At 34.9% G+C, this 144,179-nt stretch overlaps 2 protein-coding genes across 2 annotated transcripts; one reads left to right on the forward strand and one right to left on the reverse strand.

The window, feature by feature from the left end:
• The first annotated feature begins 9,884 nt into the window (after positions 1–9,884).
• Positions 9,885–113,763, forward strand: LOC128988567 (kinesin-like protein KIF13A). Its single transcript, XM_054409958.1, has 38 exons — positions 9,885–9,904; positions 39,742–39,905; positions 50,950–51,104; positions 52,616–52,729; positions 54,058–54,305; positions 54,792–54,909; positions 56,705–56,793; positions 57,513–57,651; positions 59,473–59,490; positions 61,310–61,400; positions 62,317–62,489; positions 63,032–63,254; positions 65,226–65,372; positions 66,209–66,383; positions 68,801–68,963; positions 70,677–70,826; positions 75,229–75,369; positions 76,347–76,496; positions 78,991–79,201; positions 85,151–85,265; positions 85,975–86,128; positions 86,876–86,964; positions 87,254–87,387; positions 88,890–89,072; positions 89,475–89,678; positions 90,334–90,536; positions 90,706–90,796; positions 91,048–91,211; positions 92,223–92,388; positions 94,966–94,980; positions 97,871–97,936; positions 100,889–101,049; positions 102,387–102,487; positions 106,296–106,506; positions 106,968–107,121; positions 109,484–109,654; positions 112,524–112,685; positions 113,675–113,763. Exons 1-38 carry the CDS (start codon positions 9,894–9,896, stop codon positions 113,761–113,763), a joined length of 5,313 nt encoding a protein of 1,770 aa, XP_054265933.1. The 5' UTR covers positions 9,885–9,893.
• A 9,762-nt stretch (positions 113,764–123,525) lies between these two features.
• On the reverse strand, positions 123,526–126,495 carry LOC128991008 (cytochrome P450 307a1-like). Its single transcript, XM_054413707.1, has 3 exons — positions 126,105–126,495; positions 124,436–125,218; positions 123,526–123,923 (listed from the first exon to the last, which is right to left on the reverse strand). The coding sequence occupies exons 1-3, from the start codon at positions 126,493–126,495 to the stop codon at positions 123,592–123,594; spliced, it is 1,506 nt and encodes a 501-aa protein (XP_054269682.1). The 3' UTR covers positions 123,526–123,591.
• Positions 126,496–144,179: the final 17,684 nt, after the last annotated feature.

Raw genomic sequence — 144,179 nt, forward strand, 5'->3', positions numbered from 1 at the left:
ATAAGTGTGCCAGCAGTTTTATTCGAAAACCATAAGAGATAAAAAAAAAGTTAAATGGTAAGTGCCTTGGATTTTTTATTTAAAAAAATTGTAGTATAGTCGAAAGAAATATTTTAGCCGCCATTTTTCCAATATGGCTGCCAACTGTGATTTTTCTTATGGAACACCCTGTATTTTATGATGTATTCCGGTAGAAAAAGTAATTTTAAGACAATTTTATTCTTGTGATTTTTGTCATAAACCCAACCGTTTCAAAGATAATAATGGTTTAAGTTATGAAATTTTTAATAGTTTTCGAATAAAACAGTTGGCATGCTTGCTTAGTCCTTTATCAAAACTCTTTCTCATGCCGAAATTTCAAAACTTTAACCATTATTATCTTTGAAACGGTTAGGTTTATGAAAAAAGTCACAATAATAAAATCGTCTTAAAATTACATTTTCTACCTGGATACATCATGAAATACAGGGTGTTCCATAAGAAAAATCACAGTTGGCGGCCATATTGGAAAAATGGCGGCTAAAATAATTTTTTCGAATTGACTACAATTTTTTAAATAAAAATCCAATGGCACTTACCATTTAACTTTTTTTGATATCTGTTATGGTTTTCGAATAAAACGGCTGGCACACTTATATCAATCACCCTGTATATTTTGCTGAAACTTTTCATTTAGTACACCTGTGTGAAAATAGTGTGAAGCAGTTAGAGCTTACAACGGCAATATCACCGACGTACTAGTCGTATATCACTAGTTGTGGCAACAGCAACAGCCAGTGTAAACTATAATAACAATCCATGGGAATGTTGTGATTTAATGATGAAACAATGAGTAGTGTGCAGCAGATAGTTTTGTGACACAATCAATATTACTTGAATAATAATTTCAACAATTCACTAGATACAATACAGTATATGCTGCAGCTGACGTATTCTGTCAGTGATAATGCTTACTTATGATTATACGACTTCGCCTGTCAGGTGTATGGACTCGTATTTAGTGTTTGGGAATGAAAATTTTGCGTGTGAGGTGGTAAAATTAGTGCAGGTAGGAGAATAGTTGAGAATTAACTTATCTGTTGGCGTCCAAAACAGGTTTAAATTAGCTAGTTTCTCGGATACAATTAAAGACTTAGTGTATTAGCTCACCACCATAGGCTTGTATTTGTTAGGTATGCTCAATGTCTCACAGGTTATACAGAGTGGCTGAAAAGTAACTTGCACCCCCCCTTAACTTTTGGACCTTTTGAGATATTTGAAATTAGTTTGCGGCAACCTTCTTTGAAATGAGGGGCTAAAATAATTATGGTCAATTTTGAAAATTTTGCCCTTAGGGGTAGTGGGGGTAGGGGGTAGATCAAAATTTTCAAATAGCAAGTATAGTCGAGTTTGGTATCATTTTGCAGGTCTTGACGAAACATAACAAAGTTTTGAGCCACCCCCTACCCCAAATACCCCTAAGGGCAAAATTTTCAAAATTGACCATAATTATTGTAGCCCCTCATTTCAAAGAAGGTTGCCGCAAACCAATTTCATATATCCCAAAAGGTCCAAAAGTTGAGGGGTGTGCAAGTTACTTTTCAGTCACCCTGTATAAGTCCCAATTGACATTATCCACGCTAGAGTCTGGGGTTTTAAATGCGGTAGTATAAAGGAGTTGGAGTTATTTAGAGGTTTGGTTTATCAGACTAGCATTGTTAGCTGTTAGTTTATTGCCTTAGCGATAGTGTCACCTTTCGGGTGTTAAGGTGGAGGTTCCTTAAACTTCGGATTTATTACTTCAAGCTTGAAACTTGAAGTGAGATACAATCATTGACGAAGGAATACCTACTTTATTTGTTTAGAAAAAGAACGTTTTTGTTATTTAAAGTTGTATTCAGGTTAATGGTATAAAAAGATTGTGTGGAGATGTGGGTTGTCTAAAACCCTCTATCTTTTACATGATAGGTTATTATCTTGCAGCTTAAACTGTTTTATATCCATGTCAAAGTATAAAATAAGCTGTTTTGTTACTTTTTTTGACTTTTTTATCCTTATTTGGCATTAATTGATCTCATCTCAAATAAATTAAACTTATCTTAACCATAAACAAATATTTAATTTTCTAAAGGATTTTTTAGACTTTTGATTCCTTTATGGAATTAGTCAACATTACTCAACCGTAGGCCTATAGCAGATTTATAGATTATGTTAGATTATAGATTGTAGAATATGGATGGACTGATTAACTCGTTCCCCACGCACAGGCTTTTCCTACGTGGGGAGGATCCATTTTTGTTAGAATTACTGTTGTATATTTTGATTCATGGAATAAATTATGTTTGATTTGATTTTTGTTTGAGTCAATCTAAGCCAAAATTAACTAACCTAATCCAACCATACACAAAATAAATCAATCCTTTTTAGGAAATGGTTTTTTTGAACATATATATTTATTTTATCATTGACGAACATCGGACATTCTGACTTACTTACTTGGTTTCTCCATCTTTAACCAACAAGGTTGGATAGATTGCTTATTTTTACGTTACATATTCTATAGAATGCCTCGGCATTACACACAATGCCTAGTCAAAGTGTACAAATCCTACCGTTACTATTCTATTTCATACTTTGCCTAAAAGCTAAAAGCTAGCTGGTTGCTTTATTGAAAGAGCCCAATGAATTATTGAAATCGTCTTAATCACACATGCACAGATAATAAAGTGACAGTTTGCTCATTAAAATTTATATAAAATTTATATTATATATAAAATTTATAGTCAACACTCCTGTTCAAAGACGTAGGTTCAATGCATCTGTTGTTGACGATTTTGCTGGAATCACGGGTTGATGGCTGACTACTTGAGAAATCGTGATTGGAAGAAGAAATAATAATCTTCAACTAATAATACATACTTCGTACAACTCTCTTTAATATCCACTAATGTTTGGAAGGGACAAGACGGACATTGCACTGATATCAAACAACGGGATCCCGTAAGACTAGACGAAACAAACAAAAACGTTCGAAGGGTTGCATCAAGCGTATGTATTGTCTGATGATAGGACGCGATCAGTATATGTAACGTTTGATCTACAATTTGTGGTCGACAATTAAGTGAAGATAAAACGAATACGATAATTACATTTGACAACAATACTTACGATTAGGCTACTCGACAGAAGCTGTGTGTCGTAATTTTCACAAACAACATTGCTGGGTCAGCTTGTATTTATATAAAAATCAATATCCACCCTTGTTAAACTTCTAACAAATAATTGGATTAATACTATTTTCCGTTTAAAATTTGGTATACTTTTTCTTATCCGATAAAAAATGTACATCAGTGAAATAATTATATAAATTATTCTAGACAATAATTTGGAAAATTGTTTGGGTTGCATTATCAATAAATATTATTACTACCAATCTTGAATACTAATTTTCTACTCGTATAAGATACGTTTGTTACAATTCGTCCTTCGTAAATATTCCTACTCAAAACGTTCAATTTAGGCCTACAATAAAATTGAGATTTTAAATGATTTCCCGTTTTGAAATTTCAAAACTCACAACAAAGAATGGAAAATCTATATCTCGTTTCCAGGTAATTGGTTTATTTAATAAAGCAGTTACCGTCTGCCTGAAGGTAATAGGAACATTGCAATGTTGTGTTTTAGACGGATTACATCACTGGGGATGAGAGAGACTGTGGGGATGGTGGGGGGGGGGGGGGGGGGGGGCTGGGAGTAAATTACATCAAGACACCCTTCGATGGACTGTTTAACAAGATATGCCTCCAGCTGTTTATTGTGTATCAGGGTTCATTGTTGCCAACTTCAACATTTATTGCATTTTTGCCAACTTAAACATTGTATTTTTGCCCATTCAAAAAACCTTTACACTTCTGACACTGAATAATTTATTTTAGTCAAAAATCTGCTTATTAAAAACAACTATTTACAACATTTTAATACATTATACACAACAATAAAAATACTAGCTTTGTGTAAATTAAATTGTTATGGCTGTATCACCACAAACTGTATAGGTATAAGAAATTATAGTAATGCATTTTGGTAGCGCTAACGTTTTCATTGGTTATTTATAACTGTTTAATGTTTTTAAGACCACTCACCAAGGAAAAAACACTCACTCCCTTACAGATTATTAATGAATACAAAGCCTTTTTTAATTCATTGTTATCACCCATATGGGCCCTGTAGCTGATCAGCTGAAAATGATTTAATACAAAGCCTTTTTTTGTATTCATTGTTATCATCCATATGGGCCCTGTATCTGATCAGCTGAAAATCATTGATTACAAAGCCTTTTTTTTATTCATTGTTATCATCCATATGGGCCCTGTATCTGATCAGCTGAAAATCATTGATTACAAAGCCTTTTTTTGTATTCATTGCTATCACCCATATGGGTCCTGTAGCTGATCAGCTGAAAATGATTGAATACAAAGCCTTTTTTTGTATTCATTGTTATCACCCATATGGGCCCTGCAGCTGATCAGCTGAAAATAATTGAATAATGATTCTATCTTTACTTTTTTTTACTAAACATGCATTGATTTATAATTTAGTTTCCAACCTAGTAGTAGTATACGTAGAACATGATTTTATTTTTGCTGATTATTGTTAGTTTACTAATGATAAATGATTGCAAAGAATTATAAAAAACGCACAATTTTTTATCTAAATGTTCTTTTAGATTTCTTTAAATCAGCTAGTGTGGCAATATACGAACTAACAATCAATTCAACATGAAAGAAAAGACAAGTAGTTAACATTTCTTAATACCATTTTGATGGAAACAAATTTAAAAAAAGTCCTATAAGATTATTGTAGTGAATTAAATTAAACTGTGTGTAAAGAATACAATGGTTTTTATAGTCAACCAGAAAAGCACTAAAACCTCAACTAAATGCCCCAAAATTCAATGGCGGCTGTCTATTAAATCCCCACGATATAAAATTATCCCCCAATAATGACATTTTCTAGAGTAGCCTATTGGTCGTCTAATTTAAAACCGTATATAGAAAGTGAGATGAAACATTTTGGCGCCTGGTACATTGGAGACGGATTGCATGATATGAAAGCCCAATGTGGGATCACGGCGAGAATGTTGTTTGGAGGGCTTCGTGGCGAAATGGGCCCCAAACCCGTGAAAAGGGAACCTTCCCATCCACGGTTACGTCACTGATCAACTCACTGTAGGGGCTTCACACTGTGATTTGTATACCGGTAGTGAATTGTACAGGGTGTCCCGGAACTCTCTACCAATATTTTAGGGCATTGATTCTGGGTAAGAAACGTACCTAAACATCATATTTAAACTGTCCGGAAGTCCTTGGTTACTCACACAGCCGCCATTTTGTTTTTTTCGTTTATTAATTTTTTTCTAAATAATGGTTAAGCATACGAAATTGAAACTTTGCACAAACATTTATGACAAGTAGACAATACTACAAAAAAACTATACAAAATGGCGGTCATTTAAAATTTTCTTTCTTAAATAACTCAAAAACCATTGATTTTAAAAAAATTTTAAATGGCCGCCATTTTGTTTTATGAATTTGAAAAATCGTGAAAATTTGTTTGTAGCTTGGTCTAGTTGTCATAAATGTTTGTGCAAAGTTTCCATTTAGTATGATTAACAATTCTTTAGAAAAAAATTTATCACTGAAAAAACAAAATGGCGGCTGTGTGAGAAACTAAGGACTTCCGGACAATTTAAATTATGATATTTAGGTATGTTTCTTACCCAGGAGCAATGCCCTAAAATATTGGTAGAGAGTTCCGGGACACCTTGTATACAGAGAAAGGCAAAGCTCGACTTTCGGTAACCAAAAGGTTAATTTGTTGCGCACAGTTCCTATCACGTTTTCTCAACTCTTCATGACGTCTGTTAACGGCCACAATTGAAAAGAGGCTGGAGTACTGAATTTCTTTGCTGATCTTTAACCAAGAAGTTTAACGATGTTCGTTGGTTCACAACCTGGAGAACACGGGGGATCACAACAGTTGAAACCCATGCTGAAAGCAGTCAAACTAAAAGTATCAAAACATAATATCTGAGATAAACCAAAACAAGTTCACCACCACCGCCGACCTAAAACATTGCCCCACATTATGACCTAATTTTATATTTTTTATAAACTGTATAATTAATGCAATAACGGGTTTCTCTATTACATCCCTGTTCAAGCCGTTAATCTTTACGATTGAGGTGTCATTTTAAAGCTTATGATCTAGCGGAGTGCGAATGGTGACTAAAAAAGTAATGCAGTATATTTTATGACTTTGCTCCTTGGTGTTTTTATTTATTACTAGATTTCCCATTCAACGATCCATTGATGGACCAGCATTTTATAAGTTTGAATGTTAATTGTAATTCAACTGCTATTCCATCAATTGAATGTTTAACCACCGACAAATTGAATCAACAAACAAAACAGTTTATGAAATTCGATTTTAAATACGCTACTTTTTTGATAATTCTAATCTGATTGATGCAAGTTGACAATTCTTGTTGGTGTATATAGCAGTATACAGATACAATTAATAATGTAATTTTGTAAATTAGTAGTTTTATTCATCCAATAACCGTCCTATTCAAACATGATCCATGAAAGGAAAAGGGTGTTTCCTCACAAACTAGTCTTGAACCTGTCCCCCTGTACTTTTTTAAAATGTCCCATGTAATATTTGTATAAGCTAGTTCATGAATGCCTTATTTATAACAATGACTAGGCTATTTCCCATTAATAGTAATAGCATGAGTGTTTATTAGTAAAGTAGGTACAGTATATGAATTTGAACAACGTTTCTTAGCTGTTTCCGCCAATCTTCTTCTTCTAAATATATAAAAGGCAAAGCCCTCACTGACTGACTCACTCACTCACTCACTCATCACTAATTCTCCCACTTCCCATTTACCTAAGAGGCTGAAATTCGGTACACCGATTCTTTGGGCATTAAATAGGAAAACTAAGTAGTTTTTATTCTCATCGGGATTTCGGGCTCCGCCCCAGTGGCTCTGGAGTTTCCCATGTTAACCTTATGATTTTTCATATTTAAAAGGAATTTCTTAACAGCTGTTTCAATTAAACAAGTTGGTTCTGTTCTATGATGTTCAATAGCATTAAAGTTACAAGGATTACCAACAGGGTGCAGCACTATTATTTCTTTTACATTTATGACAACAGCTAATTTGCAGCCAAAAGGTGAGTAAGCGTAGCGAACGATCGTATACGCCTCTCAACCTGGAGGCGAGTTAGCGTAGCGAACGAGCCAACCTGAAGGCAAGTGAGCGCAGCGAACGAGCTCCAGACTTAAGGTGAGTGAGCGTAGCGAACGAACTTCAACCAGGACGTAATTGAGCCATGCGAACGAGCTCACTTATAAAGTTAAACGGGGCAAAGCCCGCGGGTACAGCTAGTATTTTATAAAATGAAGCGAGTTCATGAATGCCTTATTTATAACAATGACTAGGCTATTTCCCATTAATGGCAATAACATGAGTGTTTATTAGTAAAGTTTATGAATTTGAACAATGTTTCTTAGCTGTTTCCGCCAATCTTTTAACATAACCGAACCAGTTGTTTTACGCCTTTTTTATGATATCTGTAAATCAGCTGATTATTAGAAGTTTACTTAATCCTATCCTACATGAGTAAAGTGTGTATACTTTTAACTTCGATCTCGGAATATACCCAAACAAACACCGTCGTACTTCCGGTACGAAACTCTGCTACAAAAATAAGTTTTAGACCAATGGATTTAGCCAGGAAAAATTGATTTTAGCCATCTTATGCATATCAAATTTCGTAAATGTAACATGAGCTTTATGTGTGTCCATACCACAAAAACAGTTAAAATTTAGAAGAAGGTAAAGCAGAGCAAAATTAACAAATAAGTGGAATAATACCCTTTACTATATTATAATAAAAATTATTAACCAATTAGGCCTATATTGAGGAGTTATGTTAATGAGAATGTTTTTTTAATGAATAAATGAATTTATTTCCATTGAGTACAAACTTATTACATACATTGACAGTGTTTGGAAATTGACTGGCTGCTTTACAAGTAGTGCGGCGTTAGAACATATAAATAAACAATAAATTATAACATATTTTGAGTCTAGCATCATGTATTAAAAACTCTTATGCCGCTCTATGGGTATCTGCTAAATACATTTTCTAACACATACGTGTTTTCAGATAAAATATTTGTATCTACTCGTAGATGCAAAGAACGAGTCAACCCCTGGGGGGGGGGGGGCATAGAGTTCTGTGACACTTATAATTAAACTACTGTTTATTTCCTGTTTGAATGTCTTTTCAAGCCCCAGTCTCTTTTCGAAGGGTCTTTAATTATTCACCCCACTCCTTCTCAACCACTGCAAAATAATTAATGTGGACTCTACTGTTCCTAATTAGTTAATACATTCTAATTAGTTTCGGAATCTCATTATTATTACCTAACACAATTAGTATGTTCTGCAAAACAAACATTTTCACTGTTTACAAATTTGTTTACAATTTTTTTTTTCTAATTTACAATTTAATAGTTGAACGGATTATTAATCTACATGGTTCGACGCATTATAGGTAAATAGTTTGATGATTTGGTTATGTAAAACCTTTTATCGTAGTTTTTGTCGTTAAAAATGTGTAGTTAAAATGTGTTTAACAAAGGTTAAATATTCATTGTAATAGCGTTCAACATGGCATCAATAGCTTTTACCTGGATATAAACAATCCATGTTGGATGTTTGTTTCGACATACAAACATTCTCTCGGTCCTTTCATCTTGATAGAAGAGACCCATCGACTGTATGAAGACCGTATATACATTTACCCTTTGTAGAGCACTAAAGATTGCGTCGGGCCGAAGAACTATTCTAGCATTGTTGCTTTTTAGATGAGGCAACATTATTATTTTTTCTGTCGTTAATTGGTGTGCAAACTATTTGGATCCATTGGCCAGACTGATATGAACCAAAATAAAAACATTTATGTAAATTATGCTTCATGTTTGTTATAAGTTACAGTAGGCGTACATAATTTTTTGTCGACATTTAGTACGGTAACTGCCAAAATATTTTTCGAAAAGTTGAAATTTGTTGTAGCATTGAAGTCAAAGGTTGTAGCTTATTCTTTCTTGGTTACTGATAAACTAAAAAAATACACACGAGTAGTTTAATTAGTGAATATGATTAAAACATGTGTTTATCGTGGTTTGAGTCTACTCTTTCATGTTCGTTGGTCTTGTTCACTTTTATGTGGAAACGCAAAGTTTTGTATTCTTCACGCTTTCTATTACATCATTATTACCGTAGCAGAACGGCTGTAATCCGCAATAAACAACTTGGATACTCGCTAGCTGCTTCTGTATCCCTCGTGAATTAAACATTGATCCCATGGGTGTGATTGCTTTTTTCTGGTCAAGTTATCCAGTTTCGTTGATGTAGGCAGTTCAAAATGTATTCATTTACCATTTACTAACCATTATTATTAGATTTAATGTTGTACATTGTTTGAAAGCAATTGTACCCTTTTCATAATAAATATTGGTAGCCTAAATCTATCCTTATACGATTTTGCTATGGTGTGGTGTATCCATATTTGCACAATGTAAGGCCAAAACATTATTCAGGACTGTCCAGTATGCTAGACCGTTTATTATTACAGTACGTTTAGCAAATACTTCATGTTATAGTTAATTTATTTGTAGTGTAGACTTTTTATAATGTTTAAAAACTTGTTATGAAATGTCATGCAGTTTACCACGGGTTTGATAATTTTATTTTAGCCTAACCTATTCGCTAATTATTTACCAATAATGTATAATTGGTGCTTATATGTGGTTTTGATTTCAGGATCGACTTTAAAATGCATCATATGTAAGTAGACGTCAGCCCTGCTTTTTTCTACATATACTTCTAAATAAGACAAGATGTAATCAAATTAGTACATAAATTCATTAAATCCGAGCGTAATAAAATCTTACCAATGGCCGAGACTGTGTTGAAAAAATCGAAAGAATGTAAAAGGTTTACGACCGAATTTTGAACGTTTTTCACCACACTTGGTAACTTAGTTTACACAACGATCGCGTTAAGATAAAAACTTCTACGAGTCAATGCTAATTACGTGAGTTTCCTACCCTACATTAGCTTGGACAGTTTTTAAATTATATTTGTAAAACTTAATTACCAATACCGTTTATATTACTTATTTCACGGAATAGACTGCAGCATTTTTACCGTAAGTACTGTTTACGGTAAGACGCTAATAGTAGATAAATCCAAACATATTTTGTCCTACAGTCATCTGACAAAGCGGGCTTTCTTGCACTGATTGTAGCACGCATAGCAGCTAATTCATCCATTTACTTTCTTCGTCGCACTAAATTAGTATTTTAATCAAACAACATAAAATAGTGTGTTATTCGGCACGTAATATGGGTATTCTTGAAAACAAGGTGGCAAAACTGCTGAATCGATCAGCTTGTGAAGTGTTTGTTTGTGATTCCATTTTACCATTGATAGTTCTACAACGATTTAACCTATAACCTTGTTGTTACGTGTTAACATACCCATTACAAACCAACAATTATATTCTGATTTTGATTTATTATGTATGTAACATTTCATTCAGATTTTTATTTGCTAATATGTAAAACAATTTAATTTTGGATTCGATTTGCTTGTGAGGAAATGTCATTTAGGTTTGCTTATTTTTGCAAAAAATTATTTTTTATAAATAATCCCATTATTTATGCTTCATAGTAACTTTAGGAAAAAATATTATGTATAACGCGAGCGCAAAGTCTCTTTGCTGCAATCAAGAAACTTTCTTTGAAGTGCAGCAAAGTGCCACTTTGCGCACTAGTTACACACATAACGATTGTTGGAAGATCAATGAGATATCACTTTACCTACCTTTCCATTAAAAAATTTTCCGAAAACTAACCCTCACCTCCAAAATTGCCCTTTTGGTGGGTTTGGGAGATTTAAAAACAATCTCCCTAAATGCTATAAGGAGAAGTGATTTTTTACCACGACAAGAAACGATTATTCGTTTATTTAATAACGCTTTTAAACAGCTGATTATTAATTATAGTGACAACTATCCTTGAATACCTGTAATTTTCTGTGATATATCAATATAAATCATCACTCTTTTCGGTCGTATTTTCTCTCAACATAGTCTTCGACCGAGGATCGAGTGTCAGAAATGAACCCAGCTCGGTGTCGTAGACAGAATGCGAAAGTGGGGACACGAAAAGTGCAATACTAATACTGAATTGCCACTTCCAGTCACACCCTTCCTGAAACTGCTCTTTTTCTTCTTCTTCTGCTTCCTTGAACCTTAAGTTATTGGGTCGTGGTATTACAATTAACGATGGTGTAATAACTTTCAAAGATGCAACTAAGGATTTAAGCACTGATCGGGTACTGTTTCCTAGTATGAGTTTAATTACTGTAATATATGGGAGTAATGTGTGATGGCCACCCTTCTCATAATTTGACTCTGCCAAACATTACGGAGTTTATATAGTCTAGTTTATATAGGTATATATAGTCAATGGTTTAGCTTTTTTCGTCGTAACATTCTCGTGCCATTTGATTTTCTGATACAAAGAAGTGGCTCTGATAGGTATCTTTTAGCGAATTTCCTTTATAAGGAATAAGCTATTACCGTAGGTCTCATGGTAAGACCTTGACCCGGGACCGATTTAATTTTTCGTTTTTATGTCCCCCAGAGGCCAAAAACACCATCCGTTCAAATTCATATACGCTGACTATTCACTCCCGAGCCCTTAGCCTAGTATCCATGCGCACTTGCACACTCAAAAAGTAGTTCCAAACTCTGGTAATTATTTTAAATCGATATTGGCTATTTTAGGCCCGTCACAAATTCTTTCTTCTTGGATTTCTAAGTAGGGATACTGGCCGAGTACAGCCCCTCAGTGCAAAACACATGGCTTTAATCCCCAATGTTATTATGAACCCAAAATGTTTTAACAAATACTTCAGATCAGAAGATCAGCAATGTAACGTAATAGCATTATCATAAAAGGTTTTTATCGACCATGACCTAATCAATGTACTAAATTTGCTCAAGATCGCGTAGGTGGAGTTTTCATACAGTATAAACAATGCGCCAAGTACAGTATCTTAGGACAAAAGTCAAGCTCACAATCATGTGGTGGTCTGGTCAGTCCCCGCAGAGACCTTGCGTTTATCCCAGGTTTATCCCCGTTCAAAGAGTGTTGAGCTTCTTTTATAGATCAGGCCGCTTGGGGAATGGGGGCTGAATCTTTCAGCCAGTGTTTCCACACGACCAAAAAAATAATCCCGCTTACTGGGTCGAGAAATCCCGTTTTATCCCGCTTTTAAATCGGTGAAAAATCCCGTTTTATCCCGCATGATTTTTTTGGTACAATTCCCAGTATTTAACTTGACGTATCATTTTTATAAGTTGTTTAAACATCACTATTATATTTTGCTACAGTATTTAAACAATTTGAGTTAGTTTTTCTCTAAAATTGAGAAGAAAAAAATAAAAAAAGTCGTCACAGCCGAAAATCCCGTTTTATCCCGCATCCCGTTTTAATCCCGCTCAAGGTCTAAAAATCCCGTTTTCGGGATAATAATCCCGCGAATGGAAACACTGCTTTCAGCACAAGGAGTAGGAACTTCTACTTCGCGTCGGGAGCATAGTAAATTGCATTTAACTGTTTTGTTGCGAGCTACTTAATTGTTTTGGTAAAAATCAACAGAGTTTTGAAGCTATTCTGAATGATAATAAATGTACTGAATTACAATACAAATTTTTTTTGAAAGCAAGAACAACCATTATAATTTTTAATGGTGTTTATGGATTATCTGAATTAACTATCGAAAGAACAAATCCAGCTTTTGTTAAGACAATATGTAAATAAATTAAAACATTATAGTATTTGATAATAAGTAAATATGAAAGTAATTTAAAATTTTCTTTTCGTAGGATTGACCTTTTGATCCCGTTATATTTTCATCAGTCACTGCAGAACAGTTTTATGAAAGTTTAATTCGTGTGAAACGGCCCTGAAGGATACAACAGATGAATTATGAAGGGTTGCCACTTGCCAGCTTCGTGTATCCTGGTGATAGATTGATTTTCTATATCAACACAGTAGCCAAACATTCTTAAGGATCGCTTAGGTTTTTGCCTAATCTGCTGCTTGTTCATTTTTATGTTCTGGTCTTACTGATAAATATTGGATATTTTAGTATGGTGCTTAGTTACTGGTGATATGTTTTACATCGCTAGAATAAGGTATCCTCGCTGGAATTTATCCCAATCACCTCTGAATCGACATACAATAATTGTAATTGCAAAAAAGATGCAATCGAGTTTCGGAAAGCAAGTTGTATGTATTATATGATTGACCAAAGATTATCCTACCATAAATTTTAAGAAAAAGAAAAATCATATGTCAAGATCATCACATGATGTTTATTTATTAATCAATTTGTTGTGTTTAAAGTGAGGTTAAATATGTTACTCTTGTAAATGGCCTAAAGGTCGAAACATGTAGAGTTTTAAAAAATAAAAAATAATTTCAGGGTACTGAGTTAGTATGCTTTCTTTAATATTTATAATAGTAGCCCTAAACAATTGTATAATTTGGATTAATATTTCAATTTCTGAGCGTGATACATTTGCATTTACGTGATAATACGCTCGCCAACCCATCTGTAATGTGTTAAGCTGTTTAAAGTTTTGTTAAATTTCCTATCCAGGTTAGACACAAATTCTAATGCATATCTGCATAGTGAAAACAGGTTTGTATAAATTTAGAGGTTTCTTCTAAATAACGGAATAAGGCTTTCTCGACATAATGTATACCATCTTAATTTCCAAGTTGACTTGATATATATTTTAAAGATTCAATTACATTAAGAGAAATATGTAGATGAATCTAATAATATGGTAAACATATTTTTAGACCAAATTTTTAAATTGTTTTGCTTTTAAGTGTGCATTTGTAGTCAGATTTAATTCACGACTTTACCTGGTCAACTGGTTGATAGTCTTGTTAAATGTTTAATCATATAAGCTCCACAGGTTGTTTTACCAGAATGATGGAAGTGTGAATGTGTGTCGGGGTCGTGCGACAGTGCTATTGATCCGGCGAAAACAAGATTGTACCATAGATGAATCTTCATCTATGATTGTACTCTACTTGACTTTATTGTGGTTTAAACCCGTCAGGCTGAGCATACTCGTCAGCTGGTTTGTTTTGTATGAAGGTTGCATCAACAGACTACACTCATAATAAAAGAAGGAATGAGGTTGGAGAGTGAGATATATTTTACTAAAGTTTTTATGGTGCCTTTTTAAACCTTGCATTTGCCCGTCCACATAGCCTACTGATCTGTGCGTGGAACGTATCCTGCAAAGGGGTGAGGCGGTACAGTACAAAGGTGAACTGTACTGATAAAATGTTTGTGGGAGCGACCAGGATCCGAACCCACGACTTCACTGCCTTGGTCCCGAAGTCCGTGACTGTACCAACTGAGCCACTGACTCATTTAAATAAATAAGTCAAACATTTATTTAAAGCAGAAACGGGGTTTAAAATCTGTGGTTATACAGGGTCATTGAAAAAGGTGTCCGTCATTTCAAAGCTTAATAATACGGCCCTCTAAATAGTAAAATATTCAGAGACACGTTAAAACATGCAGAAACTCATATATTTTTGTTAAATACCTTGTTACCTATTATTCAGGTAGCCCCATAAAAAAGTCCAACGGCGTTAAATCCGGACTTCTAGGTTAGGTTGCCACAAAACGGCGCCATGACTCCTAATCCAACGGCCAGGGAATCTCATGTTCAGAACATCGCGGACGATATTGATTAAATATGCATAAGTTAAGCTTATTATTAAAGTTAACTTAACTTATGGATATTCAAGCAATATCGTCCGCGATGCTCTGAACATGAGATCCCTTGGCCGTTGGATTAGGAGGAATGGCCCCGTTTTGTTGCAACCTAGAAGTCTGGATTTAACGCCGTTGGACTTTTTTATGGGGCTACCTGAGTAATATGTAACTTTCATTTATGTAACAAAAATTTATGAGTTCCTGCATGTTTTAATGCATCTATGAATATTTAACTATTTTTAGGGCTTTTTTATTTGAAATCACGGACGCCTTTTTTGAAGACCCTGTATTTTCGAACCCCAATATTAGTTATCGCTCATGGTTTTACTTTGATTTATTTTAATCGTAATATTTAACTTATTACCAACACAGCTATAAGAGGTGGGGACCTGTTTAGCAGATCCGTAAAATGGTAGTTGTTTTTTTGTACTAAGTTTAAATAAACCTATTTGATTAGATATTACTATGAGTTTTTTAAAGAATTTAAAAGCTTAGCGATGTTGCAGGTAAAACAGTAAGTGACCTACCTTGTGACGTTGCTAGGCCTTTAACTTTAAACGGCAATTACATACTTTAGTCTGCGATAGGTTTTACTTTCTTATTGAATAATTTAAAAGAATATAACTATAGTTTAAAACAGTAAATTAAGAGTTTATTTTTTACTTATTACTGCGCAGCTATGTAATTAAACTTTTCCCTGGGCAAAGTTCGGCCACCACGTGCAGTTGTTACATTGTGTGACACATGTATAAATTACAGTGTCAAGTTTCCCGCCAAATCTGGCGTGTGTAAACACAGTTGGTCCCCAACCCCCAACCCCGGGGTTAGCAGATATTGTCTCTCCTCCCACCACCACCACCACCACCACCACCCTGGGGACACTCTAATGCGAACCGAATGGAGTTTCGTGGCAATCAATGCTTAGTTCTAACTTGCTCTGTTACATCTTAAAAATATCGTTAATTACACGGTGTTAAATCCTAAAACGGTACGTTATACGTTTATTTTTCACTTAACACTCCTGAATAGCCCGATTTTAGTGAACATGGGTGATTATGTATAAAATTCGCATACAATAGCCCACCTATGTTGTAGCAAAGCTGTGTACTACGAAAATTGCCAGTGGCTTCCATTTATTATCATTACAACGTAAAAGACTCGTAAATTATATCATTGAGTAATGATTATATACACCATGATAGGTTAAAAAAAACGAAAAATTTGGTAGTTAACGATGTGTTGTGTGTTTTATATGATTAAATATGCATAAGTTAAGCTTATTATTAAAGTTAACTTAACTTATGGATATTCAAGCAATATCGTCCGCGATGCTCTGAACATGAGATACCCTGGCCGTTGGATTGGGAGGCATGGTGCCGTTTTGTGGCAACCTAACCTAGAAGCTGGGTTAAAATCTTGGTGCTATCCTTTCAGTATAACTTTGATAAGTTGTTGTTGTTAGTGTTGTTCTTTCAATTTGACTCGGTTAAAATGTTGGTTTACTCGAAAAACTAATATCAGTAACTGACAGTATTATACGCCATATGCTCAATTCAAGTACGTCAAATCAATTCTAAAATTGGCTACAGATTTAATAGGGCATTAAAATGGTTTTATTCGTATTTGGAGCTAATTGATTATATTGATGATAGTTCGAATGTTAAAAAACACTATTCGAATATTTGGTTCATCACGAATAGAATCGTGGTATATGAAGCTATCGTTCACCTGTGTGTGTGTGACATTGTGGTGAACACCGATGTGATACAATACATGCTATCAGTATGCAGCTGTGTTGTTGTAGACATGTCATAGCCAGGTGATTGTGTCATGGCCCCCTCCCCCCCTCTCCCCCCACTCATGGCCACAGGGGTAGCAATCTCACACCCCCTACCTGCTACCAATGCCGCTGTTCAACCTCCAACCCTGCAAACTGTTGTACAGTACGTCCTTTTATAGTGTGCAGTGTTGAACTTCTATCGTTATTGAGATAAAAACTTGATTGAATTTCGAGTTGAGTTTACGCTTTGGTTTTAATTATGATTAGATGTGATAAAAAATGGATGTGCATTGTTAAAACATTCGTAATAAGACCTATAATGACAAAATTAATAGGTTCATAACCTATTACTTTTCTCATTTAATCAATCTGGAAGCAAATTATGAATAAACTAAGTATATAATGTACCACACCAGAAAAGAGCGTAATAATTAATTATGTACTATTCCAAACCAACAATTTCTACCCAGGGTTTTAAAAGTTAATAACGAAATATTATTGAATCATTTTAATGTTAAATTTTTTGCAAGTTGAAGAATGAAAATGAATGGAGTCGAATATACCGAGGGGCAGAGCGTGCAGGTGTCATATAACACTTAAACAACCTAAAAAGTAAAATTGCCGTTGACTAAACCTCCTTTACCTACAACCGTTTTAAATGTAGCCGTTTCAGTTCACTTGCATCACTGTCAGTGGCAAGGAGAGGTTATAAACGAAATCATAACCTATCTTAGAAGTTATAAGTAGTGATTTTTAGTAATTAATTAAACACTGTCGTTCGTAAAGTAATGTACGCAACTCGCAAGGCTCGTACCTAAAATTGTCTACTGATGTCGTTAACACTATCTCTACGCAATCTTTGCGTTATGCCATAATCATCAAGTATAGAACACGCATAGAGAAATTATAATTTTAAAGTAGCATATCATCCTATTTGGGGTTCTCGCAATAGTTGAATTGAATAAAATTATGGATTTTAATGTTTCAAACCCTTTTACTCATGCAATTTATTATTGTTCTAGATTAAACACATTAAAACGAATATTTAAAATAAATTTTTGATGAAATCAAAACTATTCTTAGTGTAAAATGTCGCTAGGTGTAATCAGAATGGACGTAATTGCTTTACACCTAGTAACGACTGCGAGTGCTGGAAAGCTTAAACACCTCTCAAAGTTTGCCAGCTGTGACAAGTTGTTGGTTCTCGCTCATAAAGACACATAACTCTGTGTTATACGTTACACGACGATGACAACTGGAGGGAAACTGTTAGTCATTCTTGTTTACTGGCTTTTGTACTCGTTGGGCGTTTTGTGCGGATTTTCCACGTAGTAGCTTGGTATTTAGTATTTAGCCAAGTGTTTCGTGGTTCAGCGCTGTTTTAGCGAGTTTCCCTATAGGGAAGTAGCTATTACCGTAGGTGTCATGGTAAGACTTAGGCCCGGGACCGATTTACTTTTTCATTTTGATGTCCCCAGAGGCCAAAAACGCCATCCGTTCAAATTCATATATTATTATTTTTATTTATTTATTATTTTTTTATTATTATTATTAATTTTTGCATCTGGTATAGAATTTCAATATATGTCCGTTAGCACGATAACTCGAGCAAAAATGATCCGATTTTGATGAAATTTGGTATAAACGTGTAAACCTACATATTTTATTCGAACGAGTTCGCGAACCAGCATGATCGGACTATGGGAACGGGGGTTAACGGGGGGTTTTATGGGGTAAAAATAGGGTTTTCCTATTTTTTACGCAAAAAACATAAAATTTTGCAATTTATTTCCAAACCATTTTGTAGAGCTTAAAAAAACAAATAATTTAGTATATTGAAGGGTTATTATGCGCGTAATGGTTACGGAGAAAATAAAAAAAAATGTAAATTTAAAATTGCCATGTTATTCTTATGGAGAACAAGTAAACTGTTGTAGTTTGCTTGTTTATGAACATATTTTAATCAAATGTGAAACATGTTTTTGTTTGTTACTAACTATTAACATAAAAAAACAGATTTACCCTCCCTGATGCAGCAAACCTAAGTACTTGTTAAACTAATTGTATTTAAATAGGAAATAAATGTTATATTTTAAAGTAGACATTTTAGTGTAAATACAATCAGAAAATGGAAATTCGCTTAGTCTGCAGGTTTGCTGCGGCGGGAGTATTTATTGTTATTCATGTTAATTTGGAGGTTAATGATTTGTAAAATTCATTTGTTTAAGTTGTTCTTTAAATATAGTAGTTGTGTGGTAATGGTGTTGGTTATACAGTTTTTTTTACACGACTCAAATTAAAAGTTTCATAAGACACTGTTTAACGTGAGAACAAGCTCACATTTTCTTTATCCCTGTATTCTTTTTTTTCATTGCCAATCACCTGAAGGCATTGTTGCATAACTAATTATGAACTTCAGTGGAATTTTTATTATTTTATTTTGTACGGTTTTACGCCAGTGGAAATTTTTACGTTTTGAAAGGGAACGGTCCAAACCCTGGTTTTGCTTCTACCTAACATCGACCTTTTTATTAGATAACATTAATTAATGCATAGCCCAATGACAAATGGCATCTGGGTCCGGAAACGATCTCGTATTGTGAATAAGTCTCAACTTTTCGTTTTTGCAAGCTCTATTTGAGCAAGCGATGTTTAAAAGTGTCTCACGGAAGTTATAATTATTTGGGTTGCGTTAAAAAACCCTGTAATATCAGAAGCCAAAGTTTGATACAAAGTCAGGATGCAGATTTAAAAAATCCCTTTTAGTGAAGTAGTACCGTTTACCGCAGGGCTTATGAAAATACCATTATAATTTATAATCTGGTAGTCATTAGAATACAACACACGATTTCTTCAAATTCACATTCACCACGATAAATCAAACAAAACCATCATTTGGGAAACAATTTGGCTTGAAAATATATTTAGAGATAATAAGAATTCGCTGACTAGTCCAATCCGATAATGTGAAACGCTTTGTTGGGGAGGGTTGTTTTAGTTTTACTCATTTGTTTGTCAAAGTAAAACATATTTACTTTTGAATTTTAAGCTAAAATATAGTATCTATAACTTTACTTTATGTAATTTGTAAGTAACACATGTATTCTACCATAGTAACAGTTAATTTTTATAATGTTAATGTTCTAATGTTTAGTCACTCCACATGGTAATTATCTCATAACCAAAGGGCATTTTCTGAAGTTTTCTTAAATCTTTAATTTGTCATGAAAATGTTGAAGCCAACAAACAAACAAACTCTAGTTATTGGCTCTACTACAACTATAGAACTAACTCAACTATCCTGCAAAATAGAAGAAGTTGAAAAATAAAAAAAGTTGAAAAAGTTGAAAATAGAAGAACCTACATATAGTACTATTGTATACACAATATCAATGTCTGATCTGAATCAGCAAAAAAAAAAACAAAAAAAAACAATTAAGATATTTTGATTAAAGATATAAGTATCGGTTTGAGCTTTTGATCTCAGTATAAAACATAAATCATTTCAGCTATTTTTGCGAAAGTTTAACTTGTAAAACGGTGACGGGTACAGCAGATGAATTATGAAGCTTCCCAGCCTTAGTGATGGATTAGTTTAGTATTTAACACAGTAGAGTCGCTTCTCCTAACTGAACAAATGGTTGATATTCATATTCCATCTCATAACAAAATATGTTTTTGGTTTAACTAGAATTCATCTCACCTAACATTTCAGTTGACACAACGTTTCTTTGTCTTTTAGACACTCCATAGTCATGTCCTCAATAAATAAGCACTTAACAGTTATCACCCTTGAGATAAAATATTCTACGTGAAGAAATAAATATTTTTACATCAGAACCAGATCTTTGCAATAAATATAGCATGGGATAGTATGACGAAAAGTGCTAACGTCACAAGTCAAGTGTCTTTTCCTTTGTTCATAAAAACTAAGTTTGTATAGAATATAGTCACAGTATGGCTTAATGATAAAATATACTACAATAATAGTTTTGAAAACATTTCAAAACTAGTGGTAACAGTGAATTATTTTACATCGCAAAAATCTTACATCATTGAAACCGAACGAGCAATAGATAGCCTATATGAGATAATTTTATTGCAAACTGGTATAACATACAATAACATCATCTATTAATGTAACTAGTATGCAGTTTGGGCTTGATGTCAGTGTGCGGGAGGAGAGGGGTCTAAATGGCCCACAATTGCCATGACTCATGCTGACACAGCCACTTAACGTCAGCTGTTCGATTTATTGCTTCTTGAATTGATCTGAAATCGGAATTGGTGAGTCCTGTGTAAAATGTCAATAGGGATTACCATAGTCGAAGTTTTCGAAAAGTTTGGAAACTGGAATGAGTTTTAGTTCTACAAGAGATGGATATTGGGGTGGTTGTTCTGTTACTCAAAGGATTCTCTAATACGGAGAAAATCGAATTACTCACTTGGTGTTTATAACTATGATGGTTGATGCGATAAATTAAGCTTAAGTTTACAATGAGCTGACAGCTATGACAAAATGCCACGATGTAAAGGGGGTCTTAATTGCTTAAACTGCCGACTAAGTGAGTCTTTCGAGGTTGGTGCTCAGGAGAGGACTGTATTGATCACTTATCTAGTAGGCGTATGCCATTAGCAACAACTTAACGCGGGTTGGGTGGATATTATTTCAAAACGTCTGTACTTCAGTACAATGTGTGCTTTTTATGTACTTGTGTAGGAAATCCAACGGATATTATACTTAAGGCCTATACTTGCTTACAAAGGGTTATGTTTTTGAATAATGCAACTACAACAGTTCTCCCAGTAGTTTGCAACTACCTTTGCGCCATCATTCTAGTTTTTGGTAAAATATGTTGTCAGTATGCAACACAGTCTCATAACTATTGCTTTTTAATACTAAATCTCATTATATTGTACCCCTCATAAAAAATACGGGTTGAAAAAATGTTATTATAAGTTTTAATTGTTAGTTTAAAACTTACGTATGTAATTATTTTTAGAATTTCTTCAGATTAAACCTATACAGTATTTCTGTTTTATCATCAACCACTCTTTAGTAGTACATCGTTTAAACATTGTACTTTTCTCATGAGACATTTATATACTAGAAAATATGTGATTGACGGTGGTTTACAACATTACACATCCTATCACGGAAACCACACTCCACTTTACCCGCAGTATTGCATGGTGTTGAAGTAACTATCTACAGTCAATGTGTCAAACCGTAGTGCCAGTTAATTATTGTAATAGTAGTTTACGCAACGATTGCGTTAAGTGAGTCTTTACGACACGAGTAGAAAATTTAAGGCACTAGCCTTGGCAACTGCCTTAAAAACTTCTACGAGTGTCGTAAAGACTCACTTAACGCGAGTTGCGTACACTACTTTACCTACGACCGTTTTTAATTACTATCAATCTGGATTTAATTACTAACAATCACTACTGATAACTTTTTAGAGAGGTTATGTTTTCGTGTATTGTCATTGCCACTGAAAGTGATGCAACGACTTGTTGTATAATCAGCTGATTTCCTGTAATTACGTGTTTGTTAAACTTCGTTAAATATTACATTGCTAGCAGCATTCTTACCATAAACAATATTGTATCAGGTACAATTCGGCAAATATTTCATTTATTTTAGGACAACTGAATAATATATTGACACAGTTAATTAACAACATTTTAACAAACGGATCAACAATTAAATTGGTCAACTGATCAGCTGATTAGTTGACGTTCGAAGCATTACAATTCTCTCAATACTTGAACCTCATTGGTCCGTTACCTGTGTTAATATGAGAAAAACTATGCTGATATGAAATGTAACTATGCTGATATGAAAGTAATCAGCTGTTAAGTGAAACTTTTCAATTCTAAGAACTGAACTGAAATGGCTACTTTAAAAACGGTCGTAGGTAAATATATTTCCATCATATGGAGGGCCTTGACAAAAGTTTATAAAAGTAAAGTCTTTAATTTTGCCAGTCATATGAACTAACTACGTTGTTCATTTAAATAAGTCAATAATCACGACACTGCCGAGCTTGCCTCCCCTATACCCCCTGCCACTGGCGAGGCCTATCTAAGCAGGTGCATTTGGGGCAATTCCTTGTGGTTAAAAATCTCTATCGTTTGATAATTGCCATCTTTGGGGTTCTAATTATGGAAGTAGGCTGTTATTGAAACAATTATTGGTAGGTATCTAATTAATCGATTAAAGAAATTGCTAATATTTGTTGAATTATTGTTCTAAAATGTTTACGATTCACACGCTGAATAGAATATGCTTCTTATACCAAAGATTGGAATAATCAATACATGATTTGACTTAAGATGAGATACAAACTAATTTTTTGTGACTACTGTATTTTGTAATACCAATAGCACTTGAGTAAAATTCTCCACCAATACACATTTGCTTTTTATCAAGTGTTCCTCCAGATAAGTGCAGCAATGGAAGAGTTCTATTTCTTGGAAAAATAAATTTCAATAACCAGACGGTGCTCCAGTGTCTAGTGAGAAGTTGATTTCCCTTAGGAAATTTACCCAGTTTTGCCAACTATACTCCGCAAAATCTTGTGAAGTTTTAAAGGAACCTAACTATCTCTTAATATCGTTTTCTTAAAAATAACACAAATCATAAGTCATAAGTAATAAGTCACAAATCAATTGTTTTGGAGGTTTGTACATTGAAAAAAAATGTTTCTATCCCCAGTATTGTGTAATGTTCACTTGTTAAAACTAATAATAGTGTTAAACCTACATATTTTTTTTTGTTATTTATTCCTAGATAATCTTAAAGCGGCAAACCTACAGACTAGTATATACAGGGTGTTTTTTTTTTTAACTTGCATCTTTATTTATGTAAAAACCGCAATAGATAGAAATATGCAGTTGGCGGGAATAATCTATTGACGTAGGGGGCACAATTTTTTTTAATTAAACGTTACATTTACATTCCCCCCCTTTCCCCCCCTGCCCCCAACTTATTTTTTTTTAATAGCAAGGTACCCCTTGCGACATATCAAATAAAAGAGCATAAAAAAAGAAAACGTTTGATAAACAAAAATTGAAAATCGGTTCATAAATTTGTGAGATATTCCCCCCCTCCCCCCCGGAACTTAATTTTTTTTTAAAGCAAGGTACCCCTTGTCAAGAGCATGAAAAAAGAAAATTTTTGGTGAAAAAAAATTTAAAATCGGCTCATGAATTTGTGAGATAATCCCCCCTTTTTCCCCTACCCATAACTTGTTTTTTAATAGCAAGGTACCCGCCCTTGTGACATATCAAATGAAAAAATAAATTTCACAAAAAATTTTCTTTTTTCATGCTCTTTCATTTGATATGTCACAAGGGGTACTTTGCTATTAAAAAAAAATCAAGTTCCGGTGAAGGGGGGGGAAATATCTCGCAAATTTATGAACCGATTTTTAATTTTTTTTTCATCAAACATTTTCTTTTTTCATGCTCTTTCATTTGATATGTCACAAGGGGTACCTTGCTATTTAAAAAAAATAAGTTGGGGGCAGGGGCGGAAAGGGGGGGAATGTGAATGTAACGTTGAATTCAAAACAATTGGGCCCCCTACGTCAATAGATGATTACCGCAAACCGCATATTTCTATCTATTGCGGTTTTTACATAAATAAAGATGCAAGTTTTTAAAAAAACACCCTGTATATTCAACTGCTTTGTAACATGTACTTTTGGATGGACAATAAGTATTGGTCTTGAATCCACGAGCTGTATAACCATTGACATTATTTTACACGATATAATTATTTAAGTTTTCTCCGTAAGCAAGAATACATTTTTATTTCACATTAAATTTGAAATGCCTCATCCACATAAAAATTGCAAACTTTTTTTGAAGATATATAATGCTTTTACGTTATGTTAAGTTTACGAAGTAAAACGTTGTGAATGTGTAATGCATCTACCCTCCATGTCAAGTCAAGCTTATATTAAGTTTTTTGGAGACGGTAAATGTGCTACTGCGTTCCCGGGACCGATATACCTCTTCATTTTGATGTCCCTAAAGGCTTTTGAACACTATTCGTTCAAATTTGCATATCTATACGTCCCGTCCGTAAACTTAAATAATTTTTGTCCGATTTTGATTAAATTTAGCTTGAAGGTGAAGGGCGGGATAAACTGAATGAGTTCGCGAACCAGCATGATCAGACAATGGGAACGGAGTCTTATGGGAGGTGTTATAGGAAAAATTGTGTTTTCTTATTTTTGACCCTCAAAACATAAATTTTGCCAATTTCTCTCTAAACGATTTTAAAGAGCTTAAAAACAAATAATTTAGTATATTGAAGTGTACCCTTCTTTGGTTATTGGTTACAGAGAAAAAAAAACTGTTAATTAAAAATCCCATGTTGTAGAGAATAAGTCAACTGTTGTAGTTAGATTGCCTATGGATATATTTTGGACAAATTGGAAAATTTATTTGTTTTATACTAAGCAATTACAATTTCACTAAACAAAAAACAACTTATTACCTTATACACTATATAACTGTAGCAGCAAACCTAGGTAACTGCTGTAGGCAAACCTAGGTATATAACTGTAGTTAAACCTAATGTTAATTGAATAGATTTAATTAAAAATCCAATCAAGTAAATGGAAATCCAATCAAGTAAATGGAGATCCACTTATTTTGCACATTTTTGGCGGCGGGGGAACTGATTAAGTTATAACGCTAAACCATACAGACCAGCGGAGGCCAACAAGATGCTGTAAAGCCACAACACTTGTGTATTCAACGTGTAATATTCGTCCTCGTAAAATGTTATCGTCGGCTTGACTTTTTGTTCCACATCAAATGCTGTGGAAACGATTATTTCCTTTAAAAGTTATTTGTGGATATGCGAATTTGTTAGAAGCTTTGGTCGGGCGTTTAAAAAATAGTACTTGGTTGTAGTCCATGGCTTTACTTTCCGACTTTACTTTTCTCGTTAGTTTTTTGGGTTGTTTCAACGTTTTCTTACTTAACTGAAGTAAGTTTGGCAGTGGGACTATTTGTCACTTGTTAAAGGTTTCTTTTTGTATATTAGTTGTTAACACATGTCATAGCAAATAAGTCAATATAGTCTAATGTACCTGTTGTCCTTTGTGTACGTATGGTGGTATACTAATGTAAAAAAAGAAAAAACTATTTATAGTTAGTTTGCTCATAATATTCTTGAGTTTGGTGAAAAATGTGTGAAAATGTGGAATAAAAAACAAAGAGTGTGAAGGAGTTCGTTCAATCCTACAATGGCGAGATAAAAATGATTTCACAGCTTGACAAATTTCAGTTGCCGAAGATCCGAACCTAATTAGTGAAAAGGACCGCCGAAGGAAGTATCATTTATCAAATCTTCTTGGTCCTTAAATTAGATTTTCTTTTATTCCTTTTATTTAAGGACTTATCGAGGTGTGTACTGGTTGAAAAGAGTAACACAAAAGTAAAACTCAAAAAAATGGAAGAAAAAATTTAAAAACCAAACTGTATGTAGTTTATGTACATAATTATGCATTTTGTCTAAATGAAAAAATAATAATTCAGTAAATCTATGCACACTTAGATTACAGTACTTACTTGGTTTCTCGATTTCTAGGAAATTCACCAATCACTGCAAAAGATAGCCTAAACTACACATCTTCCAGGTACTTGTGTCAAAAGGCCACTGAATGTCACTGGGGTTTGATTGAGTAAACAAGTAGACGTCATAATTTTTTGTAAGATTAACGTTCACTCTATCTCTTCACTAGATTCTTTTTTTTATCTAAATTTTTATGTAATGCTGACGAATGTTTTGTCCAAACACGCCATTAAGGCCCGTTTTGCCAGAAGCGTGTCGTGCGTCTATCGCTGGCCACTGCTTTGAATTGTTTTAGGTTAGTCTATTTTGCCAGAAGCGTCTATCGCTACACAGCCGCCAGCGTCTGTAACTGAGACGCTAGCGTTTGACGCGGACCACTGCTCCTGGAGCAGTGGTCCGCGTCAAACGCTAGCAATTATTACTGGAATAAGCACGTGTTTAGTTGTTGACTCAAATTTTGTTTCTAAATAAGTTGTGTTTTCAAGAAATAAGTTGTGCTTTCAAGTTTAGTGACATGTCACAATTAAAGTGGGGATTCAATAGTGAAGAAGATGAAAAATTGAAAAATTAAAAAAAAACTAGTGAAAAACTAGATGATACTATTGAAACTTGGTCTTATCAGAGCGGAGGTGATTTTCAATTAACAATTTAAAATATCCCTCTTGGGATCTCTTTAAAAACATTGTACGCACTTCTTCCCTAGGTTTGCATCACATTTCTAATATCTCTTTATCGTCTAATTCCTCAGCTAACAAATACTTAACTATGTGCTCTTTACAGCAAAATGGAGATGTTCGTTGAAATAAATAAAATAAACAGCTCATTTTCAGAAACACTCCTTTCGCCACCAAAAGTAACCCACTAGCTGATCAAATAATGTCAAGGAACAGAAGCTTCTGTCAAAATAGGCCCGAGCGATAGACGCTGAGCGATTATCGCTCTAGCGATCATCGCTGAGCGTCAGACGCACCAGACGCTTCTGGCAAAACGGGCCTTTACCAGTGTCTTGTACACATACATTAACCATTTACATTAGTCATACATTTTTTCAGCGTTTTATACAACTACTTTTCCTTAAAAGTCCTAAGCTATATTATTATTTTTTTCATATGAATAGTAAACTCACAGCTCAGATGTGCTCGTTATCCAGTTTAAGATCGTTGTCCTGGTTAATGGTTATATAGGTCTACAGCACACAAGGTGCCTCAGGGAACCACATTGACACAACGGCTGGGTTTATATCCCCGTTCCTGTATATTGTCCTGGATTTGGGTTTAATCTCGGCCTGGATAAAGCTGTTTCATCTCCCCTTCATTAAGATTAGTTATATATCCTACTGTGATCATTGTGAGAAAGGTTAATAAGCAATACATTTGAGATAAATATTCAATAACGGTCCTGGTAAAGAATGAGGTAGTTTTACAATTAAATGTTAACCGTGAAAATTGTGAAATCTGAATCCTTTTATTTATAATATTTCATGTTAGTTATGTTTCAGTACGTTAATGTATTCTAAAGGGGTTGCTGTTATTTTATTATAGGTTTTACGTCTTGCTTTCCCTCTGGACATAATATTTTAATACAAGTAATAGGTTATAGGGTTATAGGTTATGAATATACCTCTTTATTTGGTTTAAATAATTTTACAATATTGGTAAGATAACTAGAAACCTAAACCCGCGGAAATTACATTGAAATTGTCTTTACCTGATTAATAAGGACTAGTTGTTACCCACGGGCTTCAACCCGTTTGCCTTCATAAGTTTTAATAAAACTATTCATTGGTTAGGTTAAGCTGAAATAATAAACAAAACAGAATACAGTAATACGTACAAACAAATAATCTCACCTGATTTTAATAAGGTAATCAATTGAAAGAATGACATGCAAATTAATACAGCTGAGGTATTTTTAACATTAGGTATATGGAAAGTTCCCTTTGGAAAGCAATTACGACCTTATAGGGCAATTTAAGGAATAATGGATAATTTTGCGCAAGGATTCTCGTCATGACGAACATTTTAAGTATATGGTTTATGGGGGTGTGACTTGTAGTTTTCTCAAAAGTTCATGGGTACTTTTGGCTTTATATATAGACTAGCTGTACCCGCGGGCTTTGCCCCGTTTAACTTCTTAATTTTCAAGATGATCTCGTTCGCATGGCTCAATCACGTCCTGGTTGAAGTTCGTTCGCTACGCTCACTCACCTTTAGGTTGGAGCTCGTTCGCTGCGCTCACTTGCCTTCAGGTTAGCTCGTTCGCTACGCTAACTCGTCTCCAGGTTGAAGTTCGTTCGCTACGCTCACTCACCTTTTGGTTGCAAATTAGCTGTTGTCATAAATTAAAATAAATAATAGTGCTGCACCCTGTTGGTAATCCTTGTAACTTTAATGCTATTGAACATCATAGAACAGAACCAACTTGTTTAATTGAAACAGCTGTTAAGATTCATTAATTCCTTTTAAATATGAAAAATCATAAGGCTAACATGGGAAACTCCAGAGCCACTGGGGCGGAGCCCGAGAGTCCGATCAGAATAAAAACATCTTAGTTTTCCTATTTAATGCCTAAAGAATCAATGTACCAAATTTCAGCCTCCTAGGTAAATGGGAAGTGGGAGAATTAGTGATGAGTGAGTGAGTGTGTCAGTGAGTCAGTGAGTCAGTGAGGGCTTTGCCTTTTATAAGTATAGATGACAAATATATTAGGATTGTGCTTAATGCATGGTTTAGCATTCAAGTTGACACCTCGACGATATGGATATTTTTTTTTAAATATCCCAAACATTACTTAACATAGTAACTATACTGATCATGATATTGACTAAAAAATAAGATTACTAGGCGAAAGTTTTGATAAGATTTTAAGGAAAGTTGTTTTTAAATGTGATTGCAACCTTCCTCCACGCACCTAATGGAGACCTCTGATAGTTATTATTCATTTTCCTTTCTCTAACACTCAAGATTTTTACTATATCAGGTATATACTTACCTAAATCTTTCAATAATATCCATTACTTTACCTTTTGATTGATTTACCGCACACAAATATTTCTCTAACCCAAACCTTTCATCCAAGGCTTATTCTAGACTGTAAGCATTTATAAATTAGGGACCTGGGCGAGCCAAAGGCGATTTTCGTTTTGATATAGACGGTATTGAAAGGTGGTTTGGTGGAACATTTATTGATTCCATCAGAACCAAACGTGACCCAGCGTGAGGAATGGGACCTGTTGACACAACCCGTATCTCCTTCTCTGAGTTGGCTGTCAAATCATTTGTGGTTAAACATATTTTTATGTTTGTTGAGGAATTAAATATAGTTTCTAGTATTGTTTCGATATTTATTGATAAACTGGGCCCAACAAGTGATACAACTACCTGGCGACTGAGCTTAGTTAGGGGAAATATAACAGCAATTAAACAAATTAACCTTTTATAAATATTTTATAATTCTTATCCAATTGTGTTCATTCGTCAAAAAAAATAAACTTTTTTTAAATTACGCTTCTAACACATTCTGTAAAATTGAGACTTTTATGTATATTAACAGACCCCGCACACTCATTTGTGTAGGTAAATTTTTAAGTCCTGACAATCTAACCAACACTATTGTGTAGGTTAGATGTTTTTTTTTTTTTTTTTTTTTTTTTTTTTTTTTTGAAATTCCTGGATCTTTCTGTTGCTCAGACCTGTATGCATCGATTGTGTAGGTTATGGAGATCAGCTGGGAATTTTTGTTTTGCAGTCTGCCTTCATGTCTTATGGTAACACTGATTGTTTTGTTGCAATGTCACGGTAATATAGGAGAAAGAGGCAACTGTTAAGGTTAATGACTGTTTTATTTATGTTTATAAACGTATATAATGCTAATTATTGCTGAAAATGAAATGGTTAATATGGTGTTATGAAGGTTTCGTCTTTAAAACAAACCTAATCAATAATTTTAGTATTTGAAATCTAGGTTAAAACCCAACATTTATTCAAAATTTGCTCAGGACTTAAAGCGGTCGAGATGACTAAGATTCCTGGGTCTGAAAGGGTTATACAACGCTGTATAATTATTTACTGGATCTGTTTTAGGTACATTATCCTATTTATTTTTTATTTTTATTTTTACGAGTCAGTCTAAAACAACTGGTTATATTACTTTAATTTGATTTGTGATCTTATCCAGTTTGATACTCAAATGTCCCTTTAGATAAGTTAGGGTAGAAATGAAGCACATCTTTTCAAAAATAGAAGCAATGGTTGTGGTACTTTGCCCCTGTTGTCAATGTTAACACCTACTATTTTAATCTATGTATACAAAGCTCAAATACCACTGACTCATTCATTCATTCATTCATACACTCACTCATCACGAAATCTCAGAAGCCATAAGACCTAGGAACCAGAAACTTGGCAGGCATCTTCCTTTTGGGTAGTAGGCGCTCACTGAGAAAGGATTTTACCCTCCGACCTCTGGGCTCCGACCTCTGGGCTCCGCCCCAGTGACTCTGGAATTCCCCATGTTAACCTTATGAGAAATGGAATTAATGAATCTTAACAGCTGTTTCAATTAAACAAGTTGGTTCTGTTCTATGATGTTCAATAGCATTAAATTTACAAGGATTACCAACAGGGTGCAGCACTATTATTTCTTTTACATTTATGACAACAGCTAATTTGCAACCAAAAGGTGAGTGAGCGTAGCGAAAGAAACTTCAACCTGGAGGCGAGTGAGCGTAGCGAACGAGCTCCAACCTAAAGGTGAGTGAGCGTAGCGAACGAACTTCAACCAGGACGTGATTGAGCCATGCGAACGAGATCATCTTGAAAATTAAGAAGTTAAACGGGGCAAAGCCCGCGGTTTACAGCTAGTCCCCGTATAAAATAAAAATAATTTAAAATCATGTGTTTATAAAACTGAAAACTGATTATTTAATACGGTACAGTATCCGTGTATTTGAATAATATTCATATTTGGCGACGGCAAGTTTAATATATATATTTGTACGTAAATAATTTATTTTATGTCTAAATAGTTGCAAATGTTTTCTAGTTCCTCATCTTTACCTAATGTAGTTTTAACACTTCTTCCCTTCCTTCCATATTTGTAACAAGAACTGGTCTAATTACCTAGTGTAATCACAGTTAGCAACTATAAACTCGAGATCCTGGCAAGTTTTGATTACCATCTCAGTCGTGCTACTTACTAATTCTCGTAGTCCTAATTTCCTACTTTGGACAAACATTTTTAATCGAGGAATTTTTAAAATAGTTGAAATATTTACCATTTGGAATTTTGTAATATTGCATTTTAAATTTTTAACACGTCAATTGTGTTGGCAAAAGTAGTCCGTCCAATCGTCAACATGATACACAATTAGACCCATTATTTATTATTTTTTATAGTTTTTAGGGGTTATATTTTAACAAATAAAGCAAGTTTTCACAAAACATTGCTTTTTGAATTGAAACATTGTGAAACTCGTCTTGAACGTCCCAATTTGTAATTTTGTATTGATCAATTGTGTTGGCAACATTTTATACTGGGGGTTAAATGTATCCCCTTCCCTGTTCCTTACTGAAATGTTCATTGAAGTTAAAGAATTGTGTGGAAGGTTGCCGTTCGTTTGATATTATCGATAGGCGTAACCGGATATTGTAACCTTGATCGAACCAACTGTCAGGACTTCGGTATTATTTAGAAAATAATTGCATTTACTTTGTCATTTTTTTAAGTTCCATTATATTTATTGTTTTTGCATGGACCAGAAAGAAATGGAGAGGCTTGAGCTAATACAGTGACGAATTTGGAAAATAATATCCATTTCAATTGATTCGGAAGATTTTTATTTAATGAGAAACAGCGGTGTAGATGTTGTAGGTTATTTTAGTCCAGGAACTGAGGGGATTTGAGCATGCATGAAAGTAGTACGCAATGTTATTGCTGATTATTGTAATATGGACTGTGGTGATCAAAATGACGTATGTCGCCTATTTCAAAAGTGGTCGATAAGGTAGGGGGGAGGGTGCAAACATGCATAATGGAATTTGCATGTGCGGTTTGCTCTATGCGTTAAAACGCTGATATTTCGAAAACTGTAAAAGATAGAACATCGGTTAAAATGTCGTTGTAATTCTAAAAATGTGGACTACAATAATGCTTATTGGGTCTGAGGTCGTATCTCTATAAATAAACAAGTTATTGTATAAAATATGTAAAAATGGACTTCTCGTGTAGTTTTTTTTTTTTTTTTTTTTTTTACCGAAAGTAGAATTAATTTGTGAGTGTCGCAAAGAAGTAATATCAAATATCTTTGCTGATAGTTGTAATATGGACTGTGGTGATAAAAACACACATGTCGCCTACTTTTCAGGTGGTCGAGAACTTGGGGGGAGGGGGGCAAAGATGGCGGAACGCGCTATGCATTGAAACGACTGTAGCTCGATAACGGTACTTTAATCCAAAAAAATATGGCCAATAGAAAAGGTTTTTGGGTAAAAAGTTGTATCTTAACTAATAAAAAAGTTATACAATAATAAGTTTAACAAAATCTACATCTAATCTATATCTAAATCATTCAGCTATTTAGGCAACTAACTTGACATGATATGTTTAAGTTGAAAATCAAATACATTACGTGGATGAGATGACCCTGAGAAGTATTTTTGACTTTTTGCATTGAATAGTAAATAATAACAAGGAGATTATATAAATCACGCTTTTTATAATTGAATATTAATCATTGCTAGCCATTTGTAGTCATTATTACGTGATGGGTTAGCCTCTGGATCAAAAATTGCAATATAAAATGGTTTAGGTTACCTTTTGCGTCGATCAATCCTTGTTTAGTAAGTGATAATGTTTTCTTATTTATGTTTTCTGTGTAATATTTATTTCGACAAAATCATCCACGGATGACAGCTATTTTATCTTGACGCTCTACAACCTGAAGATGTGCCCCAGCGGCATGAAACAGCTGTAGTTATCACTTACTTCACAAGGATCGATCGACGCAAAAGGTAACCTAAACCATTTTATATCATTACTAGCTGACCCGGCGAACTTCGTATCGCCTAAGTTATAGGTTTCCCCTAAGACAGACCGATGGAAAGAAAGTACCGTTACGTTTAATTTTCAAGATGATCTCGTTCGCATCGCTCAATCACGTCCTGGTTGAAGTTCGTTCGCTACGCTCACTCACCTTTGGGTTGGAGCTCGTTCGCTACGCTCACTCACCTTTCGGTTGGAGCTCGTTCGCTGCGCTCACTTGCCTTCAGGTTAGCTCGTTCGCTACGCTAACTCGCCTCCAGGTTGAAGTTCGTTCGCTACGCTCACTCACCTTTGGGTTGGAGCTCGTTCGCTACGCTCATTCACCTTTAGGTTGGAGCTCGTTCGCTGCGCTCACTTGCCTCCAGGTTGAAGTTCGTTCGCTACGCTCACTCACCTTTTGGTTGCAAATTAGCTGTTGTCATAAATGTAAAAGAAATAATAGTGCTGCACCCTGTTGGTAATCCTTGTAACTTTAATGAATGCTATTGAACATCATAGAACAGAACCAACTTGTTTAATTGAAACAGCTGTTAAGATTCATTAATTCCATTTCTCATAAGGTTAACATGGGAAACTCCAGAGCCACTGGGGCGGAGCCCTTTTAAGAATTTCGAAACGGGAAATAGTTTACGTCCGATTCGCATACCTACAGAATTTACACACCAAATTTCATAACGATCGGTGAAGTCGTTCCGGAGGAGTTTGCAGACAAACACTGTGACACGAGAATTTTATATATTAGAAGATTACGTGTTCACTCTAACGGTTAATTTGTTTATGTTATCTAGCCTATTTATCTATAGTCATATCTAACTATATTATTTCAAAATAATGGAATTTTTATTTCCTTTAAAAGAATCGTCAATGGATATTCGCACAATAATATTGATAAGATAGGGTCCGTAATTTAATAAACGCTTGATGGGTATTTAAGTTGTCTAACACAGGTCGATGTTTGATAGAAACGAACCCGGGCTATAGACTCCTTTACCAACCCCATTATTATAATGCTTTTGTGCAATACAACAATAATTTTATTCAAATGCCGTACCACCATAAAACGAGACTTTGGCTGGTATTGGGTAACCGATTATTGACCTAATTTTCAATTTAGCAGCCAGTAAAGTCTTTAAAACAAAATTGGGTCAATCCATTTCAAGTGGTCCAAAGGTAGTTGCTTCAAGATTTTTTATATATTTTTATCCTTGAAAGTACATATCATTGGAAGTACAAAAATACAATTATTTTATTTTTATTTAATTTTTCTACTTTATGGCGGCCATTTTTTTGTTAGTCGAATGCCCGTTTTCAGCGATTTCAGAGCTCTACGTTAAATTAAATATCTCAGGTTCTACTAATCCTAGAACATTAAAATAAAAACCAATCTCTTCAGAAAGATCTAAACTTTAATATGGTAATATAGTTATGCACTTAAAACTAAATATATAGGTCTAAATACCTGTTTAAAGTTTAACGCAACGATGTTATGAAAACTGATTTTTAACAATTTATTTTTTCATAAAGGCAATTGACTATGTGTTTGTTACTTTTTTATCTGATAGTTATAGGAGTGTACTCCAAATTCTCAAAGTTTTAAGTTGTGGACATGCATAGGGTTTTAAATATAGATTTTCAAAATCTTAAAATTTTCAAAATTTCAAAAGTTTGAAGCTTAATATCTCTGTTGGGCATGAAAATAAAAATTTCAAATTTGGCCCAGATATAGTACTAAGTAAGAGTATTATCCTGTAATAATTTTATTTTGTGGACTCAACTGCTTTCAAAGTTATGAAACATTGAAAAGTACTCAAATAAGCATTATACGTGTAATAGCGTAGGAAGCATAATATTATATCATAATACACTATCTATGTATTTGTTTAGTAGTGTTATATTTTAATAATAGATTTTAAGCATTTTGATGTTTTAAAACACTCTACTTTGTTGTCTGCCACAGTAAAAATCTATGAAAGGAATCCTTTCACAGATTTGTAGGTACCTGTACAAAAATAATAAGGTAGGAGATTAATTATTAAAAAAAGTATTAGTTACGTAATTGTTGCGATATTGAAATAAGGACAACACGTTTCTTCAAGATACTGGAACTACGACGTCCAAATTGCTGGGTTGCAGTTGTGTTTTCCAGGAATCTCATTTACAAGCAAAACCAGACTGTGTATAGACTGATAGATCCATCTGATCAATAGTATTCAACTTCGATCGTAAATGCATGTTGAAATCACCAACGACGCTACCGGGGTAGATTTAATTTACTACCTGAAACGTAGTGCTGTATCAAATCTTAACTTTTTACCCCGTTTTTTACTTGTATCATTTGTATAGTTATTTATTTCCATGTTATAAACCAATTTATAATGATACACCTACACCAAACAAGATTGCAAGAGAAAACCCATACATGTAGTAAATTTATTTTAATTTTAATAATGTTAGTAAATTATTTTGGGTAGACAAGTCAACTATTTTCTTATTCTCACAACACATTTCGCAAAGAAACCATCACAGCTTGAGAAATTGGCGACATAATCATTATTTTAAATATCTACGTTTCCTCAAGCAGTCCTGTATTTTACAAAGCTTATTACTCAAATCAATTTAAAGGTATTTGTTGATAATTCCCTTGGCTTTATTGATCAAAATCGCATAACATTGGCCTTAAACTAATTCATTTATTTACCACTCACATTTTACATGAGTAGCTTAGTGATACGAATCTATTGAACTTGCTTCTGACAGATAGCAAAAAAGAGAGATACTGTATCGCTTGGATTTGATCTGCTCCCTACTTGTACGTAACTGTCCATTAGACTGTGTTGTGGTGTGTTATTGTGTAAGGGCGGGGGTTGGTTACACCACAGGTGCGCTGCTGACTGTACACTGACACCCACAGTAAACAATCAGGTCAACTGGTTTACTCGCGGATTTTACTGTTGTTTCAGTCTGGGTAAATTCTATTTTTGTTGTAAAACACGATTTTAACTGTCAGTTTATATTGTTGGCCCGCTTTGGTGCACAGTAAATGGAAATATTATTTCAACTCACAATTAGTTTCACATCAATTAGGTAGGATGCAGTGCTCGCCAAGGAATCAGAATGGAAAGTCAATATGTACACGGTCAATATATTTACGAGTATATGCTTTTTGATCAAGGGACTGAATCCAACTGTCCTTTGACAATTTTGATCCTTTAAAGGATGGTATTGACTAAAGAACCAGCTCATTATCATTCGTCATTCTCTCGCCTTATAATACACGCTCTGATGTGTCGGGGTGGTTTGAATAAAATACAATGTATAGTTTTGTATTCTTGGTTCCAGTGTGGTTTGATATGATAGTTGATTTGTTATATTTATATGGAAGTCAAATTTAACTGTAAGTTAATAATAGTTTTCGTTTTATGGTGTATCTACAGTCACAGTCTCCTATTATATACAATGTATCCCGTAACAGCTTGGTCCTATTTCGGCTTCTTTTCAACAAGGAACGAACATCCAACAAAAAACGACAATACTCATACTTACTAGATTTTCACATTTTACAGGTTAAACGTTAACATTAAGTTCGAAATATTGAGTTGGTTATTCACAGCACGATTTCCATAGTTAAGGTATTGTTAGATTTTAATTTAAAAAAAGAAAGAAAATTCGATTATTATTTTAGTTACACAAGCGTTAAAACACATAAGCTACAATTTTCTAATAATGGCTATTTAAGCCACTTTAAGCAATTTGAAAGCTATAAACGTGAAAGTCAAGGAGTAAAATGAAACCATTTTTCTAAGAGTCTATAGCCCAAAGGGGAAGTTATTTAGTGTTGTGCTGCAGTGGTTAGTGGTGAAATAAAGGTTAACCACAGTACTGCAGACTTGCAGTAAAATATGAACATCCATTTCCCTACTACGATTTTGTGGTATCTGTGGGTTATTTTATTATTATTGATCTGAACATTATCGAGTGGGAATTAATATTGTCAATAAAATGTAAATACTTATTTCTATTGCAAATATATTTGAACTAGCTGTAACCCGCGGGCTTTGCCCCGTTTAACTTCTTAATTTTCAAGATGATCTCGTTCGCATGGCTCAATCACGTCCTGGTTGAAGTTCGTTCGCTACACTCACTCACCTTTAGGTTGGAGCTCGTTCGCTACGCTCACTCACCTTTAGGTTGGAGCTCGTTCGCTGCGCTCACTTGCCTTCAGGTTAGCTCGTTCGCTACGCTCACTCGCCTCCAGGGTTGAAGTTTCTTTCGCTACGCTCCCTCACCTTTTGGTTGCAAATTAGCTGTTGTCATAAATGTAAAAGAAATAATAGTGCTGCACCCTGTTGGCAATCCTTGTAACTTTAATGATATTGAACATCATAGAACAGGACCAACTTGTTTAATTGTAACAGCTGTTAAGATTCATTAATTCCATTTAAATATGAGTACTCATAAGGTCAACATGGGAAACTCCAGAGCCACTGGGGCGGAGCCCAGAGGTCGGAGGGTAAAATCCTTTCTTAGTGAGCGTCTACTACCCAAACGGAAGATACCTGCCAAGTTTCAGGTTCCTAGGTCTTATGGTTTCTGAGATTTCGTGATGAGTGAGTGAATGAATTAATTGAATGAGTCAGTGGTATTTGAGCTTTATATATATAGATGATTTAAATAAACAACGGTCGTAAATTACGTAATAGTGTTTTGTTTTGATTATTTTCGTAAATAGTTATTAGACCTCAACAAGTTAATTTACGTATTATTTCGTCCGGAACTACAACAACCGCTATGATTCAAAAACTAATTGATAATTTGTTGATATTTTGTTGACTTATTACTATCTATGTAGTTTGTGATAAATTAAATTACTTCTTTTTTTGTTGGAAGTACTGGTTTAATGTTAGTTGTATTGGTTAAATTGTTTGGTGCAGATTCCCTTGCTTTTTCAAAATGGCACAATGAATGACAGTTTCCAATCTTGTATTCAGAGTGTTGGATACAGTAGTTAGTTGTTGGTTGCACGCTAGGATCTGTGTCAGGCTCGCCGTGTTACCGTCTCCTCACAAATGTAGACGCCTTCCAGTCCGCTCTAGTCTATACCCGCGTCACGCCCGTGCCGTGCTTTGTAGTTTGGGAAATGCATTGGTGGTGTCAATGACTGTGTTATTAGGTAAAATAATATTGCTTTTTACTATGTATAGGTAACTGGTGGTTGTCTACGTGGCTTCGAGATTTAATCTTTAATTTTGCTAATGTCGATGGTTTTCACATGTTAAAACTTTAATATCTACCTACTGGTATTAACACTTAGATTGTATTGGTTTATGGCTTATTTGTTATATAAAGTGTTAACAAGTATCGGCACGGTTTTATATTTTATGAACCATTATAGTGAAACCTATGGTTCTGAGGACACTAGTAATTTACATAAATATTTAAGCAATTATACTTCCTCTTGAATTATCCACAAAAAGTATTTTTTTTTTTTTTAATTCAGTGACTGGCTCTTAAGAAATCCTTTTTACAGTATTGAAGAGTTCCTGGAACAACCTGTGATAAGTCTGTAACTTTGTATCTAAATCTGTTAATTATTTCTATATAGTCTATTTTTGTTTTCTTCAACTTTGTTAATTGTTTATAGTCTATTGTGATTGTTAACCCTGTAGTTAAAAGGAATTTGTACAACAGACTCATACCCAAGTTTCCTCTGATTATTTAGACAATGAACATTGCAATTTTATGTTCTGCTCCACTAACAATGTCAATGCATGTAATTGTCCATGATAATAAATGATTTGATTTGATTTGATATGAATAGGGATTACATACGAGGGTGCAGCAAAAATGTTTTGATAGGAGTAGAGCGACCTTGGTATTGAAATACATATCATTGGTATATATTACTGGTAGAAAATAACGTTGCAAACTCTACCTTAAAAAGTGTAGCCCATCAAAAGTTCTCTTTTTCATTAAACAGTACTGTAGGGTCCGTTCCCTAAAGCATAAGGTGTAATCTGTTTGTACTTTTAATGTAAAAATTTAATGTTTGACCTGTTGAAAATTGAATGCTATTACCAGTTTGAAAGTACTGTAATAAATTGAGTTAAATCCCAGGTACCACAATTTATTATTAGGGAAAGAAATAAAATGTTTGGATCTTGATTTTCAGGGTAGCTTAGCATAATTGTTGCCTAATGCATCCATAACTTAGGACAGTATTTTAGCCATTTCTGCTTCCCTGTCATTTCCAGACACAGAAGAGTCAACATTCTATACTATTATCCCAATGTGGAAGCCTACCTTACTGGCTTAAATGTTTCATGATGTACTAACAGGTTAAGCGTTTCAGCACTATCTGTAGTGTAACAAGACTGTTTGTTGTAGGTCGGAGCCCAAGACGTTTGCGTTTGACCACTGCTTCAACTCAGCAGAGCCTGGAGTACCACAGTTCGCCAGCCAGGAGACAGTGTTTGACTGTCTGGGTCGGGACATCCTGGACAATGCCTTCCAGGGTTACAATGCCTGTATATTCGCTTACGGCCAGACAGGTGAGCCCAGCACTAGTAGTATTCAATAGTTGTTGTAACACATTAGATTGTTATACCTTAACTGCCCCTTAATGTATATACAACATTTTCTGTTGCTGCTCTGACTCGTGTATGTAGGGGATGGCCAAATTTTTGGGCTCCTATCAAGCAATAATCATATTCTCCTCCAGGGCCTTAAAAATATTATATCAGGTCACATAGACAAGCGGGTGGTACAAGAAAGTTATCTCAAACTAGCAAAGTCTGGTCAATCAATCAGTCAACGTTTCTCAGTACAAACTGGTTTACCATATTTCTCACATCAAACTACTACTTAAAATAAACAAATAACATAGGTACTATTTAAATGCAGGGACTAATAAAGAAAGAAGAAACAACTTAAAGAGAAATTAAAGTAAAACAGTTTGTTTTAGTCTTGGATACTTGTTAGTTCTTTCCCATCCTTACTCATCTAGTTCTTTGTTTTAACTTGGTCAGTAAAATATTCAATTAACAAAGGTAGTTAATTGAGCAAGCACCAAGAACCTTATCAAAAGTACAGTAAATACAAAGGGTTAAGGTTTTATTGCATCAGAGGCGAAGAGAATTTTAAGCTTTTAAGGAAATCGTTTTCTTGGGATGTTTAAAAGACAAAATTTACTGCAACAGGTATTAAAAATTTTCAGTGAAGACATTGGTTCTGTTAAAATCTTGGTCTGGTTCATCAATCCATCTAGAATGCCCATTATTAATAAATATTTATTCTCAAATATCTCTGAAACAATTTGAATTTTTCGCATCTTGTTTTGGCACAAATTATTTATAATTGGTTGTTTCTCTGTTGGAAAGCGCTAACACAATCAACTATCATGGTACCTTTCAGTATTTAGTTTTTTCTTCATCCCATACCCTATCTCTCAACCTGTGAAAGCATCCATCAAATGGGGCTCATCATTTTTTTATACCTTTAACTATATCGTATGTTAATGTTTTATTATTGTATCTATAGTGTTTTACAACACCGCGTTAGGTTTCCATGATGATATTGATTTTCACCAGTCTGCTACAACGTCCATTTGTCATGCGATGAATGAAAAACACTCACCAGTGTTGCATGTTGGCTGCTGAAAATAGAATGTTACCAATATAGGCTAGTGCAGTTTTTATATAACAGTTTCACCAGTGTGCTAGTTTCATAATAGATCAGTCGTGTGCATTTAACACGCTAAGTTTTTTTCTATTGTAATTCACCCTGTATTTTCCCTAATTAAACATTAGCGTGATCACTGGATAATGTTTGAAACAGTGCTTCTTTTGCCAAAATCATAAAGTTCTATTTAAAGAGATGGGCCCAATTTGTAGAAAATGTGAGTAACAAATCAAGATGACCCCAAGGGAGCAAGGGAATTTCGTCAGGATTTTGCCCACAAATTGGTCAGTGTTAATGGATGATTACTGGCCCATTTATACAATACCCCCGCCGCAGCAATCCTGAAGACTAAGCAAATTTCTATCTGCCTGATTGGATTTACAGTAAAAAATATTACATTTATTCCCTATTTAAATAGAATTAGTTAAACGAGTACTTAGGTTTGAAATGAAATGAAATATTATTTATTTATACAGGCAAAAGTTAGGGCCACATGGCCCTTTCTTACACTTAACCTGTCATAAATATAACACATATTTTGTTTGCTGCAACAGGGAGGGTAAAAAAGTGTTTTTCATTGTAAAATGTAAATAGATTAGTAAGAAATTAATGTGTTTCCCAAATATGATCTCAAAATATGTTCATAAACAAGCAAACTACAACAGTTGACTTATCCTAAGAATAACATGGATTTGTAAATTTAAAATTTTTTGGAATTTTCTCCGTTTTCATTAGGCGCACAATAACGCTTCAATATACTAAATTATGTTTTTTTTAAGTTCTACAAAATGGTTTGGAAAGAAATTGTGAAATTTTGTGTTTTTAGAGGCAAAAATGGGAAAACCCTATTTTTACACCATAAAACCCCCCATAAACCCCCATTCCCATAGTCCAATCATGCTGGTTTGTGATTTCGTTTGAATAAATATAGATTTACATGTTCATACCAAATTTCATCAAAATCGGATCATTTTTGCTTGAGTTATCGTGCTAACGGACACACACACACATGTATGTTTTTAATATGCTTCTTTGCTTTTAATACAAGAAGAGAAGTAGTAGTTTTAAAAAATTCAAATTTGATTTATATCTAGTAGTCTTAATAGTGAGCTTTTTTTTTATCATGTCAGTAAAATAACATATAAAAAAGAAGTGTTAGCTATGACCGTTACCTAACCTATACTACCTTATTGTCTTCAGTCAATTTCTAAGGATGATAGTATAAGTAAATGGAAATAAGTAGGCCTATTCATTGTTGGAAAATTGGAACCAGTTAGCTAACACACCAGATTGTTTGAGCCCACTCCAGATACCTAAGTACAGAGTCATCTCATTATTCATTGTTTTTACCATTTAATAATTATAGTATGTAGTTATACTCACAGTCTATTGTTTAGGAATTCTGAGTTTTCATAGTTTTAACACACTTAAAATCTCTTTCAATTAACATTTTACATATAACATATTATATTTAATTCTCATATGTAATAGTTTCATTTTCCCCCTGCTGTTTTTTGTAATTTGTATGGGATTGAAGTTGAAGGTATTGTCAGGTCAGAGCCTAATCATGTTGAAGGCCAGAACTCTCTCGAGAGTTGATAACTAACCTTCCTCTCCATCATACTTTATCAGCCAAACTTCCACTCTTGTCTATACCTAAGTTTTACTCATGGATAATTACAAGCATTAGCCAAAAACTTCCTCTGGTAGAGCTGAGATTAGGTGGTTATCTACTGTGTCACTCACTGTACAAATAATTTGATCAAAATCCTAATTTATTTATTCAGATATCATTGTTAATTGCAATGCATGTTTGGACGTGTGTCTTCATGTCTGGTTACGTTTAGGTGTGTTGATGTTCACTAAGTGTTTTCTATCTTAGGGCACAGAAAACATACTACTTTAGGGCAAGTTATAATGTGTGCACTGGCACTTACCGAATGGAAAGCAATACACCCTAGTTTACAAATATATCGTTCCATATAGTCTATATAAAATAACAAGAAATCAATATGAGACTTTAACGCTTGCAAGCATTACAGGACCTAAACACATCAAATTAATATTTGGCTGATCCAAAAGCATGAGAAATCTTTAAAAAAATGTTTAAGCTGTAGGCCTACTAAATCTTGGTATTCACCTATTAGTATAGGTTTTTTGAAATAAACATACTAACAAATTACAACACACCATTTAGCCTATATGAAAAGTTGATCTCATAGACATCTATTTTAGTCAAAGGTTTTCCTAAAAAAAATCCTCAGAATTTATAGAATTCAATGCTAATTGACTAAAAATATTAAAACTTTAAGCAGAGTTATGAGACTTTGGTTAACCTAATACTACCATAATAGTCTACCATAATGCTTCTTAGCTAACCACTAAAAACCTGGAGTAGTTAAAAATCTTTAAGTCCCAAAGGCCATCCAAAGTGTTTTAGAATAAAGTAACCAAATTGTCAACAATGTACGTGAGCATATAACGCAAACAAACAGGCTGAGTGCTGAAACCCGAGTACTACGCTTGGTTTAGTACAGTAGTTTTTAGCGTTTATGGACATGTGTTTCTAGAAAGATTTTCAAAAAATAAAGTCTTGATTTCTAAACCAACTAGCCTTAGTAATTTTTGTTTGTTTAAAATTCAAACCATGGTGAACACACCTTTTTTATCAGGTCACCAATAGTTTATGAGGTAAATCTAACTTTGACGTATTTCAAAAATCCAAAACATATAAACCCAATTACTTTTTGTTGACATGTTTCAATTTATTTAAGGACATAGTCTCACAAAGGGGTCGCCGGAATTGTACCCCCCACCGATCGTCGTCGTAATTATGACGTCACGCCTAGATAGGTGTCGTAATTATGATGTTATTAGATAGGGGGTACAATTCCACCCCGTGTATTTTGATTTTAATGGAATGTAATCTATTTAGTGTGGGCAAGTGTTCAGTGTACCGGATAATTATATTAGACATTAAAAAGAGCAATAGATGTACGGCCCGGATTTGCACCCCCCTTGAATTGTATCCCCAGAATTGTAACCCTTGCCAACATCATTATTTATGTACTGGTGGAATTTTACCCTCCTGGAATTGTACCCCAGCCAGAAATCCAAATGTGTACGGGACGTGGAATTGTACCCCCTGGAATTGTACCCCACTCTTGGACAGGTAGCTGTAGGACAAACCCCAGCTAGGACACCCACTGTAGGACAGGTAGCTGTTTGGATAGGTTGGTGTATGGGCTGGAATTGTACACCCCCTGCAAGTAACATTTTCAATAGTCTTTCAATCAACTTAAGTGGTATAATTAAAATTAAGTAGCAGCGAATGCCTTTTAAAGAGGCATAGTTGGTGCGATTTTAAAGCCTGAACAGAAAATAGTGATTGTTTTAAGGAAATATAATTGTGAAAGATTGTCCTGTTAGGTGCAGGAAAACTGTTATTTATTATTATAAGAGAACATTTTTGTAATACAAAATCTTTTGGATTCCTATTTATTTATTTTCCTTCTACAAAAGGCAAATCTTATTTTTTTATTTTAGAGATATATGATTTTTTGAATTACTCTGTTTGGAATATGTCACTAATGTAACACCGAAAATCTTTCAGTTGAATGAATGGATAGTTTATTTCATATCACATTTGCTACACTATACAAATATTTATTTATTTTTTAATAGTTTTCACGATAACTAGGACATATTTTAAATATTATCTTTAACTTTAAGTTTGTTTGTTTCACTTATTTGTTTAACATAAATACAGGTTCCTTATCTTGTTAGAGTAAATCCTAAAAATCTGTTTAAAAATATATTTGTTTTCATTTCTCGCTTTACATAATTTCTTTTGCGGTTCACGGACATGTAATGTAATCAAATACTGTCTGATAGTTGTATGATTAAAATCTATATGGCAATAGTTATTTGTGTAACTAGTGTGCGAAGGGGCACTTTGCACTCGCGTTACACATCATATTTTTCCTACAGTTACTATAAAGCATAGAAATAATTAGGCTTTGAAACACTAAACAATAAGATTTATGTTATGCTTAAACCCAAGCGTTGAACGAAATGGGAAACACTGAATCAGCTGATCGTAGTCGCAGTATATTTAAGTGTTGCCAACGTGCCTAATAAAAGTACACGTTTTTTTAAGTAAATGCATAAATTATCTACTTGGCGTGTTATAATCAGTACAAGAAAGTCCTCTTTGTCAGGTAACTGTGGGAAAAAATTATTTCGCAATCCTATTATGGTTAGTAATGTCTGAAATTACCGTGGAATTCCCTAAATCTTGCATTTGAATCTGACTTTAAAACTGCATATTCGTAACACCAACAAACATATTGCGGTTTTTATACCAGAATATATTTTTTAGATTAGATACATTATTGCCAAACAAGGATAAAAAGTCCTAAAACAGTGTATATAATGAGCTCTATTTCATATTTTGCCTGGTTTATTTTAGGCAATGTATGGACTGTATAATCATACTATTGAATTCCTGAACCCCCCCCCCCCCAAGTTTTATGGCGATCTGATGGACAGTATCTTAAAGCACAAGGGACTAACAGATACGACAGACGACATATGCCTACATTGGATTAAATTTATTTCAGCTCAAAATAAAAATTACATATCGTATAGGAATTGCTATCACGTCCATTTCAATTTTAGTGTTTGAAGAGGTCTGAGTCAAATGGGGGGGGGGGGGGGTACAATTCCGGGCCGTTCATTTTCTGCGCACATGAGGGGGTACAATTCCGGTCCTAGAAGGAAGACTACACTGACAAGGGGTCACAATTCCCGGGGGGTACATTCCACCCTGTACAATTGCCAAATAAGCGCAAGTTTGAACTGGGAGGGGGTACAATTCTGGTCCATACTGTTTTTTTTTAGATGCTGGTGGATTTAATCAAACCACTCGTGCATAACAATATCAAAGTCTTATGAGGGGGTACAATTCCAGCCGGTTTGGTCGGTGATCGTGACAGGGGGTACAATTCCAGGGGGGTACAATTCCGCCACCCCTCACAAAGAAGTAAAGTGTGAAAGGTAAAGCCTTTTCTGATGTTTGTCAAAGATGTCAAACATCAGACAAACAAAGATAGAAGGTCATAAAATATGTCCAAGTGTATTGGGCAATGACATATTGGTTTCTATTTCTGTTCTGGCAATTATAGGATCAATGTTCCAGTTATTGAACCATAGGCTACTTATTAAATCAAGTCATGTCATGGGGGACTTAAGGAATTATATTGTGGGTTTAAATCTTTTCTTTGTAATTGAGATTATTTCTCGTGTTCATTGTTTATTTATTACTTATTATTTATTGGTCTGAGAAAAGGAAAATTTTTAAAAAATCTGAGAAAAACTGGGTTTTATAACATTTTATCATACCTAGTAAATAACAAATAAGTACGGTAACTATGTTTAATAGGTTAAAGTATAAAGAAATGGAGGGTGTTTAACAAATAATAGAAGGGGTTGATTATTTAATATTGGTAAATGAAAATACCTATTTATACTTTCTTTGTTGAATGGTCTAATAATGATTGTTTTACAAAATTAATAAACTTTAATGTTTAATGACACCACCATATGTTCATTGCTGACATTCATTCTAGTCTGTTTTGGTGTCCCCAACATTTCCCTTTAACTGTGGAGACTGTGTATCTAATTACTTATTTCAGAAAAGGCAAATAAATTTTTCTATTGAAAATAAATAATTCTATATAGTAATAGGCAAGCATGTTTCTTGTAAACATTTTTTCTCAGTTTGTGTGTATCACAGGGAAAATCTATGCATACTGTTAGAAAGACATTTACCTGTAGACGTGCAGAATCCCTTTATGAAATATAATAGGCTAAAACACAAGCAGAAAAAAAAGAATTTAAAATAATAAAAAAATAATATGGGCCTTATGGGTTGCCACGGGTGCTGATGACGAAATATAAACAGAAAATCTAAACAAATTAAAGACATTCCAAATACACGTTTTATTTACAGCGTGGAATGGAAGTAGAAAAGTTTACACAATACATATTTTTGGTCGAGATTTCGACCACGGGACGCCCTCTAGTATGGTTTAAAGTTCTGCCAGAATATTTTTTTTTGGGTTAAGTCTGGGTTTTACTAATGTAATATCATCTAATCTACCAGTTTGAGAATATTATTAGTTGAGTTTAAAAAATAATATAAATAATAAATTAGTTATAACAATCAAAATAGATTCATAATCAAAACTGTTGAGAATACCAGATGGCAGGAGTATATGAATTGCTTGATTTTTCTCTTGACACAATTTTACAGGTCTCCACTTTTCAAAGCCCCACTGTTGTTTCATGAATACCCTGGTTAATATGATATTTTCTTAAGTCTAGCTTCCAAAGTAATCAACTACATGGTGGTGATGGTTTTGTGGGAGGGGGAAGTAATAGGAGGGGCGCTAGCCTAATGTGATGGAAAATGATTAAATGTAAAGGGACAGTGTCCACGGACAAAGAGACAGACCAACAGAAGATCTCTCTTGTATTTTACAAAAGAAGATTTTAGGTACGTTGAAATTCTTTATGAAGATATTTACATCAATTAGTCAATTCCTATCATTTAGTTTTCCAATAATGAACTGTAACATCACTCATGTTGGTAATGTTCACATGTTAATTAACATATGTTTTTGTTTTTATTTTTATTGTTGTTTATTTATGTTTGGATTCAGTTTGTCTTGAGTTGTGATGAAGATAGTTTTATGATATTACAATACCTATTAAATTAGTTTGATATAAAAGTTGTGTTACTTTATGGGCCCCAAGTAGAGTTGTCAACAACTCGTAAAACAGTGACACTGAGAAATACATAACATTTTATTAGTTAAAGGTTTTGTATTTTGTGTTTGTCAACTGTAAACTTCTTGCATATTCACGCTTACATTTTTTAATTACATCATATTTGAAGATATATGGTTTGGTAAAGAGTTGTTATCATTTAAAAAAATAAATGAGTAAAAAACATGTTGAAAAGTGTACAGTATTTAACTGAATTAATATGTTGTTTGAGTTGTGAGGTAAAGTTGGGAGTTACAAAGCCACAGAAGTTGTGGTCAAAGCTTGGTATCCCTCTGTTTCCTTTTGTTCTGATAATCTTCATTAACTTAGGTGCACAGTTCGTGCCATACATATTAACAATAGGAAGTTGGTATTGATAGGCTACATGCCTATATTAGGAAAATATATTTAGTCTGTTACTAGAGTTCGCCCTGTGGTCGAAAACTCGACCAAAAGTATGTATTGTGTAAACTTCTCTATTTTCACTCCACGCTGTAAAAAAAACATGTGGTTGAAATTTCTTCCATTTGTTTTTATTTTCTGTTTATATTTTGTTGTTAGTTCGTACCAAAATGGCAACCCATATAAGGCCCATGTAAATTTTTTTTAAAATTTAAATTGATTTTTGTGTTTTTTTAGAGTATTTTAATTTATAAAGGGATTCTGCACATCTACAGGCAAACATATTTCTAGCAGTATGCGTAAATTTTCCCTGTGATGCACAGGAGCTGAGAAAAAAGGTTTTCAATAAACATGCTTGTCCATTAATATATAGAATTAGCCCCATGTTAAATCTCCATAAGAAAAGTTGAAATTGCATTTTTTACCCAATTAACTTAAATATTTTCAAAATACAAACTAAACCTGCATATATAGGACCGATAACCTTTCTTTTGGTAAAACCCGTGTGTAAATCGGTCCAGAAGTATGGTCAGGGTGGCTGTCGTAATTTTTTGGCCCCATGTTAAAATTCCATAAGAAAAGTTGAATTACCATTTTTGACCCAATCAACATATATATTTTAAAAATAAAATTGAAGCCTGCGCATATAGGACCAATAACCTTTCTTTTGGTACAACCCGCGTGCAATTCGGTCCAGTAGTATGGCAGGCTAGTTGTCATTAGTTTTGCAGAAGTTTTTTAATATATAAGATTTTTGCAGGATATAAATTGATGGGAGGATTAATATTTTTAATTCTCTGAATAATAAATTGCAGGATTGTCTAGATTTTAAACATTTCACAATTCTAAGGTTCTTTTTAGAATTTTGAAAATGGTTTTGGCAATCGAACAGCTGCCCCTAAACTCTATTCCCATACAACATGTTTGACCCAGACAAAGCATAATAAACAATCATCCTTGCTCTGAGTTCAGTAACATGCTACAGGATAGACTTCTGGTAACAGACTATATTTAGTTTACAAGAAAAAGTTTTTTTTTATGAACCACATAATTGTTTCATTTTAACTTCCCTGAAATTATTGACAAAAAAAAACTATTAAGTACAATAAATAATAAGAACATTTAAGTGTCAAAAACATAGAGTGTTTAAAAGATGTATCATATACAGTACATACATTATTTGGGAAGAACATTTTGCTGCCATTTACGATCACTCGTAAGACTAATGTGTGAGGTAGAGGGTGGAAGAGATGGAGAGAGAGAGAGATACACAAAGAGGCTCTTGAAAGATGAGTGACTCCCACTCTCGCAAAGATATCTGCAACACAAAATGCTTTGTGTCTTTTGTGTAACTTCCTCGAGTTAAAATCTTGATTCAAATTTTGCTCTACCATAACTGTAGTAGCTTATACTTATGTGGGTTGAATAAATTGTAACCCTTACTTATTTAAGCTCTAGGGATTAATCGATTTACTAATCGATGTGAGCTTATTTTATCCTGTTTATCCCCAAATTTAAAAAGTTTTCAAAAGAGTTGTTGGTGCACACAAACAGCTAAGTCAAGTAAAAAGTAGATGCCTGAAATTTGAATCCAACCATTGCATCAACTTCCACCCGTCTTGTCCACTGTTTATTTTAAGTGTGCAAATCCCACAAAGCATACTCTTACTGGTGAACTCGAAATGCATGCCTAGCTAAGGAGACCATGTCTTAGACTGCTCTGTTATTGATTAGACCTGCTTAGCAGTTCAAACCCTGACTCCCATTTTATAGTTTATGTCAAGAACAGCTGTCAACTGTTTTATTCAGCTAGGCTCGCATAGACATTTGTAAGTGCAGGTTTGGTTATGCTATTCTTGATGGCAAAAATATCAGCATTTAGGAATCAAAGGGTGAAAACATTTAAAAGGGTAAGCACAATTGTTATAATGTAAATATAATGTTTGATGTGTTAAAGGCGGCTTTTTTAGTTGCTGAATTCAGCTTTAGGATTGTGAATATCATGATAGTTTTGTACTGCCTGCGTTTTTGAGCAAGGGAATCTTAGAACTGGGATATTTAATTGCAGAGTAGTTTTACACATCAGTTTTTAGGAATCTTATGTCCTCAGTTTCTTCCTTTTCAAGGCCGTCTTGAAATGTAGACGTGCAATTATCCAAATACAAATTATGTCCCCCAACTATATCTATAATTTTGAATCTCAGACAAAGAAAATTTTAGTTCACTTTTATATTGCCAAACAAAAAAAACTGATTTAAAATTGTTTTGGTGTCATTTATTTAATAATTGTATGCTTTAGAACTTTAAATAATTGAACTTTAATTATTAAAGCAACTGGAGTTGTTAATACAAAGTTACTGTCATAATTGAGAACCGATACAATTCACCTCTGCATAACAAACTGTCAAAAATAGGCGGGAAGTAAGTCTATGTCGCTGCTGGGTGCTGGACGTCTGCTGCGGGATACAGTGCCAAACCCGGCAGCTAGGAAAATCCTGCACCTGATCCCTGTGTGTTGAGTTGGTGATGAAAAAAGCAGGCGTATTTGGCAACCAAAATTTGGCAGCTAGGAAACCTGGCCTAAACCAATAAAAATATTGTCTTAATGTTGACAGTAAAATATTAGACAACCTGTAAGTATTGTTTAGAAATAGTTCACTGATAGAATGGTTGGTGTTGCAGGGTCAGGCAAGTCATTCACCATGATGGGCAGTCAAGAGCAGAAGGGTATCATCCCCAGGTTGTGTGATTCCTTGTTTGACATCATTGCCAGACAGCAGAGTCAAGAACTCACATATAAAGTGGAGGTCAGCTACATGGAAATATACAACGAAAAGGTAGGTGAAAATTACATTTTATTTTCACATTCCTCTAACAGTCTTAAGATGAAAAGTATCATTCACAACTTGTTTCCTGGCTTTTTCTCCAATTATTCCTGTCCTCTCTTTGCATCATTCGTGAAAATCAATCTAACATGCTTGACTTCACCTCAAATTTGAAATTATTCAAACAGATAAAATTTTCTAAGGCAATTAAACTCAAAGCATGTGATGGAACAACATTTATTGACAAATTTTGCAATATTTTTATATTCAGTTACATTCTTATAAAATTCTTCTCGTGAAGGGTAACTGTTTATTTATTCACCAACAATTTCAAGAGAGTGTAATTATTTCAAGAGTTAACTGTTTTGAAGACAGCTCTTGGTTTAGGCGTTGACCCAGTTCTTTTCAGCTGTGGGAAAGCTTTGACAGCTGACTCAGAAACAAGAGGGGCTCCACTGTTTTAAACCACTTTTTAAGACGTCAGCTCTTACAGAAAAAAACATTTTAATCTATTTAATAACATGACAATTCAAACTTGGAATTGGTCAGTAATAATTAACTTTTGGACGATTAATCAGTTACAAATTATATTCTGTCGTATCAAATATGAATTTTAAAACAGTTATTTTATGAATTAAATTATGAAATGATTAGTTTTTTACATCCTGTCATTTTAAATTAAAACCTATATTTTTTTTTCTTTTTTATTCTGTATCACTTGATTCATCGTGTAGAATTGGCCCAGTAAAATAATGTATACTTTGTTTATATTTTATGTATTTGGTGATATGGGTAAAAAAAAAACGTTTGTTTGTTAAAGGAAGTTTACTGAAGCACCTCGTACTTCTTGTCGTCCTCTTTTTGTACAGTTGAAACTATTAACAATTTATGCTATGTATATATATCGACTATGTATATTTGTTAAAAAAACACTTGAGACGTCATTCTCATCAAAAATCATCAACATCCATATAACACGCGACATAGAAACACTCTTCAGTTCCCTATCCATAGATTTGATATTTACGAGAAAGCTCCTTTGTATATGGGTAGGAAACTATTCAACCACCTCCCTAACCAAATGAAATCGACAGACAAGATGGATATTTAAAAAATACTACTTAAGGAATATTTGGAACTACTTTGTCCTTATTCAGTTAGAGATTTTTTTTGGTAACTTAACGTTACATTTGTCATCTGCTAGCGCTGAATTACAGTGTATGGGGAGAATTTTCGTGCGTCTGTATTAGTTTATCGTGTATGCCGTTTTCAAAAATTGAGCAGGGGGAGTTTCGTCACCATATTTGTAGATTAGTTAGCTCCTGTCTCAGGTGTGCTGAGTCTCTTACATCTTCACATCTCCAAATAAAGTTGCTCTTCTTCCAAAAACAGATATTTGGAAAGATGTAAAATATGTTAAGTTATAACAAATAGAAACAAAGGAATGGTGATTCTTTGTTGAACCAATAGGAGGTTTAGATACCACTTTGGAGCATGAATTGCAAACAGTTGTTTATTTTCAGGTGCATGACTTGTTAGACCCCAACGCCAACAAGCAGAGTCTAAAAGTGAGAGAACACAAAGTGCTGGGACCTTACGTGGACGGCCTCTCACAGCTGGCTGTCACCTCCTTCCAGGTACGTTGTACAGCACATTGTACAGGACAACCCTTTCAACTCAACCATGACTACAAGTATTTCTTGTTAACAAATTACACCGAGAAAACAATTTTGTTGGTGAAATATTCCTAAACCGTAACATTTTCTTAAACACAAAAAAAGTACAAAGTCTCTCGAGAATCACGGTCCATAATTGCTGCTGAGTTTAGTCATTGTGATATTATCCAGTTTAGATCTTGTGATGATCTATTAAGCATTGCAGTGTTTGGTGGTGGTTGTAAATATTCATGCAGGTATCATGTCATTTATATTCAACACTGGGTTGGTCCTATACTGACATATTTTACTCATTATATTACTCTCGGGTGCACTTCGACCATTGTGATGGTAATAGTAAACTTATTTTCTTTTCTTTCTATTGTTTTGATTCCTACTTTATTGGATAATAGTTTCGCAATCAGTCCATTTAAAAGGTTTTTTTACCATCTAGACTTTTTTATTAGATATCTCTTTATTTGAACACCGGTATCTAGTGTTAGCTTTGTAACATACATTTTGTTTAGGCTAATATAATAACTTTTATTAAATTCATCTTAAAATTAAGAATCAGTTAGGGTATTTTTAGAAACAAATCTGAAAATTAAAGGGCTCGATCCTGAAAAATAAACTGTACAAATTTTATCTATATTGAATTAAACAGAATTTTGTAACAAGTCTAAGGTAGACAGAAACAAAGAAAAGGTTTGGACTTGTCGTTAAACATACATAAGTAAATATTTCATTATTATACTACTGTTTTGTTGTGTCAAAATTTATATCATCCAAAGTTTTTACTGTGTCTGACAAAATCCAACAAATTATTAATGCTATGTAACCGTCTCAAATGGGGAGATCAGGGAAATGGGGGGATAGTGATAGAGATGAATTGAGAGGAGATCTCTTAGCTTATAGGTTTATCAAGGTGGCCAGAAACCAGAAATTCCGGGATATTTTGAAATAAAACGTGAATGTGTTGTAAATGAAAAAAATTGGGTACCATGCAAGAGTTTCAAAAACCTGATTTTAGTCTGCAGTCGCAGCGAAATCGAATACATCTTACCCTGTCACAGAAAGCCATGAACATTTTCCCTGGTCACGGTTAAATTATGAACATTTTTCAAGGTCACAGCAACTCTCAACACTTTTCATCCATCCCGAGGCCGCAATACCAACATATTCAAATTTTCTCTCTAGTTACAAGTAGAACTAATCATGCAGACGGATTGCATGACCAACTCTAATCGCCTTTTGAGAATATTGATTATGTTTCTTAATGACAAACCCCATTAACTCAATGTGGTCTCCAGGACATAGACAACTTGATGACTGAAGGCAACAAGTCACGGACGGTGGCTGCCACCAACATGAACAGTGAGTCATCGCGGTCACACGCTGTGTTCAGCGTGGTGTTGACCCAGACACTGCTGGACCCGGCCAGTGGGGTGGAGGGGGAAAAGGTCAGTCGCATCTCACTGGTGGACCTGGCTGGGAGTGAGAGAGCAGTGAAGACAGGGGCGATCGGTGACCGACTCAAAGAGGGCTCCAACATCAACAAGTAAGTGGTCAAACATTTTGTTGATTAGACTATGTTGAACTAGGTTTAAATGTTTGAGTACAGCAGTAAAGCTAATCAAAATAGTTGTCATTTTTATTATTACTTGGAATAAAATCAGTGATCAGACATTATTTCCTAGATTCTTTATCAGCCAGAGGAGTTTTGCTTAACATAAAACCTTTTGTAAACCTTAGCAACCCCTGTTTTGTATAGGCCTAATATGTAAAATACATAAATTGGTTTGTTTGTAAGGAGAACTATTACACTGTTTAAGTAATCACTATTAATCACCATAAAACTTACTTACTTTAACTTGCTTACTTTACTTTGCTTTACTTTGTTTAATCATAAACCGAAAAGTTGAATATGGATATAAATATTTAAATCAAAATCTTAAATGAATCTTATGATCTGTCTTTGAGAAAAAGGTTGTTTGTTGTTGTAATGTTGGATTTCAAATTAAACTTTGTTTTTCCCATTTTCTAGATCACTGACTACACTGGGACTTGTAATATCTAAGCTGGCAGACCAAAGCACCACTACAAACAAGAACAGAGACAAGTTTGTTCCTTACAGGGATTCTGTTCTCACATGGCTGTTAAAAGTAAGTTTTGTTTAACATATGGTTAGGTTAGTGTTGTAATAGCTTATAGTCTATTGCTATTTGATGACTCTGTATTAGAGATTTTAGTGAGTGGTATTTTCAATCTGCAATGAAAACCAGAAAATAAAAAAAAAAATTGTGTAGCCTTTAGGACTAACGCTCCTTTTACACTTGCAGTTTCCCCCATCCATTGAAATAAGTATGATTTTATGTTGTTTCTTTCCCATTACGAAATTTCCGACTGAACAGGGATATATAGGCTATATATTAGAGGTGTGTTGATATAAAAAAAAGCCCGAATTTGATATCCGACCCTATCCGTTATATATCCAAATTTTTCAGATAGACTATGTTTTCTTTTAAGTTTTAGACTTATATGACGACTATTAGGCCACTGAGACATTGCCTTGCCATATAAATTCTTTGCATCAAGATACAAACACTGAGACATGGCCTTGCCATATAAATTCTTTGCATCAAGATACAAACACTGAGACATGGCCTTGCCATATAAATTCTTTCCATAGAGTTACAAACACTGATACATGGCCTTGCCATATAAATTCTTTGCATCAAGATACAAACACTGAGACATGGCCTTGCCATATACATTATTTGTATCAATATACCAACACTGAGACATGGCCTTTCCATATAAATTGTTTGCATGAAGATATAAGGTATACACTGAGAGACATAGCCTTACCTTATAAATTGTTTTACCAAAATATAAGGTATACACTGAGACACAGCCTTGCCATATAAATGGTTTGCATCAAGATATAAGGTACGGTATTCTTTTGAGTGAACTGTGAATTTGAACATCAGTTTTTATAACTGAACCAAGATCAATGACTTCACAATAGTGAATAGTTTACAATTTATATTGTAGTTTATGTATATACAAGTAAAAATTATAGCTTCAAACTTAATATTTATTTATTAAGAACTTGAACGTCAAACTATCCGAATCCGAAAATATCCGAATCCGAACCTCTAATTATCCAATCCGATCCGAATCGAGCCTTAACTATCCATCCCGAATCCAAGCGGAACTGAAATTTCACTATCCGCACACCTCTAGTATATATGTGTGTTTACAAAATCACAATTAACATAAACAGTGTTCAATTGAGAGGTCATATTGTAAAGGATAAACATTGTAACAGCTGTTCTATTCGCACTGGCTGGTGGGATCCCGTTTGATTATAAACCGTGCAGTGTGAAAGCCTGTGTTTAACTACATCTGCCACTGGTGGCGCGCCAACCGTTCGGTTCAGTGACAGTAGACGGCTGCAAGTGACAGTTTTTTGCTGTCACCATAACTACTGTGAGAGTGAAAGCTCTCATGCTCTTCTTTACGCTACTAACAAAATTTGCCCGTACGGTTGTTAGTTGTATGGAAAAAACCGTATGGTGTGAAAGGAGCATTAATACTTGTTTTTAACATGTAACTTTGAATAGTCTTTCCAATTTAAAGGTTAAGTTTTTGTTATGTTACCTTACTTATGCCTCCACTTCACTTAGGTTGTTGACCTCGCCAACATCTATCCAAAATCTCGGTTTTGCATCCCCTTTATCTTTATTAAAAAGTTTTGATATCTTTTAACACTGTTCAATCTACGTTTTTATCCAACGATTTTGGTGGTTAAATAAAATGTTGTTAACCGAATAATCCAAATTTAACTACTCTGAGTTAATGTTAATTTTATTCAATGTTTATTTGAAAACAGTACACCTATGGATTATTGGTATGCTGTGTAGTGCATGCTGTGATAACAGTGTTGTGTTGTAGGACAACTTGGGAGGCAATAGCAAGACTGTAATGGTGGCAACATTGTCACCAGCAGCAGACAACTACGAGGAGACATTGTCTACTTTGAGGTATTAAATTTTTTTTTCTGTGAATTTTCAGTGAGTTTGAAGTACAGAGTAATAGATGAAATACATACTCGTACAGCACACTGCTGTAGTATAGCACTCAACTGTGAAACCCATTACATTCCGAATGGGCTATGACTCTAATGTCAACTGTAACAAACTTGAATAGAGTCCTAAATTTCTAGGTTAAACCTTAAAATAAAGCACTTGAATATGTTAAAACAAAAGCCTCATTTGTGGCACTAGATGATAGTTTATTGAAGTAAGATTTCATCTTGCAGACTTCATTTATCAATGTTACCTCAAATGTCTTGAGCAGAGGTTAAAATATCCAATATTTTCAATGTTGCAACTCAAGAAATAAGAGACCTTTTATATGTTGACTCGTATCAACATCACATAAAAGTATGCAAAGATCAATATGATTATGAACAATTCTAAAGTGCATTCTGAAGTTTGAGTGAAGACTCTGAACAGTTAATTACAATTATATCTTTTTTGTTGGGTAATTCTCAACACTTTCCATACCTTAGCTCAAACTGGCCATCTTGCACTTAATTAAAATAAGCCTGACTGATACAGCACTCTAATTATGTCTCCATTTCAAAACAGTTTTGGTTTATTTTAGATTATTAAGATTATTGAACCTGATTTCTCTGGAAACCTCGAGTCTTTCTTTTAAGTTACTTTTTACTAAGTGTCCACAACATTCTTTGCCACAGGTATGCAGATAGAGCAAAGCGAATAGTGAACCACGCAGTAGTCAACGAGGACCCCAATGCACGTAAGATCAGAGAACTCAAACAGGAAGTGGAAGCACTCAAGGAGATGTTGAAAATGGCCACTGGTGGAGCGACACCTGTGAGTATAGCTTATGGATTGGTTGAAAAAACTCTCTTTTGTATCAATGGGATTTATTATATTTGTTTTAATATCTTGCAAGTTCATACAGTAGAACCTTTTTCTATACAAATGTGAAAAAAAAAAAACAAAAAAAACTATACTTTGTATTATGGACCCTGTCTTCCTTCATCTACCGGGGAACTGGCCAGTGTTTTAAGGCCCAGGGCCAAAGGAGACATGTTCTCATACGGAAGACAATAATATTCAACATAAAGAACGATGCCAAGTAATGTTTTAATTCATAGATGTTTTTTTGATACTCGTAATTACTATTTTTAGTTAGTAATTTATTTTTGTATACATAACAGTATAGATAAGAATTTTAATGATTAACCCAATTAATTCAATCATATCCCAACTTCCAACAGGCTTGATTGTATCCTAATTTAGGTTTATTATACACTAACTTAAAGAAAATCTATATAGCTGATTTAGGTGTTTTTTAACATATTTTTCATGGATAATGAATAATTATTATGTTGCATACCTGGGAAAATAAAATTTGCTCATAGGTACACAGTTGAAGTTTCAAATATTTAAAAAATAACTATTTATTGTTATGCTTTAACCATTTAAAAATGTTAAAACAAACCCTTTAATGATGATTATATTTGGATTAAATTACTTTTAAATAACATACGTTTTGTGCAATAAACTAACGCTTTCAGCATTTTTAATTCTAATTTTCCTGTCAAGATAAATAGTAGAGAGGACTGAAGATTGTTAAATGCCTTTTAAGAATAAACCTTAATAGTTGTTTTCACAACGATAGCGTTAACGACACAAGTAGAAATTTAAGGTACTAGAAAGTGCCTTAAAAATTTTTACGAATGTTGTTAAAACTATTTATGCGAGTTGTGTAGGCCTACACTACTTTACCTACAATAGTTTTTTTAATTACTAACAATTACTACTCATAACATCTAAGAGAGGTTATGTTTTCGTTTATAACCTCTCATTGCAACTGAGAGTGATGCGACGAATCATTGTACCGAACACTAATTGCACCAATCATTAACAAATTAATTGGTCATAACAGCTGATTAGTTGAAGTTCATTAAAATTTTACTTCTTTTCTATCTCCTTGAACCTCATTGGTCCGTTACTCGTGTTGTTAAGTAAAACAATGCTGTTAACTAAGTAAACAATACTTTTAGTGAATATTTTCAATTCTGAGAATTAATCTGAAACGGTTTTTTTTTTTTAAACTGTTGTAGATCAAATCTGTTTAAATACTTATAAGTGTAAACATAATAATAACACAATAATTTTAGTATTAAAATTCAAGAATGGTTTAAACAGGGCAATTTAAAACCCACTATAGTGCATAAATAGTAGTCACATATTAGAACATATTAGTCACATTTTAGTAATTTGGTTAGTATTTTTTTTATACCAAGGAAATCACAATAGTGTAGAGAACAACTTTAGTGTTTTGATTTTGTCACTTAGTGTTAGTATCATTCAATATTTATTTTGATTTAACGTTCATATAGCTCTATCACGATATCCCCTTTTCCTTTTAGAATTAAAATGATTGCACTAACTAAATTACTACATACTTGTGACTTACTATTAGCAAGTTTGATTTTCAGCTAGATTTTGTTTAGAGTTCTGGAGAGGTCCTGAACAAGTACTATCAATCTATTTAGTAAATTCAATAGTTCAGTTACAACCCAGATTATCTTAAGTATATATTGATTGTAATTACGTAAGGCTAACTTCGTACCAATTCCAAAGTTAATAACTTTTTTCTTTTAAACGCATCTCTATTGCCAGGCATCACAACAAATCTCTGTAAGTGATAATTATCTGTTTGTGTTGTGTAAATAACTTAAATTATTTTTGTTGATGAATATGTTGGATACACAGTCAAACATTGATATAAAAAATTACTTGATATTATCCAAAAACGATAACAGTAGAAATTTTAGCCTTTTGGTAGGCTTAAAACCATTTCTTAATCATTAATGTTTTTCCATCATGGCAAACTAATTGATATGTCGAGTGCTAAGTTCTCAAATTTAGAACACCTTTTCTGGTTCCTTGACCATCTCATTTGATAAATTCATTTCCAAGTTTGTGTTTTTAATGAATTTTTTTCTTTTATAAAGTTTTTCTCCCATTTTTAGTTATTTTTTTAGTGATGGTTGTCAGTGATTAGAGGTTAGTAGATAATAAATGCAAGGATCTTACTGTAACTTCGGTGATATAATATTTTCTGTTATCGGGCTATCCAGAAAGTAAATTATGTTTTTGTCTGTATCCGCTAGGGGCGGGGCTAGCACAACCATCTTGGTGTTAGTTCGTTATGGAGCTCAGTCGCCATCTAGCCGTGCTAGTAAGAGGTTTCTGCTGTACTCCGTTGAGTTACTGTGACAGTTCAAATGTTTGTGTTAATTGAAAATGCTGCAAACTGTGAAGTGAGTGCAAAAAAAAATGAATGGACTCTTTGGTTACAGTTTGGTAACCAAGCTTTTCGGTTATGATCTCGTGCATCAAACTTCGTGAAATTTGTGGAAAACCCAGAGAGAGTTCTGTTATTGTGAACTTTAGAGTTTTACGTTCATCGGCATAGACTTTTTCAACAAGTTCGGCAGTCACAATGCTGGGTCTTCCACTTCGCCCTTCGTCGTGAACGTTAGTTCGGTCATATTTTGCAATTTTATGACCCACTGACAAACTCCACCTTCAGTAATAATGGTTTCCACTTAAACTTCACAAACTTGCCGATAGATTTCTATCGGTTCACAGTTTTTTGCAGTCAAAAACCTTATAACTGCACTCACTTCACAGTTTGAGGCATTTTACATTAACACAGACATTTTTAACTGTCACAGTAATTCAACGGAGTACAGCAGAAACCTCTAACTAGCACGGCTAGATGCCGGCTGAGCTGCATAACGAACTAACACCAAGATGGTCGCGCTAGGCCCGCCCCTAGCAGATACAGACAAAAACATAATCTATTTTCTGGATAGCCCTCATACATGTTTTGAGCTGGTATTAATTTATATTTTCATATGTGTTTTGTTAAAGCTCTCCCTGTAGTTTGTAGTAGTCGGTCCCCTCAGATTTATTGTATCAAGGTTTGACTGTGATATATCTGTATTAAAATATAGACCTCAGGAGAAATTAAGTTTTCTTAATCCATAAATTTAAAAATAACTTTTCCCTTTGTTATAAGATAATAGCACTCTTGCTGTTTAGAGGCTTTTTTATGTTTGCATGTTTGATGTTACATTAACTGTTAGTAATTATAACTAGCTATTTTGTAAAATATTAGTGATTATAGGGTAGAGTAACCTGGGACTAGTTAACACAGTGCCAACTTTTTAAAGTTTTACAAAAGAAGTCTGCCTTTTACACATCTACTTGTTACAGTACGAGTAGATACTTACCACTAACTTGATCTAATATAGTTTTTTGGTAGGCTTGCTCGACATGCTAGTAGGTAATGCTTTTGTTTTTAGCTCACCCGGTAAATATGAGACCTCTAAAAACAAAAGTTTGGCTTTCAGGCGCTGTGGCACTAGGGCTATGTGTTTTTTTTTATTTGAAGATGTGACCAACTTTCTTAATTAGAAACTAACTAATATCCAGCTGTATTTTACAGTTCTTTACGGATCTTCGAGAAAAATTATCTGAAAGTGAAAAGCTAGTAAAAGAAATGTCAACAACGTGGGAAGAGAAACTAATAAAAACTGGTGAGTTAAGAAATATGTCAGTTATTTGCTTGTGACACATTTAGTCTGCAATGAATGTTGTAAGGTTAACTTTGTAGAGAAATGTTCCTTTGCAACAAAAAAGATACAAGATTTCTTGGTTGAGACCTATTTTATGTTCACCTAAGTGTATGCTAGCCGACAAAGTATTGAATAGGCATTTATTGTTTTTCAACGGACAAAAACATTGACTGTTATTATTAACATTAAAATTGCAATAATGTATCAATAGGTCTCTGGATCAGGTAGTAGATTAGACTAGTAGTAGACCTTCTGTAAAATGAAAGTCAAACAAAGTATGGAATCAGACTTTAAAAACAATATTAATTTCAATACGTTAGTATTGAGTGATGTGATTGGTAATTTTTAATCAGTGAGAGGAATAAGTGATCCTCAAAAAATCCAAAAAAGTTCTACAACTATCTATGCAAGAATAACTCGACAAACCCAGTTTTTACCTTATCAAGGTTGTAATAATATCTGTAATAATAATAATGTAATGTAATAATAATAAGGCTGTAATAATAATGATCAATTATCATAATCATGTTTATTGGCACATAACATACAGAGTTTACAGGTAAATGTACAGGTGCTTCGTCATCTTCTTATAACATTTAAAATAGTCCTTTCTTAAAACTAAATAACAGTCTTAAACATATTTAGTAATAATAATCAAAACATTTGGCAACATCTAAGAAACATATTGCATAGCCTAACTGAAAATTGATAAAGATAATGTCAAGTTTAAAACTAAATACGGCGTACCTTACACTTAATATGGGATTTTAACCCGTTAGCCAAGTGTAAAACTACTATTCTTGTAGTTTAGGTTTACCATAATTATTAGTGTAGTTAACAAGTTATTGAGAAATATTTTTGAATGTCTATGTTACAGAGAGGCTACAACATGAAAGACAAGAAGCCCTAGAGAACATGGGTATCAGTGTGCAAGCCTCAGGGATAAAGGTAGAGAAGAACAAATACTACCTGGTCAACCTGAACGCTGACCCCTCACTAAACGAACTGCTGGTCTACTACCTGAAGGATAGGACACTAGTTGGGGCTAAGGTGAGTGTTGAACTTGTGTTGACATTTTGGACTTCTAGTTCACCAACTTACAGCTTCCACTATCAGGTTATTATCCTGAGAATTCCATTCCAGGATAAAATTGTCAAGCATCTATCATCTCTAGCTTTATCATATAGCAACATTTTTAATTAATTCGTGGATAGTAGTTGTTTAATTAAATAATATTTATGTTTAAATCATACATTTAACTTTTCTCTTCTGTAAGTAATTCAATAAACCTTCTTAATAAATCTTATGCACAAAAAAAGTATGTTTTTTTACCAGGTGCGAAAAGTTGCATCTGATTGAGTTGGCTATAGTCCACTGCCTCACAGTTTAGCTTCTACACCTCACCTATGTATATTAGATTGATCCATTTGTCTCTGAGGTGTGCAACTATTCCACTTCTCCAAGTTCCCTGACTCTTAACAATGCCAAAACAGTATTTACAATTTACAGTGCTTTTCAGTTTTAACTTTGAGTGGGAACCCTGTCTCAACAATTGGTACTGAAATCTCAAACAATGTTCTTTGATGTTCCAGGGGTCGTTATCTCCACTAGACATTGTTTTGAATGGTCAAGGTATTCAGCCTGAGCACTGTGTTATAAGCATTGAGGACGGTGGATTATTCTTGGAGCCGCTCAACAATGCTCGCAACTTTGTCAACGGAACACCTGTTCTGGAGAAAACACCACTGCATCACGGAGACAGAATAGTCTGGGGAAACCATCACTTCTTCAGAGTCAACTGTCCAAAGTCTTCTGGTGAGTTAGCTGATGAGGCTGTATGTACAATAGAGTCTTATTTGAACTACAAGGAGCTCTCATTAATGCAGACTGATTGAGTGCCAAGGCCAAGTTGTTCAGAGTGATGAAAGTCCGGATTAATTTGAGTTTTCTGAATGTGAAAAAAGCAGTGCTTTTGCGACTGTCGTGGGTGTATTTAATGATTATAAAGTGATAGGTTTTAATTGGTTTAAAGCGGACATGAATGCTTGAAATTGCAAACCATCGCAATAGAGATGTTATACGGCCCCCAACGGCTAGTTCTGTTAAAAGTAGTGCAGAAGTTATTCACCAGGCAAATGCTTATGTCCGAGAATAACAATTTTAACCCACTGTTAATATATGACTACAGAATTACACCTACAGCGGTAAAATGGCAATTTGATTACATTTCAATGAAGAATGGGAGTAATGAGTATTAATTTTTAGTAGATAATGGCATTGCATGTTCCTAATCAGCAAACATTTCAACAAAAATGTGCGCTTTACATAGCGTGTTTCTGACTTAGTTGTCTGAAATTTGATTAACTGCTGTCTAATTAGTAGGGATGAATGAGTCTCGAATTTTCTAGATTAAAAAAATCTCGCTAGTTAGAGACAGATTTAACTTTGCTCCAAGACAAAAAAAAAAATAAAAATTGAAAGCCTTTGCAAAGGAAACGCAACATCAACACGCTCATGTATTGTGGGTATTGCAAAGACTTTTTTAAGGCGTTTTTATTTTATACATCTCAAAAATTGGTAAGATCGGTTTATCTGTTTATTTGTTTAGGAATAAACCCTGGTCCTCTCTATACCGGATGTAATAGGTTTTCTGTATCTATATGATCAAGAATCAAGAATCAAGAATCAAGATCTTTATTGTCATTGACCTTTTACAAGGAATAGACATAGTCAACAATAGAAATAAAAACTAAAGCTATAAAATACAGTGGGTTCTAAATTAAAAATTAATATTAACATCAGAAACTAAGTACTCTGTTATCATTATCATTATCACTGAGATCAGAAGTAACACCTTACAGGCTACTACATTTTTCTTTTGTCTCTTATAGACTGTTTTTGTTGTGATACAGTTAGTTATGGTGTGCATGTTACAGTTTTACATTAATGATGTCTTATTTCCTTTTAATTTTTTCTTATCGAAGATTTTCATAACTATTTAAGTTCCTTTAAGCTTTTTTTATTACTGTAAGCTTTTGTTATTTTGTACACTTTTTAACCTTATTAACCATTTTAATAAATAATTAGTTATCGTACACTTAGGTTGTTTTAATAGTGATTTATTGTTATTTATTAACCATTGTGAAACTGTGCAAATGAATAATTCCTGATAGTAATGAGAGCTATAATATTGTCTCCATCTTGTCTCAAATTATGATGAGAAAAAATCTCGTCTCTAACTTAAAATCCAGTCTTGGTCATCCCTACTTATGGCAAAGTCTGTATTAATGGGGTCCATCTTAACAAGGTTGTATTTATTTAAACAACCAATTCATATATATGTGAAAAAAACATAATAAATCAGTTTTCAAGAAAACAAATCTGTGCATTCAACAAACAACTTGAAGGCAAATATAACAATTAATGGAAAAATAAATATTATAATATAATGATATAAAATTTAACAATATATCAGTGTAACAAAATAGAATAAATAACACTATAATAGGTAATAAATATGACAAATATATTAGGGACCTGTTTGGATGATGTGATTTTGTTCAGACTACTTACTCACTCTTACTTCCATGAACATTTATGCCCAAGAAGGCATTTGACTGTCTCTACTTCCTTCGATCTTGGGTGTTTTTTATTTTTCAGATTAGTAAAAAAATAACTGTAAAAGTGAGGTTAAAAGCTAGATGCAGGTTTTTGTGCATCAACAAGCTAATACTTAAAAAATCTGATGGTTAACATCTGTAATAAAAAATAAATCTGTGATTTCAGTAACAACAGCCAGCGAACCTCAAACTCCAGCTCAGACGATAGACTACAACTTTGCCAGGGAAGAGTTGATGCTGAATGAACTCAGTAATGATCCGATACAGACAGCCATTGCCAAGCTGGAGCGACAACATGAGGAGGACAAGCAAGGTGGGTTGGTTGCAGTTTACTTGCTTATGATAGTTCAATAGAGTCTCGATAAGCCGACTCTAACTAGAGATGGGAATTATCGTTCACTTGGTGGAGTCGTTCACTCTAGAGTTATTGAGTTGTCGGAACTAGTTCCGCGGAGTAGTTCCAACTCCGTTTAGAAGAGCGCTGAACACCGGACTTTCGGAGTGGAGCGCTTCCACTCAGAATCACTCACCAACCATTTTGGTTCAGAGCTCATAGTTCCAGTCCGTCGTTCCCCTTCGCATCACCTCTGGATGATAGTTCCTAGTTCCATTCCAGTAATCGTTATTGAACAAACGGAATGAATAATGATTAAGCTAGGCTAGGAGGACCATAGTTAGTGGAGTGAGGAATGACGAAACAGTAGGGCAGTGAGTGTTTCGTTCCAGTCGTATTCTTGTGATGTTAGGTGTTCTGCTGCTCCCGTCTCACCTTGCATTAGTCGATTACTGTTCATAATAGCTTACATTCATTTTAAACAGATTTTCTAAAATTTTAAATATTCATTTACTACAACAACCTCTAATTTATTACATAATGTATCTTAACCAATGACGGTCTTGACTATCTTTAGTTCCAAGAGGAACTAACTCCGATCCAAGAGCCGGAGTTGGACTTGTCGTTCCGGAGTCGGAGTAGTTCTTTTGGAGTAGTTCGTTCCGAGGTTACCTCTAACTCTAACCAGCCGTATAAGATTGATAGCGTGTAAAATAATGAATAAGAAACTTTGAAGTAGAAGTTGAACAATTACATATGAGCACATCAACATAGGTAACTTACTATTAGTAAGCAACTCTTGTATCTTGTTACAGTGGCCCTGGAGAAGCAGAGGCTAGAGTATGAGAGACAGTTTCAACACTTGCGTAACATACTCTCCCCCTCCACTCCCTACTCCCCCTACGTGCCCTTTGACCCGTTCCGCCTTGGGAAGATGACACCCTGCACACCCACTACACAGATGAAGGTGGAGAAATGGGCCAGGGAAAGGTGAGATAACGTTATGCTGTAAAAGTGGTTAACTATAGTTGTACTTCGTTTAGCTACTAAATTCTTAATTAAGTAAAATAATTGAATTTTTGATGGTTCTTAACTGTGATGTAGTAAACCCTGATAATCCTGCATCTGGTAATCTGGCACATTCAATGGTTTAGCATGAGTCCAACGAGATTTTATTACACTGTATATTTGTAAAGCCTTTTACAGAGTGTTCAAGCGCACTTAGTTTCAACAGAGATTTTGTTAATTGGCTTAGATCCAGTAGGAATATTAGCCTCAAATCTCAAGTGTTTTTTTTTAATTCTCTACTACGCAGTACTTTGGCTTTTGTCACAATAGCCAGTGCTTGGTTACCTGCCCTACTAAACCGGGAGACAAGTAATCAACACAAGTATCAATGTTCTGTGTTACAATTCTATGAATGAATACTTTTAAAAACCCCCCGTTTTTGTTACCTTCATTCTCTTTTGAGCCTATAAACTATGTCAGGAAAGCATGAACTCCTGCTAATTAATTTAATACTTTTCAAGATGTATTATTGATCTCAAGTATTGAACCCAGGTACAAATTTGAAATACTACATGTTGAATATACTGTGAAGCTTAGTGTTAGCTAAATGTGTGATATAAAAATAACATTGGCCTGTTTTGAGCTGAAGATTAAGATGTAGTTTTACATGCATTTTTTGTGCTCTCATACCTTGGTGTTATTTGATCTATTCCAACACAAGAGACCTAATTAGGATAAAACAAAGTCAAAACATTCTTTATTCATTGTTTTGTAGCGTAAGTACATTGAACATGCGTCATTTCTTAAAACTAATCCTTATAATAAAATTTCTGTCAATAAGTATAATAGTGATAAAAACACCATAATTTCTGTTGGCAAATATTAAATTTAAGGCGGTTAGTTATTTTAAAACTCATCTAGTGAGTATAATGCTCTCTCAACTAGGTGTTCTTTTAATTTTCTCTTAAATTTTGAAAACTCTTGATTTGTGTCTATTATGGTAGGAATTTTGTTTAAAAATTTAGATCCTTTATAATTTGGCTTTTTCTCAAACATTTTTAATCGGTGACTTTGCAACCTTATTTTTTTATTGTTTCCTGTATTATAATGGTGGATCAACTGACCAGTCTCAAATTGCTCTTGATTTTGTTTTGAGTAAACAATAGTTTCATATACATAAAGACTAAATACCGTCATCATTCTTAATTCTTTAAAATGTTCTTTAACATGGTCAGTGTGTTCCATATTTAGCATTACTCTGATTGATTTCTTTTGTAGTTTTAATATCTCATTCAGATTATTAATATTGGTTGCTCCATAAACATCTATATTGTAGGCTAAATGAAAATGAATCATACCGTAATAGACCATTTTGAGAGTTGTCAGATCACAAATATTTGTTAATGTCCTGAGAGCAGAAACGCCCAAATTCATTTTTGCCAGTACTTTTTCAACGTGGGAGTTAGTTCCAACTGAGACTGCTGTCTATATTTAGGCCTAAAAAGGTTGTTTGTCGAACAGGTTCTAAAGATGTATTATCAATTTTTATGTTGGGGAAAGCAATTGTTTTTTTTTTTTGTGGAAAAGTTAATATAATTAGTTTTATAAATATTCAAAAATAAATCATGCTCAATTAAAAACCTTTGGATATTAATGAGTTCTGAGTTTGCCACAGATTCTATATCATCCAATTTTTTTCCTGATATCTTTAAGTTTGAATCATCTGCATAAATAATTATTTTGCTCTCCTTTTGATTTACTAGTGTTTGGTTCAAACCGTTGATGTAGATTATGAACAATAAGGGGCCCAAAATTGACCCTTGAGGAACACCTTTTTTTATTTTTTCAAGTTTTGATGTTATTTTTGTTGTACTGTTTTTGTGAGAGTGTGATACTTCTACATATTGAGCTCTGTTTTCTATATATAACTGAAACCAATTATAAGAAATGTTGGTAATTCCCACATTCTTTAGAATTTCCAACAACTTACTGTGGCAAACACTATCGAATGCTTTTTTAAGGTCAATGAAGATGACAATACATGTTTCACCTTTATCTATTGAATTTAGAATGGTTTCCACAAATTCTGCTTTTGCAGTCCCAGTTGACCCTTTGCGGAAACCATGCTGAGATTCATCTAACAAACCCTCCGTCTCTAAATATTCCAATAGCCTTTTGTGCATGGCTCTCTCATAGATTTTTTAGAAAGTTGGGAGCAACGATAAGGGCCTATAATTTGAAATTTGTTTAGGATCACTAAACTTGTTTAGAGCTGGTATTAGTTAGGCTATTTTTAGTTTGTGTGGAAATATTCCAGAGACAAAGGATGAATTGATCAGATGAACCAAGCCCTCTGAACTATTTTATACCATTGAGGTTTTCCTATAAATATATTTCAGAGATGAGATGTTCAAGAGAAGCTTGAAGGAGTTGAAGAAGGACATAGTGAGAGCGAACGTGCTTGTGAAGGAAGCCAACTTCCTTGCAGAGGAGCTTGGGAAACAAACCAAGTACAGTGTCACACTGCAGATACCTCCATCAAACCTGAGTCCTAACAGGAGGGTGAGTTGGTCCATGTAGCCAGTGCTTAGTTTGTCAGTCACTTGGGTCTTAAGATATTTGCCTTGAAAAGTCCTATCCATTGTTTTTAATGAATACGTTGAGGAAACTACCAAAGCTTTAGGTATATCCTTTAGCGTGATTTGTCTTAGGCGTAGATAAAAAAGTTTGCATTGAACACATACATAAAATACCATTTTTTTTTTTTTTTTTTTTAGGGTGAGGAGGGAAAATGCTTTTACGCACACAGGTAGCCAGCCTGTAGTGTGAGACTCCTGAGTTTATCACAGACTACTCACTAAAAAACCCCCTCTACTCTGTTGGACACAGACCTGGAATTGTTTGTCACATTACTTCAAGTCAGGCCAACATGTGACCTAAGCCCACAGGGCTCGCACCGTTTCTGGCATTATTTATTTTTTTGACCTACCGCATCCCGGTCGAGGTCAAGCTTCTTGGCGCGGAGAACACCCTGGATGTAAAGTGACACACAGGTCCAATTGTCCTCACCCTCCATCATCATCGGTATGACCGTGTCCACCGACAGCAGTCCTACAAACTGTTGAGCCTCTAGGCGGGGCCTTTCCCAATGCTGGCAGTGAAACAAAGTGTGTTCCACGTCATCGGGAATGCCTGGGCAGTATATGCAATCGGGTGACACGGCTTTGCCCATCCTGAACAAGTACGACCGGAAAAAGCCGTGACCCGTCAGAAATTGGGTGAGGTAGAAGTTCACCTCTCCGCACCGCCGATTAACCCAAGGTTGGACCTGTTGTATCAGTCGCCTGGTCCAGAGCCCCCTTGTCTCCTGTTCCCAGCTCTCCTGCCACAGCTGGAAGGTCCGGGTGCGTTCCTCAATTCTTGCCTGGTCCTCCCCACGGCGCTGATAAATTGCCTTCCTCTCCGCCGCCAAAAGTTTGACGGGGATGACTCCAGCAACCACCAGGACGGCGGGTTCGGACACTGTTCGATAGGCAGATGCTACCCTTAGTGCTGCCTGACGCTGCACTCGGGCGAGCCGCATCCAATATATCTCCTTATTGAGAGCATCTGCCCAGACTTCCGCACCGTACAGGAGCACGGACTGGATCGTAGACATCAGCAGCCTTCTGCGGCTGGACCGTGGACCTCCGACATAAAATACCATACTGAGCATACTAATATAAATGTGAAAGTTTGTGTGTTTGTTTGTTTGAAGTTCAATCATATTCTTATCTCAAAAATCCATTCGGGCTCCGCCCCAGTGGCTCTGTAGTTTCTCATGTTAATCTTATAAGTATCATATATATTAAAACGTTATGGTTTTTTTATTTCATGATTCTGAATCAACCACTTGACGGATTTTCATGATTTTTGTGTTGAAAGAAAGATAATTTTGAAAACTAAGGAATGTCGAAGCAAGAATTTTAGTTTGGGGTATCAGTTTTTTAGATATTAAGTTTTAATTTTTTTTTAAGTCTAGTATATTTACACTTTACTATTTTACACCGCAATCAGAATAGATGAACGAGCCTTATAAATAATTACAAAGAAGAAAAAAAACAAGAAAAAAACTGTCAATCACATCTTATATCTGGGTATAGACACCAGTATAGTAAGGATGGCAGCGGCTACATAAGCTCTAATAAATATTTTTTAAATGTGTACTACACATCTGAGAATGTACAAAAATCTGTTGAAAGTTATTTATAATTAAGTATGTATGGTATGTTGCAGAGAGGAGCGTTTGTCAGTGAGCCGGCTATCCTTGTGAAGCGTACAAGTCATGGTAACCAGGTGTGGTCTATGGAGAAACTAGAGAACAAACTGATAGACATGAGGGAGATGTACGACGACTACAAGGAGAATGGAATAGACATGACCCCGGTATGTCTCCAGTATAACATCATTTGAATGACAAAGGGGGGTTATTTAACACGTTCAGTACGGGCTACATCTATTGCCATTGAATGTTATAATCGTTGCCAGCCTGTAGCTTAGAATGTGAGCTTTATTTTGGTGCAGGTTGGTACTAAAATTTCCTGTAAAATTCCGTCTGGCAATGCTATTGTCCCGGTTTCGGGTATTTTCTCTCTTCGAGCCTCATTACAAAGACACTGGCTACGGATCCAGGCAGTGCTGCTACCTTTAGGTGTTTTAGTGAACTACGTCCACTCTCAGGGTAACACAGCACACCGCTGCTCTTTTGTTATTTGTCAGACTGAAATATTTGAATGCCAATTGCGTTTCCTGATTCTATGGCGCACCGGGGCTTCGCCCGGGCCTCGCCGCCATTGGCGAGCGCCTGTTTGAATGTATGCTGCATTGAACGTGTGTATTAATACAAATTATATGGATTAATATATGCTACTTAATTTTTTAATATTAGATTGTTAGACAGGCATATTTTAGTTTGTTGTAAGGATGCAACAAACACCTTCCTCCTCACATGTCTAAGGCCCAATTCACACCGAACGGACGTCGGGCGGAGACGTGGCACGGACGTGGCGAGGACATATGTCCGTTCCTCGCCTCCCCATGTAAACAAATTGGTCAATGCACACACAAGTGACAGGGCGCGGGCGGCCGCCCTCCCGTCACCGCCACGTCGCTTCGGCGTCCCTCGTGGCGTATCGGAAGTGGCATGTCCGTAGCGCGCCCGTTGTTCGGACTGCAAATATTGTACTGTACTTGCCAACCTTCTTGTGAAACTTACCAACCTTGTTGTGTAGAGTTGTTTTTTGTGTGTAGATTGTGAGTTGTTTCTTCACCATACGAGACGACATTGAATTTAATATCAAATTTTGTGAGGAAGTAGAACAATTCCCTTGTTTGTACTAATTAAGTTGACAGAAATTAACTAACACCATTGACATTAATAGAAATAAGCAAAAACCAAAGCGTTTAGTCTACATACAGGTTGTCTCGCCACTGTACCGTCCCTTTGGTGTGCATTGAACACGCCACGTCACTGCCACGTCTGTGCCTCGTCCGTGCCACGTCTCCGCCCGACGTCCGTTCGGTGTGAATTGGGCCTGAAACAACTTGTTTAACTTCTCTCCAATTCTCACCTTCCTCTGTATTCTTCTTTTTGTATTGTGATGGACAGGTCCAGAAATCTTAAGCAATTTTCAGGAAAAATACACTGTGATGCCATCGCGATTCCGCCTGTACCTGGCTAAAGATTGTTAACCCTTATTGCAATATAAAATATTAGTGATGGGCGGATCCAAGAAAATGTCGGTACCGGATCCGGATCTTGAAAAATTCGGATCCGGATCTTCGGATCTTCGGATCTGGATCCAGATACACACTGTCATAAGGGCGGGTTAAAAAAAAAACGTAATTAACAGAATGCCAATTTAAATCATACTGTTTAAAATTAAATCGGTAATGTTTAAAGGTTAATATATCTTATACACTGAGACATGGCCTTGCCATATAAGTTATTTGCATCAAGAGACAAACACTGAGTCATGGCCTTGCCATTTAACTTATTTGCATCTAAAACATCGAGACATGGCCTGGCCATATAAGTTATTTGCATCTAGAGACAAACATTGAGACATGGCCTAGCCATATAAGTTATTTGCATCTGAGACAAACATCGAGACATGGCCTTGCCATATAAGTTATTTGCATCTGAGACAAACATCGAGACATGGCCTTGCCATATAAGTTATTTGCATCAAGAGACAAACACTGAGTCATGGCCTTGCCATTTAAGTTATTTGCATCTAAAACATCGAGACATGGCCTAGCCATATAAGTTATTTGCATCTGAGACAAACATCGAGACATGGCCTTGCCATATAAGTTATTTGCATCTGAGACAAACATCGTGACATGGCCTAGCCATATAAGTTATTTGCATCTGAGACAAACATCGAGACATGGCCTTGCCATATAAGTTATTTGCATCTGAGACAAACATCGAGACATGGCCTAGCCATATAAGTTATTTGCATCTGAGACAAACATCGAGACATGGCCTAGCCATATAAGTTATTTGCATCTGAGACAAACATCGAGACATGGCCTAGCCATATAAGTTATTTGCAGCTGAGACAAACATCGAGACATGGCCTTGCCATATAAGTTATTTGCATCTGAGACAAACATCGAGACATGGCCTAGCCATATAAGTTATTTGCAGCTGAGACAAACATCGAGACATGGCCTTGCCATATAAGTTATTTGCAGCTGAGACAAACATCGAGACATGGCCTAGCCATATAAGTTATTTGCATCTAGAGACAAACATCGAGACATGGCCTAGCCATATAAGTTATTTGCATCTGAGACAAACATCGAGACATGGCCTAGCCATATAAGTTATTTGCATCTAGAGACAAACATCGCGACATTGCCTAGCCATATAAGTTATTTGCATCTAGAGACAAACACTGAGTCATGGCCTTGCCATATAAGTTATTTGCTTCAAAAGACAAACACTGAGACATGGCCTTGCCATATAAGTTATTTGCATCTAGAGACAAACATCGAGACATGGCCTAGCCATATAAGTTATTTGCATCTAGAGACAAACACTGAGTCATGGCCTTGCCATGTAAGTTATTTGCATCTAGAGACAAACATTGAGACATGGCCTAGCCATATAAGTGTTTTGCATCAAGAGACAAACACTCGGGGGAAAAACGGTCTTGTACATGGATACAGACAGCTTTGTGTTAGTAAAAAAATCGGGGATGTACAGTGATACAGACAGCTATATGTTAGTAAACAAATCGGGGTTGTACAGTGATACAGACTGCTTTGTGTTGGTAAAAATCGGGGTTGTACAGTGATACAGACAGCTTTGTGTTGGTAAAAAAATCGGGGTTGTACAGAGATACAAACTGCTTTGTGTTAGTAAACAAATCGGGGGTAAATCGGTCTCTTACATGGATACAGATAGCTTTATTTTAGTAAACAATTCGGAGTTGTACAGTGATACAGACAGCTTTATTTCAGTAAACAAATCGGGGTTGTACAGTGATACAGACAGCTTTGTGTTAGTAAAATAATCGGGGTTGTACAGTGATACAGACTGCTTTGTGTTGGTAAAAAAATCGGGGTTGTACAGTGATACAGACAGCTTTGTGTTAGGAAAAAAATCGGGGTTGTACAGTGATACAGACAGCTTTATGTTAGTAAACAAATCGGGGTTGTACAGTGATACAGACAGCTTTGTGTTAGTAAAAAAATCGGGGTTGTACAGTGATACAGACAGCTTTATGTTAGTAATCAAATCGGGGTTGTACAGTGATACAGACAGCTTTGTGTTAGTAAAATAATCGGGGTTGTACAGTGATACAGACTGCTTTGTGTTGGTAAAAAAATCGGGGTTGTACAGTGATACAGACAGCTTTGTGTTAGGAAAAAAATCGGGAAAAAATTTGAAAAAATCGGATCCATCAAAACCGGATCCAGCCCAAGATCCGGAATTTTTTGGATCCGATCCGGTGCCGGTTCTAGCTTGGATCCGGCGGATCCGGTAGTCCGATATCCGGATTCAACCATCACTATAAAATATGCTAGTATGGCTATAAAAAACTAGGATAAAGCGTTAATTTTTATTTTCAAGTTGTGTGCAAATCCTGTAATAGCTTAGAGAAGTGTTATTGTTTCCTTATAAGTTATACATTAAGTGGTGGGAAACATCTAGTGGGAATCCCTAGTATTATGGAAAAATAAGGGAACTATACCAAAATCTTATACAGTCAAGGTACTCTGTAATTTAAATATTCATTAACATAAATAACTAATTCTGTTATAACATCAGATTCTTAAGCATTGTAGATGGCTAACATTACAAAGACTAACACCACTGACATTGATTACAGCATCATCATAAGTAAAAATACTAGATAGTACATTGAAGCTTGCAGGAAGAGAGTTTCTTACAAGATCATAGGCGTCTCCACTCTCCAGTCTAAATATTGCAACGCATCATCTCCCACTACCTTGCATCTCCCTAATCTCCTAGTCCTCAAAACAAGTCATGCACTATAGTTCCCCCAAGCCTGTGTGTTCTTATGTGACTAGTTTTTTGTGTGGTTTGTGATTTCAGTGCAACTCCTGGTTCATACCGTAACCACAATCAAGGCATTCACAATCTTCATAGCAAATTTCTTTTTGAATGCTATTGTTCGGTTTATTTGGTAGGATTTAAAACTGAATGCAAAACCTTTATACAACAATGTAGTATTTGGAATATTACATTTCAGTTTTATTCGCCAAAATTCTATTGGTTGGATTCCAAATCTCATGTGATTTTCTGTTCCAGGTGGATAACCCAGCTAAAGTTATTGATCCGTTCTTCGAAACACAAGAGAATCACAATTTGATTGGTGTGGCTAACGTGTTCTTAGAATGTTTGTTTCATGACGTGTCGCTCGACTATCACACACCAATCATCAGCCAACAGGTAATGTATATTCACGGCTTTCTTTCAAGTTTGCTAACAATTACTTTTTTTGAAGGTATAATTTAGTTTTGTGTTAGAAATTTATTGAAAAATTCACTCACAAAAGATACTTTTAAAACCTGGCAAAAATATCAAGAATAATGACAAAGGGTAAAGCAGTGTGGGATACGCTAATTATTAATGCTAATGTTAACCATATTTTCTAGCCACTGAGCTGGTTCTATAATTAAATTGAAATATTACCTTCGTCAGCCAGCTCCTGTATTGTAACAAATGTTACGGCCGTTTCAGCATCACTGTGCCATCATCAGACTGTTCAGCCAAAAGGCGTCATTATGACACAAAAACATAGATGTGTGTGTTTTGTGTGAAAATGTTTTTGTGTCATAACGACGCCTTTTGGCTGAACAGTCTGATGGCACAGTGATGCTGAAACGGCCGTAACATTAATTATTGCAATACAGGCTAGCTTATGGCTGACGAAGGTAATATTTAGTGATGGGTCGGTTGCTGATTTTATCGATTCGGGTTTTTTTTTATCGGTTCTGGGTTGTCGGTTTTTGTTTTTTTGGTTTTTTCTCTTAAATAAGGTATTAAAAAAAGTGTTTCCTCTACTTCTGTAAAGGTAGTACAAACGTAAAAAAATTGAAATTGTAACTTACTTTAGGTAAGGGCTATTATACAGCAATTGAAATAAGTAGATAAATAATTTTCAACAAACAAAATCATAGTCATATAAATATAGGGCTGTTTGATTTACAACTGATTTATCAGTAGAATAAACTGTTTGAATCAACCAAGTTAAATTACTGAACAATATGTAGAAACCCATAAAATAAAGAAAAGTATATACATTTTAGTCACTAACTTGTAAAATATTCATTTATAGTCAGCATTTAATGAGTGTGACACATTAGCCCAAATATAGCCCCCTCAACACATTCTCGAACTAGCCTAGCATATTTCTTATGTTGCAGGGAGAAGTGGCTGGTAGACTTCAGGTAGAGTTGATGAGGATAGCTGGTCAGTTCCCCCAAGATCACATCTGTGAGTCAGTGTCAGAGACTTCCACAGACAGTGGGAACATTGAGGACGAACCTGCCACAGATAACCAAGTCACAGTTAGGGTGAGTCATTGTCACCCATAAAGGCCTTGCCAATTCTCCAATGTACACTTTGTTCTTTCATCGCCTAAAATCTCCATGTCTTTCAGCTCTTAATCACTCCACTTTTTCAATGTCGGTACCGGTACCGGTTCCTAACCAAAATCGATTCTCGGTTCTGAGTTCCGGTACCATTGGTACCTCATTTTAAATTAGGATACTTAATTGTTTTATTTTTAAAACAAAATATACCCATTTCAATTTTTAAACTGATTATTTTTCATTAGTGTAGGTTCGCTATATTAAGGGATAAAAAAAATAAAACTTAAGCCTAAGTTAGGCCTTTTTGTACAAAAACACTTAAACAACCAACCAAACACTTTCAAATCAAAACAATATATACTAGGGATGGACGAGATTGGATTTTTAGTTCGAGACGAGACGAGATTTTTTATTTCTCATAAAATTTCGAGACGAGATCGAGACGGGATTTCCCTTCTCATACACAACGGGAAATGCACGTTCAAAATTTTTACCTGATTTTGTAACATTGTTAGATGACTGTTTAAATACAAAAATAATGATAATAGGCAAGAATATTTACAATATTTTATTAAAAAACATCAGCATAACATTTTTTTATTAATCACGCCTAACTTATTAAAAATGCCTACGATTAGAAAACATAGTGATATCAGTTAGGATAGAGTTCAACTTATCCTAAAATAAAATAAATCATAAAATAAAAGCAATATTAATTTTTATAAAATAGTTACTTGTTTTGACTTTTTATAGTACAGTAATAAAACATTCCTCACACTGCTTACACATGATTATGTCAAGAAACAGGGTGTCTAGTAGTCAGGAAAAACGGGAAAGTCGGGAATTAGTATTGAAATTCAAAATGGTCTTGAAAAGTCGGGATTTAGTCTTTTTTTTATATCAAAGTAGGCAATTTTCATGATTTTTCCGCGATAGCGGACGACAATGATGACGTTTTTGCAGTCGCGGGAAACGGCGATAATGATTCTGTGACCGTGAGAGACGACGATGGTGTTTCCGTGATCGCGGGAGACGACGATGATGTATACACTGTTGGGGGAAATGTTCATGATTTTGCCGTGATCGCTAACGACGATGACATATCCGTGACCACGGGAGCCAATGGTGATGTGCAAACGGCCGTGGGAAATGATCATAATTTTGCCGCAATCGCGGTTGACGACGATGACGTTTCCATGACCGTGGGGTACGACAATGATTTCACACACGGCCGCAGTTAATGTTCATGATTTTGCCGTGATCGCGAAAGACGACGATGACGTTTCCGCGATCGTGGTTGACGACGATGACGTTTCCATGACCGTGGGATTCAATGATGATGTCTACACGGCCATGGGAAATGTTTATAATTTTGCTACGATCGTGGACGACAACAATGACGTTTCCGAGACTGTGTATGACGACGACGATGTCGTTTCCATGACCGCGGGAAACGACGGTGATGACTAATCGGCCGAGGGAAACGTTCATGATTTTGCTGCGATCGCGGACGACGACGATGAAGTTTCTGTGACCGCGGCAGTCAATGATGTTTTCTATATGTTTGCGGAAGATTTTATGATAAAAAACCCCTAATTGGCTAAATAAAATTTTTCATTGCTGCATTTTCTCTTTACTTGAAAACATCACATTATCCTAATAATAATACTTTATGATATAAAGACCTACACAAAATTTATATTTAAGTATATTTATGTTTAAAACTCTAATATTCGCACACCCCTAAGTCAAAGCAATTATTAATGTTATGAATAATCAACCTCAGATAAAGAAAGTATGGTTTTAAGGTAGTGTAATAATTTTGTCAAATCCAAATAAATCATTTATTTGATCCAGTCTTTATGAGCTTACCTTCTGGTTCTGTCTTCTGCGTGAAGTTGGTGAAGCAATTGATGTGGATGTTTGCACCACTCTCTCAGCTGACGATGGTGACACAACTTAACGAACTAACACTGAAATACTCATCCTATAGCCTACTATTGATAATATTTCATGATAAATAAGTCCTTTCAAATACCTTTAAGTGAAAAATACTCATCATGGTTGACAATTTTAATTCTGTAAATAAAGCTATAACCAATTTACATGGTTACCGACATTTCACCATCGATTCTCGGTCCTGGTACTTTTCCCAAGAACCGGTGGAACCGACATTTGACGTTAAGTACCGACCCATCACAGTCTAGGACTCGTCATTGGGATTTTGCCAAGGGTTACTTTCTGCAAACTCTTTTAATACGGCCTTTTAATATGGCTTAATATGGGACTCGCCCTGGTTCGCAAGGCAAAGTCAAATCCAAGGAAAGTTTTTACTACTGTTGAGAGAAAATACATTTTCATTTTATCGTCAATGACATTTTAAAGAAGATTGCTCCCCGTCTCTTGGGCTATAAGCTTTCAAACTCTTACATTTTCATGACATGATTATAATTCAAACGCAATGTGTTGTTCCCAGGTGAAGATCAAACAGGCAACAGGACTGCCTCTGTCTCTCTCCCACTTTGTGTTCTGTCAGTACACATTCTGGAGTCACGGAGAGTCTATTGTGGTTCCTCCGGTGGTCAACCCGGAGCAGAGCATTGACAAGGACTCCCTGTCCTTCCAGTTTGAGCACACCCGCGACTTCACTGTCCCCATCAACGAGGAGTTCCTGGAACATTGCACAGGTCGGGTGTCACATGTGAATTAGTAGACAATTGTGAAACATTGTAGTCTATGAGAAAGGAAAGATTCAACTTTCACCAATAGGCATTGGCATCTGGAAAATCAAGGATCTTAGTCCGGCAGCCAAATGAGGATTTTGTCCCTAACCTGGTTTTGTTCTATTAAGTTTTTTTTATTGTTGTTTTGAGTTATATAGGGTATGTAGACCATAAAACCACCGGGTACTTTTTTGGTACCCTTGGGCAATAGCCGCCATCTTGGAAAATGGCGGAAAACGTAATTTACAGTGTAAGCTTTTACTTAAAACTATGTTATGAAAATACCATGCTACCTACAGCAGTGCAAACACTTTTAAAATACTCACAGTGAAATTATATGCAGGAAAATATCATATTTTAACTATATATTGTGTGTTTTAAAGCCAGTATGTCTTTTTAAAGTTAATCATTTAGATAAAACATATGTTCTATCCCTAATTTTTTCAACTTTGTGCTAAAATCTCTGAAAAAAGGCCATGATACATGTTACAAAAGTTGTAGATCTTAAAATTGTGCATCCAATGCACCTATAGGGATCTTTGTTGGATCAATGATAACGTCACAACGATGTGTAAAAAATAACTTTTATTTTTTTTTTTTGTATGACAAAGAGGGGTATCTAATAAATGAAAATAATTTATATAATTCGTCCTAAGAATATTCTGTAGTTCTTTTCTACTGTTTTTGGTGTCAAAATGTTCAATAAACCAATGGCTTTCATTTACGCTAATTATAATTATTCAAATCATAGGATGTAGCTAGTTATGGACCCCCCAAAAAGAGTAATTTTAATTATAAAAAAACCTCATCAAAGCCCTACCTATATCTTTAGTGATTATGTTATGTTTTATGTATTTATAAGAAAACAGTCAGTAAAGTACTGGTTTTCATGGAAAATATTAATTATTGGGTTTCAAAACATTTTAGGTATAGATCATCAATCAATAAATCAATAATTTTTCTTGTAATTTGTTGATTTGTAAATTGGGAATAGTCCGGCAACCAAACAGGGAATTTTCCTTGAACCCTCTTTTGTTCTATTACGTTTTTTTTTTACTGATGATATTTTATCTTAGTATATAGATGCAGAAAATAGCGGGTACTTACAAAGTACCTTTGGGCAACTTCTAGAATTTGAGATAATAATTGTCAATATTAATAAACAAATCGATTAATTTAAAACGTGGTAATTAAGCTTTAAACTATGCGTTTTTAGTTCGAATATCATGAAATTTAGTATGAAACCTCGTTATAATGTTACTCATAAATTTACCAGATATTAGCCATATCGAAGCTGTTTCAAACTGGCGGTAGAAAACGTGGTTTTTATCTTAAGAATTGAATTTTTTGCACAATTAAAAAAAATTGTTATACGACCTTGTTTTAGTGTTACCTATAAGCGATTAAAATATAATTTTTGCCAATTTAAACCTGAGCTTCTATAAGTTACTAGCAAGACACATTGTTTACATCATTATTATGGCATGTAATAATAACACTCGATTTTGAAGATAACTGAATTCCCGTAGCACTTGTGGCTATGCTTGTTAGTATTTGCGTTACATTGAAAATATATATTAAGTTAACAAAATTAATAAAAGCGATTTCAACATAGTTGAGTTTTATTATTTTGTATTGTAACATAAATATTTTATTAATGTAAAATTTTAACTTACATAATAGGCCTACATGTAGAAATAACTTGTAAATAACGTTTCAGTAACCTTAGTGACTATTAGCGATTTCTCTATATAGCTAAATCTATATAGCAGATCTATATAGCTAATCTCTATATGTAGCTATCACTGTAGGTCTCATGGTAAGACCTAGGCCCGGGACCCATCTACATAATTTTGATGTCCCCAGAGGCCAATAACACTCTTTCGCTAAAATGTATATATATATATATACTGATATATATATTGTATTGTATAAATTGTATATATATATATATATATATATAATTTAAAAATAGTTCATTTTAAATCCCATGTTATTCTTATGGAGAATATTGTAAAACGTTTTAGTTGGTTTGTTTTTTGATATATTTTTATCAAACTTGGAAGATTTATTTATTCTATACTAAGCTATTAATATTTTAATAAAAAATACACTTTATTAGTTTCCCTTTAGCAGCAAACCTAGGTACTCTTTAAACATAAATGTGAATTTAATAGATTAATTGAAAATCAATCCAGGCAAATGGAAATTTGCTTATTCGTCAGGTTTGCTGCAGCGGGGGTATTAACTCATTATTCTACATTGTCGTAGTCTTCACTGACGTCTTGAGTTTGTATTTTTCTATTTAAACTGGTATTATATCCACAATGACAAAATACTGTGCAAGGTAAGCCTGGTCTCACGCAACTACATATTTTTCAATTCTGTTCACTGGTGTATATCAAACGCAACAAAAAAGACTTGATAGGAATAAACCAGGTTAGGTTCATATCTGAGTTTACACATAGCTTCCTGAGGTTTTCTTCACCAAAATGAATAACACAGCTCATTTAGATCTTGAGATATAGATCTTTAATAAAAGACAGTCCTTAAAAATTGAAAACCTAATGTTAGTTAGAGGTCTACAACAACTCATCTTAAGCTCTACATATATAAATAGAAATTGTCTCAAATGAAAGTTCTAAGTTGGCCTAGTGTTTTTAGACCAGAACGAATAACATAGTACACATAGCAGCTGAGAAATATGTCTTTAAATACAGAAGAAAGTTAAGAAAAAACAACTTTTATTCTACGTTTAAGCGTATAACTTGCCCCAAACACGCCAGATTGCAATAAATAATAGCTGAAAAGAACCGCATTAAATCACTGAGTATTCCCATACCACAACATACAATATCTAGTAAAAATAACTTGAGACACAATCATTAACTAAAGATAAATTGTAAAAAAATCAAATTTGTATTGTTTGGGGTCCACAACTCATGTTCAACTCAGCCGATTTTAATAGTCAATGGCTTGGATTAAAGCCAGTAACTCACTGAGTATTCATAGTATATAACATTTCATATAACGTAATTATAACCTGAGATAATATCTTTAATTAAAGACAAATCTTGGAAAAACTAAAATGTTATTTAGTTAAAGTTCTATAAATCCCCTCAAACCCGATAGATTTGAATGACCAATGCCTCAAATGAAAGCCAGTAGTTTGCTGAGTATTTTATTATAAAAAAAACATAACATCGCATAATCAGTACTCGAGGTAACAATCTTTTTTTCAAAGAAAATTATACAACCATTAAAATCTTTGTTGGTTGAAGTCTTGTAATTCACCTCCGACTCATTCGATTTCAGTGATCTACATGTCAAATGGATGCCAATTGTTTACTGAGTGTTTTTATTGCAATACATACAACATCCAATAATAATAACTCAATGGGTTGGTCAAAATTTTAACTTTTCTTTTTGAAAAAATATTGTTTCTTTGGAGTGAAGATGAAAAGATCGGCCTTAAAGTCCTTAAATATAAACAGTTAATAGCTCAAATTAAATTTGGTAATTTTACAAACATTTTAATACCAAAAACAGCCAGAGAGAAGTGGCGGATGGTCTCAGGAAAGATGTTTCAATTTTATTGAACATATAAAATATCCTTATTTTTCATTTAAAATCAATAAAAAAATTATTTTCTAACGCTTTGTTCTGGCGTTACCCTTGATCCAACAAAACATCCCATAGATGCATTCGATGCTAAATTTAAAGCTCTACAAACTTTATAATATATATTATAGTCATATTTTGAGTATTTAAGGTGCAAAATTGAAATAAAAATAAATATGACATTATTGTTTTATAAATTATAAACTTTGAAAAATAATACTGACCTTAAAACAATTTATATATATTTAATATATGGTATTTCTAAGTAGGGAATTCAACCATAAACATTTTAAAATAAAATGCATTGTTCCATCTTAAATAGTTTTTTTATTACATTGGTTTAAGTAAAAGCTTACACTGTAATTAACGTTTCCCGCCATTTTCCAAGATGGCGGCTGTTGCCCAAGGGTACCAAAAAAGTACCCGGTGGTTTTAGGGTCTACTTACCCTAGATATCACATATCAACAATAAAAAAAACTTAATAGGACAAAACCAGGTTCGGGTCAATTCTGCTGGACTATCTAGTGGTGGTAAAAGCCATGGAAATAAGATCCAAGTACAACTATTATGAAATTTAATCTAGAATAAACCAAGAGATTCATTCTAAACTATTTCATTTGATATTATTATCATTATTACCAGTTTGCTAAATGCCACATAGGTGCGCATTTTAACCCAAATTAGCGTGAAGGATGAGTGTAGAATGGAGTAAGATGATCTGTGTAGCTTTGTAACTGACTAAGATCAGCTGTTTCATTCGATTAATGCTATAAAATCTATGATTGATTTTAAAACTATTAAAAACAGAAAACCTCCTATCGTCTCGCAACATTACTACAATATCTACCTGCATCTTTTGTTATCATCATGATAAATCGCTGGATTCCCTGCCAATAACATTCCTGAATTATTATTATATCAAATATTCCTAAACAAGCACAATAATTTCAAGAAAAATTTTGAATTATCAGAACTTGAACATCTCTATTCTGATTCCGTTACGTTTACTTTCCAAGTCAAACACACTCAGGTGATTGTGCTGGAAAATGGTGTTTATAACAAAAACACAACATTTAAAACTCTCGAAATTAGAGATGGACGAGACTGGATTTTAAGTTTGAGATGAAATTCATTTTTATCATCATTATTTCAGAGGAGATTATAAATCTCATCACTATCAGAAATTATTCGGTTTGCAGAGTTTCACAATCGTCTTCACACAGCTAAAAAACACCTTCAGAAAGTCTGCAATACAGGAGTGCGTTGATGTTGCATTTCCATGCGAAGGCGTTCTTATAATTTTTTGTATTAATAATCATGTCTTGAAAAAATCTCGGAGCAAAGCCAATCTTTCTTAATCTTACAAGATTAATTAGTTTCAACAATTTTTTTTTAAATTTGTGTCACGTCCATCCCTACTCGAAATCAAACGATCGAAGTTTGGAATTTGTATCCGAAATCTATATAAATAAAATTACAGTTTTGTCTGTACATTGCTTAGAATCATGCAGTTTTTGGTTATTTTTACGTTTCATAACCTAAGAAAGCCGAAACGAGTCTTATCTCAATTTCTGTCTGTTTGTCCATTCTGTGGTTTCGTCTGTAATGCCAACATGTCATTTTACGCGGCCTACTCCTAGAAAACTAGAGTACCGATCAAGGTTCTAATCATTTTTCTGTATTTACTGGAATGATGAGAGTGTCTTTGGCTATAAAAACATGGCATCGCTTCTTTGAAAACAAAATAACAAACCATCAAACACCCAATTTTGTTCGATTTTTGTCAAATTTTATCCCAATGTTTACTATTACTTTTATGAAATAGCGATCAGCTGTTTGGATTAGTTTTTACTTCTAGCTGTCACTGATATGTTTACATTAATGTGCAGTAGTGAGGTTGAGGAAGTATTGTAACTACTTTTAACCAGTGTCAAAAGAAACTTTCAATTACAGGCCTACCTTGGGGCTATGCCTCATAGATCTATAAAGCAATTCCTTTTATCATTAAATATAACACGATCGGGTGACATTTAATTGGGAATCCTTCGTTTTGGCTTTGAAATTGTATTTGCGAAGGTTTATATGTATTCCTATACAGTAATAGTTTTGCCAGCATATCTGAAAAAATGCACACTAAATATGCAAACCAACTCCTGTTCTGAATAAAGGTTTCAACTTACTACAAGATTCCCGTACGTAGAACGGGCAAACAGCTAGTTGCAAACTAAATTTTGAGCAAAACGTCTACCATGTAAGGTATATTGCAGTACATGTGTGACATATTGTTGTAGAGGGTGCATTATCAGTGGAGGTGTGGGGACATCGCAGTGCTGGCTTTACAAGAACAAAGCCAGAGTGGGAGGTGGAGCAGCAACAACTAGCAAAGGCTCGCTCACTCACTGACAGGTAGTTATGTGACCATGGATCAAAAAAATATATCTTTTGGCAGGAAAAAATGTGTTAGAATTAAGTTAGCTCTAAATGTGTTTTATGTTCTTAAGAAGAAAGAGATTGGTAGCTTGGTATTGGTTTAACCTGGTTTTAAATCCTGAGTTTTCCGTCCATGGGACCTTAATCCTGTGTATGGATCTTATAAACGAAGCAAGAAGGGGCAGTACAGTACAAGAATAAACTGTTGTAATTAACTGTAGGTAGCAGCCATGGGACGCAAATACAACACATTGCTGTCTTGGTGTCACAATATTTTGCGCTTCTGACTGCACTGTCAATTATTTTGGTCTCAGTATGTTAAATACTATAAATCTTTTAACAACTTCTTATTCCAACTCAAACCAAAGGGAAAGAGCAAATAGAGGATAGCCAGCTTTAGCATAAAGCGCTAATTAGTCTAAATGTAATCTTAATTTTGTGCACTTCAATACAAAGGTACAGATATTTGGACAGGGGATGGGAGGCCATTAAACACGTTACTATTTGCTGGTTTACAATATTATGCTACTTTACCATTACTGACAAAGTACTGGTATCAAAAGAATCTCTGAACAGGTTCTGTTGATGAATAGGTACTAAGTGTATTGTTTGAGAACCATGTCTCAAAACAACCTGAACAGAGTGCATATACTGTAAAATAATGTTTTTTTGTTTGTGATAAAAGGTGGAGTGAGCTGACAAGGAAGATAGAGTTGTGGGTGGAGATACAGGAGTTGACAGAGCTGGGGGAGTACGCTGCTGTGGAGGTGATACAGAGGAACGATGTATTGACTGGAGGAGTGTACCAGCTTAGACAGGGACAGCAGCGAAGGATACAGGTACCAAATAATTACCTTCCTGTATTTGTAGATGTTTGTGACTGTTTCTGTATTGTCTTACTCCCGTTTTGATTAAGGTCAGAAGAAAACACTTTTTTAATCCAGGGCTAAAACTTGTACTTTGAGTCAGCCCGAAATACACGATTGCATTATACCATACTGTTATATCCCCCCAATTGTGGTCAATTCATAAACATCTTCCGCAGTCACAGCAAAATCGTGAACATCTTCAGCAGTGACGGCCAAATCTAGGATCTCCTCTACTGTCTTGGCAAAATCATAACATCTTCTTTATACCGGATACGGACGATACGGTGAAATCTAGAAGATTTTCTGTGGTTCTTCAAAATCATGAAGATCTTCCAAGGTCACAGCAAAATCAAGAAAATATACTGTGATGATTGTCAAAAGATGAGCGTCTTCCCCGGTTATCTCCCGTGGTCATAGCAACATTGTTAACGTCTCTCACAACCGTCTAAACCGTGAACATGCAATAGCAGCGAGATGGTCAATTTTCAATCACACATCTATGCAGATGCTTTTTGTGATCACGTAAATAAAAGCCTGATTTGACTTGACCAAACCTGAGTTTAGCCTAAAAAATTATTAGGTTGAGCCCAACTCGCAGACTCTTATTTTTTAAAACACATCTTAACATAAGTTCCGAAAGAGGAGAAGCGCATATAGAAACAAAATCCACCTACATTGTTTATATCTTGACTTAATTAATACTTGACTTGTCTTCAGGTGAGGGTGAAGCCAGTTCAACAGTCAGGCACTTTGCCCATCATCTGTCACAGTATTGTCAGCATTGCTGTAGGAAGTGTCATTAAGAGGTAAGTAACTAGTAGTTAGTTTATAATACTAAAAGTTTTGGGCATAGTGGTTAAGAGTCACAGCCATCAAACACTTTTTTACTTTATTCAATTACACAATTGAATTTTAAAACTCTGATTCAAGAATTTATATAGAGAATCAACCAATTTGTTTTCAAAGGCTATCCGATTCAGTGTTGGACCAACATTATTGTTGTTTGAAGGGAAGCCAAAAATTTAAAAAAAATATTTGCCGACTCAAAAGAAAAGAAATGAGTATAACCTAATGTGATGTGTGATTGTTGTTTAGGTCAAGGCTACAGAAGGCTCTAGACTCCTACCAGGAGGAAGATCTGGCAGTGTTGAGAGAGAAGTGGAGTGATGCTCTCATGAGGCGGAGACAGTACCTGGACCAACAGATCAACCGGATCATCAACAAACAAGGTGGATACAACTGATTCTCAAATAGGCTTTATGAGCAAATTTATTGAGATATAATTTGGCATATTCTTAATTTTATTTTAATATAAATCAACAGTTTTAACTTTTTTTCTTGATAATAAATTAAAATTGTGATTCTTTACAATAACTAGCCAGTTTTTTTTAAATGTTATTCTCTACAAAATTGTAGGGGTGTGCAATGCATCGAAATTCTGATTTTATTCGATTCGATTCAATACATCGAATCGCTATTGGATTCAGTGGTGGTCAAAAGCCAATTTGATTCATGAGGAATCATTATCCATATATGAAAAACACTTGCAGAAAGTCAATGCAATACCTGCTTTCCTTTTTGAAGGCGTTCTTATTTAATTATTCTTTGCATATAAATATTGCTTAAATTGTGTTATAAGTTTTTGTTTTGACATTGCAAATGACAAGTTTTGTTAAGTATAAGCAGTGTGAGACATGTTTTAATACTGTAAACATAGCCAAACAAGTCACTCCAAAATCATCTGAAAAATTGTTACTTGATACTTAACTAGTAAGACTGATGTTTTGGACTGATGAATTTGGTATTTTTGTAGGTCTGAAGCTACGTATACCTTGTAGTTTGTAGGTCTGATTCTATCCTCTAATTTTATCAATGTAAACCAATTGAAAGTTTCAGTATATAAATCTTACAAATGTTTTTACATGTTTAGGCTACACCAAAACATATCTGTATTTTTAATTCAATGTTATAAAATAGGTAACATGCTTATCAATGTGATTCTGCAAGAAAACATTATGAAATAAATAGGCAATTAAAACAGCTCACTGACATTTCCAGCAATACAGGTTCTTCTGATGTATGATTGAAAATAAATATTTTTCACCTAAAATTCATATATGCCACACGTATGAATAGGCACATCAATAAAAATTTGCATTACATAAATATGGTAAATTTTAATTTTGGTTGTTTCACTCCATTGATAAGTATGAATAGAAAAATGCCATTGCTTCGAATCGAGTTGCATTGATTCAAATTGAAAATCTTTTTAATCAAATCGTCGCTTTGAATTGAAATTTTATTGCTGCTTCGCACACCTGTAAACAAATTTATTCCGATTGATATATTGTTTTTCATCAATTAAGCCGGTAATTAGGCTTTTTTATCATCATCAATTTAGCAGTTCTAGCCTCCTGGGTTTACCGAAAAACATCTTCCATCCTTGACTTTCCTACCCATTTCTCTCACGTACCAAAATTTTCCCACTGTTTCCAGTATTCCATGATCTTCCCTAATCTGACAGAATCCCGGTTCCGTAATTGTAGGATTAACAAGTTATGGTACCCTTGTTTATGCACACTAAGTATGGTCAGCATTCTCTAAAGCTCTTAATGTGGAGAGCAAGCTAGTCTAGTGGCAGATTGTGTGGCTTCCTGGGCTGGAGCTTAACTTGAACTTGATGTGAAAAAGGATAAAACTTTTTAATGGTAAAATATATTATTTGTTTCAGACAAGACAGAGACAGATCAGGAGAGAGAGCAGAGTCTGGTAGATCAATGGGTAAGCCTGACTGAGGAGAGAAACGCAGTGTTGGTGCCTGCCCCAGGCTCGGGGATACCAGGGGCCCCTGCGGACTGGGCCCCACCACCTGGAATGGAACCTCACATACCTGTGCTGTTTCTCGACCTCAACAGTATGTCTGCACAAATAACTTGCCCGAGTACTGTAGATAGCAACAGAAAGAAACTCAAAATAAGTTAATTGAGTTTGAATTTTTTAGTTGAAATTCTTTTTTGTGAAAGTTATTTATCTATCCATTAAAATTATGTAGATTTAGCACTTTTTTAATGGGCCCGAGTTAAGCTAACCTGAGAAAGTCGAGGGACTAATTATTGATACAGTACACAATAAAAGGTAAAAAATATAACAGTGATATTTCGTCCTAAAATAGTACTTTTTCATAAATTAGATTGAAGAGATAAGTATTATGCAAATGTACAACTGAATGAACATTGAAAATTATAATATCATCTACATTTGAGGTTAGAGAGTTTTTAATTTCCTAACATTTTTGATTTGACAAATGTTGTTGTAGCTGACGAGTTGTCCAGCCAGACAGGTCAGTGGTCAGACATGGACCAGCTGCCTGTGGCCGGCCTCAACTCTATATTGTCCAAGGAGCATGGTAACAAGTTCTACAACCTGCCTATCATCAAACACATGGAGACTGACGTGGGAGCCATGGCTGCCTGGGACAGCTCCGTCCACGACAGCGACTATCTCAACAGAGTCACTGAAAGTGAGTACTAAAACTAAGCCCTTTGAGCCCTAAGCATAACTCTACAAAAACAGCTGAAAGCTATACCTGATATGTGCTATACCTGGGAGTCAAATAAGAACTACTGCGCTTGGGCCAAGGCAACAATAAATAATAAACAGGCCGTTAATGCTCCTCTGGCATGACGTCATCATAGGCGACGGCAATGACGTAATGTTTGCCATTTGTGATCAGCTACTTGTTTTCATCTTTTCTTGGAAAACAAAAATATAATTTAGAAAATAACGTCATTGCCGTCGCCTATGATGATGTCATACCAGAGGAGCATTACGGCCTGTTTATTTAATGTTGCCTTGATTGGGCTTTAGGTTGATCAGTGCTGTTATTGTGGTTGACTGTTTAGTCTGACCAGTGGCCAGGAAGTGTAAAGTGTTGTCTCTCCAGCCAGAAGACAGCAATGTAAATTGAGAGATTTAACTATACCTATGTTTGTCAAGTCTGGTGTGCAATACATTGGACATAGTGATGCTTAGCCGAGTAAATATTTTTTCCCCTTAAAATATTGCCCTGTGTAGCTGGCTTTCTGCTAAATGTACAGTCAAAGCTATTGCTGTAATCAAATCCCTAGTTCCAGTAACACACTTTTAGTGTTCTATAACTGCATGTATTCTCCCAGGCAATGAGAGAGTGTACCTGATACTCAAGACGACAGTGCGTCTGTCACACCCAGCACCGATGGACCTTGTACTAAGGAAGCGGCTCAGTCTCAACATCTATAAGCGCCAGAGCATCACCGATCGTATCCGGAAACGGATTGTCCGTTCAGACTGTCTCACTCACAGCGGCGTCACCTACGAGGTCGTCTCCAACATACCCAAAGTGAGTTACACTGTTGTTAATAATATTCATCTAGTATGAAAAAGTGAAATTTAAAATTTAGATGATTGATTGGTCTATAGCAAAAGTGAATAGGGAATCGGTATTAATTAGCCCTGCTGACTTTTAGGATTTTTGGGATCAATCTATTCACCAGTCTATGATTTTGCAGGCCAGTGAAGAACTTGAAGACAGGGAGTCTCTAGCTCAAATAGCAGCTTCTGGAGAGGACACTTCACTGTGCGATGGTGAAACTTATATTGGTGAGTTCTAAATGTCAGTTAAACTACCCGAATAATTCTTTTTTTTTTTTGCATTGATTTAAACATTTGAATAATTTGCTGTTAGTAATTTTTTGTTCTCATCGTAGTAAAATTTACATATTGTTTATTTATAATGGTCTTTGCAATAAGAAAAATGTTTACAAAACTAACCATATTTGTAAACTTGTATAGCCGCTATAAAACACATATGTGTATATAGCTGCTAATTTTAAATGTTGACAATTCCACAGAGAAGTACACGAGGGGCGTGAGTGCAGTAGAGGGTATCCTGACACTGGACAGGTTACGGCAGTCTGTAGCTGTCAAGGAGCTGCTGCAGAGTAGAGGACAACCTGTCACCTCTGCTACACTCTCCTCCATGAGGAAGACTGCCAGTGTGCCTAACTTCTCACAGGTAAACTACATTAGGGATATAGTGTGTAGCTAGGGTATCCTGACACTGGACAGGTTACGGCAGTCTGTAGCTGTCAAGGAGCTGCTGCAGAGTAGAGGACAACCTGTCACCTCTGCTACACTCTCCTCCATGAGGAAGACTGCCAGTGTGCCTAACTTCTCACAGGTAAACTACATCAGGGATATAGTGTGTAGCTAGGGTATCCTGACACTGGACAGGTTACGGCAGTCTGTAGCTGTCAAGGAGCTGCTGCAGAGTAGAGGACAACCTGTCACCTCTGCTACACTCTCCTCCATGAGGAAGACTGCCAGTGTGCCTAACTTCTCACAGGTAAACTACATCAGGGATATAGTGTGTAGCCTATATGTCCTTCACAGGTAAATTAGGTTAGAAATGTATGTGAAACTCAGTAAAAGTTTGTGCAATACCATGAGGTTTTTAGGGGTCTGCGGGTCCCAGATATTTTCAAGTTGCATCGGGTCAACAGCTGGCCCAAAGGGCCTGTTCAGGCCAACAAAAATGTTGTGCCGATCTTGTCTTACGTAGAGTTGAGTAGAGCTTTGATTTTTGTAATTTCAGAAAGCGCCTTTGAAGATATGAGGAAAAAAATTGACAATTTTGCCACAATTGAAATCTCCTTGAAAGGTATTCTCAAATTGTGTCGTAACTGCATAAGACGTGTATGATTTTAAAATTAATATTGTTTAAAATCAATACTTTCCATAGGAAAACTATTTTGTCTTGTTTCAATCTTGGGCTAACATTTTTTATCTACCCAACCCTATACAAAAGAATAAAGTCTGGACCGCAGACTCCTAGAGATTTTAGAATCAATTTTGATATTTTTTAATTTTATGTTCTTCACTGATAAAATACAATTTTAATCTTGAATAAACCAATTATTGAGATTACGTATTCCTATACAAAATCTTGCTGGGTTTGAGTCAAAATTAATACATATAATCGAATAAGTGTCACCTCATTTTCTTTGAACACAAATATTTCCTGCAGCTGATGAGGTTTGACAGCAGCCTGGAGTCACTGAACATGGCAGGTATTGGAGGTGTGACCAGGTCGGAGAGTGTGACGGACCTGAACGGAGAGACAAGGGTTCGCAAGAGTCTCCCTCTCACCCCACACCAACTGCCGGACACACCACCTAAGCAGTTCGGCATCGGTGAGTCCTCGGCAGTGACTGTAGTCAGGCACACTAGTAGTCAGGGGCACTCCAATATTGCTGTCAACAATACCAATCAGAAATCAGTGGTGTTATTCATAATTATTATCTTTGTCTTCTAATTCATAAGTATCTACAACAAAAAACAGTCAATTCATAAGTCAGTTATTTTTAAATGTTAATAATTTATTCTGTGATTTTCAAAATCTACAACCAAAACCCAGCCAAATTTATCATTGCAAAGTAGTTTTAACTTGTCAACATTTGTGTGAGCTGATGATGCCTTAAGAATATTGTAGGAAAAAGTAGTAAGTACAAAATGTGTATATACTTGTATTACTTGTATGTTTTGGTATAGTTTTGATAAACATTAGTTTTACTCTCATAAAAAAATAATTGTTGACTTTGGTTTTTATCTGGGACATTAAATAATGAGGACATCATATTTTTGGGATTTAATTTTTAATGAAAATCAATGGTTACAAAAACATAAAAGTATGATAGAAGATCACGGTTAGACTTTGTAGCCTGAAAAGATATTACTTTACCACAGTAATTTGGTTACAATAAATTCTTTACAGGCTAAAATCATTTCAATATAAAAGTAACTTATGAATGTTGGAGTGCCCTTTATTGGTTTTATTCCATGACAACGCCAGTTGATACTGTACCCATGACCGTTTTAAACCTCATATGCCATTGTTTTTCCCTAATGTGCATTTTTCTTACCTACCCTTTCTTACAAGGGTGTCTGCTAGTCCGATTTACTTGTGATATATTAATGGCATATGAAACAAAAATATTCTAATTTAATTAAGTACATATACTTTTTGTAGCAATTAGATCATGCAAAATCTTAACGTTATTCAATTATCATAATCATAGATAGATATAGCTGCAAATAGTAGATTAGAGTTAAATAGTTGATTAGATGAGTAGAAATAGAATTTTCATGCTCTTATTAGTATGTCTATTGTCTACCAATTATCAGAAATGCTAAAGATCTTTGTGTATAAATGTTTAAAGAATTTTAGAACTGTAGTTTTATAATACTTACATAATATTTTCTAGCTTTAGATCAGTCTATATTTAGATAATAATATTGTTTAGGATTTTTAACTCAAAATAACACATTATATTAACTAATGATTCAGAAAGACTAGTGATACTGATGCTGTTGCCAGATTAATGAAACTTTTATTCTAGTTTATAGGTAGTTTCAGTAATGATGCCTCTGAATCAGTTTCCATAACCTAGTGTGTTTGTTTTTGGTTGTAATGTTAACCTGAAGTCAACAGAATTTGTTAATAGTTAAACAATTCAAAAACATTAAATATATATTTTTCAATAGGAAAAAACTGCCACCAAGTAAAACTAGCTTTCATAATATACTAAATATTATCAATTTAGTATATTATGATTATTAGATTGGTTAAAATATTTTTTTTTTAATACAAATTTAATACAAATTTTACTGATATGGTTGAATATTAAACCAGAACAATTTTATATTCCAACTAGTATTTGTAAACGTGGTTGGTTTACCAAGTCAATATTTAGGATAACTCATGGACTAGTTTAACTTACCTATTAAATTTTAATTCATGCAATGTTATATGTTGTCCCTCTGAGAGTTATCTTCCAAATTAAGATTTCTGATGGGTCAGGATTGCTGCGGTTCTTTTTGTATTTCTGATTTATAAAGTAGAAGTTTCAAGACTTAAGTTTTCATGTGACAAGAACTAGAAACGAGCATGATAAGAGTAGTACGTAAACTGGAAAATTCTAGGAATCGCAATAACAGGAAACAATAATTGTTTACAGCATTCAAAGTTGAAAAGGCAAACAAGAAATTGTTATTTTTTCATTTGTTTCCTGGTGTTGCACAGTTTGTATACTAATTTTGTCATGTTCTAGGATCCTTCGCATTTTAAGACTAAAAAATCCCAAAACATAGCGTAGCTTATTTTTTCCTAATAAGTAAGAGAAAATGTTTGCAGAACCATAACCATTTACTTAACTTAAATTCCCAAAAAATAACAATATACATTAAACTAAGTTATATCACCAAAACCCCTAGGTTAACTAGGTTAGTCCTGCTATTCAATTTCCAACTAAAGTAAAATGTTTACGAGTGTCAAGCAGACACCCTTGCTGTGTATCGCAAGTTGCAGATTGGGGTGAAGAGAAGCCAGCCCTTGTGCTTTCATTGTCCCTATCTCCGACTTCACTGCATTACAAAGCCAGTTTTGCATTTTGGCAGGCAGCTTTCAGTTTTTCCTTCCGTTATTTATCTATGCATTATAGTGACCTCGTTCCTTTCTGGTTCCGTTTTCGGTTCGACACGTATAGATGTTAGTATATTTTTAATCACATAGACTTTGCTGTTTTTAGGCAATAATCACTTGCATTTTGCTTTTCCTTTTCTTTTTGTTCGATCGATGAATTTCAGATTTGAATTTTAATCTCAGGATTCTTGTTTTTGTTTTACATCTCTTTGGTTGTTTTCCATTGTGAAAAATATCTGATATGTCGCTTTCTGTTTTCTTTTTTTCCGTTTTGCGCCAATCAACCCAGGCTCCATTTTGTCAGGTAATAGGCTTTCGACACATTCTGTCCGCATGTGACTGTTCTGTGTAGATTGGGTTCACTTGGTTGATCATTCACACCCGTCCGGAATGGCATCATGCACCGTCAATCATGTTGAAGTAATAGACTGTTCTCTTGAAACGTTGATGTTTTCAACCACACTGACTTAAAGCTAAAAGATTTTCCACTAAGAGAGATTGTTTTGAAATACTGAACTCACATAATTCTTGATTACACACTTACTAAGCATTCACATTACTAGGTAGCAAGTAAACACATCAACCCCAATGAGCCTCGCGGTTTACTTAAAAACAGTGGAAATCAAGGTTTCCATACTACATTTGCTTGATACACTTTGGAGGAAACATGCTTGATTGTGACCCCTTTTTTCTAGGCTCGACTGCTTGGGCATGGTTAGCGCATGAACCCCCACCCCCCCCCCCTACCCACTACCTTGTGTCTAGTGATTCTACGTACATATTTCTCTCTGTAACTCTGTAAACTTATACTCTGTGTATTTCTCTGACCCTTTTCCCTAGATCTGTGGAGGTGAACAGTGTGTAATATGTTATCCCAAATATGAGAAGAAGTTGTGAATTGTGTAGAATCGGGGTGTGCAAACCACATACAAAATTTGAATGTTTGTTTAACAAGTTTTCTTGTTCTAATGACAAACTTTCTCATCTCGGAACTGATCTCTATACGTTACAACCACACAGACTCTCGTATATCAACCTTATCTTGTTGAAAAAGAGAGAATCAGATAAATCCCTCATAGACTCCTCACAGTTTTGGCAGGCTGCTTTCTAAAGCTGTTGGTATTTGTCATGCTTAATTGATGTGTTGTAAATAATAATTGAACTGTATTTAAATTTAAGTTGTTCAATAATTTGCAATTGTAAGCATCAGTAAATTAGAAAATAGATTGATCTTAAAAAATACTAGGGCTATAGCCGTTAAATTGTATTTAGCTTTGAGTAGTTGTGTTTGCACACCCTTACGTTGCACGAATGTAATGATTCGGTGTAGGTAGTCACTAGGTTAATAAAAGTTTTTTCTACAGAAAATGTTGTGTTTGGAAGTACTTTAAAACTGTAAATAGTTTCAGATGTCTACTTTACTCTATAAGCTAGATTAAGAATAAAGTTGTTACTTTTTGAAAATATAATGGGTAATGGTAATCCTGGAGAAAATTTCAACTAATTGCGAGATAGGAAAGACTAGCTGCACTGACCTCTGATAATTCCACAGCAGCTTAGACCGATTTCACTTTAGTTGTTGGATACTGCCCTACGTAAGCACTGGGTCAATAAGATTTTGAAGGTTGCTGCTGAGATGCTACGTAAATAAAGGTGGTTAGTGGTGCTTGCAAAATGGATGGCAGAGACAGCTAATGTTGAAACAATTCTGCTCTGATTTCATCAACAATGTGGCTAGTACAACTGACTACCTAACCCCTAAGGAACTAAGCCCAAAGGAATTATATTCCTGTTACCAACCAAACATAAAAGCTACTAATTTTTTTTAAGCATGTATTAAGTCAACTAAAGTAAACCACTAATCAGTCAAAACCAACAACCTTATAAATGATTTAATCCCAGACATAGCTAAAACTTTGGGCACTTTAGGTTGGGTAAAACATATTGACATCAAAATCATGAATGACTCTTGCGATCTTGGATAATTCAAGAACTATTCAGGCACTGGCAGCAAAACAGTTGTAAACATCTCCCACTATTGAGGTGAAATTGTAAGAGACCACCCCATGGTGTAAATGTTTCCTGTGATTACAGCGAACATCTTCCGTAGTTGAGTGGCAAAGTCGTTCTATCTCCTGCTATCGTGAATTTTTTGTCGTGCAATATTTGCAGGTGTTTTCTGCTATAGAAAATTGAATCACTACCTTGCCTCTAACATAAATGACCCAACAGAGCTTAATCCAAAGTTTATTTCCAGCCTGAACATAAAGCCCCACAGATCCCACCAGAGAGAACTGCCCACCCCCAGTAACTTTTAAATTGTTTGTGCCAAACAGGTCGTAACATAAATATTGTCCTACATAATTCATAAAGTTTCTCATAACACTTTGAACAATAACAATTATGTAGTCTACGAATAAAACTTTAACGAAACTTAATTTGTTGTTGGGTCTAACCATATTGTTAAATAGTTATTTGTGCAACTAGTGAGCAAAGGGAGCAATTGACTCACTCGAGAAAAAGGCGAGTGAGGAATGGTTTCTCGAGTGAGGCAATTGCACTTTGCACTCGAGTTGCACATTATAATTAGAGTGAGACATGTTAACATTGTCTCACTGATGAGCGAATTGGCCTCTTTGCTTTCTTAAATCAGTGAGAGAACATGTACATTGTTAGGTAACTGTAGGAAAACTAATTATAATTGCTTTGATTAGTTAAAAATTCTTTGTCAAACTCCTTCAAGCTATAGGGTCCTCAAGTTCATTGAAAATCTTGTAAGTGATGTAGAAACAGAAATGTTATTGATTTTTGTTGTAAAATTTCTAAAACACAATCCAGTCATTTTAATATTGTTCACTATAGAACGAATAAATGATACCTCTCTCATGAATAAACATGCACCAAACAACGTAACAGTTTTTTATAAAGTTTTTATACAGTTGAATGAAACTACCTTTTGGATGTGGGAAAGATGCTGTTATCGTTATGTGTAAATGTGTTTCTTTTTTATCCAGCCTTCCCTCCCTTAAACCTTTCAAGGAAATGCCCAATATAAGAATTTCAAGAATAAATACATATATATGTCTGCTGTCAAGTTTTACCTCTGTTTGTTAAACAGGGTTATTTAAACATTAGGTTCTGTGTTAGTGTTCTGTTAATGTTTGTGTTTGTTGACGGTGTCAATTGTCTTTCAGCTCGTCCAACATTCCTCAATCTGAACCTCAACTTGAACTCTCTGAGGCTACAGCCCGGCTCCAAACGTATGTTCTTGTTCTTCTCTTTGCTGTTCCTGTTCTTTTGTTTCATCTGACTTTCATTTGTTTTCAACTTCTGTTCTAGGTTTTGTTATCCTTTTGGTTGTAGGCCGCACACCTATTTTCTTTCGTTAAAAGTTTTTTTGTAGTTATCCTCGATTCAACACCACTTTTTGCTATCTGTTATTTTAAACTGATTAATTGTTTGACTTATCAAATCTAGTTGAACACATATTATATTTAAGAGATTATTCGTGTTAGATTACTGTGATGGCTATTTTATGGATAGCCAAAAAGTTGTGGTGTATTGATGGAAGACAATCCATTTATTTGCTTGTGTCCTATTGTTTTTATTATTCCCTATGTTCAAGTTATGGTTTCTGTGTAAAAGTTATTTTTTCTTGTTTCCTTGTATTTAGTTATGACTATTAAATAGGTTTAATATAGTGTATAAGACAAATTCTTGACCTTGTTCTGACCTTTCAAGTTTGTAGTTTATGTTATTGAAGTGTCGATACCAAAATTGACGATTCTCGATATAAACTTAGCTGTTGGTTATGGCAATAGATATGTTTTACTTTTAGCCTACAAGATAAGAAAAAATATGTTTTGGGACTTAAATCTCTTTAATAAAGGAGAAAAGACTGCATGTTTGATACAATTAATTTCAATAAGATAATGTGCAACTAGGCGACAAATTTTTCTATAAAAAATAACAGCCTACAGTGTAAAAATTATTGTGTGCACTGTGCAGCAAAATATATTTCGTTGGGTGCTTTTACCAAAAATTCCATAGTTTTAATTAGTAACAAAAGTGTTTAGGTATGTTCCCGGTGATATCAAGAACAAGGCTGGGCAGAGTGGATTCACTGTGAACAGCCGCCAGCCTGGCCCTTATGTTCGACGTCACTATAACCTCCGTGAAGGGGTGGCAACGATAGATCGGAACAATCAATGTTTTTATTACAATATTAAAAAGCCATGGCTCAAGGTTAACTGACATAATTGAACGTTGAATTGTTTGGGAAACACAAGAAAATCAAACGGTTTTAAACTTGTAACCTAATTTTATACTCTTTATGAACAAACACATCCTACATATCGGTTCTCGATATTTATCGAGAACCACAATAGACACACAAAAAACGACCTCAAACTGCGTCAAAGTAATCCAGTCGTCATTTACTCCCTTGAAACACGAACATCGATTGGCTGACATGGCAGTGCAGCGTCGCCTCTCGACCAATGAGAACTCTTGTTACATACTTAAAAGTAGGTGATTTATCTTAGATTGTCAACATTCACCATTCATTATAATATTATAAAATGGACATGAACTATGTGTATTTTTTAAATCAATGCACTATGTTATAGTAGCACTTAAAACTAAACTCTTTAACTAGGTAGATAGTACAGATAAAATATCTACTTTTTGTCGCAATTGACAAAACCTAACTCTACGAGTACGACAGTCGACGATGTTGAAGTTGAATCTAATTTTTCTAATGATGCATAATGCAGGGATGAAACTGAACATTTCAACGTGTTATTTATTTTGTACTAAAAATAAAAATAATACATCTAAACGTCTGACTTATTGATACCTAATTTTTTTAGTATAATTTCGTGTTGGCAGGACATTCGTGCGCTGGTTGTCTGAGACTGAATTCTGAGTGTCTGACATCTTGAAATGTAGATTGTGTTGTGCAATATCATCTGCAGAGAGAACAGCTGAAGCTAAACAAAGACACTGTAGCATTTTTGAACTAAATAGTTCTAAGTTGGCTACTAAAGTTGTTAGCCGTGATTACAAAACTAATAGCTATCAAATAAATAAATTAATGTTAATGTTAAAATAAAATATCTATCCCGTCGGGTGTCGGTATCGGAATCGATTTTTTTTATACCAATACCAATTTCCAAGTATTGGTAGTATCGATAATTGACACATCCCTACCTAAAACTCATTTCGGAGGGCTAATTTAGTTTTATATATGCATTGGGGAGAAATCAATGCATCAGGATTTCAATGCATGCTGAATCGAATTGCGATTTGATGCATCTTACACCACTAATTGAGAATCGGTATCAAGAATCGACACATCTCTAATTATTATAGTGTAAGTTACGATTGTGGGTTTTTGAATCCATTATTAAAAAGTGTAATGTTATGCAAAATGGCCTAAATAACTTTCTAAATTTGGCTCATTATAACATGTTCCATCAATACGTGCTAGAGATGTGTGAAAAAGCTTATAAACATTTCTTCTTACCAACCTATACTCTACATTTTAGGCAATTCTACTACAAATTCATTAAAAAACTGTGTTAGTGCTCATGAGCTATTAGCATATTTATTTAAAATTGACTGTTATTTACAGTGTTGTTGAAAAACTGTTTTTGTCTATATAAGTATCAAAATAAAATACGACGGTTGTCCATAAATTACTGTCCAGGAGGTCTTCCATCGGGTCAGGTTTCCTCAGAGCAAGCTATTTAAAATCTGACATCAGCGCTATGTTTTTTTTTTATTTCTAAGACAAGACTAAGCAAAAATAATCGTTGAACAACATCTTGCTGATGTCAGATTTAAACTCACTCGCTTTGTCTTAAGAGGAACTTGATTCCAAACCTTGAATTGATATTACAGTACCATACTATATTTTTTTGGCAATTCAAGTACAAATCCGTTGAGAAACCTTTAAATGCTCATGAAATTCTATACTTCAAAATAGGTTATTTACAGGTCAGTTAAACAGTTTGTGGTCGTTCACTTTCCTATATGAAATATCAACAATCCCTGTGAATCCCTGCGAACTGGTCTTGTGGTAGAGCAAGGACTTTGGTCCCTAAGGTCCCAGATTCAAATCACGTCAATCAGAAAAACTTGTAATCAATTAATACATCCATACAGTTTCACTGAAGCTTTGTAATATTGTGACTGTGTTGTGTATGCAGCGTCTCCCAACACCAAGCTGGGTCTGCGGATGACCACTTTACATGAGGAGCAGACACACAGCAGTCAGATACAAGAGGAGGAGGGTGGCAGTGAGGATGAGGCTCCTTCTCAACCTCCCTCCACATTACCACCACCTCTCAAGTTTGGAGAAATAGACTCGGTGAGTTACACAGCAAGTCCTCGCTAAATATCTTACTAATATTATAAAAGTGAAAGTTTGTGTGTTTGTTTGTTTGTTTGTTTGTTTGAAGGTCAATCACGCTTTAACCACTGGACGGATTGGGCTGAAATTTGGCATGATGATAGCTCATATTCCCGATTAACATATAGGTATATTCTTATCTCAAAAATCCTTTTGGGCTCCGCCCCAGTGGCTCTGTAGTTTCCCATGTTAACTTTATGAGTATTCATATTTAAAGGGAATTAAAGAATTTAGTCAGCTGTTTCAACTAAAAAAATGGTTCTATGATATGCAAAAGTATTAAAAAGTTATAAGATTTACCAACAGGGTGCAGCAATATTATTTTTTGCGTTTATGAAATCACCTAATTTGAACCAAGCAGCAACAAAAAACTATGATAGGCAATGGAGAACTGTCAAAGTAGGATTGTTTACAGTTATGTTCATGTTTTTAATTGCATGAAAAATTTAAAGAAGCAAATTTTATCAAACTTTATTCTCCCCCATTGCAAACGCTAAGTTGGAGTATAACTGCAATAAGTATTTTACACTTATATGCCAACTCCGTACGAAGGACGGGTACTCTTCTAGTATGTTAATGCATTACAGAAAAAAGTCCACGTCCAGACTCAGGCCTGATAGATACACAATAAAAGGCTGTATAAAACAGATATTTTGTCCCAACATATGACTTAAATTTGTATCTGAAACAGACATTCTAGTTACTTTCAATTCGTATAGGTGTTTCTAGAGAGTTAATTCTATTTACTCTTTTTATGCAGTTACGTAATGGCTAGGCATTGCAGAGAGCAGGAACAGTGCCCAATGAGCTCGGATGAGAGCAAGAAAATGTTTAAATTCTATGTTAACCAATATAAGAACTATAGTATGGGATGCAAATTCCATTCTTATTACAGTATCTGTAGATATAGTTCCACAAGAGTTAAACAAGTAGCAACACTGTCTAGTTGTCAACAGGTCTCCAGTATTTGCGGATGCAGGAAAATGGTCCTGATCACAAACAAAACCACGCTCGAAAGTTATACAAGACCAACAGCTTATAATAAGTTTGTTTCAATTTGGCTAGGTTGAAATATTGGAAATCAGAAATCAAATCAGTCAACTAAGCCTAGCCTCTTTCAGAGGCTCAATTCATCAGATTTCTAATCCAAAACTGAATTTCAAAACTTGACAACGGGATTTTAGTTCATTGTCAATGGCATCTCAATAGTTATCTAACACTCAGAAATGGAAGATGGCATAGTAGTAGTAAATTCCTTAGTGCAGTTTTGCATAACAAGTAAATGTTGCACACAGGGTGAACAGACCAGGCTGCCAGAGAAGCCTCTGATGTCTAGTTCCCGCACTCTTGACTCCATCGTAGACTACAAGACTGGCACACCAAGCACTACGTCCAGGTAATGATCCCTAGTTGAATACTGAAAAAATGTAATAGCTGGACCTAGCTATAGGCCTACTTGTTAAAAATTGGATTAATAAAATGGTCGTGGCTAAAAAACAGTTGAACAGTTGCTGACAGTCTTAGTCAGCAAAGTAGAACAGATCATTCTCACTCACCCTGCATTCACATTCGGCTTAAAATACATTATTGTCTTAATGTGAAAGTCATAACTTAACGGGGCGATTATTGCCTCAGTTCAAGACACTTTAGAGCAATTAACATCTGAACATTTATGTGACACTGTTTTGGCCACATATATTATTCTTTTCAACAGCCTGAAATACAACTCATCAGGTAGGTGGAGTGATCTTGCGAGGGATTTTGTAATTCAGGAAACATGATCACTAAACATTATTGTTACATGGGCAGCAACCAAGTAGTACTTGAATCGTTATTCAAATTCAAATTCTTTATTCACTCATAACATCTTACATAGTACAACGTACAAAGACAGGAGTGTCGTCAAAAATAAAAATTTAAAAAAATACTATAACTAATAAATTTACACAACTCAAAATTATTACTACTGACATCAAGTAAAAGTTACCATTATAAAAAACAACAAATAAGATAAAATCCTGCTAAAATCAATGAAAGCCATCAGGTATGTATTCAAAGTGAATTTAGTTTACAAAATTAACCCAATTCTTGTCTGTTTAGAAAACATCAGAATAGAAATCTTCTATTTTATAATATGCCTTTTCAATTAATAACTCATGTAATTTTTCTAGGAGTATGTTTTTTGGATTGTTGGGGATTCTTTTTGGAAGTTTATTAAAAATTTTTATAGCCATGTATTTTGGTGTACGTTCAAAAAGAGTTAGTCTATGTATTGGGAATTGATATAAATGTTTCTGACGTGTGGAATAGTTATGTGTAAATTTAAACTCTTCAAAATTATCTATATTGTTAATTAATAGCTTAACCATTTCAAATTCATTTTTATTCACTAATATCAGTTATTTCTTTCAACATTTATTGAGGACAAGCGGTCCATTTATAATTTATTATTCATTCACACATTATCCACCAGTAATACGAGTTAAGTATACAAGTAACACCCTAAAGAGGCGTCTGGTCTTGGTGGCGGGTCGCCGGATTTCTACCCCCGGATATTTACCCCCATGAAAAAACGCCTACGTCATTTTGACGTCACGAGGGGCGGGGCTTATACATGGTCGAGAAACAGCCCGCGACTGGAAATCTACCCCCGGACATCTACCCCCAGACATCTACCCCCGGACATCTACCCCCGGACATCTACCCCCGGAAATCTACCCCCAGTGGTCAGCTCTGCCGCGTATCGGCCAATATTCATTGTTGTAATTGATTTTATTAATTGTTTTATGTAAATCGACGTCTCTTCGGTTAATCATTACCCTCTAATATCTAGTATTAAGCATGTGATATGTCATTGCCTTGTTTAACATTATCTATCTTCCTAATAAAATAAGTTGTAACAGCCCTTTTTCACCCGAACTACTTCACTGATATTTATGATTGAGGTCTAATTTTAAATCTTAAGATTCAGCTCAACGCAAAATGGTATTTAAAACCATATGTTGATAAAGGGCTTCAAAAGTGTGACCCTTAAGCATTTGATTCATTTCCAGACAGTGATTTAAATGGTTGACAAACTTTCACATACAGTAACAGCTAACAGCGCATGCATGAGCGCGGATCGGAAGTGTTTATCACAAAAGATTGACCAATACGATTTTAATACTATTTAAAGGTTCTTCCAAAAGAAGAGAAACCGGTTAACATTGTAATAATAACTGTTATGACGTACGGTATGGGAAATATTTTATTCATTGAATGATCAACCATATTTTGTAACTAACGCAATAGTCATTATTGCTTTTACACTTATTACTCATCAAAAGAGCTAAATGCTCAAAATTTGTATTACTTCAATCTATTTATTGCAGTTATAAAATGAATTAGCATAAGCCTTGAAAGTAACCGTCAGTGTCGACGGGTTTAACCTAATTCTGTTCTGTATACTACCTTAAAATGCCTCATTTTAACATTTTACTAACAGGAAACCTGCTTATTCACTTCCTATTTGGTATTCTTATGAATGAATCTATTGAACACTTATTTATGGACATAAGTTGACAAGTTTTGTTTTAAGGCAGGATTTTCCAATAAGACTTTATACATGCTCTGAATATGCGAATGTGCTGCAATGGGGGTATTTAGGCGTATATATATATATATATATATATATTAAAAGATGTTAGGCTATGCTTAAAAAATTGAATGTGGCCATTATTTTGAATTTGAATAATTGTCTTATTTTAGGTATTTAAGAGAAAATACTTTAAAATCCTTTTTTAGTACGCATCTAAAATCTTAGAAACAAAATTTTTTTACTACTAGGTGATATGAAAAATTTACCATTATACACCTGACTTTTTATTGATCCTCTTTATCAATTTAACAGTTTACAACTGAATTGTCTTATTTTAGGTATTTAAGAGAAAATATTTTAAATCCTTTCTTAGTACGCATTTAAATCTTAGAAACTATTTTTTTTACTAGATGATATGAAAAATTTACCATTATACACCTGACTTTTATTGATCCTCTTTCTCAATTTAACAGTTTACAACTGAGTTTTGTTTTACTAAACAATTATTCCTACTAGGCCTACATTGAATAAACCGGAAGGTCACCACAGTTTATTCACTTTATCCTTTAAGAAATGTGTGTAAAAACAATGGTTCAGTACGATGTAACACTTGACCATGTGAAAAGTGCGCAATATTATATTATTTTCATAACTTTTTCATCTCCTGTTTACAGTTGCAGACGATCATTCATGTTTTCACAACCTGACTTAAAAATTGATCTGATGAGTACTCCTCACATTTCACTTTTAAACTGTTACTGTATAGTGTAAAAGTTGGTCAACCATTGGAAGCACCTTCTAGGAATAAATATTCCTAAATAAATAAATAAATATAGGAATAAATAAATATGGCTTAGGGGTCAACATTTTGAAGCCATAATCGAAATATCCTTTTAATTACCATTTTGTGCTGCGCTAGATCTTAAGCTTTTAAAAGACACCTCAATCGTAAAAATCAGTGAAGTAGGTCGGGTTGAAAAGGACTGTTACAACTTATTGAATTATAAATATGGATAATGTTAAAACAGACATCGACATATCGCATGTTTACTACTGGATATAAGAAGGTAAAGCAATTTATAAAATCAATTATACAACACAATGAATATTGGCCGATACGCGGCAGAGCTGACCAATGGGGGTAGATTTCCGGGGGTAGATGTCCGGGGGTAGATGTCTGGGGGTAGATGTCCGGGGGTAGATGTCCGGGGGTAGATTTCCAGTCGCGGGCTGTTTCTCGAACGTGTATAAGCCCCGCCCCTCGTGACGTCAAAATGACGTAGGCGTTTTTTCATGGGGGTAAATATCCGGGGGTAGAAATCCGCTACCCCTTGGTGGCCCCAACACACCCGCTATCCGTTGTTGCGACACCCTGCTCAACCGACTCCTCCTAGCTCCTCACAGTGACTGCCGTCCAGGTACAACACACACTTTGTATGTCCAGGTTTGCCCGCTGGTGGGAAAATGTCCCAGATCCGGGAAATTATGGGGCCCCTGCGTCACTATATACCAGTCTTATGGTTCTTAAGGTATTATAATATAGTTCAATCTAGAACACTTTAATTGCACCTGCATTCACTGACATTGTAATACCTTCTGTTTATTTGTCTACTCTGTTTTCTACCAGCGGATACGGATCAGAAGCAGTGTCATCTTCTAACCTGACAAACGACGATGTAGCTTCTCTGCGCAGTATGAGCGTGGAGACACCAGACTTGGAGCCTAGAGTCCTCGCAACACCTGCAGCTGCCTCAACTGGCCCCACCAATGGAGACACTCACTCAGCAGACGACGACTCTGCTGGCGAGGCTAACACCCCCGCACTGCCTCCTGGCAAGGTTAGATCATTGAAATGACAAATTATGATATATAGACGTCTAAAATAAACTTGAACTTTTTTTACTTGAATAATCCGTTTTTGACCAATTTTATTCAGCTTGATTGTATTAAGATAAGTCGCTAGTTAATCTATATGAGTTTGGTAAAGAGGCTCTCCAAGTGAATAGTGTGGCCTATTCAACCAGTCTTAGGCTGGTATAGCTCATGCTTTTGGTAGAGAGTTGTCATGCTTTTAATTGTGCTTTCAATTGTTAGTTTTTAAACTTACTGTATATTATGCAATGTTTTATTCCATCATGCAGTATGGCATTGAACTATGGTTTCAACTTCATATGCTCGACTTAAATTTTTCTGTCTATCCATAAATGGATTATTGCTACTAACTAAAGATATTTATGTTATTTGACTAATATTCAGTTAATGCTCAAGTTAACAGCTCTGTGCATTTTTACATCTTTAGGTGGTACGACGCAGGAAGAGTTCCAGCCGGGCACAAAACGCAGCAGTTCGCGCCTCTTTCCCTCTAGCAAGGACCCCGGTGTCTGACAGTAAAGCAGCTCTGAAACTGCAGCAGTCAGTTAATGGAGAGTTGTCCTCAGATACACATACAGAAGGTATTTGTTGTTGCATCAGTTACATATTACACCAAGGAGAATAAACTAAACGTTTTTCCTCTTGTGACCTTTCTTGTGTAATGCCACTTGCATAGAAAAAAATCAGTAAATCTTTAGCAAAGTGGCTGATTTCTAGTAGCTGTTTGAAATGAGCTTCAAGATCAAACAGTTCATTGTGTTTCCTGACAACGCCTCTCCATATTCCAACTGGTGTAGTGGTTGCAGAATCAATTTCTACTTTATCCCAATCTTCTAAAAACCATTTATGCCTCTTAAAAACACATTTGTGTAACATGAAATTATTAACTTAAGAGATGTGATTATGTTTAAACACTGTTGATTATTATGTCTTGGCAGATTCTCAACAAGAAATTGGTCAAGTTAATGATGAACTATGTAATGTTAAGTAATCTTAACTTCCTATTGAATAAAAATAAAACCACGATAATCAATTTTAAGTTTTAAGATATTTCTAAATTAAATCATTCAGATAGTGTGGAGCTTCAACATTCTGATAATACTACTTTTTTGGGCCTACAATTAGATTCTTAACTGGACAAAACATGTTGAGAAAGTATGTTTTAAAATTAGTTCAGGTAATTATGCATTGAGAAGACTGGCCTCTTTTTGTAATTTTGACTCAATAAAATCAGATTATTATTCGTTAATTCACTCACACATTCTTTATGGTATAGAGCTTTTATGGCGCAATATCAATTATTAATCTACAAAGAATCGGAATCCTTCATTTTCAAAAAGTTGCAACTAGGACTATGCTTAAGCTTCCTGATGATGATCATTGTAGAGATCATTTTTGTAATCTGAAAATTATGACTGTCTTTAGTCTTTATTTTTATAGAACAGTGAGACTTTACCAAGACAACAAAATATTCAGACATTTAATACAAGAATTCGGGAAAATGTTCAAATTAATATTTCTAAAAAAGCAATTTCAAACAAAAATCAAACTGTTGCTAAGAAAAAATATTATAACTACATTCCTGAAATCATAAAATCTGAAAAGAGTTTTAAATGCTTTGAAAGGAAATTAAAAAGATTTCTTGCGACCAAAGCGCTATACAGTTTTGAGGAATTTTTCAGTGTTTAAGGTCATTTAAGGCGAGTCATAGCGACGATCACTCCGTGACCGCGGAGTCATTTCGACGATTTCACCTTGACCGCGAGTCACAAGTTTTTATAACTGTAAGCTTCTACCCATTTTTTGGTTTTGATAGAGATCAGTGCCACAAATGGTAAAAATTGATTTATTTTGTCTTTTTTGGTAACTGCAATACTCAAGACTTTCTTTTTATGCACAGGACAAAATCCCATCCCGTACTAGAAATTCAATCCCGTCCATCCCTAGAATATCTTTGAATTGAATTGAATAAGTTAATTCTCACTAAAATTTGTTTGATCGAGACATCTTGCATTTTTCCCCACTTGAGGCACAACAAGATTCTACGGGAACAATACTTGTTATCTGAATTTACCCTTTTCATTCGTACCAATTGTACAAACACATCTGGAGTAATAGCTAAGCTGCTAAGCTAGCTCTACCAACACATCGCTAAAAGTTTTGATAGTAATGTGTTTCTTCCACTGTGGGGGAGCGAGCTGGTCTAGTGGTAGAGTGAGGGACTTTGGTTTACGAGGTTTAAACCCTGCCAAACACTAAGTGATTTTACATAAGTCATAATCCAGCGACCCACCTAAGGCCTAGTGCTTGAGTAATATATCATATCAAATTATCTTTATTCACTTTATACATTTTATATACATGAGTAGTGTCAAAACATACAACTTTGGTTATACAATTTTATCTAAAGTCTTAACCATAAATTTGACAATTATTTTAGAATGGACAGCTAATTCATTTTTTTATTTGGAAACTCATCTATACTATAGGGAGCCAGATAAATAAGAATGATTTTAGCTTCTTCCAAAAATTGGGTTTGTTTTGATCTTTTTTTTAAGGCAGGCAAACTTCTTATGAATAAATTGCCGATATACAAAGGCTTCATTTTTGAAAGTTTCAGCCGATAATGACTTTTTACAGTAAGATTTTTCCACCTTGCATTGTATTTATGGGATACTACAGTGTTTTTATCTTTAGAAACATGCCAAATAGTTTTAAAAATATACAAACCATACACTGTAAAAATTTTCATTTCTTTAAAGTACTTTTTTACAGACTTCTTATCCTTAAATTTTTCAATAACTCTAATGGCCTGTTTTTGTAGTTTTAAAACCTTCTTCAAATTTTTTTTATGCTGTCCCACCATAAATTTTGATTCCGTAGCCAATATGGCATTCTATAAGCGAGTGGTATATCAATTTTAATATGTGTTTTTTTTTTCAGATGAAAGTGAGCTTAAGATTACAACCAGGGAAGAGCCAATACCTGAGTGGGTTACTACAGGAGAAAGTGTGTTGATTAGACCCTCTAACACATCTGGAGTAATAGCTTTTGTTGGCCCAACACAATTTGCCCCTGGAACATGGATTGGAGTAGACCTGGATGCTCCCATGGGTAAAATATTTCTGTATTTAGCTCTCTTCTCTTCTTATTTTTGCTCATCATTAGACTTCAAGTATTAATGTTTCAAACAAATATATATTTGAGTACTCTAGAGCCAAATTAATATTCTGCAAGTACAGTGCTCGTATAGTTATAACTACAAATGTGTTGATTCTCGAAACTACCGATACTTGGATACTTGGCCGTTGATATTGGTATCGAGAATCAATCGTCAAAAGTCGGTTCCAATATCCATTCCCGTCACGTCCACGCAATCGGATTTTAGCACGATTGCCACGAACGCGCAAAATGACGATGGCATTTCCATGACAGTCCGTGATTTGTTTGACTTGAGTTTATGGATTTTTAATTCTTTCATTTATTAGTTATCATCAGATGTTTTTAGATTTTAATCTCTTGCAGTAGATCTATCTATACAGTAGTCTAGTAGTATGACATGATATGCAATATTTACTGTCCTTACTAATTTATATAAATAAAATTAGAGTTTTGTCTGTACATTGCTCAGAATTATATTTTTTTGTGTTATTTGTATGTTTCATACGTTAAAGTAACCAAAACAAGTCTTATCTCAATTTCCGTCTGTCCATCATGGCCCAGAAGGCATTTTACGCGGCCTTCTCCTGAAAAACGAGAGTACCTATCAAGATTCAAATAATTTTAATGTATTTACGGGACTGGCGAGAGTGTCTTTAGCCATTAAAATATGGCCTCACTACTTTTTAAATAAAATGACGGTTGTTCAAAAACCCAATTTGGTGGTTTTTTCCCAGTTTCCCAAGTTTTTTCCTAATGTTTATCACATACATCATCTATGAAATAACAAACCGCTGTTAGTTTGGATCAAGGTTAATTTTTTCAGCTGTCACTGATATGTTTACATTCTGTTGTTTACAAATACACAACCATTTCCAATCACATTTTGAAAGAAATTCCAAACAAAGTGAGATTTAAAAAGTTTTTCTTTCCATAACGGATTTAATTAATCGCAAGTGCAATAATGTGTAACCGTAAATTAAATTAAATAACTAAGCATCATCCAGGTCAGGAACCGGATATTCTTTGTGTATCAAATTGTTCTTGAGTTTTGATAACCGGGAAAAAGACCTTGAATCAGTGTTGTTTAGGGCTGGGAAACTTACATTTTTTAAATCATTGTCACCAATAGCTTGCAAAAATTAGGTTTCCACTCATTGACGGTGCTTACTAATTTTATATACTTTGCTATGGTTAAACCGTAGCAAATTCCTTACTTAATTAAATTCTGTATTTTTGTGTGTATGTCTGTTGGTGACGCATTAATGTCTTTATTTCTCAGTGTTTCACAAAAAAGACAAGAGCACCTTTGTTAATGAAAATGTTAACCAGAATAAAGTGTTCAATGGTGAGGTTGAGGTAGTATTTTAACCAGTGACTTCAACCATAGACTAAGCAACACAAGTAGACTCCTCATCCCATTGTAAATTTTGATGCTTGTTTTTTGCGTCTAGTTCATGTACGTCCACACAGATCGCTAGTGTAGACAACATTTTGTTTCTATTATTTTACGGTTATTTTCATGATTTGTGCTTTACTATTTGGTTATATAACTAGGAGACCAGTTATTGTTTATGATTATATCGTTTTATTAGGTTAAACGAGGTTTTAAATGACTGCAATAACAAGAAACAAATTGTAAACAAAACATAACCTCTATAGTTGGACGTACAGAACTAACAATAAAATTGGCTTCAGCTGTTCCATTAGGATGACTAATCTACTAAGGGAGTATGTTTTATCTATGCTTCAACTGACTACACTATCCCCGTGTGTAGAACGGGCACACAGCTAGTTAGTTATACCATAAACAATGTGTGTGTTAATTATTGTTTTTGAGTTTTATAGTAAATCAGTTTACACAACATCTTTTCTTCAATAAGTTCTCCACTTGTCATGTTGCTTAGCCTATTACTATTTTAGGCCATATAAAAAATCATTCTTATGTAAAGCTGTAGGCATACTAATGCCAATAATAGATAAATAGTGTAGGCTATTTATGATTAATTAACTAATAATGCTATTGCAAGTGTGAGGTTTTTATACTTAGGAGGTTAGGAGGCAGGGAATGAATGATACACATTGCATGGTGGAAACTGAATTTTCATTTTCTTCTTGCTTGCAGTCCTGAAGACAGTCAAAGGCCCTAAAATTGTGATATCTTAATCTGTTCTTTTATGATCTTTTAACTTTTTATATTAAGTTGATAAGTTCTAAACTTGTTGTAATTTAGCTATTTAGTTATTTCAACAGTTATGAAAATGGGAAAAGAATGTCTTGCTAAAAAAAAAATATTTTCTTCTTTCTTGGAGTTAAGGCAACTAACAAGCTGTAAATGAGATTTTATAAAATGAAATAATGTTCATAAATACAATCTTTTTTTCATATTTTATTACTATCAAGAAATATTATAAACACAGAATAGAAGTAAAAAAAATCTGTTAACTAATGACTTTTGGCCCGAGACCCAAGGGCCAACATTATCGGCCCAACCCGACCGGACGCGAACCAAAATACTCTGATCCCCAGACCCCTTAGTATAATCAATCCATTCAGAAAATTTGATAAAACTATTTAAAAATGGTATCGTATCGAGAATAGATTTTTCTGGTATCGGTATTGAGAACAATTGATAATTTTGGTAACCACACATCACCAGTTATAACACATTTAAGTCACAAATTAAAAAATATAAATTTTTTTCCTTGTATCTTAAGTATTTTCAATTAGTTTTATTCAGTCATTTTAGTCAATGTATCTGCTAAAAGCTGTGCTGACATACACTAACAACCTAATCTAATAAATGTTTGTTTTTTTTACACAGGCAAGCACGATGGAACTGTCCAGGGTGTGAGGTATTTTGAGGCTCGGCCAAAACACGGAATATTTGTAAAGGCTAATAAACTCATTCAAGACCGGCGCGGTAGAGCTCTTCGCAACATGACAGCGCCAGATGCTGGTGTTATGCGGCGCAGTCTCAGCAGAGGTATGTCAATGAACTTTTATTTTAAATACTGTTTTTAAATTCTATTACCAAATTTATTATTTACTAAATTTATATATTTTGTTATATTGTAGATCTAAAGTTTGACTCTTAGAAAACGATTTTCTATAATTTATTGCCTAAAACTTGAATGTTTTATAGTTCAACCTTTGACTACTGAACTTGACATTCCACCCTATCTGTTAAAGTTGTTGTCAGTTTTAAAAATCAAATTAGACCTAGTTCAATTGAGCCATCAACAGATAGGACTGATATAAAACACTGATTTCTGTCAAATATGCGGACCTTTTAACCACGCCAAACTGGTATGACAACTTATTATAAGTTAAAGCATCCTTAACATCCACTTTCACTATCACATTAGCAAAAAAGGGGAAAAATTTAATTTGTAAACACTAACTCATTCTGTGAATGGCATATTCAACTACATTATGTTTAATAAAAAAAAATGGGACGGCTGATCCATGTAGATGAGATATCTAAAAGTCAATGGTTTCACTCAGTGATAGTTTCATCACATTTATTATCTGGTTCAGATTGATTCAAACCTCCAACCTTCACTTGTTGCAGGTCTCATCACTCATTCAGTGTACACATGACATTAATCACTGTTTTATTGGTAGATATTGGTCTGTCTGTACAGCAGAGGGATTGTCTACACTACACAGGTCCCACAGTCGAGGAGAGGGTCTCAGTAGTGTTGGCAGACTGGCTCTACGCAGCAACAAGTAACATCCGATGACCCGCAAGCAACTGAGCCTTGCAGGACATATATCTCTGATTCTATCAATGTTTGTGTCTGTACAGGAGAGGGATTGTCTACACTACACAGGTCCCACAGTCGAGGAGAGGGTCTGAGTAGTGCTGGTAGACTTGCTCTACGCAGCAACAATTGACATCCGATGAGCCGCAAGCGACTGAGCCTTGCAGGACATATATCTCTGATTCTATCAATGTGTGTGTCTGTACAGGAGAGGGATTGTCTACACTACACAGGTCCCACAGTCGAGGAGAGGGTCTGAGTAGTGTTGGTAGACTGGCTCTACGCAGCAACAAGTAACATCCGATGAGCCGCAAGCGACTGAGCCTTGCAGGACATATATATCTGATTCTATCAATGTGTGTGTCTGTACAGGAGAGGGATTGTCTACACTACACAGGTCCCACAGCGGATGAGAGGGTCTCAGTAGTGTTGGCAGACTTGCTCTACGCAGCAACAAGTAACATCCGATGAGCCGCAAGCAACTGAGCCTTGCAGGACATATATCTCTGATTCTATCAATGTGTGTGTCTGTACAGGAGAGGGATTGTCTACACTACACAGGTCCCACAGCGGATGAGAGGGTCTCAGTAGTGTTGGCAGACTTGCTCTACGCAGCAACAAGTAACATCCGATGACCCGCAAGCGACTGAGCCTTGCAGGACATATATCTCTGATTCTATCAATGTGTGTGTCTGTACAGGAGAGGGATTGTCTACACTACACAGGTCCCACAGCGGATGAGAGGGTCTGAGTAGTGTTGGTAGACTGGCTCTACGCAGCAACAAGTAACATCCGATGAGCCGCAAGCAACTGAGCCTTGCAGGACATATATCTCTGATTCTATCAATGTGTGTGTCTGTACAGGAGAGGGATTGTCTACACTACACAGGTCCCACAGCGGATGAGAGGGTCTGAGTAGTGTTGGTAGACTGGCTCTACGCAGCAACAAGTAACATCCGATGAGCCGCAAGCAACTGAGCCTTGCAGGACATATATCTCTGATTCTATCAATGTGTGTGTCTGTACAGGAGAGGGATTGTCTACACTACACAGGTCCCACAGCGGATGAGAGGGTCTCAGTAGTGTTGGCAGACTTGCTCTACGCAGCAACAAGTAACATCCGATGAGCCGCAAGCAACTGAGCCTTGCAGGACATATATCCCTGATTCTATCAATGTGTGTGTCTGTACAGGAGAGGGATTGTCTACACTACACAGGTCCCACAGTCGAGGAGAGGGTCTCAGTAGTGTTGGCAGACTGGCTCTACGCAGCAACAAGTAACATCCGATGAGCCGCAAGCAACTGAGCCTTGCAGGACATATATCTCTGATTGTATCAATGTGTGTGTCTGTACAGGAGAGGGATTGTCTACACTACACAGGTCCCACAGCGGATGAGAGGGTCTCAGTAGTGTTGGCAGACTTGCTCTACGCAGCAACAAGTAACATCCGATGAGCCACAAGCAACTGAGTCTTGCAGGACATATATCTCTGATTCTATCAATGTGTGTGTCTGTGCAGGAGAGGGATTGTCTACACTACACAGGTCCCACAGTCGAGGAGAGGGTCTCAGTAGTGTTGGCAGACTTGCTCTACGCAGCAACAAGTAACATCCGATGAGCCACAAGCGACTGAGCCTTGCAGGACATATATCTCTGATTCTATAAATGTGTCCATCTGTACAGGAGAGGGATTGTCTAATGTCTACACTATACAGGTCCCACAGTCGAGGAGAGGGTCTCAGTAGTGTTGGCAGACTTGCTCTACGCAGCAACAAGTAACATCCGATGAGCCGCAAGAAACTGAGCCTTGCAGGACATATATCTCTGATTCTATCAATGTGTGTGTCTGTGCAGGAGAGGGATTGTCTACACTACACAGGTCCCACAGTCGAGGAGAGGGTCTCAGTAGTGTTGGCAGACTTGCTCTACGGAGCAACAAGTAACATCCGATGAGCCGCAAACAACTGAGCCTTGCAGGACATATATCTCTGATTCTATCAATGTGTGTGTCTGTGCAGGAGAGGGATTGTCTACACTACACAGGTCCCACAGTCGAGGAGAGGGTCTGAGTAGTGTTGGCAGACTTGCTCTACGCAGCAACAAGTAACATCCGATGAGCCGCAAACAACTGAGCCTTGCAGGACATATATCTCTGATTCTATCAATGTGTGTGTCTGTGCAGGAGAGGGATTGTCTACACTACACAGGTCCCACAGTCGAGGAGAGGGTCTGAGTAGTGTTGGCAGACTTGCTCTACGCAGCAACAAGTAACATCCGATGAGCCGCAAGCGACTGAGCCTTGCAGGACATATATCTCTGATTCTATCAATGTGTGTGTCTGTACAGGAGAGGGATTGTCTACACTACACAGGTCCCACAGTCGAGGAGAGGGTCTGAGTAGTGTTGGCAGACTTGCTCTACGCAGCAACAAGTAACATCCGATGAGCCGCATGCGAGTGAGCCTTACAGGACATATATCTCTGATTATATTAATGTGTGTGTCTGTACAGGAGAGGGATTGTCTACACTACACAGGTCCCACAGTCGAGGAGAGGGTCTGAGTAGTGTTGGCAGACTTGCTCTACGCAGCAACAAGTAACATCCGATGAGCCGCAAGCGACTGAGCCTTGCAGGACATATATCTCTGATTCTATCAATGTGTGTGTCTGTACAGGAGAGGGATTGTCTACACTACACAGATCCCACAGTCGAGGAGAGGGTCTCAGTAGTGTTGGCAGACTTGCTCTACGCAGCAACAAGTAACATCCGATGAGCCGCAAGCGAGTGAGCCTTACAGGACATATATCTCTGATTATATTAATGTGTGTGTCTGTACAGGAGAGGGATTGTCTACACTACACAGGTCCCACAGTCGAGGAGAGGGTCTCAGTAGTGTTGGCAGACTTGCTCTACGCAGCAACAAGTAACATCCGATGAGCCGCATGCGAGTGAGCCTTACAGGACATATATCTCTGATTATATTAATGTGTGTGTCTGTACAGGAGAGGGATTGTCTACACTACACAGGTCCCACAGTCGAGGAGAGGGTCTGAGTAGTGTTGGCAGACTTGCTCTACGCAGCAACAAGTAACATCCGATGAGCCGCAAGCGACTGAGCCTTGCAGGACATATATCTCTGATTCTATCAATGTGTGTGTCTGTGCAGGAGAGGGATTGTCTACACTACACAGGTCCCACAGTCGAGGAGAGGGTCTGAGTAGTGTTGGCAGACTTGCTCTACGCAGCAACAAGTAACATCCGATGAGCCGCAAGCGACTGAGCCTTGCCTGAACACATCATTGCATGACATACATCTCCAATTGTATAAATGTGATAAATTTTTTAGAAAACTCGCCGTTTGCACCGACGTGTCGTAGAGTCCCGTGCCATGCCGCTTTCCTGGCTCCGTGTATTATATAACTTGCCAAATGCGAATTGTATTATATCGTGTTTTAAATTCTACTCGCATAGGTTTGGAAGCTTCGATAAATTTATTCACAACGTTTGTGACATAGTAAGTCTCGCTGAAACGAGATAGCTCCAGTCGGAGGTTGTCGTGTAGGCCGACCCCTCGGCGCTTGTAGATATGAATATGAGAAGGTACGTTAGGTTAGACAAATAAGCCCATCCGATACACAATAAAATACGTCCGAGTCCATCCTCAACCGGTCCATCATCCTTTGTTAACACTGATAGAATATTTTTACCAGAGAGTCGGTTAGTTTTGTAAGATCGTTCCTTGTTTTAGTCTTTCACCGTTGTCCGCTCTCGCAGATGTAAATAGCTTCCACAGCTTACAGGTCCTTACAAGAGATTCGCTCGGTTTTGTTTTTAATGGATTTTATATAACATATTTTAATGTTGAGGTTCTATTATTGTTTTGTGATAGCGTTTTTAGAGATTTTGTTGAATATTTTACTGTTTTACATAACTATTTTTTATATTTTTGTTGTTTTATTTTACATTGTTTTTAATGTAGCTGTTTTTTTCAAGTGACTGTATTGTATTGAGATATCATTTTACCACATTTTAAAATCAAATAATTATATATAGTAAATAAAATATTATATGTATAATATTGTCACAACTACTTTTAATAATAATTGAGAATCACAAAAGAAGCAGTAGTTTGAAGGTTTAAAAAGACCTATGTTTCAAATATGTATACGTTTTCTTTTTTATTGATATTTCTCTTAATGATAACTTTTTAATTTGACTTTTTTAGTCTCAATATGTTCTGTTGTATTTTTTTCAATGTATTAGGCTGTACATTACATTGTTGATTCTCAAACAGTCATATTTGTAAAATATTTAAAAAATATTCCTCTTTTGAGCACAATTTGCTTATACCTGCAACTGTTGATTGTTGTACTCAAGAATATTCTAACAAGTACTTATCGTTTTATAATTCTAGGCCTACTTGAAAACATTTGAATGCATTTAAACACAAATTGTGATACCCGTCCATTATTTTCTTTAAGAATTTCTGTCTTTTGTCAATTTTAGTGTTAAGATTGTTACTAATGTCCATAACATTACCAAGTGGGAATCAGTGTGTGATTTATTGAATACTTGTGTATTATGGGTTTTCTTGTATTATATTGTTAATTTTTGTTGTTAGATTTATAAGGGTCAGTGATGTGTGCTATATAAGGTTAACGTCTGAGGTGCAATTGAAAGTATTAATGTTATGAAACTATTCTGGAATAAAAAAAGATTTCCTAACGTTTTAATAGATTTGTAATGCCAGTTTCAACTTTGAAGTTTAACTTAATTCAAGTGCAACAATACATGTAATTGTTACCAGTTTTTTAAAACAAACACTTTTTTATGGCCCAATGACTATTTGCAAGAAAAGAACGATGGGGCCCAAATAAGTCTGAATTTTTTCATACTGCTTATAAAACCGATGTTAGACATACTACTTATGTGTTAAAATTCCTGATATTTGATTTTTTGAATGGAGCTTAAGTCTTTTATACAGAGAGGTATTAAGTTTATCTTACACATGTAATTAACTTTGTGTATGTAGAGTCAGAAAAATAAACATTTTGAAATATTTAAACTGGAAGATGTTGTGTTTTCTCCATACCTGGAGCATTGGTAGATGACGTTACATGTTTTACAACAGAAAGTGACATTACTGTATGAAAACAAATTTTAAAATCCACTGTTGTTTCATATTATGAGGAAGTAAAAGTAATCATATAAAGACTTAATCTTGTTCGTGTCACGTACTGTATGATAGTTACTCCAGGTAAGGGATTAGTTTATAAAAACATGCCAAACTTGCTAACTAAATCTGTACTTATATCAAACATATTCTGTTTGTATTTTTATTTATTTTCTTTATTTTCCTTGTACTTAGATCTCAATGCCACTGGAAGGTTACTATTTTCAACCCTTTTGCAAATCCCTTTTGAGATTTGTTTCTTTTTTATAAACATTTTTCCTTGGCCTGTAACAATAAGTACTTACATAGGAACACTGTGTCATTTCTTTTTCTAGTGTAATTATTGGTGCTTTTTAAGTTAACTCTGTAAGGTCCTTGCTATGTCTATGTAAGCTGGTAACGGAATATGTACCAAGCACAGGCTTGCAGTCAGGTCTCCTAAACCACGATTACGCAATATTTCCTTGGTGTATTTTGTATTTGTTCCGATACAGCAATATTTGATCACAGTATTGATCAGCAATATTTTTGTGTCGTGATTTTGGTTTAATATTTCACCTTTTGATTGTGAGCACTGATCTTTTTAGGTTAATTCCGGAAGCAGCTATTTTGTAATTTATTATCAGAATTGAAGCAGTAAATTTGTATACTTGAAACATAACATATTTCATATTTCCCATTTAATTGACTAAGCATTAAAGGCAAACCCCAGTGGGATTTTGTAAACTGAAAAAGTTGATAAACTGTATTAAATCAATTAAAGTATTTACCTAAGAAACATCTTGATGATTGATAATAGCTCTGAGGAATACCTATAACTCTTATCCCAAAAAAAAATATTTTCTTTCCTATCTAAAGTTGTAGGATTTTCCGTCTTAGTAAAATTAAGATAGTGTTAATATTTCCCTCAACAAACCTCCTTAGCAGAACTTATGTATAACCAATTTTAGTATGTAAAAAAACTAATCAATTTATATGGAGTTTTAGGAGTCCTACAAACATTTGTTGGTGATTAACACGAATTAAATAATCATAATAAGTTGTTGCTATTAAAACATATATTGTGTTGATTTAAGAATATAAGAGCCTCCATACTAATCATAATTGGGAAACGTCACCAATCATTTATCCCCCAAAAATATCTTCTTGTTAATATTTTGGCTGCATGTAAACTGAAGTCACATTCCAGTTAGTTTGTACAAAACCCATTCCACGTCCCATTGCACATTTGTACAGATTTCACCTCAGGTTGATTTGCTACATGCCAATGCTTGAGTAATTCTGTTGATAGAGTTTATATTTTGTACAGTATTTATGTAAGAGGTTGTGAGTGTGTATAGTTTCTGTTCATGTCCAGAAGGAGGTATGCTATTACCCCTGAGTCATAATTTGTGATTAGTCTTAAGTTTTAACTTATTCTACGCCTTGTTGAGTTTTAATCCTGGTCTAATGTCATTCTTGTTTTACACTTTATAAGATATTGTCCATTTCTGCAGTTATAAAATTGTAAAATTTTTGAATGTCAATATAAATAAAACATCAAATTCTGATCAATTGGTGGTTTGATTTTCCTGTAATTTGTTGGAAATGTTATGAGTCATAGATATAAGAACAAAACTAAAGTCTTCAAATTAGATCTAGTTAATTCATTCATTTACTGAACTATGGCGTCTAAACACCATAATGCCTTGTTTAAAGTGAGGATGAATAAAAATTTATTAGGCTCTGTTAGAATGAACAACAAATACGGTGTTGTTGACTATACCAGCTGATTATTAAGCTTGGATCATTTATTAAAAGCCTACTAGTGTCCCTGTTGCTCGAAATCGAGCAATTGCTAAGTATTACAGGCGTTATTTTAAAACGAATAACAGTCATATTTTTTATGACTATAAAAGATTCGACTCAAAGATTATGGAATACTCAAGATGTACATAACAGATCGATATAATCAACATTTCTTGTAAATATCTTATCATTTTTCAAAAGCTGATTTTGTTTTTTAGTGTTTATAACACACATTATTTCTATTTCTTCCCCTTGGTGGTGTTCTATGACTTTCCTATGTTTCCATAGTTTGCAGATCGTCTCTTTCAATGATTACTAAGAAATGCAGCACAGTGTTAATTCAGTTTTCTTTTTAGTCAATTTATCCAGGCTCTCTCGATTTTTCCCATTGTAATAATTACGCCAACCCAAATAGCCAAATTCAAATAGTAACTATTTCATTTCAACGTTTGTGGCAAACTAACTGTTAAATTAGCAAACTTATTGACTGTTTACAATTAACATATGTTCTTCTTCTCACTTTTAATTTCTGACAACAGCTGGAGTTTCATAACAATATTTGTTTCCCATGTTATCCTTATGGAGAAATATGAAACTTTAAAGGGTGCCAGGGCCTCACTCTCTAATCATTTCCCTAAAAAGAAAGTTTCCTGCACAACTTCACGTTACGTTCTTTCCAATGACACCAAAAACATGTCAATCGTTTCAGTAGTTTCGGAGGAGTAATTGTCACAAAAAACCTGCTTGCGTATTAAATAAGTATAGATGTTTTGAAGAATTTTCCTAACCTAGCTTTTGTTTGTAAATGAACGTTACTGTTCACACATGACTATGACCAAAATGTAAACAAATCTGTGGAGGGATCTTTAAAGGCTTCTGGGGCAGAGCCCTAAGGGAATTTACTTAGTTTTTCTTTTGATAACTCATCTACAGACCAATACCTTTATTTGGACACCTCTACCAAGTTTCTACGCCCAGCCGTTCTCTCGAATTAGTGGACACAAAGTTTCCAATTAAATATTTAGATTCCTCCATGTTAATCTTATGGTATGTTAATCCTAACTTTGATGGATAATCCTGCCCAAACTAATGAAGATTTCAAAAATTTAAAAACACTTTGCAAAACTACAGATCAGGACAATTTTTTTCACACTTTAATCATCAAAATCGGTCCAAAAATGAGGGAGGAGTTCTGTTTACAAAAATCGGCTTAGCGTATTATATATAAAAATAGACTACTGTAGTGATCGTCCTGTGGTCGAAACTCGACCAAAAATAATTAATGTACAGACTTCTCTATTTTCTCCCCACACTGTAAATAAAACATGTGATTGGAATTTCTTCCATTTGTTTTGATTTTCTGTTTACATTTTGTTGTTATTTCGTCACCATCATGGCAACCCATATGGCCCATGTTAATTTTTTGAAGTTTTCAAATTAATTTTTTGTGCTTATTTGTTAACCTATTTTAACTTTTAAAGGCATTCTGCACATCTACAGGAAAATATCTTTCCAACAGTATGCGTGGATTTTCCCTGCGATGCACACGAGTTGAGAAAAAAGGTTTTAAAGAAACATGCTTGCCTATTAATATATAGATAGATTGATCAAAAACAGTTGAGTCCAATCTTATGTGCGCATTTTGGGTCATTAATTTTTTGCTTTCCGTAGTCTTCAATAACATTTCTGTACATCAAAGTGTTACTTTGATTTGCATACCTGAGTTGAAAAGGCATTTTAAATTCCTTTAGAGTGAAAAGTCTCTGGATCCACTTTGCTTTTTTCTTGTTCCAAAAAATCCATTCAATACAAATTCATACTAAGTAATGCAAACTGATATTAAACACCGTAAAGGTAACAAACGGGGAAAATTCCTGAATAAGTCTTGTACCTACAACGCATTGGTAACAAGGTATGTGCTTTTTTCGAAATATAAACAGGACAATGGTAGGTTTAAATCCCCCTTAAAATTGTTAACTAGAAAATTTATGTTCTCTGTTAAAGATTTGTCTATAGGCTATAAATAATAAATCATATCTATTAGCCCTATACTGTTCTTTCAACTTTTAAACATCATGTTGCTCATACTGGCGGTTTAATAGCCACATTAATTAGGGGTATGTGTCTGACAATAAAATCTTACCTTGTCTGATAAGGCTGGGCTGAATAGAACAACCTTTTTTTGTTCATAATTTTACATCAATCATTAGAAAACTGTAAAGGAACTGGTATGTTGACTTTGAAAGAAAATGCGTTTTTTGTTTGAAAGTAACACTGAATTTATTGTAACAAATATAAATTAATTAATATTTAAATATATATATATATATATGAAACCTTACTATTTACATAACCTATTTTATAGGTTTGAAAAATATAAACTATACATTCAGTCTTTGGTTTTGTATGGTATTAAAGCTTGATTACATTACAACATTATATACACAGCATAGCTATCAAAAAACACATACCTGATATTTTTTTCATCATTATCACAAACATTACAATGTTTATATGTGAAAATAAATTAACTTTCATCTACTGCCTAGTGTTACAATGTAGGAACAAATACCGCTCTGTACATAGTATTTATCTGTGTACCTCCTAACACCTATTACTTGGTATAAGTTATATGGAAATCCTAAAATTAGAATACAATATTAAATTATACGCAAATACTTAACCTCTCCTAATTTATCAGTTCTAGTCTTTACATGTTATTTTATATTCTAGCATCCAAAAAATGTCATTTAAACTTGTTTTGTATTCCTTATCATGATAGGATATAATACAGAGAAATAAATAAACTTACTCATACAAATATAAATAACTAACTATCATTTCAAGCGCTTACCACTTAATTTTTAACATAGGAAAAATTATATTTATAACTTTTAGTATATATTCAACTGACAATATTAAATAAATAATTGTAACCTTTTATAAATCATCAAAAACATTTCATCTTAAAGACCTTATCTTAAAGAAGAATCTTAACTACTTATCTTAATTTGTACATGCTCAGTTTGAAACTCTGAAATTAAAGCCATATAGTTAATCTCAACACCTAATCTTTTAAACACTCAATAATCACTTTGCCAACAATGAAAGACCGAAGGTATCATACTACTGTAATTTCATTTTTGGAGGAATTTTGTTGAGTTTATCGCTTTTCGAACTTGAAGTTGAAAGTGTGGAAAGGAAGAGCCAGGTTTCCAATGGGCACTTTGTAGTTGTCACCTTTCACAGGTAAGATGTTGAAGGACTGCAATAGTGAGGCCAGAGTTGAGAAAGACACCAGTTGTACCATCTTGTATCCCATGCAGGATCGCCGGCCGCCTCCGAACGGAAGGAAGTGTTCCGGTTTGACCAGTCGACCATCGGAGGATATGAACCTCTCCGGTTGGAAAGCCTCAGGCTCGGACCACAAGTCTGGACTCATGCTGAGCTCGTAGTTGTTGAGGAAGATCAGAGTGTCTTTTTTTATTCTGAATCCTACAAAAAAAATATGTCGGTTAGATAAAGGTAGAGAAGTAAAATGACAAAAGTTAAATCATCATCACTTTAACAAGAGGTGAACTACAATATTTTAGTGTAATATGAGAACTTCAACAGTTACTTCTGAGAGAAAAATTAAATTAAAGATTATCTAAATTTTCAGTATAATAGATAAACGTTGTATGGATTTTCCAATACTTTGTAATAACTTGGAATTGATATCACAATGTCACATGCTGTACCAATATTGTAAGATGTATTTGTGATGGGAAAAAGTACATTTAATTTTGGTTTTAGCGAAAGAAATTGACATTTAACATAAGAGCAATAAACTTTATATATTGTTAGGGTTTGTTGAGACAAAAAGTTTCCAAATCACACCAAAAAGTCAGTGATTAAATAAATGAATGTTCTTTCTAACGTGAATAAAAGAGTACCGTATGGCTGTAAAAAAATTTAAATTTTAAAGTTTTAGTTAAATGCATACAGAATAATAAGTAGAAACTCACCAGCTACAGAACTGTCCTGTGTGGCGACGTGAGGCACGATGGGAGATGCAATGAGTCTTATGACCTCCATGATCACTGCCTCAGTGTAAGGCATGATGGGTCGGTCGGCCAATGTTACATCCCTAGCTCTCATCGTCACACTGTCCACCTCCTCCTGGATACGTCTCTGAACCTCCGGCCGGGTGGCGATGAACCCTAGGATCTTAGTGATGAAGTTCCCCACAGCAGAGTGACCTCCGATGATGTCTTCTAAAGCAAAGAGGGCCGTGTTCCAAGACATCTCTGGCTGCTGCTCACCCTTAATGTGGTCGATGAGGCTGTCAACATAGTCCACCTGTTCTTGTCCTTCACTCCAAGTTTCCGCTCGGTTTTCAATGACGGATGAAACTACAAACTCTCTGATCTGATGACTCCATTGGGCCATTTGTGCGAGGTGGCGGGAGTGAAGAGGCATCAGCCATGGGATGAAATCTGCTGCATAGCCTTGGTTCACCTCGTAAAAGACGTCGTCAAAGTTCCTCACCATCCTCATGAAGTCTTGGTTGTCAAAATCGAACCGCTTGCTGCAGAAGTATGAGGTGAAGATGTTAGCGCACGCTGGCATCAGGAGTGGCTTGATCTCGGTCGGGTCTGAGGAGAGGCGGGCTTTCAACTCGTTGAGTTCCCGGGAGATGATGGAGTCGAGGTGGTGGAAACGGGAGGTGAAGGCTCGTGGGAACACATGAGCACGAAGCATTTCCCGACGAGTCCTCTGCAGGTCAGACCAGTCACAGAATGCTAGAGCTAGAAACAAAAGTACTATTAGGATTGAAACATTTTAAGTTCTTACTATATTAACCAACAGCAAAACATTTGTACGGTTGGAAATACTTTTGAAAGAATTGTTTTGTTAGAACATAGTGGATAGAAGTACAAAAAATTTTTAATTTTATACGTAGTAAAATATGCTATACTAAAGTAAATTTAAAATAGAAAAGTTTTTTATTTAGAAATTTTTTTTTTAAGATTAAAATTAAAAGTTTGCTTAGTTAAAAGCTTTTTAGTCAAGTCTGTAGTTATAAAAGATGGAACTCTTTAAAAATCATTGGTTTAGTTTTTATAAAAACATTTTGAATAAGTTTTACGGAGAAATCACTATTGCCATCAATATTACTACCATCTACAACTTTAAATTGTAACTTAAATCAAAATGTCAACTATTCTAAATTGCTCCTTGTTAGATTTGTTATTTAATTACTATAAAACTAATAAATGTTGAAAGCTGTTAAAATAAAAATCAGAAACCTAATAAATTTAAGCTATTCAAAATAATATTTTAAGTTTAAATAGTTTTAAAACATTAATAGGATTAGTCATCCAATTTGTGGATGATAAGTTTTGAGTTGTTTGTTATTGTTAGAACTTGAACTCAACGAATTTATTCTTGATTACGTACAAGAAGTAAGTTCTTTGAACAGATTATTTTTACTTAGTTTCTATTTATTTCTTTTTTTAAAGAGGATTCAGGAATTACAAGTTTATTTTTATCATAAATTCCATCATTTTCAAAATCAATAATTGGACAAATCTAATATGGTAAAACGTATAAAATTGTAGAAGACAAAATATTTAGTGATCAAAGTGTAAAATATTTTAGACTGTAAAACAAATAGTTTTAAATAGTACTCACAGTTCTCCTTGTCGCCACAGAACAGCTGATGATATCTGCGGAAGTTTGGTCGTCCATCGAAGTGTGTTCCTTTTGCCATTAGCACTTCCCTGATATTGTCCAGTCCGTTGACCACCACAGCAGGCTGGGAGCCGAGATGGAGTCGGAACACTTTTCCGTATAGACGAGCAAGTGAGCCGAACGCTTGGTACGGCACCTCGTAGCCCCCCATTAGGTGTAGGGAGCCTACAATCGGCCAAGCTCTAGGACCAGGTAGATCCTTGAGCCCATCCGATTTGACATCCGTGACAGAGCGACTTCGGTAGTAGTCTACGATGACCGTCACTACTACGGCCGCAAGCACCGCGACAAGCACGTATGTTGTTGAGCTGAGTACAAAGATAGGCTCCATGTCGCGGTGAGCTGTACGACTGTACCGGACTCAAGCTTGACGTTGCTTTTATACTCTGTCCGCATAATAGCGCGCCATCGGAATAACAAATCTACCCCCCTTTTCCCTTTCAGAATGGTTTGAATGTGCTAAGGAGATTCGGCCTGTTTAGCCTGTTGACTAAAGTGTTTTGTTTTGTGAATTCCCTATCTCTGTTATTTCCAGATGTGTTGTCTTGAGTGTTTTAATGATATCATGGTTTTTGTTTTTTTCTGTTTGTGTAAAATAGTTTAGTGTCATTGTTTCAAATGTCATGTGTGCATACAGTTCTTATAATAACCCAAGGTCCCAACAGTACCTATATGATCTTTAAATGGAATTTATTCAGGTTAACTATATGTTTGACTCAACGTTTTAACACTTTTTTAACCCTTTTTGTTGTCATTGTGTTATTTTAATGTCAAGTAAGTTGAAAATATGAAAGATCTTACATTTTTTGTGGTACAGTTGAGTTTGATGAGTATAAATAAATGCCTTATAATCTATTGTTTAATAACTACTTTTCAACATTATTTATAAAACTGAACACTTTTTAAAATCATCAACTTGTAGATAACAGTACTACCAGCGTTTCAACCCTATTGTCTACAATGTGCTTTAAAATACCCTATACTTCTACTTTTCTCTAGATTCTCAAAACTTGAAACTATATTTTCGACTTTACAACCCGTCTTTGGATTGGTTTGGACTGCAGTTATAAGAACTTTTGCACAAGGCAAGTTAGTGGGCTTAGAGTTATCCTTTTTTTACCTCACTGTAATACTACAGTACGCTTTATAATTTTATGTATTAAAAAGTTATTTATCAGTGAATTAATAACTCAAGATTTCTGAGCTATCTTGCTAGGATGAGGTAATTATTTTAATACCTAAGAGCTGCATTACTACACAGTCGGAGTATACCATTAGAACCATTACCAAGTGCCAGCTTATGTGGAAATACCCGGGATATTGTGTTTAAAGATTACGTACTGGGAAAGGGGGATCCTTTAACAAACTTGTTAGGGAGGCCCGCTGGTTCTTATCGCCGCCACTGGGAGCAATGGTGGTTGAATGTTTATAAATAAAATGTCAATACTAAATTATCTGGCATCTGGCTAGTTCTAAATTAAAGAAACAGCTGGTTTAGGTAAGTAACAATTTTTTGCATCTCATTTCATTCTTCACTCACTCACCCTGCATTCATAGTGAACTTAAAACAAGTACTGTACCCTTACACAAAAGGGTACACAACAGTATTTTACCAAGATACACATGATTATGTCTCATTAGTTTTCTCTTAGTGGAGCTGGACAGTTGAGCTAGAAGCATAATTACAGTTTCCGATTGTTTTGCCCAATGCAATTATTGTCCAACTGATTATAGAAAGGAATATCCCTACCAAGTTTGAAATAAATCGAACAACAAATGACAGCTAGAGTGCAAACACAAACACATCGGCTATATACAGTTTGGTAGAAAGTTCCGGAACGGTTTAATCTATTTTTTTCTAATATAGATAAAGAAATGAGACTTGGTATATCAATAATAGCCATAGGTGTCTACTCTTATAAGCTAGTATCACTTTATCCCGTAAGGGGACGGCCCACGAAGAGTTAGGCAAAGTTCTGAAATAGTATAATATGTCAGGTTTGGTATCACAATAAAAGTCTTAGTAGAACACTGAGTCAAAAATTACAGCTGTTCAAAGATTCATTGAATTTGCATTGCTATTATACGCTACTCTCCTCAAAGGGGCAACCACGAGAATTCTGAAAAAAATCATTAACGTAAGCATAGGTCGATATCCACATAAAAATAAAGGTCTTAAATAATAAATTACAATACCGACAATTTGAGCTCAATAATAGAACAACTGAGTAAAAAATGGCAGCCGCTCAAAGATTCAAAATTGCAGATTCAAGAAATATTTTAAGCCATTTTTTACTCAATTGTTCGTTTGCGTTCGGGTTTGCAGCAATTTATTCTACTAAGACCTTTAATTAGATAACAAACTCGACCTATGCTGCTGTTTAAGAATTTTGTCTGACTCCTCGTGGACAGTAATAGTAGCTTGAAAGAGCAGACATTTATGGCTGTTATTGATATACTAAGTATCATTACTATAGTTTGGCCGCTTAGAAAACGACCTGCGTGCTAATGCTAAACCAATGCTAGAGGAGGTTGTTTTCTAAGCGGCCGACCTATATATCCTATATTGGTAAAAATATATTGAACCGTCCTTTTCTACCACACTGTTTATAAGTTTCACCTCTAGCAGTTGCATTATATATGTGTGTGTGTATGTCTACATATCATAACACGTTGGGAACTTCTTTGTTGGTCCCGGGCTTGCTTCTAGGGACCGAGGCCAGTCCGGATAACGGGCTTTCCGGCTAAACCGACGTCCCCAAAAACTTGTTAAAATGGACCGTTTACTGTGATATTCGACTTAAATTTAGGAGAGCATTGTATTTAGACACGTGATCACTCTCAATTCTTTCCCACAAGAACAGTCGTTTCAGTACTGCCCACTTCCTGTCGATCTAATCTGGTTAAACCAATGTGCTGATAAAAGTTGTCCGGTTAAAGAGATGTCATTTCCGCCGAGTGTAGTTTGGTTAAACCGATGTCCGGTTAAAAGGTGTCCGGATAAGAGGGAGTCTTACTGTAGATCACTTTTCCATATTATATTCACTAAGAAATATTTTAAGATGTTTAGCCTGCCAAACGGTGCCCTGACATTTTTTGTGCTACCATTTTTGGTATGCACTTCCTGATACTCATATATACAAGCTGCAAAAATAAAATTTACTACACCACGGTTTGCAATTTGACCACCCTATTTAAGCATCTACTGACTGGTCTAAAAATGGTCTGGAAAGAAATTGTGAAATTTTATGTTTTTAGAGTAAAAAATCGGAAAAACTCATTTTTACCCCATAAAACCCCTCATAAACCCTTGTTCTCATAGTCTGATCATGCTGCTTTGCAAACTCATGGGAATAAACGTAGGTTTAAACTTTCAACGTTTGTACCAAATTTCATCAAAATCGGATCATTTTTGCTGGAATTATCACGCTAACGGACATATATAATTGAATTTGAACGGAGGGTGTTTTTGGCCTCTAGGGACCTCAAAACTAAAAAGTAAATCGGTCCCGAAAAGTTAAGTGGATCTAGAGCTTACCACAAGACATACGGTAATAGCTTATTTCCTGCAAAATTCGCTAATATGGGAAATACGCTAAAAAAGAAAAAAGTCCATCCTCGCATAAGAAACGCCAATATTTACACTATAAAGTAACTGAATATTAAACTGGCACTGACAGTAATTTCAACTGAAGATTGTTTGAGCCATACATTTGGTGTGTACTATGTATCAGAGCATATTTTAAGGGATTTCCACTGGGCAACAGTGGCGCCGGACTAAAAACCCCTCATGAAAATTTTTGCATAAGTTAAAGTGAAAATCACACATTTCTACGTATCTTTTAATGAATTTTTCAATTAAATTTGCTTGCAAATAGTCCATATAATCTCACTTAATTACGTATTGTAGAACATTGTAACAGGCCAAGGCTCCCTTCACAACCTCTTGCCCAAAATCATAGCTCAATACTTTAAAATATTTACAAAATGTATTTTTTTTTATTCCGATATATTTAAAATGTGAATCATAAAAAAAATATGCCGGCACCACCCATAGTCACTGGGCGACAAAATCTCAGCACTGGGCGACACTTATGTCGCCCAGTTAACATGAAATTTTATGCCCTGCTATGTATGCAGAGTTTTTGTATCAGGATTCTTTCGCATTGATAAGCAATAAAACTAGCCAGATTCAAATCATATCTTCTGAAAGTTAAGAACATAAAAACAAATGATTCAAAACATCTTCATTCATACCTGTGTGGTAGTCACTTAACTAGCACCAACAACAAAATATCTCAGATATCTCACAAGTACTTACTTATACTTACTTACTTCTTACTTCCGGTGTCCTCGCCACAATCGTTTGATCGGGGAGTCGTCAACTTTCTTCCTTTTTCAGGGTTTTCTATGTTCAGGTTTCGTGTGTTTATGTTTTATGTTTTGTGTATGTGTGCTCCTCTATGTATTCTTTTATTGAGTCACGGCCTTGCAGTTAGGTACAATTTTAAATTTTTTTCAAAATTGGGTGTGTTTGATTTTAGGTGTTGGGCTAATTGATTTTAGAACATTGATCCAGAGTATGTGGGTGTGTTGTTTGTTTTTTGAAGTCTGTGTTGAGGTATGTCTATGTTTATTTTACTTCTGGTGTTATGGTTGTGCTGCGATTGTCTTAGGTTGGGATTGGATCGGATGGTAAAGATTATGGTTTCGCAGATATAGAGTGAGATTAATGTCATTATATTGAGTTGGATGAAAAGGGGCTTGTGATTGGTCGAATCTTCCGATCTTGTTATTGTTCTGATTGTTATTTTTCCATATTTTTTTGACCTGTAGATCCCCAAGCTGCAATTCCTTAGCGTAGATGTGAAGTGAATAATGAATGGTATGCTATGAGGGTTGTTTCTTGGTTGGTTATACTTCTTATTCTTCTTATAACAAATACTGCTGATGCCAGTTTTTTGCAGAGTTGATCAGTATGTTTGTTCCAGTTTAATTTGTTGTCTATTGTAATGCTAAGGAATTTAGTGGTTTCTGCAGTTGGGATCTCTAGCTGTGACCAGTCGTCAGTTTTTGTGTTGTTGGTTGTGAAGTTGATATGGACGGTTTTTGATTTATTTATGCTCAGTTTTAGGTTGCTGCAGTAAGATGTTATATGGTTATAAAAATATACAATAAAATAAAAATAAAAATAAATAATAATATATAATATAAATATATAAAATATAAATAAAAATAAATAAAAATATACAACAATGGAAACAAAACAAAAATTTTGAGAGTATGTGGTTGAACACATTTCTACAAAATAAAATGCCTGTTTTTATATTTTTATTTGAATTAGGTTATTTCCCTATTTTGTATAAATTATAACAATTTCTTCGGATATATGAAGCTTTTCAAGAAATGTAAGCTGTGTGCAGGTATAAATTCAGTTTTGTTCCCTGTAATGAATGTGACGAAACTTAAAATTATGTAGTGGCTGGGGAGTAGTCTTAATAATAACACAATTTAACTGATGTCAATTGAATCAGAAATGCAGTATAGTGTCTGTAAACTAGGATTTTATGGTTTTTAAAAGGTTCACTACCTAGTCAACAAGCAAACATCAAAATCAATCTTAATTTTCAAGTAAGTGAGGTGGTTATTCGGTAAATTGAAGTCACAAACACCTTCTCTGGGCCTCAAACAGATAACATATTAGGTAGTCAAAACAGTTGAAAATCAACGAGTTTTAAAATTTGAGCATGAAGAAAGTGAGATGAGCAATGTGACGGGAGATCACGAGGTATTGTGGGACATCCATCCATATGGAGTATCCGTGGATCCGCCACGCCATCCGTCTGTCTGTGTCCCACCGGACTTTCAATGATACAGTATTGAATAAACTTTTCTCTCCCTCCCACCTGATATATTGATGAATTCACCTTGCATAGAGACGTATCAAAGTTTTGGTTTGGTTCAAAGTTATCAAAGTTTTGGTTGAAATTCTACCTGAAAGATTGTATTTGTTTCTGGATATCGTTTTTGTTTTAGATCAATTTTATGCTGTTCAAAAACTACTAAAATGTGGAGCAGGATAACGGTTTTAATCCTGCAAATACCCAATGAGTTTGTGATAATGTTGTAGCGAGCTGGTTGAAGCCCACCTATTTAGGTTCTTCAATGTTGAAAACTGATAAGGATAAGAAAGAGAACTATTGAAAACTCTCAAGTCAAAACCACGAGATGATTAAAATTGTATCTAAACAAGTACTAGACTATTAAATAATCAATGTTATTGTCTACATCTATGTAAGGTATGTATTGGATATATTTGAAAAATTGTGAAGTTTTAATCGTTGTCAGTATACAATGCAAAATGCAAATAAACCAGTTGATTAAAGGTCTTTATTAGTAGTATGAAATGCCACAAATTTGAGCTCACATATGCGCCATTGAGTTTTACTAACAAAGACCTTTAATTTGATGTGCATATCATCTTACTAATATTTAATATTTGTTGTAATATTTAGCTGTCCCAGGACTTTTCCCATCCTGTATATAAAATAGGCAAGTTGTAAATACGCTAGACCAGTCCATCACTTTTTATAGGAGTTTACAAGTTGGTAAAAAAATGACAAACAGGAAGCATCTAACCCTTACTGTAACCACTCCCTACATTATACCAGACACCTTTCAATTTTCTTAATGGTCCATAAGGATAATAAATCTACAAGCATATATATTTTATCCTTAACTATTTTAAAACACTTGTTTATTTTCTTTGCTAATAATTAAAGATGCATCCTAGAATATAATTACTTGTTTCAAGAACAAAACTGATGGTTTAGGTCCAGGCTGGTCTTTATAAAAACGTTAGTGATTGTGGATTTTAAAATATCTGATAAACAATAGCTGTTTAAATAATAAATCTTAATTTGATTCTGAACCTCCATTTGCCTTTATCTCAAACCATATGTTGGCCGGTACTATAAACGACTCACTAACTTCATTTTACTCAACTATTACCAGAAATGATAAAACTATATTTACCTACGACCGTTTTTTAAAGTAGCCATTTCAGGTCAGTTCTTAAAATTGAAAAGTTTCACTTAACAGCTGTTTACTTTCATATCAGCATAGTTTCATTTCATATCAGCATAGTTTTTCTCATATCAACACAGGTAATGTAACGGACCAATGAGGTTCAAGTATTGAGAGAAAAGAATTAAAATTGTAATGCTTCGAACGTCAACTAATCAGCTGATCAGTTGACAATTTTAATTGTTGATCTTACTTGTTCCTGTTGATACTCGCGTATTCTTAACCTAAGTTGGTGGAAGTTAAAGGAAGGTAGACTAAACTGTTTTAAAAATGTCATTTAGTGAAAGTGAAGTTGACGAGATGGAAATGAGAGCACAAACTGCTTATAATATTCGATGCTGAGATCTAACTGTAAATTAACTCTTTCACTATAATCATTCAGTTGGCAAAAACAAACAAAAAAATGCAATATTTCCCTAATTGTACCTGATACAGTATTTATGGTAAGAATGCTGCTAGCAGAACCTATTCCCTGAAAAAAGTAACTTATTATTTAACGAAGTTTTACAAACACGTAATTACATGAAATCAGCTTTTGTCGTTGCATCACTTTCATTAACGCTGACAATAAACGAAAACATAACCTCTCTAAGAAGTTATGAGTAGTGATTGTTAGTAACTAAAAACCAGATTGTTAGTAATTAAAAAACTGTCGTAGGCAAAGTAGTGTACGCAACTCTCGTCAATAGTCTTTACGACACTCGTAGAAGTTTTTAAGTGTCCTTAAATTTTCTACTCGTGTCGTAAAGACCAACTTAACGCAATCGTTGCGTAACCTACTATTTACGAGTCAACAATATTTACAACATTGTTATAGTCGAACACGTTGTCAATCCTTGTTTAGTTTCCATTATTTTATACACAGGAGGCTTGAAAATGAAACTGTTGTTTCAAAACCAGTCACCCGAGACTAAACTAGGATTATCAACGTGAGCTATTTAAACATATCGTCAGTTTTACCCCATAAAAATTACTCTCGGAAACCATAAAACTTTATATTTTGGGAGGCAACAATGTTTTCCTTCTTGTACAGTGAGTTTTGTAGGGAAATTCTAACCTAGAAGTACACTGAGATACTAACCCACTTTCTGTGTTGCAGACTAATTTCCACGAATCATTTCCATAATCCGCTGAAAGTCATTCTTTTCTTTCATCTTTGTTGTCTGGCTGATCTTTTAATGTTTATCCTTATGAATATCAAACATTCGTTCTCTTTATTATGGTGGCAAAGTCTTGAGAGAAAATAATAATACATTTTATATTTGAACATATAAATATTTGTGGTGAAATTAAAATATTGTTTTAATTTTTCTTTTGATTTGCTGTTACTAAAAAAACGGTTATCCGGTTATCCTAAGTATTCAGTATTGCAAGTGTTAATTAAAGTTAAATTCTAACGCAATAACATTGTGAGATAGCTATTTTGATTTGCACTAAAACATTTACTTGATTGAGACGAGTTGGTAAAAAATGGTTTGATAATACTAGCAGGTATATCTATGTTATTGTAAAGTATAAGTGGATTATGTCTGTGTTATCTATTATCTGTTTTATCCAGATAGAAAAGAATAATGTACTTAAAACCCCTCAAGCTACTCTACTTAGTGGATGTCCAACGTTTCATGATAAAATTTTACATTTGATAATTAATCACCTAAAACTTATGCCGTAAGGCGTAAATTGATCACCAGGTATTTATTAAGGTCAACCACCTGAGGATACTTATATTTTGCAACAATAACCCCGACCTGTAGTCATGATTTATAGTTTGTATGTAGTGTTATGAGACCCCAATCTATAGTGTTGTTTGACAGTTTGTAGGTAGTGTTACGAGACCCCGATTTCTAGTGATGTTTGACAGTTTGTATGTAGTGTTATGAGACCCCGATTTAAAGTGATGTTTGACAGTTTGTAGGTAGTGTTATGAGACCCCGATTTAAAGTGATGTTTGACAGTTTGTAGGTAGTGTTATGAGACCCCGATTTAAAGTGATGTTTGACAGTTTGTAGGTAGTGTTATGAGACCCCGATTAAAAGTGATGTTTGACAGTTTGTAGGTAGTGTATTACGAGACCCCTATTCAAAGAGATGTTTGACAGTTTGTAGGTAGTGTAATGAGACCTCGATTTCTAGTGATGTTTGACAGTTTGTAGGTAGTGTTATGGCACCCCGATTTAAAGTGATATTTGACAGTTTATAGGTAGTGTCATGAGACCCCGATTAAATGTGATGTTTGACAGTTTGTAGTTAGTGTTATGAGACCCCGATTTCTAGTGACGTTTGACAGTTTGTAGGTAGTGTTATGAGACCCCGATTTAAAGTGATGTTTGACAGTTTGTAGGTAGTGTTATGAGACCCCGATTTAAAGTGATGTTTGACAATTTGTAGGTAGTGTGTTATGAGACCCCTATTCAAAGGGATGTTTGACAGTTTGTAGGTAGTGTTATGAGACCCCGATTTATAGGGATGTTTGACAGTTTGTAGGTAGTGTTATGAGACCCCGATTTAAAGAGATGTTTGACAGTTTGTAGGTAGTGTTATGAGACCCCGATTTAAAGAGATTTTTGACAGTTTGTAGGTAGTGTTATGAGACCCCGATTTAAAGAGATGTTTGACAGTTTGTAGGTAGTGTTATGAGACCCCGATTTAAAGAGATGTTTGACAGTTTGTAGGTAGTGTTATGAGACCCCGATTTAAAGAGATGTTTGACAGTTTGTAGGTAGTGTTATGAGACCCCGATTTAAAGAGATGTTTGACAGTTTGTAGGTAGTGTTATGAGACCCCGATTTAAAGAGATGTTTGGCAGTTTGTAGGTAGTGTTATGAGACCCCGATTTAAAGAGATGTTTGACAGTTTATAGGTAGTGTTATGAGACCCCGATTTAAAGAGATGTTTGACAGTTTGTAGGTAGTGTTATGAGATCCCGATTTAAAGGGATGTTTGACAGTTTGTAGGTAGTGTTATGAGACCCTGATTTAAAGGGATGTTTGACAGTTTGTAGGTAGTGTTATGAGACCCCGATTTAAAGAGACGTTTGAGAGTTTGTAGGTAGTGCTATGAGACCCCGATTTAAAAATATGTTTGACAGTTTGTAGGTAGTGTTATGAGACCCCGATTTAAAGTGATGTTTGACAGTTTGTAGGTAGTGTTATGAGACCCCGATATAAAGTGATGTTTGATAGTTTGTAGGTAGTGTTATGAGACCCCGATTTAAAGTGATGTTTGACAGTTTGTAGGTAATGCTATGAGACCCCGATTTAAAGAGACGTTTGAAAGTTTGTAGGTAGTGTTATGAGACCCCGTTTTTAAGGGATGTTTGACAGTTTGTATGTAGTTTTATGAGAACCCGATTTAAAGTGATGTTTGACAGTTTGTAGGTAGTGCTATGAGACCCCGATTTAAAGAGACGTTTGACAGTTTGTAGGTAGTGCTATGAGACCCCAATTTAAAGGGATGTTTGACAGTTTGTAGGTAGTGTGTAATGAGACCCCGATTTAAAAATATGTTTGACAGTTTGTTGGTGGTGTTACGAGACCCCGATTTCTAGTGATGTTTGACAGTTTGTAGGTAGTGTTATGAGACCCCGATTTAAAGTGATGTTTGACAGTTTGTAGGTAGTGTTATAAGACCCCGATTTAAAGTGATGTTTGACAGTTTATAGGTAGTGTTATGAGACCCCGATTGAAAAAGATATTTGACAGTTTGTAGGTAGGTAGTGTTATGAGACCCCCATTCAAAGATATGTTTGACAGTTTGTAGGTAGTGTGTAATGAGACTTTGATTTAAAAAGATATTTGACAGGTTGTATGTAGTGTTATGAGACCCCGATTTAAAAAGATGTTTGACAGTTTGTAGGTAGTGCTATGAGACCCCGATTTAAAGAGATGTTTGACAGTTTGTTGGTGGCGTTACGAGACCCCGATTTAAAGAGATGTTTGACAGTTTGTAGGTAGTGTTATGAGACCCCGATTTAAAGAGATGTTTGACAGTTTGTAGGTAGTGCTATGAGACCCCGATTTAAAGAGATGTTTGACAGTTTGTAGGTAGTGTTACGAGACCCCGATTTAAAGAGATGTTTGACAGTTTGTAGGTAGTGCTATGAGACCCCGATTTAAAGTGATGTTTGACAGTTTGTAGGTAGTGCTATGAGACCCCGATTAAAAGAGACGTTTGACAGTTTGTAGGTAGTGTATAATGAGATCCCGATTTACAGAGATGTTTGACAGTTTGTAGGTAGTGTTATGAGACCCCGATTTAAAGAGATATTTGACAGTTTGTAGGTAGTGCTATGAGACCCCGATTTAAAGTGATGTTTGACAGTTTGTAGGTAGTGCTATGAGACCCCGATTAAAAGAGACGTTTGACAGTTTGTAGGTAGTGTATAATGAGATCCCGATTTACAGAGATGTTGGACAGTTTGTAGGTAGTGTTATGATACCCCGATTTAAAGAGATATTTGACAGTTTGTAGGTAGTGTGTAATGAGATCCCGATTTAAAGAGATGTTTGACAGTTTGTAGGTAGTGTTATGAGACCCTGAATTAAAGTTATGTTTGACAGTTGGTTGGTGGTGTTATGAGGCCCCTATCTAGAGTGATATTTGATAGTTTGGACGTGGTGTTACGAGATAGAGATCGAGATTCCGACCTTCACAGACTACAGAGCCATCTCTCAGGGGCATTGCCAAGGGCATTTATGTGATCTCGTATAATAACTCAACAAATAACGTCTGATCTACTCAATACTACCACCTGCTTGATATATCACGGTTATGCGTTTAACATACATTGCTTTTTAGGCTGCTGCAGTATGTATGGGTATCTAACGTGTCCTCCCACACCATCTCTAGGGCGGATCAACATCTATTCTTAAAATAAATATAATATGTATTAACCATATTACTGAGCTAAGTACACTAAAGGATCTCAGTTTAAAAAATTAGAAACGCAACAATCAAAAACGCTGTTGTATGATTTTACCCATATTTCAGCTTAAAAAGTATGTTTTACTGTATTTTGGAAAATAAATTGAAAACTTGTAACTTTGCTCGTTAAATGCCTAGCCAACAATTTAAACACGTCTTCTATATACTAATAGGCAAGCATGTTTCTTAAAAACCTTTTTTCTCAGCTCGTGTGCATCGCAGGGAAAATCTACGCATACTGTTAGAAAGATATTTCATGTAGATGTGCAGATCTCTTTAAAAATTAAAATAGGCTCAAAAATAAGGACAAAAATGAATTTGAAATTTCAAAAATTAACATAGGCCTTATGCGTTGCTATACTGGTGACGAAATAACAACGCAATATAAACAGAAAATCAAAACAAATCAAAGAAATTCCAATCACATGTATACTTTTAAAATGTGTACTGTATGAAATGCACTGCAAACAACGTTGTCGTGTGTACATTAATATTTTTTTGTTTTGTGGTATTTTCAACAGCTGTAATGCAATCATCATCTAAAATATAAAATTAAAATAATAACATAAACAAATGTATTTCTCAGTGGTGGTGAGTCCGATTTTGCACTGATTGTGGGTTGTGTGTTATGTCCGATTATTATATACTTAGCCTACTTTTTGTTTAGTGAAATTTCGATCATTTTACTGTATTTGTTTATTATAAACTTGAGTGACATTCAAGTACCATTCTGAAATACCTCTACGGCGAACATTAACTGGCCGGGAAGAAAGAAGAAACCGTAACCGTCTCTACAATATAAGAGGTAATCAACAAGATGTAGTTATTATACCGAATTTGATAGATAGTTTTAAATGTGTGTTAAGAGAAGTACCTCGGGAGTTTTGTGGCTCAGACATTGGACTTATGAACTTGGAATGCATAACTTATGTTGCCACATAAGTAAAATTGTTTCCATTGCTTGATACAAAATGCTTTTTTCAAGAACTTTCAAAAGAAGTCCCTATCACATGTTTTATTTACAGCTTGGGGTGAAAATAGAGAAGTCTGTACATTACATATTTTTGGTCGAGTTTTCGACCACTGGACGACCTCTAGTAGTTAATTTAAATACAATAGTTGTATTTACATAGTAAAATAGTATCTCAGAAAGTTGTGTTACAAGATAAAAATCGAAGTGTTTATCAAACTGACTACAAACGTTATCCCAATGAAATCATTAACTGTCTATTTTAAACATTCCTTAACCCCTAAACTGCTTATACAGAGTACGACAAAACGTTTTATTTTGTTAAAACGAAAACTCTAGTAAGATTATTCAGTCACCGAATGAGGTTATTCCAATTCCGTTCCATGATTAAATAATACAGTAACCAAAACCAGGAAGCATAAAACCACCTCACTCCGAATATGTCGCCTCGTTTTCATACAACGTTGATTGATAAGAGAAAGTAGAACGATTTGTGAATCCCAGTGAAACGCGCAGTTCGCAAAATCGGTCGCAGAACCACAAGTCAAAACAAAAGCAGACTGTCAGTTGCGAAAGTCACACAAACAGACTACAAATGAGTAGATTTACAAACTGTTTACTACTCCAGCAGGGAATTACGGTCCGGTGAATTCAAGGTGTTAATATCAGATTGATCGATGAGACGGCGAGACTACTAGAAAGTTCATGGCAAGGAACTTAAAACGTATACACTTAGGTGTAAACTGAACAGTTTACACATTAATCAGGTCGCACAGTTTAACTGAAAAGTCTTGGAACATTCTAAGACTATAAATACAAAAGGTGGTATTGGTGATCGAAAATCATCATGATACCCAATAGGCGAACACTCTTCAATTAATACATTCAAGAACATGTTCAAAGTATATTTAAATCATGAGGTCTACTACACTGTCGAAGATATGTATTTCAAGGTCAGAAGCATTCCTAATTCCTGGAAGAGGAAGTGCGAACAGTATGGAGAAAATAATACCCCGCCGCAGCAAACCTGTAGACTAAGCGAATTTTCATCTACCTGGCTGGAATTCCACTAAATTATTCCCTTAAAGTTGTCAGATTTATTTACTATTTAAATATAATTAATTTTGATGAGTACCTACTTAGGTTTGCTGCTACAGGGAAGAAAATAGGGGGTTTTCATATTGAAATATTTATTGTTTAACATGAAGTAAAGGAAATTTCAAAATTTCATTAAAATATGTTCATTGAGCCAAACAAGCTACAACAGTTAATTTATTCTCCAAAAGAATAACATGGAAATTTTAAATTTACATTTTTCCTCTTTTTCCGTAACCGTTAGATATACAAAAATACTTCAATATACTAAATTATTTTTTATTTTTTGATCTCTACAAAATGGTTTGGAAAGTAATTGCAAAATTTTACGTTTACAGGGTGAAAATGGGAAAACCCCATAAACCCCTGCTCTCATAGTCCGATCATGCTGGTTCGCGAACTTGTTCGACTAAATGTAGTTTTACACGTTTATACCAAATTTCATCAAAATCGGATCATTTTTGCTCGAGTTATCGTGCTCACGGACATGAATTTGTTCTGGAATTTGAACGGATGGTGTTTTTGGCCTCTAGGGACCCCAAAACGAAAAAGTAAATCAGTCTCGGGTCCAGGTCTAACCATAAGACCTACGGTAATAGCTTATTCCCATATGGGAAATTCCCTAAGATGCAATACAAACTAACGACCACGTTGCTGATGCGATACCATTGTAAACACTCCAAGTATCCAAGGATCTATGATAGAGTCAAAGAACAGAATAGACCGCATGAAAACTGTCTGAAGAAAGTTTATAAAATATTGCAGAATAGGTATAGACTCAACTTACAAACTGCCAATAAAATTCCTATTGGGACAGAAACAACAAGAGCAGATTATATGCAAATGAATAAAACGAGGTAACTAAATCTATAAATTAATAGGCAAGCATGTATCAAAAGTTTTTTCTCAACTCGTGTGTATCGCAGGAAAAATCTACCCATACTGTTAGAAAGGTATTTTCCTGTAGATGTGCAGAATATCTTTATAAATTAAAATAGGCTCAAGAATAAGCACAACAAATTATTTTAAAAAATGAACATGGGCCTTATGGGTTGCCACGCTGGTGACGAAATAACAACAAAACATAAAAAGAAAATCAAAACAAATTGAAGAAATTACAATCACATGTTTTATTTACTGTGTGTGATGAAAATAGAAAAGCCTGTACATTACATATTTTTGGTCGAGTTTTCGACCACTGGATGACCACTAGTAATAAATAAACAAGCGAGCTCCATTGAAAATTGTTGCAATGATTCAGTATTTAGGTTTATGTTAACTAAATTTAATCTTATACTAAAAAACTTTTGCAAAACTTATGACAGCTAGCCTGACCATACTACTGGACCGAATTACACGTGGTTGGTACCAAATGAAAGATATTTTCCTGTTGATGTGCAGAATCCTTCAAATTTAAATAGGCTCCAAAATAAGCACAAAAATGAATTTGAAATTAAAAAAATTAACATAGGTCTTATGGGTTGCCATGTTGGTGACAAAATAACAACAAAATATAATATAAAATCAAAAAAATTGAAGAAATTCCAAATCATATGTTTTATTTACAGCGTGGGGGTGAAAATAGAGAAGTGTTTGCACAATACATACTTTTGGTCGAGTTTTCGACCACGGGGAGAATCCTCGTTCAATTCTAAAAATATTTTGCTAAATTAAACCGGAAAATTTCAATAAGTCAATCGGAAATCAAAATTTAACGCAGTAAAAAATATTTTAAACAAGTAAAAAGTAACTATTGTCGGGACCACGTAAGTTTGCAGTTGGTGGCAGCCAATCACAAGGCAATCCTAGTGCGTCGTTGCCACATCGCCCGTTGACAACACTAATTAAAATAAACCAAGCAATATTTTCAAATCAGCTGGTAATAGTAGATTTGGCAACACCGCACGGTTCTCATTGGTTCATTCAAAACCATATGGTAAATAGGCTCCTCCCTCAACTGCAAACTTACGTGGTCCCGACAATAGACAATTTCCTGACAATATGTGACTGTTAGTTAGTTGACGATAACTGTTTTTTTCAGTTTTAGCAAACAGCGAGAAGTAAGGCCTACACGCTAAAACAAACGCAGCATTTTTATTTAATGTTGCTTTAAATTCAGAATTGTAATTTCACTAAACAGCGAAATAGGCCTAGTACCTTAGACATAGATTTTATACCAGCTGGTTGTCTGGTTTCGTGACGTCACGTAAGCCCGGGGTAGACGTTTCCTTTTGTGTACCTATGTGTTAAATTGAAGATGAATGAACAATAGTGAATGATGGAGATGCATTGTATATCCTTCATACTGACCAAAGCTGTTTCTTCGGTGCACTACAAGGGGGAGGTTAATTGCAATCCAAATATTTCAGACAGCGAATCACACTTTGGTGTCTTATATTAACTTGGTATATTAACCAGATGAGTGTAGAATGAAGTGTGATGATCTCTGTAGCTTTGCTGACTAATACCAGCTGTTTTTAAGTCCTGGCCATTTATTATAATCTGAATGACCAAGGACACCTTCAATTTCGAACGATTAAAAAGCTATTCGCTTTTCGAAGATCGAACCGGCGTCCTTTTGATTCGAATCGGCAAGCAATCAGCATTGCCACTGATAGTAGTTCGATCGACCGCGTTTGAATGCTGACATTTACAGCTATCGAGAAAGTCACAGTTTGAGGACTCACGTTTGTTTAAGTTATAGAAGAGTCGCGCGATAACAGGTCACAGGTCGCACCAGTTTACATGGAGTTTTTCCTAGACCGGGTCACGTTTGCGAATGCAGTAGCAGTCACTCACATTGTTTATCCGAGGAGACGTCGACCTATACCGTTAGCTTGGTCTAGTTTACTAAGATTTTCTTAGACTGTGAATACATTATTCGGGCGATGTGTTTACGTCGCACTAAACACGGCGAGAAACTGAATTAAGCACGCTTTAGACGTTGTTCGTGTAAAAAAAGGCGTTATTGTTTCTCATAGACAGTTAGTTGATTGTTTAAAAGTTGAAATAGCTGTAGTTCTGTTAAGTGATTTTTATAATATAAAAATTATAAAAATGAAATCTTATTATGAAGTATTGGGACTCAAATTACCTAAACTCCCCAAGGAAATACTGTTGTTAAATAACAAAGCTTTCAAAAATAAAATTCTTCAGTGGCTGACTTTACACCCTTTTTATGTGCTGGGAGAATTTTTTGAATGTTCAACCAAAGATATCGTTAGTCACTGCCTTTTTTCATAAGTATTTCTTTTTTAAATAATGTATTTCACTAAATTATAACTTGTATCTGTTTTTTTTAAGTATGTCGTAGTCTTCACTGTGCAATCTAAATGACATTTGTGTCTTATTTGATTTTTTTGTTAATGCCTGATTTGTTTATGTACTGTAATTTATCTTTGACTTGTGTTTTTGCAGCATATAATCAACTTTATTGACGTATCCAAATGCATACAAATGTCTAACGGAATAAAATATTGATTCTTGATTCTTGTTTCTTGTGAAATTTTAACAGTTAAGCTTGAAATTTTATATAAAAAAGTGATTCTATGAGACTTCTGAAATAGGCAACCACATTGTAAATTCGAAAATATAACTGTCGAATGTCTGATTACTCATTAAAAACGAAACGCCTTATAACATTTGTGAACAATAAAAACGTTATGAAATACTGTTTTCAGTAAAAAAACATAAAATAATTATGAAAACATACTTATTCTTTTTCTGTATTTCACCCTACATTTTAGGAAGTTGGTTGCCATAATTGAAAATTTTGAGTCTATTTTTTCTAACAACCCCAAAATTTTAACGATTAATTTTCGATCAGACAGATGAACGCATTAGTCGCTCACTATGGACCTGACCAGGCCTGAGTTCAAAAGGTTCATGTCAATATGCAAAAAGGCCGTTACCCAGTCCTACTGAAGTCGTGCTAAAATTGTG

Source organism: Macrosteles quadrilineatus, unplaced genomic scaffold (genome assembly GCF_028750875.1).
Source record: "Macrosteles quadrilineatus isolate MER2022 unplaced genomic scaffold, UCM_ALF_1.0 Scaffold_3__2_contigs__length_128488019, whole genome shotgun sequence".
Lineage (NCBI taxonomy): Eukaryota > Metazoa > Arthropoda > Insecta > Hemiptera > Cicadellidae > Macrosteles > Macrosteles quadrilineatus.

Bases quoted from the DNA above. Each gene is read 5' to 3' on its own strand.
- LOC128988567 (XM_054409958.1), top strand. The intron at 51,105-52,615 runs GTAGGTGAAAAT...GTTTATTTTCAG, and splicing joins TGGAAATATACAACGAAAAG to GTGCATGACTTGTTAGACCC. The intron at 86,965-87,253 runs GTAAGTAACTAG...ATTGTTGTTTAG, and splicing joins GTAGGAAGTGTCATTAAGAG to GTCAAGGCTACAGAAGGCTC.
- LOC128991008 (XM_054413707.1), bottom strand. From the start codon at position 126,495: ATGGAGCCTATCTTTGTACTCAGCTCAACAACATACGTGCTTGTCGCG. The intron at 125,219-126,104 runs GTGAGTACTATT...TTTTGTTTCTAG, and splicing joins CTGTGGCGACAAGGAGAACT to CTCTAGCATTCTGTGACTGG. The intron at 123,924-124,435 runs GTGAGTTTCTAC...TTTTTTTTGTAG, and splicing joins ACAGGACAGTTCTGTAGCTG to GATTCAGAATAAAAAAAGAC.